The sequence below is a fragment of the Oncorhynchus nerka genome, linkage group LG9a (assembly GCF_034236695.1).
Source record: "Oncorhynchus nerka isolate Pitt River linkage group LG9a, Oner_Uvic_2.0, whole genome shotgun sequence".
Classification (NCBI taxonomy): Eukaryota; Metazoa; Chordata; class Actinopteri; order Salmoniformes; family Salmonidae; genus Oncorhynchus; species Oncorhynchus nerka.
The window spans coordinates 55,637,638-55,774,655 of NC_088404.1; the positions used below are offsets into that span (position 1 = coordinate 55,637,638).

General features: G+C 42.6%; 1 protein-coding gene across 5 annotated transcripts; it reads right to left on the bottom strand.

Moving 5' to 3' along the window:
- Nucleotides 1-23,550: 23,550 nt before the first annotated feature.
- On the bottom strand, nucleotides 23,551-120,614 carry dgkzb (diacylglycerol kinase, zeta b). 5 transcript variants are annotated; one of them, XM_065022710.1, is made up of 33 exons: nucleotides 120,365-120,614; nucleotides 55,896-56,004; nucleotides 55,438-55,533; nucleotides 53,960-54,037; nucleotides 53,806-53,862; nucleotides 53,570-53,638; nucleotides 48,934-49,005; nucleotides 48,471-48,587; nucleotides 48,306-48,377; nucleotides 48,077-48,172; nucleotides 45,601-45,683; nucleotides 45,416-45,476; nucleotides 45,120-45,233; nucleotides 44,577-44,717; nucleotides 42,525-42,603; nucleotides 42,365-42,420; nucleotides 42,068-42,130; nucleotides 41,758-41,831; nucleotides 39,447-39,558; nucleotides 38,961-39,160; nucleotides 38,502-38,602; nucleotides 35,020-35,111; nucleotides 32,244-32,313; nucleotides 32,006-32,046; nucleotides 29,794-29,993; nucleotides 29,084-29,188; nucleotides 27,845-27,913; nucleotides 27,677-27,711; nucleotides 27,191-27,234; nucleotides 26,764-26,884; nucleotides 26,430-26,466; nucleotides 26,082-26,181; nucleotides 23,551-25,463 (listed from the first exon to the last, which is right to left on the bottom strand). In XM_065022710.1, the coding sequence occupies exons 1-33, from the start codon at nucleotides 120,427-120,429 to the stop codon at nucleotides 25,347-25,349; spliced, it is 2,946 nt and encodes a 981-aa protein (XP_064878782.1). In that variant the 5' UTR covers nucleotides 120,430-120,614; the 3' UTR covers nucleotides 23,551-25,346. The 5 variants fall into 5 exon arrangements, with proteins under 5 accessions (XP_064878782.1, XP_029524519.1, XP_029524518.1 ...); XM_029668659.2 differs by lacking the exon at nucleotides 120,365-120,614 and adding an exon at nucleotides 102,337-102,450; XM_029668658.2 differs by lacking the exon at nucleotides 120,365-120,614 and adding an exon at nucleotides 98,469-99,442.
- Nucleotides 120,615-137,018: the final 16,404 nt, after the last annotated feature.

Sequence of the window (137,018 nt, forward strand, 5' to 3'; positions counted from 1 at the left end):
GTATGTGACAAATCAAATTTGATTTGATTTGAGTTATTGGGTATGACACTACAAGCTTGGCACACCTGTATTTGGGGAGTTTCTCCCATTCTTCTCTGCAGATCCTCTCAAGCTTGGTCAAGTTGGATGGGGAGCACCTCTGGACAGCTATTTTCAGGTCTCTCCAGAGATGTTCAATCAGAATCAAGACCGAGCTCTGGCTGGGCCACTCAAAGACATTCAGAGACTTGTCCCGAAGCCACTCCTGCGTTGTCTTGGCTGTGTGCTTAGGGTTGTTGTCCTGTTGGAAGGTGAACCTTCACCCCAGCATGAGGTCCTGAGTGCTCTGGAGCAGGTTTTCATCAACATCAATGATCTCTCTGTACTTTTCTCCGTTCATCTTTCCCTTGATCCTGACTAGTCTCCCAGTCCCCACTATATGATGCTGCCATCACCATACTTCATCCTAGGGATGGTGTCAGGTTTCCTCCAGATGTGACGCTTGGCATTCAGGCCAAAGAGTTCAATCTTGGTTTCATCAGACCAGAGAATCTTATTTCTCATGGTCTGAGAGTCTTTAGGTGCCTTTTGGCAAACTCCAAGCAGGCTGTCATGTGCATTTTACTGAGGAGTGGCTTCCATCTGGCCACTCTACCATAAAGGCATAATGGCTGGAGTGCTGCAGAGATTGTTGTTCTTCTGGAATATTCTCCCATCTCCACAGAGGAACTCTGCAGCTCGGGCACTATCTGATGTGTGGAGACATTTCACTGCAGCTAATGTAGAAGGAAAAGCGGTGTACATTTGCAAATATTGTGCCAAATCATGTGAAGATTGCAACAAAGATGCAGAATTATCTGGCCAAGTCCATAAAGTTTCCTCAGCGCTCACAACAAGCAACCTCTGACAAAAGTCCCTCTACTTCTATTCGAAGTGAAAATTATGAATCAGACAACTTATCGATAACAATAGCTCATGGTCCTCTTGGAATATATATATTTTTTGACTCAATGGAGGAACGTAGTCAGAGATGCTGATGAATATCTTGCTTGTGTAACAATCTGGGTGTAGTGGGTGCGAAGTCAGGCGCAGGACACAGAGAGTTCAAGGTAGTGCTCTTTAATGCTCACACGGTGAACACAAGCCACCCCACGAGACACTGGGCACTTACAAAAACAAATGCCCCAAACACGGGGACTAAAACAGTCCAGCAAAACCCACGAACAGGAAAAAAACATGTTAGTCTCAAACATGCACAAATGTCACACAAACAATCCCGCACAAAGAGCAGGCGGGCCGGGCCGGCTGGCTAATAAAGCCCAACTAATCACCACAATACATAACAGGTGTAACCAATAAACAGACAAGGAGGGGGAGGAAAGAATCAGTGGCAGCTAGTAGGCCTGCGACAACGACCGCAGAGCGCCACCCGAACGGGAAGGGGAGCCACCTTCGGTAGGCCTCGAGGTCGACCCGGAGGGTGAGGCGCAGGGCGATCCGGATGGAGGCGATGGAAATCCCTCAACATTGACGGATCCATAATGGCCCCCACCGGTCGGTACCCAGCACCTCTCCTCCGGACCGTACCCCTCCCATTCCACAAGGTACTGCAGGCCCCTCACCCGGCGTCTCGAGTCCAAAATGGCCCGTATCGTGTACGCCTGGGACGCCTCGATGTCCAGAGGGGGAGGAGGGACCTCCGGCACCTCACCGTCCTGCAGGGGACCAGCTACCACCGGCCTGAATGAAACGAGGGGTTAATACGATAATAGGAAGGGAGTTGTAATCGATAACACACCTTGTTTATTCTCTTCAGGACTTTGAAGGGCCCTACACACTGCGGCCCCAGCTTCCGGCAGGGCAAGCGGAGGGGTAGGTTTTGGGTCGAGAGCCAGACCCTGTCCCTCGGTACAAACACGGGGGCCTCACTGCGGTGGCGGTCAGCACTCCTTTCCTGACGTCCACTGGCTTGTTGGAGGGATTCCTGGACGGCCCTCCAGGTCTCCTTGGAGCGCTGCACCCATTCCTCCACCGCTGGTGCCTCGGTCTGGCTCGGATGCCATGGTGCCAGGACCGGCTGGTACCCCAACACACACTGAAATGGGGACACGTTAGTAGAGGAGTAGCGTAGTGAGTTCTGGACCATCTCAGCCCAGGGGATGTATCTCACCCACTCCCCTGGCCGGTCCTGGCAATATGACCTCAGAAACCTACCCACCTCCTGGTTCACTCTCTCCACCTGCCCATTACTCTCGGGATGATAACCGGAGGTCAGGCTGACCGAGACCCCCAGACGCTCCATGAAAGCCCTCCATACTCGGGATGTGAACTGGGGACCCCGATCAGAGACGATGTCCTCCGGCACCCCGTAGTGCCGGAAGAAGTGGGTGAATAATGCCTCCGCAGTCTGTAGGGCTGTAGGGAGACCGGGAAACGGGAGGAGACGGCAGGACTTAGAGAACCAATCCACAATCACCTCTCCCGGAGGCTCCCCACTGTCCTTGCCACCCTAGGGTGACCCAAGGAGGGTAGGACGTGAGCCCACCGAATCAGTTGGTCCCGGACACCAAGCGGTACGTACTTCCGTACAGCTGGACACTGAGGAGGCGCGGGCTCTGCCCGTAACGCCCGCTCGATGTCGGAGTCCACCTCCCATACCACTGGTGCCATCAGCCTCGAGGCGGGAAGGATGGGAGTAGGCTCGGTGGACCGATCCTTCGTGTCGTAAAGGCGGGACCGTGTGTCAGCCTTTACGTTCTGGGAGCCCGGTCTATATGACAGCGTAAAACGGAATCGGGTGAAGAACATGGCCCACCTTGCCTGACGTGGGTTCAGTCTCCTAGCTGCCCGAATATACTCCAGATTCTGGTGGTCGGTCCAGATGAGAAAGGGGTGCTTAGCCCCCTCAAGCCAGTGTCTCCACACCTTCAGAGCCCTGACCACCGCTACAACTCCCGGTCCCCCACATCATAGTTACGCTCCGCTGGACTGAGCTTCCTCGAAAAGAAAGCGCAGGGGCGGAGTTTTGGTGGCGTATCCGAGCTGGCACCCACCCCAGCCTCGGACGCATCAGCCTCCACTATAAATGCTAGAGAGGGGTGCGGGTGCGCCAACACGGGTGCATCCGTGAACAGCGCCCTCAACCTGTTGAAAGCTCTGTCCGCCTCTGCTGACCACCGCAAACGCACCGGGTCCCCCTTCAGCAGTGAGGTACCTGCTACCTGGCGAAAACCCCGGATAAACCTCCGGTAGTAGTTGGCAAAACCCAAAAACCGCTGCACCTCCTTTACCGTGGTCAGAGTTGGCCAATTACGCATGGCCTTAATGCGGTCACATTCCATCACCACCCCCGAGGTGGAAAGAACACACATTTCTCAGCCTTGACATATAGGTCATGCTCCAGCAGTCTACCAAGCACCTTGCGTACGAGAGACACATGCGCAGCGTGGGTGGCTGAGTAGATCAGAATGTCATCGATATAAACAACCACTCCCTGCCCTTGCAGGTCCCTGAGAATCTCGTCTACAAAGGATTGAAAGACAGCTGGAGCATTCTTTAACCCATACGGCATGACGAGGCACTCATAGTGGCCCGATGTGGTACTAAACACGGTTTTCCACTCGTCTCCCTCCCGAATACGCACCAGACTATACACGCTCCTGAGATCCAGTTTTGTGAAGAACTGTACTCTGTGAAATGATTCCACCGCTGTAGCGATGAGAGGTAGTGGGTAGCTGAACCCCACTGTGATGGCATTTAGACCTCGATAATCAATACACAGACGCAAACCTCCCTCTTTTTTCTTCACAAAAAAGAAACTCGAGGAGACGGGTGAGATGGAGGGCCGAATGTACCCCTGTCCCAGAGACTCCGTGACATACTGTATTGTGCACTACTGGTCAATAGGGGGCTATTTGGGACGTAGACAGAAGCACTGTTTGAGTGTTTGGTGAAGGAAGGAGATGATTGTTCTACTGAAGTAAGCCAGATGTCACACCTGCTGTTTCTCTGTCAGCTTCCCTCTTTAGTTCTCATTCTCCTCTTGCCTTCTTCCCTGAAGAAATGGAAGAAGAAAAAGACGTGTTTGGATTCAATGAGTGGTATTCTCAGGCAAAGGGTAAATTACATTTTGATATGGCAGCAATGAAATTCCTTTGTCGCAGCATATGAACTGCTTTCTATTCTCCTGTGATTGGTTTGTGTTTCATGTTGTTTTGGAGAACCTGCTTTTCCAGTTTAGTGACAAATTCATACCTACTAAAAAGTATGCTATACATCTGCATTCTTCATCCCCTTAACAAACCAGTGTTGCCTGCTAGGTTTGTCCTTGTTTTACTCCATGTGTAACTCTGTGTCGTTGTATGTGTCGAACTGCTTTGCTTTATCTTGGCCAGGTCGCAATTGTAAATGAGAACTTGTTCTCAACTTGCTTACCTGGTTAAATAAAGGTGAAATATGGTGGTCTTTGTTTTTTACCTTTATTTAACTAGGCAAGTCAGTTAAGAACAAATTCTTATTTTCAATGACAGCCTAGGAACAGTGGGTTAACTGCCTGTTCAGGGGCAGAACAACAGATTTGTACCTTGCCAGCTCAGGGATTTGAACTTGCAACCTTCCGGTTACAAGTCATTTACATTTACATTACATTTAAGTCATTTAGCAGACGCTCTTATCCAGAGCGACTTACAAATTGGTGCGTTCACCTTAAGACATCCAGTGGAACAGCCACTTTACAATAGTGCATCTAAATCTTTTAAGGGGGGTGAGAAGGATTACTTTATCCTATCCTAGGTATTCCTGAAAGAGGTGGGGTTTCAGGTGTCTCCGGAAGGTGGTGATTGACTCCGCTGTCCTGGCGTCGTGAGGGAGTTTGTTCCACCATTGGGGGGCCAGAGCAGCGAACAGTTTTGACTGGGCTGCGCGGGAACTGTACTTCCTCAGTGGTAGGGAGGCGAGCAGGCCAGAGGTGGATGAACGCAGTGCCCTTGTTTGGGTGTAGGGCCTGATCAGAGCCTGGAGGTACTGAGGTGCCGTTCCCCTCACAGCTCCGTAGGCAAGCACCATGGTCTTGTAGCGGATGCGAGCTTCAACTGGAAGCCAGTGGAGAGAGCGGAGGAGCGGGGTGACGTGAGAGAACTTGGGAAGGTTGAACACCAGACGGGCTGCAGCGTTCTGGATGAGTTGTAGGGGTTTAATGGCACAGGCAGGGAGCCCAGCCAACAGCGAGTTGCAGTAATCCAGACGGGAGATGACAAGTGCCTGGATTAGGACCTGCGCTGCTTCCTGTGTGAGGCAGGGTCGTACTCTGCGGATGTTGTAGAGCATGAACCTACAAGAACGGGCCACCGCCTTGATGTTAGTTGAGAACGACAGGGTGTTGTCCAGGATCACGCCAAGGTTCTTAGCGCTCTGGGAGGAGGACACAATGGAGTTGTCAACCGTGATGGCGAGATCATGGAATGGGCAGTCCTTCCCCGGGAGGAAGAGCAGCTCCGTCTTGCCGAGGTTCAGCTTGAGGTGGTGATCCGTCATCCACACTGATATGTCTGCCAGACATGCAGAGATGCGATTCGCCACCTGGTCATCAGAAGGGGGAAAGGAGAAGATTAATTGTGTGTCGTCTGCATAGCAATGATAGGAGAGACCATGTGAGGTTATGACAGAGCCAAGTGACTTGGTGTATAGCGAGAATAGGAGAGGGCCTAGAACAGAGCCCTGGGGGACGCCAGTGGTGAGAGCGCGTGGTGAGGAGACAGATTCTCGCCACGCCACCTGGTAGGAGCGACCTGTCAGGTAGGACGCAATCAAGCGTGGGCCGCGCCGGAGATGCCCAACTCGGAGAGGGTGGAGAGGAGGATCTGATGGTTCACAGTATCGAAGGCAGCCGATAGGTCTAGAAGGATGAGAGCAGAGGAGAGAGAGTTAGCTTTAGCAGTGCGGAGGGCCTCCGTGATACAGAGAAGAGCAGTCTCAGTTGAATGACTAGTCTTGAAACCTGACTGATTTGGATCAAGAAGGTCATTCTGAGAGAGATAGCGGGAGAGCTGGCCAAGGACGGCACGTTCAAGAGTTTTGGAGAGAAAAGAAAGAAGGGATACTGGTCTGTAGTTGTTGACATCGGAGGGATCGAGTGTAGGTTTTTTCAGAAGGGGTGCAACTCTCGCTCTCTTGAAAAAGTCTCTTGAAAGTCCAATGCTCTAACCACTTGGCTACCGATCTCTACTGAGATCCAACCTACCTTTTCCTCCCTTCCCCTTCGGCCTGGAGGAGCAGGGCTTGGTCACCTAGATGGTGGCCTAACTTGAACTAACTCTAACTTGAATAGGTCTTTCTTCAGGGTTCCTGACCGGCTCTTGGTGCCGGTGTTTGTGTCACACTCTCCCCAGTTGGTGAACCTGTACTTGCAGTCAGCTAGACTACTTGGTCGTATTCTCGCTGGGCAGAAATCTCAGAGATCAATTAGTAAACTCTGATTTACCACCCCAAGATATCCCTGCACAACGTCTATTTGCGCCCCTACTGGATGTAAACTACAGGTGTAATGGCTGTGCTCAATGCAATGGCACTTATAAATGTAGATCCTTCAAACACCCCCAAACAGGGAAACAGATCCCAATCAAAAGTGTTATCACTTGCTCCACTAGTGCAGGTGTTTATCTTATAACTTGTCCTTGTGGTAAAAATTATGTGGGTAAAACAAAGCGCAAATTAAAAGTACGAATTTCTTAGCATCGTAGCACCATTAGGTGGAAAAACTCAACTTACCCAGTTGAGGCCCACTTTTTGGAAGCAAATCACTCGATTTTGTCTCTACGTTATATTGGCATCGAACATGTCACCCTCCCTAGGAGAGGGGGTGACCTCTATAATTTACTGTTAAAACGAGAGGCTGCCTGGGTCTTTAATTTTTCTCTTCGGTCTCAACGCAGACTTTGATCCGAAACCATTCTTTTGATTATTGTGATTTTGCTATTGTAAATGTTTGTAGGCTTATGTAGCCAAGTTGTATCTATGATCGTACACTATCCATTTATGTTTTTTGTATGCTATTTTATGAGAATTAACCAATGATATCAGGCCTAACCCGGCCATGATTACAGACACATGTGTGTGTCTTTTGACACTATATAAACGAGTCAGTGTTTGTCATAATACCCTGATGAAGACAGCTTGTCTGTCGAAACGTTGGACATTACATTTTTGCATCTGAGCTCCTAGAGTGTGCAGTTCTCCTTTATTCTCAAGTGTTCCACTCCGCTAACCAGCACCTGGCCTAAATAGGTGTGCGTTTATTTCACCTCTAGCTAGAAAGAAATACCATGTATTTAATCAAATATACCCCCAAAAAAAAAAAAAAGTTATTCGAATTCCATTATGATTAGGGCCCAGAGTTTTTCCTGACCCGATGAGACCTGACCAGTGATCACGAAAAAACTATGGGAAACTCCCCAAATACAGGTGTGCCAAGCTTGCAGCGTCATACCCAAGAAGACTCCAGGCTGTAATCGCTGCCAAAGGTGCTTCAACAAAGTACTGAGTGAAGTGTCTGAAAACATATAAATGTGATATTTCCATTATTTTTATTTTGTACATTTGCAAAAATATCTGCAAAGCAATTTTTTTCAATCCATTTTAGAATAAGGCTGTAATGTCACAAAATGTGGGAAAAGTCAAGGGGTCTAAATACTTTCCGAATGCACATGCCAGGACCACAGTTTATTTCCAACATTTGCACTCTTACCGCCAAAGGCCTTCTTCCAGTTGCAAGGAATATTGCATTGTTTGGTGGTGTGCTTGCTGCAGGTTGCCTCACAGAACCCATCCCCAAAGTCACCAGCGTTGGGAACACATTTGACAAAGCACTTCTCAGGGCACTCTGCTTGCCCCCCCCTCTTTGGCTTTCTGACCTGTGGCCACCCAAAGATGGCAGACATTTGTCGTGACAAAACATAACATTGGTAAAGAACATGGGCTTTTTCAAATGGATGTACAGTTGAAGTCGGAAGTTTACATACACTTAGGTTGGAGTCATTAAAACTTGTTTTTCAACCACTCCACAAATTTCTTGCTAACAAACTATAGTTTTGGCAAACTCCTTTGTGCATGACACAAGTCATTTTCCAACAATTGTTTACAGACAGATTATTTCACTTATAATTGACTGTATCACAATTCCAGTTGGACAGAAGTTTACATACACTAAGTTGACTGTGCCTTTAAACAGCTTGGAAAATTTCAAAAAATTATGTCATGGCTTTAGAAGCTTCTGATAGGCTAATTGAAATTATTTGAGTCAGTTGGAGGTGTACCTGTGGATGTATTTCAAGGCCTACCTTCAAACTCAGTGCCTCTTTGCGTGACATCATGGGAAAATCAAAAGAAATCAGCCAAGACCTCAGAAGAAAAATTGTAGACCTCCACAAGTCTGATTCATCCTTGGGAGCAATTTCCAAATGCCTGAAGGTACCACGTTCATCTGTACAAACAATAGTATGCAAGTATAAACACCATGGGACCATGCGGCCGTCATACCGCTCAGGAAGAAGGCACGTTCTGTCTCCTAGAGATGAACGTACTTTGATGCGGAAAGTGCAAATCAATCCCAGAACAACAGCAAAGAACCTTGTGAAGATTCTGGAGGGAACAGGTACAAAAGTATGTATTTCCATAGTAAAACGAGTCCTATCTCGACATAACCTGAAAGGCCGCTCAGCAAGGAAGAAGCCACTGCTCCAAAACTGCCATAAAAAGCCAGACTACAGTTTGCAACTGCACATGGGGACAAAGATCGTACTTTTTGGAGAAATATCCTCTGGTCTGATGAAACAAAATAGAACTGTTTGGCCATAATGACCATCGTTATGTTTGGAGGAAAAAGGGGGAGGCTTGCAAGCCGAAGAACACCATCCCAACCGTGAAGCACGGGGGAGGCAGCATCATGTTGTGGGGGTGCTTTGCTGCAGGAGGAACTGGTACACTTCACAAAATAGATATCATCATGAGGTACGAAAATGATGTGGATATATTGAAGCAACATCTTAAAACAACAGTCAGGAAGTTAAAGCTTGGTCGCAAATGGGTCTTCCAAATGGACAATGACCACAAGCATACTTCCAAAGTTGTGGCAAAATGGCTTAAGGACAACAACGTCAAGATATTGGAGTGGCCATCACGAAGCTCTGACCTCAATCCTATAGAAGATTTGTGGGCAAAATTGAAAAAGTGTGAGTGAGCAAGGAGGCCTACAAACCTGACTCAGTTACACCAGCTCTGTCAGGAGGAATGGGCCAAAATTCACCCAACTTATTGTGGAAGCTTGTGGAAGGCTACCCGAAAAGTTTGACCCAAGTTAAACAATTTAAAGGCAATGCTACCAAATACTAATTTAGTGTATGTAAACTTCTGACCCACAGGGAATGTGATGAAAGAAATAAAAGTTGAAATAAATCAATTTCTCTACAATTATTCTGACATTTCACATTCTTAAAATAAAGTAGTGATTCTAAATTACCTAAGACAGGGAATTTTTAATTGTCAGGAATGGTGAACAACTGAGTTTAAATGTATTTTGCTAAGTTGAATGTAAACTTCCTACTCCAACTGTATTTAGTTAAATCTGAAATACTGTACACAATGTAGTTTTATCACGTCTCACCTTTTTTGTCACCATGTTTGTGTCCTGCCTCTACTGTGACCATCAAGACCACAAGCAGCACAAGTGTTTTTTTTATTCACATTTTCAAACAGTCCATTTATAATTTCCAATGGGACTTCCGGGTTGGATGTGCGTTGTGTCAAGAAGCAGTGCGGCTAGGTTGGGTTGTGTTTCGGAGGACGTATGGCTCTCGACCTTCGCAGCGATGAGACTACTACCAATTGGATACCACGAAATTGGGGAGAAAAAAGGGCAAAAATGTATTTTTTTACAAATAAATAAAATAAAACATTTTCCAAACCAGCAGAGGAGTCACAAAAGTCAGAAATAGCGATAAAATAAATCAGCTACACAACAAATGACCGTTGTGTTCGATAAAGTCCTTCTTTATATCCCAAAAAAGTCAGTTTATCTGGCGCGTTTGATTCGGTAATCCACCCGTTCCACTAGTTCAACATGCATACAAAGGAATCCCAAAAGTTACCAATAAACTTCGTCCAAACAAGTCACACAACATTTCTAATCAATCCTCAGGTACCCTAGTGTGTAAATAAACAAAATGTTTAAGATGGAGAATAGTGTGTTCAATACCAGAGATAAATAACGAGGTGCTCGCCCTCATCCACGCAAGACTACAGTCAAAATGAGAGCCACCTTGAAAAACTACAAATTCTATCTAATAAAAAAAAAAACAAGCCTAAAACCCTTTCTAAAGACTGTTGACCTCTAGTGGAAGCCATAGGAACTGCAATCTGGGAGGATTTCGTTTGAATTTCCCATAGACAAGCATTTTCAATGGGTGGTGACCTCCCCAAAATATATTCTGGATGGATTCTCCTCGGGCTTTTGCCTGCCATATCAGTTCTGTTATACTCACAGACATTTAACAGTTTTAGAAACGTCATAGTGTTTCCTATCCAATACTACCAATACAACCAATACTACTATACAATACTACTATTATATGCATATCCTAGCTTCTGGCCCTGAGTAACAGGCAGTTTACTTTGGGCACGTCAGTCATCCGAACTTCCGAATACTGCCCCCTAGCCTTAAGAAGTTTTTAAGCTGTCGGGAAAAGTACTCGAATCTGCCGACACTCCGTTCATTTTACTTGGCCGCCCTGTTTTAACAGCGTCTCTCTGAGCCATCATAATATACTGGCTTATGTTGTAAAATATTGAATGTGCTTAAGTTACATCTTAAATATGTCAAACATCTGCAATGTAGCCATTGATCCTACTATGTTTCCATCATTTTAAAGCAATATTAATCCTATGTACTCTTTTCAAGAGGTTGAACTTTTCACAATAATATACAGAGATCCCTAGGCTATAGCTTGTGATTGGATGGTTTTGGTGGTTGCTTGTGAAAGATCATATCTTAGCAGGTCTAACCAGCGTTGGACTAGTATCCGAAAGGTTGCAAGATCGAATCCCCGAGCTGACAAAGTAAAAAAATTGTCGTTCTGCCCCTGAACAAGGCAGTTAACCCACTGTTCCTAGGCCGTCATTGAAAATAAGAATTTGTTCTTAACTGACTTGCCTAGTTAAATAAAAATATAAAACAGGTATTCATCAGTGGAGGCTTCTGAGGGGAGGACGACTCATAATAATGTCTGGAAGGGAATGTATTTGACACTATTCTGCTCCAGCCATTACCACGAGCCCGTGCTCCCCAATTAAGGTGCCACCAACATCCTGTGGTATGCCTGTCCTACTACTGTCTTCCCTTCCAAGAACAATACATCTGTTTCTGGGTTCCTTCGCAGCATTGCTTAATCAGACCATGAAATCAAGAACAATGCCCAGTGACACATTCCAAGCCTTTCCTGAAAGTTGGCTGCAGTCCTTTTCTACTGCTCCAAAACAGCAGCAAGTCATGAAAGCAGGGTCGCATTCCTTATATCGCTATCAGTTACTGCACCTCAATACAGAGCACTGTATTTACTATCACAAACTGTGTTCTCAGTCAGTACACAGCCAACTCTACTTCGCAGTTACTCTGCAATTAACGACCTGTTCTTAGTCTTAGTCGGTGGTTTAGTTTTAGCCTATGAACATGTTAACTTACTGATATCTCTTTTCTTTTTTTAATGTTTACATGGGAAAACACGCAACTACACATACACACCACATACTGACATTTTCATGTTGACAGTTTAGGGATGATGAAAGTTGGCTAATGGAGTCTTACGTTGCTCTCATCCAATCATAGTATTTTGTCTGGTTAACCTTTGTTCCACTGAGTCAACTGAACACCTTCAAGCCTTCTGCCATTACTGGATGAGAGCTCAATCAACAAGCACAGCAGTATATCCCCTTATTATGTGGGCCACGGGCATCCCCGCTTGAATACATTAAATGTGTCAATAACCTATATATCTCTCCCTTTCTCTCTCTCATCCCTCTATCATTGGGCTGAAAAATTACAGACTCCTCTTTGAGAGTTCAGTTTCAAGAGAAAGGCCTCCATTAAATGAGTCCTTCTTTCACACGTCATCCAGCCGTGCAAATCCTGCTCGTCTCCCGGCCCTAAATGTGGAGGGCTTCTCCAGACCGGGCATTTTGTATAAACAGAACAGTCTCTCAGCAGGATCTCTTTCCCTCTCTGTGCTCCAGCTATGTGGCGGAGTAGGCCAACTTCTTGCCTGTTTCCATTTCTCTCAAAAGCCCTAACACAGATCCCATACCATGTCTTAGGAGCAAGGCCTCTCTGTGGTCGAGCTGAATGTAAACCTATTTGCATAAGAAGTCAATCAAGTCTTAAGATGAAGAAAAGAAGCATGATGCTCCCTTAGGTAGATGCGAAGGCAGTATATTTTGAGAACTTCCTCATGAACCGGAGAGTTCACTTTCCCAAGAGGCAAACTTCATGAAAACCATTTAAAGATTATCTTGAACGCAGATCTGTAGTGGATCTCTAGCACAAAATGATCATGTCAACCAAACACTGTGTAAACAATGTGAATGAAGTTTTTACAAAGACATGACTTTATAACCATGGAACCAACATGTGTAGGCATACTGAACAAATAGACAACATGATTTACGGACACTCACACTTTCACAACATTGTGCAAACAATGAGCCAGGCATGGTGACTTCCTACAGGGTAAGGGAAATCCCAACATTCTGATGGTTTTGATGGGAGAGCAAAAACATTTAGAAACCACACTGTCTGATGATTGTCCAGTATTAAATTCATTTAACTTATTCTGTACATAATGTTGCTGCTACCTTCTCTTATAACCGAAAATAACTTCTGGACATCAGAACAACGATTACGCACCACGAACTGGCAGCAGCTTTTTTTTCCTTTAACGAGTCCGACGAGCCCGACGTGAAGGACATACTGCTTTCCCGGGGACAGAACCAAATCCCTGTTATTTGTGTGAAGAGAAGACAAGAAAAATAGGACGTAGGTCGGGCTGCCTTCTGAGAATTCATAGGCGATCGAATAAACCCCCACCGCCTTCCGTTCCACTAGCTAACATGCAATCATTGGAAAATAAAATTGATGACCTATGAGGAAGATTAAACTACTAACGGGACATTAAAAACTGTAATATCTTCTGCTTCACAGAGTCGTGGCTGAACGACGACATTATCAACATACAGCTGGCAGGTTATACACTGTATCGGCAGGATAGAACAGCGACAAGTCTAAATCTCTTCGGGGTACTCATTGACTCTGGGGCCGATGAGAGTTTTTTGGACGCTACCCTGGCTTCCGAGCTGAACATCCCCACTCAGCCCCTCTCCACTCTCATGGACGTTACAGCGCTGGACGGGCATTCTATAGGCCGGGTTACTCATATTACCACTCCCATCAACCTACAGGTGTTAGGGAATCACAGCGAGACTACTCAATTCCTGCTCATCAAGTCCCCTCAAATTCCCATGGTATTGGGATTCTCCTGGCTCCAGAGACACAATCCCCTCATCAACTGATCTATTGGTGCCATCATGGGCTGTCCGTTCTGCCACGCCCAGGATCTGAAGTCAGCATAACCTTTCCCAGGACGTCTTCCTGGGGGCTCAGAAGGTGCCCCGGACCTCTCCGCCATTCCCACGGAGTACCAGGACTTTCAGGAGGTGTTCAACAAGGCCCGGGCCACTTTACTTCCGCCGCACCAACCATATGACTGCAGGATTGACCTTATCCTTAGCACCACTCTGCCCCGGGGACGACTGTATTCTCTGTCGGGCCCGGAGACCAAGACAATGGACACCAACATTGGGGAATCCCTAGCTGCAGGATTTATATGTCCTTCGTCCTCTCCCGCCGGCGCAGAGTTCCTCTTTGTGGAGAAGGAGAACAAGACCCTGCACCCATGCATCGACTACTGGGGACTCAATGACATAACGGTGAAGAACCGCTACCCGCTACCACTCATCTCCTCGGCCTTAGAGCCGCTCCAGGGGGCCACCGTGTTTTCCAAGCTGGATCTACGGAACGCCTACCACCTGGTGTGGACAAGGGAGGGGGATGAGTGGAAGACCACCTACAACACGGCCTGCGGCCACTACGAGTATATGGTCATGCCATTTGGCCTCACCAACGCCCCTGCTGTGTTCCAGGCTCTGGTAAATTATGTTCTCCGTGACATGTTGAACTGGTTCGTCTTCGTCTACATTGATGACATCCTCGCCTTCTCCCACTCCCCCCAAGAACATGTGCTCCACATCTGACAGGTTCTTCAACGCCTCCTGGAGAACCAGCTGTTTGTTAAGGTGGAGAAGTGTGAGTTCCATCGCTCCACCATCCCCCTTCTGGGGTACATCATCTCTGCTGGGAGTGTCCAGATGGATCCCGGGAAAGTGAGTGCATTGGTGGATTGGCCCCAGCCATCGTCCAGGGTGCAGCTGCAACGTTTCCTGGGGTTCGCCAACTTCTATCGCCACTTCATCCGGGGTTACAGTACACTGGCTTCCCCTCTGTCAGCATTCACTTCTCCCAAGGTTCCGTTCACGTGGTCTCCTGGTGCTGACCAGGCGTTCAGGGACCTCAAACACCGCTTCACCACTGCTCACATCCTGGTTCATCCTGACCCTTCCCGTCAGTTCATGGTGGATGCCGACACGTCAGATGTAGGAGTGCGCATTCTTCTCCCATCGCCTCAATGCTACGGAGAAAAACTACAGTGTGGGAAATCGTGAGCTTCTCGAAGTGAAGATGGCGTTGGAGGAATGGAGGCACTGGCTGGAAGGGTCAGAACATCCGTTTATCGTATGGACTGACCACAAAAATAAGTAGTATCTCCGGCACCGCCAAACACCTCAACTCCTGGCAAGCTAGTTGGGCCCTGCTGTTCACACGGTTCAACTTCTCCCACTCACATTGGCCGGGATCCAAGAATGTCAAGCCGGATGCACTGTCTCCCCATTTTAGCCCTATGGCTATTACCCCGGAACCCGAGACCATCCTTCCCACCTCGTGCCTGCCAATGGCACTCAGCTGAGGTATAGGGAAACAGGTCTGGGATGCACAGCATTCCCAACCGAACCCCAGGCGGGAGTCCAGATAACCGGATGTTCGTGCCTGATGCGGTCTGCTCCGTGGTCCTGTCGTGGGCCCACTCCTCCAGACTGGACATCCTGACTGTGGTGGATCGGTTTTCCAAAGCCGCCCACTTCATTCCTCTCCCCAAACTACCCTCTGCCAAGGAGACGGCCCAGATCATGGTGCAGCACGTCTTCCGGATCCATAGACTGCCGGTCAACCGGGGCCCTCAGTTCTCATCTCGGTTCTGGAAGGCGTTCAGCACCCTCATTGGGTCATCAGCCAGCCTGTCCTGTGGATTCCACCCCTAGTCCAACGGCCAGTCGAAGCGAGCCAACCAGGATCGGGAGACTACTCTGCGCTGCCTGGTCTCCGCAAACCCCACCTCCTAGAGCCAGCAGCTGGTGTGGGTCGAATACGCCCGCAACACCCTTCTCTGCACTGCCAAGGGCCTATCTCCTTTTGAGTGTTCACAGGGGTAACAGCCCCTGCTCTTCCCCAAGCAGGAGGAAGAGGTCGGCATTCCTTCTGTCCAGATTTTTGTCCGCCTCTGTCATCGTACCTGGAGGAGAGCCCAGTCGGCCCTCCTCAAGACCACCTCCAGGTATCGACGACATGCGGATCCCCACCTGACCCCGGCATCGTCTCGGGCAGAAGGTATGGCTATCCACCCGGGATCTGCCCATCTGGGTGGAATCCCGCAAGCTGTCCCCGCGGATTATTGACCCATTCCCCATTGACAAAATGATTAGCCTCTCTGCTGTTCGTCTTCTGTTGCCCCGTACCCTTCGTAAACATCCCAACTTTCATGTGTCCAGAGTTAAACCCATGTCTCACAGCCCCTTCCCGTCCTGTACCTTTGGCCACCTCTGGATTGCCAACCTTTGCCTGACCCAACCGTGAGCCTGATACTGGCCTCTACAATCCCCAGACCTGAACCCAATTGAGATGGTTTGGGATTGGACCGCAGTGAAGGAAAAGCAACCAACAAGTGCTCAACATATGTGGGAACTCCTTCAAGACTGTTGGAAAACATTCCTCATAAAGCTGGATGAGAGAATGCAAAGTGTGCAAAGCTGTCATCAAGAAAAAGGGTGGCTACTTTGAAGAATCGAACATTAGATTTTGATTTGTTTAACACCTTTTTGGTTACTACATGATTCCATATGTGTTATTTCATAGTTTATGTCTTCTCTATTATTCTACAATGTAGAAAAAAGTAAAAATAAAGAAAAACCCTTGAATGAGTGGGTGTGCCCAAACTTTTGACTGTACTGTACATACATGCCCATACATACATACATACATACATACATACATACATACATACATACATACATACATACATACATACAGTGGGGCAAAAAAGTATTTAGTCATTGATCGATTGACTATGACACCTAGGTATTTGGGCCAGAGATATAAAGAATGGTGTTGTCTGCGTAGAGGTGGATCAAAGAAGCATCAGCAGCGAGAGCAACATCATTGATGTATACAGAGAAGAGAGTCAGCCCGAGAGTTGAACCCTGTGGCACCCCCATAGAGACTGCCAGAGGTCCGGACAACAGGCCCTCCAATTTGACATACTGAACTCTATCGGAGAAGTAGTTGGTGAACCAAGCGAGGCAATCATTTGAGAAATCAAGGCTGTTGAGTCCGCCAATAAGAATGTTGTGATTGACAGAGTCGAAAGCTTTGGCCAGGTCGATGAATACAGCTGCACAGTAATGTCTTATTGATGACGGTTATGATATCGTTTAGGACCTTGAGTGTGGCTGAGGTGCACCCATGACCAACTCTGAAACCAGATTGCATAGCAGAGAAGGTACGGTGAGGTTTGAAATGGTCGGTAATCTGTTTGTTAACTTGGCTTTCAAAGACTTTAGAAAGGCAGGGTAGAATAGATATAGATCTGTAGCAGTTTGGGTCCAGAGTGTCTCCCCCTTTGAAGAGGGGCAGCATTCCAATCTATGGGAATCTCAGACGATACGAAAGAGAGGTTGAACAGGCTAGCAATAGGGGTTGCAATAATTTCGGTAGATCATTTTAGAAAGAGAGGGTCCAGATTGTCTACCCCGGCTGATTTGTAGGGGTTCAGATTTTGCAGCTCTTTCAGAACATCAGCTATCTGGATTTGGGTGAAGGAAAAGTGGGGGAGGTTTGGGCGAGTTGCTGTGGGGAGTGCAGGGCTGTTGACCGGGTAGAGGTCGCCAGGTGGAAAGCACGGCCAGCCGTAGAAAAATGCTTATTGAAATTCTCAATTATTGTGGATTTATCGGGAGTGACAGTGTTTCCTAGCCTCAGTGCAGTGGGCAGCTGGAAGGAGGTGCTCCTATTCTCCATGGACGTTACAGTGTCCCAGAAATTTTTGAGTTTGTACTACAGGATGCAAATTTATGTTTGAAAAAGCTAGCAGCTTTCCTAACTGCCTGTGTATATTGGTTCCTAACTTCCCTAAAAAGATGCATATCACGAGGTCTATTCGATGCTAATGCCAACACCACAGGATGTTTTTGTGCTGGTCAAGGGCTGACAGGTCTGGAGTGAACCAAGGGCTATATCTATTCCTAGTTCAATTTTTTTTGAATGGAGCATGTTTATTTAAGATGGTGAGGAAGGCACTTTTAAAGAATAACCAGGCATCCTCTACTGACGGGATGAGACCAATGTCATTCCTGGATACCCCGGACAGGTCAATTAGAAAGGCCTGTTCGCAGAAGTGTTTAGGGAGCGTTTGACAGTGATGAGGGGTGGTCGTTTGACCGCAGACCCATTAAGGATGTAGGCAATGAGGCAGTGATCACTGAGATCCTGGTTGAAAATAGCAGAGTGTATTTGGAGGGTGAGTTAGTTATGATGATATCTATTGTAAAGTGGCAGTTCCACTGGATGTCATAAGGTGAACGCACCAATTTGTAAGTCACTCTGGATAAGAGCGTCTGCTAAATGACTTAAATGTAAATGTATGAGGGTGCCCGTGTTTACGGATTTGGGGTTGTACCTGGTAGGTTCATTGATAATTTGTGTGAGATTGAGGGCATCAAGCTTAGATTGTAGTATGGCCGGGGTGTTAAGCATATCCCAGTTTAGGTCACCTAGCAGCACGAGCTCAGAAGATAGATGGGGAGCAATCAATTCACATATCAAATCAAATGGATTTATATAGCCCTTGTACATCAGCTGATATATCTCACAGTGCTGTACAGAAACCCAGCCTAAAACCCCAAACAGCAAGCAATGCAGGTGTAGAAGCACGGTGGTTAGGAAAAACTCCCTAGAAAGGCCAAAACCTAGGAAGAAACCTAGAGAGGATCCAGGCTATGAGGGGTGGCCAGTCGTCTTCTGGCTGTGCCGGGTGGAGATTATAACACAACATGGCCAAGATGTTCAAATGTTCATAAATGACCAGCATGGTCAAATAATAATAATCACAGTAGTTGTCGAGGGTGCAACAAGGCACCTCTACCACTTCTGCTTTCTCTAGAGAGTTGAAAACAGCAGATCTGGGACAGGTAGCACGTCCGGTGACCAGGTCAGGATTCCAAAGCCGCAGGAAGAACAGTTGAAACTGGAGCAGCAGCACGGCCAGGTGGCCTGGGGACAGCAAGGAGTCATCATGTCAGATAGTCCTGAGGCATGGTCCTAGGGATCAGGTCCTCCGAGAGAGAGAAAGAAAGAGAGAAAGAGAGAATTAGAGAGAGCATACTTAAATTCACACAGGACACCGGATAAGACAGGAGAAGTACTCCAGATATAACAAACTGACCCTAGCCCCCCGACACATAAACTACAGCAGCATAAATACTGGAGGCTGAGACAGGAGGGGTCTGGAGACACTGTGGCCCCATCCGATGATACCCCCGGACAGGGCCAAACAGGAAGGATATAACCCCACCCACTTTGCCAAAGCACAACCCCCACACCACTAGAGGGATATCTTCAACCACCAACTTACCATCCTGAGACAAGGCCGAGTATAGCCCACAAAGATCTCCGCCACGGCACAACCCAAGGGGGGGGGGGGGGGGGGTTAGAGGCAGAGAATCCCAGTGGAAAGAGGAGAACCGGCCAGGCAGCAAGAGCGGTTCGAGCGGTTCGAGACAGCAAGAGCGGTTCGTTGCTCCAGAGCCTTTCCGTTCACCTTCACACTCCTGGGCTAGATTACACTCAATCATATGATTCACTGAAGAGATGAGTCTTCAGTAAAGACTTAAAGATTGAGACCGAGTCTGCGTCTCTGACATGGGTATGCAGACCATTCCATAAAAATGGAGCTCTAGAGGAGAAAGCCCTGCCTCCAGCTGTTTGCTTAGAAATTCTAGGGACAATTAGGAGGCCTGCGTCTTGTGACCGTAGTGTAAGTGTAGGTATGTACAGCAGGACCAAATCAGAGAGATAGGTAGGAGCAAGCCCATGTAATGCTTTGTAGGTTAGCAGTAAAACCTTGAAATCAGCCCTTGCCTTAACAGGAAGCCAGTGTAGGGAGGCTAGCACTGGAGTAATATGATCAAATTTGTTGGTTCTAGTCAGGATTCTAGCAGCCGTATTTAGCACTAACTGAAGTTTATTTATTGCTTTATCCGGGTAGCCGGAAAGTAGAGCATTGCAGTAGTCTAACCTAGAAGTAACAAACGCATGGATTAATTTTCCTGCATCATTTTTGGACAGAAAGTTTCTGATTTTTGCAATGTTACATAGATGGAAAAAAGCTGTCCTTGAAACAGTCTTGATATGTTCGTCAAAAGAGAGATCAGGGTTCAGAGTAACGCTGAGGTCCTTCACAGTTTTATTTGAGACGACTGTACAACCATTAAGATTAATTGTCAGATTCAACAGAAGATCTCTTTGTTCCTTGGGACCTAGAACAAGCATCTCTGTTTTGGTGTCCAGGGCACCGCTGGGGGCAGAGGGTGGTCTATAGCAAGCTGCAACGGTGAGAGACTTGTTTCTGGAAAGGTGCATTTTTAGAAGTAGAAGCTCGAATAGTTTTGGTACAGACCTGGATAGTAAGATAGCCTGCAGAGTTCTATCTCTGCAGTAGATTGAACACCGCCCCCTTTGGCAGTTCTATCTTGGCTGAAAATGTTATAGTTAGGGATGAACATTTCTGGGGTTTTGGTGGTTTTCCTAAGCCAGGATTCAGACATGGCCAATATATCAGGGTTGGCAGAATGTGCTAAAGTAGTGAATAAAGCAAACTAATGGAGTAGGCTTCTAATGTTAACATGCATGAAACCAAGGCTTTTACGGTGACAGAAGTCAACAAATGTGAGCACCTGGGGAGTAGGAGTGGAGCTAAGTCATGGATTAACCTCTACATCACCAGAGGAACAGAGGAGAAGTAGGATAAGGGTACGGCTAAAGACTATAAGAACTGGCCGTCTAGCACGTTCGAAACAGAGAGTAAAGGGAGCAGGTTTCTGGGCACGATAGCATAGATTCAAGGCATAATGTACAGACAAAGGTATGGTAGGAAGAGAATACATTGGAGGTAAACCTAGGCATTGAGTAATGAAGAGAGAGATATAGTCTCTAGAGACGTTTAAACCAGGTGATGTCATCGCATATCTGGGATGTGGAACAACATGGTTGGTTAAAGCATATTGAGCAGGGCTAGAGGCTCTACAGTGAAATAAGACAGTAATCACTAACCAGGACAGTAATGGACAAGGCGTATTGATATTAGGGAGAGGCATGCGTAGCCAAGTGATTGTATGGGTCCAGTGAGTAGTTGGGCTGACTGGGGACACGGTGATTCAGACAGTTAGCAGGCCGGTGCTAGCAATTTGATCAATTGAATATTGGATCAATTGAATATTTGATCAAGAAACGAGTCAGTTGCCTAAATAGTACCAGATATTGTAGGTTTCATGTAAGGTGTAGGGTTTGGTCACTGGGAAAAAGGTGCCTTCAGAAAGTATTCACACCCCTTGACTTTTTCAACATTTTGTTGTGTTACAGCCTGAATTTAAAATGGGATTAAATTGAGATTTTATGTGACTGGCCTACACACAATACCACAAAATGTCAAAGTGGAATTATGCTTTAAGATTTTTTTTACAAATGAATTAAAAATGAAAAGTTGAAATGTCTTGAGTTAATAAGTAAGTAAGCTATGGTAAGCCTAAATAAATTCAGGATTAAAAATAAATGTGCTTAACAAGACAGATAATAATTTGCAAGGACTCCATGAATCAAATCTAAATTTATTCATTACATACACATATTTAGCTGATGTTATTGCGGGTGTAGCGAATTGCTTGTGTTCCTATCTCCAACAGTGCAGTAGTATCTAACAATTGACAATAATAAACACAAATCTAAAAGTAAAAGGATAGAATTAATAAATATATACAGTACCAGTCAAAAGTTTGGACACACCTACTCATTCAATGGTTTTTCTTTATTTCTCACTATGTTTTACATTGTAGAATAATAGTGAAGAAATCAAAAATATGAAATAACACATATGGAATCATGTAGTAACCAAAAGTGTTAAAAATCTACTTTTAGATTCTTCAAAGTAGCCACCCTTTGCCTTGATGACAGCTTTGCACACTCTTGGCATTCTCTCAACAAGCCTCTTGAAGAATGCTTTTCCAACAGTCTTGAAGGAGTTCCCACATATGCTGAGCACTTGTTGGCTGCTTTTCCTTCACTCTGTGGTCCAACTCATCCAAAACCATCTCAATCGGGTTGTGAGGTTGGGCGATTGTGGAGGCCAGGTCAACTGATGCAGCACTCCATCACTCTCCTTCTTGGTCAAATAGCCCTTATACAGCCTGGAGGTGTGTTTTGGGTCATTGTCCTGTTGAAAAACAAATTATAGTCCCACTAAGAGCAAACCAGATGGGATGGTGTATCGCTGCAGAATGCTGAGGTAGCCGTGCTGGTTAAGTGTGCCTTGAATTCTAAATAAATCACAGACAGTGTCACCAGAAAAGCACCCCCACACCTCCTCCAACATGCTTCACGGTGGGAACCACACATGTGGAGATCATCCGTTCACTTACTCTGTGTCTCACAAAGACACAGCAGTTGGAACCAGAAATCTCCAATTTGGACTCATCAGACCAAAGGACAGATTTCCACCGGTCTAATGTCAATTGCTCGTGTTTCTTGGCTGAAAGCAAATCTCTTCTTATTATTGGTGTCCTTTAGTAGTGATTTCTTTGCAGCAATTCGACCACCAAGGCCTGATTCACACAATCTCCTCTGAACAGTTGATATCGAGATGTGTCAGTTACTTGAACTCTGTGAAGCATTTATTTGGACTGAAATCTGAGGTGCAGTTAACTCTAATGAACTTATCCTCTGCAGCAGAGCTTCCTTTCCTGTGGCAGAGCTTTACTTTCCAGCTTCCTTTCCTGTGGCGGGTCCTCATGAGAGCCAGTTTCATCATTGATGGTTTTTGCGACTGCACTTAAAGAAACTTTCAAAGTTCTGTATACCACCCCTACCTTGTCACAACACAACTGACTGGCTCAAACGCAATAAGAAGGAAATGAATTCCACAAATTAACTTTTAACAAGGCACACCTGTTAATTGAAATGCATTCCAGGTGACTACCTCATGAAGCTGGTTGAGAGAATGCCAAGAGTGTGCAAAGCTGTCATCAAGGCAAAGGGTGGCTACTTTGAAGAATCTCAAATATAAAATATATTTTGATTTGTTTAACTCTTTTTTTGTTACTACATTATATGTGTTATTTAATAGTTTGTCTTCACTATTATTCTACAATGTAGAAAATCGTAAAAAATAAACAAAAATCCTTCAATGAGTAGGTGTCCAAGTGACTGGTACTATGTATTAAAGCTGTGAAAAGCAGAATTATATATTTTTCTCTCGTAGCTTTGTAGGCTGTTGCTTCTCAGGGAAGACATAATGCCACCACCACCCTAGGTTGTTGGTTCCCTCCTCATGCTGAAATGGATCAGTCATACTTGGGGGAGCATTTTGGACAGTTGCCATTGGAAAAGTCACATGAAGGCCAACTTGTGGAAGGAAGTCTTCCCCTGAGGAGTCCTACTAAGTTATCCTCCATTTTCCAAACTAAGAAAAGACAAGCCACCAAGCAACAAAACATCCAATAAAACAATCAGCGAACTTTTGCCGATCCCATGGATGTCCACAATCAATCACAGGGCTTTTATCCACAAATAGTATTAGATAAAGGGATGCTAATCTAAGATGATGTCCCATCCCTGTCCATGTAATACTATTCTTTATGATCAAAAAGGGAAAACTCCTATTCTGAAACACCAGGATGCTCTTCATTCTTTTAACCACAGAAAAGAAAAGACAATTGAAAACAGACCCTCATGCTTTACATAACTCAAACATATCAAGTAACCCTAAATGTACTGTATGTTTTAAAGTGAAGTAGTGACAGGGTCATAAACTGCAATAATCAATGTTTAAAGTTTTATTTTTCTCCAAACAAACAGTAACAAACAGGCTTGATGAGCAAATATACAGTACAACTAATATGTTTTTTTTTATACATTTCATACAGGTCTGTCCATTACTCTGATCGCTGTTCATAAGTACAAAAATTATCTTTTGAAATCTCTGTAGTTACAATGGACAGTTCAGCAGTAGTCATTCTTAATTGTTTGATGCTAATTCTCTAACCCTGAATTGCACAGCAACTCAAAACAAAGCATTGATAACACACACATACTTTTCATAACCCCTTAAAAGCAAACCAATAATAGGCAGTTCTTGCAAAGATTTCTAAAGTATTGATACAAGCAATCTATATTTCACAATAATCAATAATCATGTTTCTGATAATACTTGTAAAAGTTGTAAAGAGAAAAAGAAACTGATGTAAGATACTTGACTCAGCAGTCAGGTTGCACATACAATAAATAGTGTTTAATTAAGTTTCATTGAGACAACGGAACGCGAGACAAATTACTGATTAAGGCTAATCAAGTGAACTGAACTTTCTCCTCACATTCCATAAGTGTTCATAAACTGGCTAATATATGAAATATACAAAGAGTTGACTAAAGTAGTAATGATGTGGCATTAAAGAATGGGATACAGAAGTTTATTTGTGATTTGTGATCATTTTGGGGAATCTGTTAACTGTTTTGTGTTGAATTCTTACTGCACTTGTGTAGCATGTAGTAAATAAGAACGTTTCACCTATACACAGAAAAACTATACATTGCAAAGTACACATTTGGAAAAATACATCAAATGTACATTGTATGTAACAAACATGGACACAGTGCATAAAAATATCTAAAAGCTGTGGTATATAAATATCTAAGAACTGTTATATGTAATGCACCAAGAGGAATTTCAAGCCACATAGAGAAATACAAAGCATTGTTTTTGTAATAACAGTGGCAGTGCAAAACCAGCTTTTAATAATGAGTTATTTAGGATGCCTGCTTTTATAATATTTGATCATAAGCAAAAACGCAAACAGCTCTCTCTATAAATAGTACAGCATTTCTTAAATATAGCGGTTTATCAGTGATCGACATAAGTTATAAGTTACATATCCAATAGCAGAGCAAACATACTGCCATTCGAGTAAACAAGCACATCCAGAGGTCACGAGAATTCAAAAAGGAAAGTAATGAGCCTTCATACAATATGGCAAAGCATCTATCATATCTCAAGCCCACACTTACATAAACAGTATCCCTGGTTAAAAACAACCTCCATCCATTTCAATGACTCACTCAAACGCTACACATTCCTATAGATACCTAGCCATTGCATATGGAGAAAGATACGAGGTTCATAAAGCCACATTCAGATACAGTTACTCCAGCCCTGAAAATACCCCAAAAAGCTGTTGTTTTTTCATTTGCCCTTTCATTTACAATCGCTTGCTGTGTCGTAGCGGACTTGGACCCATTCGCAATAGAAGAAAAGCGGTGTTCATTCATGCACTCTTGTCACATAGCACTCTAGTCAAACTGAAGCATCACTAGCAAGCGGATGAAAGGAAGACCTGCCTCCACTGGCTCTCTAGACTTCGACCCATACTGGGAGTGTAGCCCATAGAAATAGTAATCCTATTTCAATGGTGTAATTAGCCTGGTCTGTTAGAGAGGGAAGACACCTACCACCCACCCCACCCCCCCTTGAACCCAGTACAGAACTTCCTACTGTTAGGTATGGCAAACGGAGAGGGAGAAAGAGAGAGCGTGGTGCAGGTTGCGGTAAATAGTGGGACCATCAAACGGCAGTCTCCTGGTCCTCTCGCTGGATCATCTGGTAGTGCTGGCGGTTTTCCAAGTACTCCGCCAGCTCCTGGTCATTGGCCTTCTCCGCACGCCGTTTCGGCGTCTCACCCTGTAAAAGGGAGATGGGTATAAGAGGGGTGGAAAGAGAGAGGGGGGTGAAGGGGTGGAGAGAGAGAAAGAGAGAGGGGGGTGAAAGGGTGGAGAGAGAGGAAGAGAGAGAGAGAGAGAGAGAGAGAGAGAGAGAAAGGTGGGGTATAGAGATGTGTGTGTGAAACTGTGCATGTTGATTCTGATGACAATGAAAAAACACACTGAAACATACAATCTTCTTTTTGTATTGGCAAGTAAAACAGAAAAATATTCTCATAATGATGACAGGCTTTTTCTTGCCACGAGTCAGTTCACCATGGTGACCGTGTAGTGTACTAAGACCATTGTGGATGTATAAGACCTGCCAGGAATCCTGCAGGGGTACAATTCTCACTGACAGAGAATAACATTAAATCCCCATTACAAAGAATACACAGCAATTTCCCCCTAAAATAGGCCTTTACTGGACTAGAACGTGTCATTTTGATAACCATCAGCCTTGTTATGATAACCATCAGCCTGATTCATTGAGCCCTTTACCCAAAGGTCAAGTAAAAAAGGCCTCTATCATCATCCTTTCCTGAACTAGAGCTAGCAAATATGATAACCATCATCCTGATTCATTAAGGTAATTTACCTGAAGGTCAGTCTTCATGAGGGAAGCCCCGGCCTCCACCAGGTAGTGGCAGATGGTCCTCTGACGCGTGAACGCAGCTTTATGGAGAGCCGTCTCCCCTCTGTGTCACACATAGACACACACACACACACACACACACAACATTTGTCAATCAGGTTGTGTTGTAGCTGGGAGCTCTAGGTTTGACCCAGTTGACAGACTTTTTCCAGGAACTGACTAATTCATATAGATGAGGTGATTTGAATTTGAATTATTTGAGGGCAGAGCTTAGCTTTAATAGTAATCAGTAGAGAGTTGACCTCTATGCCAAGATATTTAATGCAAAAGGAAGTTGACAACATGACTCACGTCTCTTTTTCTGTGACATCCAGGAGAGTGGTAGGTGCTGTGTGTTAAAACATAAGACAGGATTCAGATATTGCATCCAGTATCTATACGAACACAAGCTCCCTATCTATTTCACATACAGTACATCTATCATCCATGTTGGATATGTTCAAATGTTTATTTATGTTCGGTCCACAACAGTGATGGAAAATGTTAATATGTTCATTGGGTTTATATGCGATACTGCAGAGTGCTTCCATTTATCGAGAACGTAAGAATGAAACAGTGTCATATCAGTACTTAATACCTAAAGTGATAGGAGTCAACTGCAGTGTTTGACAGGTCAGTCTCTTACCGTTGTCTATGATGTACTTAACAATCTCCTTGCAGCCCACCTCCACCGCGTAATGGAGTAAGGTGCAGCCCAAAGTATCCTGTGTGAAAATATCTGCCCCCTGTTTGTGGAGCTCTGTGAGCTGTGAACAAAAAAATATTAATTTACAGTGCTTCATCTTGACAGTGCTTCGACTTTATAGTCATTACACTTGGCTGTGTTTCAATTTGAAAGTACTTCAACTACAGTGCCTCAACTATACCTTGCTTCAACTTGCTTTACCGTGCTTTACCAATACAGCGCTTCAAATTGTACACCCACATTTGTCTACTATCTTACATTTTGTGAGGGGTCAAAGAGAGGGGTCAAAAGTAAATGTAAAAACACTGTTAGAGGAGGATGCATGGTAGGAGTGAATCCTGTGTAACTAGACATGTTGTGGACTTACCCTTTCGAGATCTTCTGTCTTCACACACTCAATTAACTCAGTTACTGTAAAAACAGAGTAAGGCATCTATACTCTTCACAATTGACTTACGAGGCTTTTCATTATATTTTTGAACAGTGAACCTTAGGCGAGTAAATATAATATGGTTGAAATGAGGGCTGGGTGGCATGGCCAAAATATCATAAAAATATCATATTTTGTACAATTCTGAATAATGAAAGTTCTAAATATGTTTTGAGTAGTACATGACCCTAGGATGGCCACAAATGAATTCCAAGTGGTTTAAATGGCTTTCTCCATTCTGATTGTTTTACAAACAAACTAGGGCAAAACTGATAGTGAAGCAGTCCAATTTGCTTTTAATTTATTTAGCACTGTATCAAATGACCTTTATGGACTGCATTGTAAAAATCCATACTGGTATGCAAGTACGGTTGTACCTATCCGTGCAGAATATCGAGAACAAATCAACAGGGGATGTTTTACCTTTTTCAGCATCACACGACAGAGCACTTCCAGAACTGTGAGAAGGGCAAGAGGCAGATTTTACAACAAAGCTAAATGACATTGCACTGAGATGATGATCATAACAAGTAAAAACATGGCAAGTAAGCATGACAGTAAGCGCGACACATACAGAAACAGACAGCATACCTAAGCATGGGTCTGAAATCAGCAATAGTTGTATGGGGCCGATGAACATTCACAATTTTAGTGCCTCTCCTTCAAAGACAAAGACAGGATGAAACGTGGATGACATATCATACATGTTAAGCGGTGTGTGACAAAGTGTGTTTGGAATTTTTATTAAATCACAACGATAATTGGGAAAGTGAGCCAGACCTGAGCTCAAATACTATTTAGAGTAGGCCTATGTATGTCAATTACTTTTAAAGACATTTGTAGTAGGTATTTAGATTTTTTTAATTTGAAAACACAAGTAGTTGAGCATTGGAAATACTGTAAATTTGGAAGGTATTGGCATGTATTTAAAAATACTGAAATGCAGAGTATTTATACAAATATTTTAATTCTCCCATGCATTTGAACCTGGTCTGTTTGCTATTTGAAATAAAGTATTTGGAAAGTAAGCTATTTATAGAAAAGTATATGAAGATACTTTCAAATACTTCCAAAAGAAGTAGCTGATTTGGGCCACACCATTTGAAAATACTCAGATACACAGAATTAAGTATTTAAAATGACAAATAATCAAATCAAATACACGTGTACTGTATATGATCACAGGTTTGGAGTGAGCTAAAAGTTGTCTCAGGGAACAATGCAGAATCAAGTTCCTTGGAAGCTTTTGAATACTTGAATGGAACATGTGTCCAAGTAATTTCTCTTATGACCCAACCCATGCTGAACCTGAGAGAGATGACATGGCTTTGTGACACTAGGCTTTGTGACATCATTTTCTTATGCCAACCGACATTGCAGGCGGAATTGTCGTGCTATCTGACGTTAGATAATGTTGTTACATAGCAAGCCATACTGCTATGCTGATGGCTGACCATGAAGATGAAAACACAAATCCACTATAATTAAAACAAACCCTCATGTATGCTGTTAATTAGTTATAGTTATATTAACTACCCAATTGTCAACATTTTGAGATCTGATGTTCTACCAACATTGTTTCAAGGTAGTTTGGTTATCGCTCCTGGCCATTGCTCATGACCAGAATGCCACACCATTAGAATGTAGACACGGATCGAATAGTCATCCAAAAGACACCACAGTTCAACAAAGGTCTGATAATTGGTCTGATAAATAACATTGGTGCAACTATAGGCCAACAATAAATGGACTGATGAATTGGTAAAACCATACTACAATTGAAAATGTCCACAAAGATGTATAGGATTCAGGCTAAAGTCAGGGTCTGACCTGCACTGGCCGGTCTTGGAGGAGGCCTGGGAGTCGCTGCTGTGAGCCAGGGCCTCTGTCACCGAGCTGTCACTGGACACCCTCTTCCTCTGGGACTCCCTGATACTGCAGGAGGGGAGGGAGAAGAGGTACAGGTTAGTGACTGGGAGAAGGACCACTCAGTACAGTAATAACATCACTTTTATCTTTTACATTCTTGCCAATATCTACGAATAGAATTGTCACTGTTGTGCTCAAAAGTTTGTGAGTGTGTGTGTGTGTGTATGTAAAATTGGTCGTCAGTCTGTCTGAGACCCAGCCACGTAGTTGTGTCATCTTCCCTGAGGGAGCCAACATTATATACAGGACCAGATATGGATAATGAGCTATTGTTCATCACCAGACACCACACCACCCTCACAGTATTGACTTAACAGGGAACGGGAGCTTTGATGGTGTGCAATAGTGAGTGACAGTCAGGCAGCAATAAAAGAGGGAGGTTTGTGTGTGTGTGCGCGCACGTGTGTGTGTGTGTGTGTGTGTGTGCCTATCTTTCAAATAAATATGGTGCAAAGAAACCAAGCTAGAGTGCATCCAATTAAAAATATTACCTTGTTCAGTCTCTAAACCATAAAGGGAAAGTTTCTCAGACACAGATTAAACTTAGTTCTAGACTAAAATGCACTTTTAATGGAGATTAGGCTTAATCTTAAAAGTGTTTATATTCTCACCTGGGTCCTGGGGAGGAGGTGGGAGAGGAGGAGGAGGATGGGAAGGTAAACTGGCGAGATTCTGGCGTTTTGCACTCCCCGTACGAGTCTACCAGGTCGGGCATGCCCGGCGAGGTGCCCACCGTCTCCTTGATGACCAGCTCCGGGTCCAGGATGTAGAGGTCATCCTGGGAGATCTCCGTCACGTAGTTGAGGTGCTCCTTGAGGTTATAACAGGTTATTATAACAGTTTATAGCTTGTTTATAAAAAGAAAAGAGTCATGACAGTGTGTCATAACAACATGCCTACAACCCTGGACAATGGGTGATATAGATGGTGACATTGCATACTTATAAGCTTTACCATAATGTCCAGGAGTTTATCCTAGTCAAGTCATGTGGTCAGAAAAAAACTATATGGCATATTCACAAGTCAGTGTTTCCCCTTGGCTTGTTAATGTATTTATTATTAGTATAAACAGGACAATTAAACAAAAAAGAAGTAGGCCTCCACCCCTCCATCTCTGATTGATTGAGAAATTCAAGAAGCTATCATCGTTAAGTGACATAATATATGCAAAGCATTGAATATTTACATTCATGCAATTCGAAATGAATTTAGTAACTTTGCCCCAGAAGCATTTAACTGCAGGGCGCTCTCACGTCCAATGGAGGATTGTGCCTAATTGCTTTCGGGGGCACAGTGAAGAGTTGGGAATTTCACTGTAAAACGTTTCCTTGTTAAGTAGAGTCTGTGAACAAACTTAAAATGTGTAAATTGATTGTTCGGATTAAGGGATGCCAAAGTCATATTTTTTTGTATTTCTCTTCCAGTTAAAGGGTAGTTCAGATTCAATTAGATCTGTAGACAAATACTTTTTTTGAATGGTTAGCTCAGAATATGAGCGTTCCAAAAGTTGTTAATTAATATATTACAGAGATCAGTCCCATTGGGAGCCCAGATCATTTATTCAGAAATCCCATCATTGGATGGTTCGGTAGATGGGTTTCTCAAGGGACTCCATCGGCCAGCAACCTAAGTTGTAGATATATATTTTTTTAATGATATTTTGTGTGTGTGTCTTTCAAATCTTGGATTGTTCTCAAACAACTGTCCATGATATCGACATGGGTATGGATTACACATTTGGATTATTGGGGTGATGGAAAAAGGCCCGCAAGGCGCTATTGTGAAATATTGGAGTATGGGCATGTTATTTTGATTACCAGTTACATTATTTTTCAATTTTCCACCAAATAGAAATTGTATGAGCAATAATAGGACCAAAGCGTAGTTTACATTGTTTAAGGGACATAGGAGACACCAGGGAAATAGGAGACACCAGGGAAATAGGAGACACCAGGGAAATAGGAGACACCGGGGAAATAGGAGACACCATATTTATCTCTATACTCAGCCAGGGGGGGCGAAGTAAGTTTGTTCATTTTATCCAGGATCGTTTACCTTGCCATATAAATTTTGAAACCGCACTATGAATTTTATCCCAATAGAGCCATGGGAACCACTGAACTACAGAAATTCAGCCGCGGCGATAATTTAATTTTAACAATAGATATTCTGCCAGTTAACGCAACTGGGATATTAGTACCGAGGTCGGATTGAATTGAGCGTTCTGTCAAAGTTTCTGTCAAAGGAAGGAAACATTTCTACAATTGGGTTTCCATAAGTAGAGATGGAGTTCTTTTCAGGGTGTTGAAAAAAAGGCAGTAGGGCAGATTTGGTTCGATTCATTTCAGAACTTGAGATGGAGCCGTATTTATCTATGATCTTCAAAGCATTTGGGAGGGATTGAATTACACTTTCTAGATAAAGTCAGATATTGTCGGTGTATAATGAGATTACGTGATCCATAGAATTGAGACATATTGGTGTAATTTCTTTCGATTGTCGAATTGCCTGGGCCAGGGGCCCCTTGGATTGGTTTTCAGCAGTGGTGGCAAAGCTACCGAAGTATATGGGAACAGCATGCTAGACTCCATAGACCTCTAGTCATTGATTGCACTAATGCTAGTTAGCAACTTCTTTCTGACTGCGTGCGAGACAAAAAAGGGGTATGCACGAGTTAATCTGACTATGGGTAAGTAGAAAAGGGGCCTAATTGCCTAAATCATGCACACAAAAAATGGCATCATATTTCTTGGAGCTTTAGCATTCAGCATTGGTGAGCCCCAGATGCTAAATTAATATAGGGGAAACACCGCAAGTACATACCTGAGCACGGTCTATCCTATAGAATCGATCAGCAGTTGTGCCTGAAAAGAAAACATACACCTTTCATAATCTATATGTTCCTGCCCATATACTGGCATTGCATTCCTGGACAGAAATCTAATGCTGCATTTCAATTGTATTCAAAATGAGAAAGAGAGTTCCCTGATAAAAGAAAACGGGTAAAGGATGGTTAAAGTGGCCAATAAAATACTCTCTTTGTTCGGGTAGCAATACTTACAGTCAAGGAAGCACCATTTGGGGGAAAGCTTTTGTGACGACAGCCTCGCTGATTTCACAGCATCACTTTCCTTTTAGAGAATAATATAACAACATAATTATGTCATCTCATTTCCTACAGCAAGTAACATCTTTATAAACCAAGTTCTTCCAGAGGAGCATTTGAGGCTTGTCATTTTGTTCCCTGAAGTACATCTGAGCTCCACTAGGGGGCACAGCAGACAACATAAAGTCTATCATATGCTCAAATATTTAATGACACACTCTCACACTCTCTTTCTCTCACTTTCACCCCAGTTCCTTTTCTCTCACTTTTACTTATTTTGACACTCACTCATTCCTTCACCCACATACATTTCCACCCTCCACTAATATTGTCACCCTTGGTGAAAATGAGCAAAATGGCATGTAAGAAAAATGTCTTTGCTGTTTATCCTCTTGGTCTTTCAATCAAAATGTTTTTAAAAAATCTAACCTTTAAATTAAGTAAAATTATTTAAAAAATTCAATGTGAAGTAAATTCAATAAATATTTTTCTACATAATATGTATGCCACAATTATTGGCACCAGCTGCATGGCTGGTGGCATTGTCATGCTGGATGGTCATGTCAGGATGAGCCTGCAGGAAGGGTACCACATGAGGGAGGAGGATGTCTTCCCTGTAAAGCACAGCGTTGAGATTGCCTGCAATGACAACAAGCTCAATCCGATGATGCTGTGACACACCTCCCCAGACCATGACGGACCCTCCACCTCCAAACCGATACCGCTCCAGAGTACAGGCCTCAGTGTAACACTCATTCCTTCGATGATAAACACGAATCCGACCATCACCCCTGGTGAGACAAAACTGTGACTCATCAGTGAAGAGCACTTTTTGCCAGTCCTGTCTGGTCCAGCGACGGTGGGTTTGTGCCCATAGGCGACATTGTTGCCAGTGATGTCTGGTGAGGACCTGCCTTACAACAGGCCTACAAGCCCTCAGTACAGTCTCTCTCAGCCTTTTGCGGACAGTCTGAGCACTGATGGAAGGATTATGCGTTCCTGGTGTAACTCGGGCAGTTGTTGTTGCCATCCTGTACCTGTCCAGCAGGTGTGATGTTCGGATGTACCGATCCTGTGCAGGTGTTGTTATATGTGGTCTGCCACTGCGAGGACAATCAGCTGTCTGCCCTGTCTCCCTGTAGCGATGTCTTAGGCGTCTCACAGTACGGACATTGCAATTTATTGCCCTGGCCACATCTGCAGTCCTCATGCCTCCTTACATGCCTAAGGTACGTTCACACAGATGAGCAGGGACCCTGGGCATCTTTCTTTTGGTGTATTTCAGAGTCAGTAGAACTGCCTCTTTAGTGTCCTAAGTTTCCATAACTGTGACCTTAATTGCCTACCGTCTGTAAGCTGTTAGTGTCTTAACGACCGTTCCACAGGTGCATGTTCATTAATTGTTTATGGTTCATTGGACAAGCATGGGAAACCGTGTTAAACCCTATACAATGAAGATCTGGTTAGTTATTTTGATTTTTACAAATTATCTTTGAAAGACAGGGTCATGGAAAATGGACATTTCTTTTTTTGCTGAGTTTAGTATCATGGGCTTAAACTGGGCCTTGGTTGGATCTTCCAGCAGGACAATGAACCAAAGCACACCTCAAAATCAACACAACATTTTTGACATGGCCATCCCAATCCCTTGGCCTAAACCCCATAGAAAACCTGTGTGAAGGGCCTCCCGGGTGGCGCAGTGGTCTAGGGCACTGCATGGCAGCGCTAGCTGTGCCACCAGAGACTCTGGGTTCGGGGCCGAGGCTCTGTCGCAGCCGGCCGTGACCGGGAGGTCCGTGGGGCGACGCACAATTGGCCTAGCATCGTCCGGGTTAGGGAGGGTTTGGCCGGTAGGGATATCCTTGCCTCATCGCGCACTAGCGACTCCTGTGGCAGGCCGGGCGCAGTGCACGCTAACCAGGTCAGGCCAGGTGCACGGTGTTTTCTTCGACACATTGGTGCGGCTGGCTTCCGGGTTGGATGCGCGCTGTGTTAAGAAACAGTGCAGCTTGGTTGAGTTGTGTTTCGGAGGACGCATGGCTTTCGACCTTCGTCTCTCCCGAGCCCGTACGGGAGTTGTAGCGATGAGACAAGATACTAACAATTGGATACTACGAAATTGGGGAGAAAAGGGGGTAAAAAAATATATATATATATTATAAAAAAAGAAAACCTGTGGGATGAGCTGAAGAGGAGAGTCCACAAGTGTGGACCTTGGAATCTGAAGGATCTGGAGAGATTCTGTATGGTGGAATGGTCTCAGATCCCCTGCCATGTGTTCTCCAACCTCATTACACATTATAGGAGAATACTAAGAGCTGTTATCTTGGCAAAGGGAAGTTGCACACAGTGCAAGGGGTGCCAATAATTGTGGCACACATATATACTTGAGAAAAACATTAGTTTTATGATAAGAATTCATTTTTTCTTCCAATTATTTTACTTTAATTAAAAGTTCGATTTTCGTGACTATTTTGAATGAAAGACCAAGAGGATAAAACAATAAATATATTTTTTACAGCCTGTTTTGCACATATTTACCAAGGGTGCCAATATGAGTGGAGGGCACTGTAAATGGACTTGGCCAATCCGTACTCTCACTCCTCCCTACAGTTGCGGGCACCAAAAAGTTAGGTTGCGTCACCGTACTGGCAGAACAATTGTGGCAATGTGTGTACAACAAGGTTTTAAAAACGCTTTTAGTTCCCACAACTGTACGTCTTCTACATACCTCTTCCAGACTATCCTGTAGACTCTCAATGTGTGAACGGCAGTTCTCCAGATCGCTGTCTCCTGGGACCGTGATGATGCCCAGTGGAATAGCTGAGACAGGGAAAAGACATTCTGTTACAGTAGTTTCCAAATCAAATGTTATTGATCACATACACATGTTTAGCAGATGTTATTGCTGTTGTAGCGAATTGCTTGTGTTTCTAGCTCCAACAGTGCAGTAATATCGAACAATTTCACAACAATACACACAAATCTAAAGTAAAGGAATGGAATTAAGAATATATAAATCTTTGGACGAGCAATGTTGAGAGCGGCATAAACTAAAACACAGTAGAATACAAAATAATACATTATATAGAGTTGAAGTCGGAAGTTTACAAACAAATTCCTGACATTTAATCCTAGTAAAGATTCCCTGTTTTAGGTCAGTTAGGATCACCACTTTATTTTAAGAATGTGAAATGCCAGAATAATAGTAGAGAGAATGATTTATTTCAGCTTTAATTTATTTCATCACATTCCCAGTGGGTCAGAAGTTTACATACACTCAATTAGTACTTGGTAGCATTTCTTTAAATTGTTTAACTTGGGTCAAACGTTTCGGGTAGCCTTCCACAAGCTTCTCACAATAAGTTGGGTGAATTTTGGCCCATTCCTCCTGACAGAGCTGATGTAACTGAGTCAGGTTTGTAGGCCTCCTTGCTCGCTCACGCTTTTTCAGTTCTGCACACACATTTTCTATAGGATTGAGGTCAGGGCTTTGTGACGGCCACTCCAATACCTTGACTTTGTTGTCCTTAAGCCATTTTACCACAACTTTGGAAGCATGCTTGGGGTCATTGTCCACTTGGAAGACCCATTTGCGACCAAGCTTTAACTTCCTGACTGATGTCTTGAGATGTTGCTTCAATATAGTCACAAAAATGTCATTCTCATGATGTTATCTATTTTGTGAAGCACACCAGTCCATCCTGCAGCAAAGTACCCCCACAACATGATGCTGCCTCCCCCGTGCTTCACATGTTGGGATGGTGTTCTTTGGCTTGCAAGCCTCCCCCTTTTTCCTCCAAACATAACGATGGTCATTATGGCCAAACAGTTCTATTGTTGTTTCATCAGACCAGAGGACATTCCTCTAAAAAGTACGATCTTTGTCCCCATATGCAGTTGCAAACCCCAATCTGGCTTTTTTATGGCGGTTTTGGAGCAGTAGCTTCTTCCTTGCTGAGCGGCCTTTCAGGTTATGTCAATATAGGACTCGTTTTACTGTGGATATAGATACTTTTGTACCTGTTTCCTCCAGCATCTTCACAAGGTTCTTTGCTGTTGTTCTGGGATTGATTTGCACCTTTCGCAACAAAGTACGTTCATCTCCAGGAGACAGAACGCATCTCCTTCCTGAGCGGTGTGACGGCTGCGTGGTCCCATGGTGTTTATACTTGCGTACTATTGTTTGTACAGATGAACGTGGTAACTTCAGACGTTTTGAAATTGCTCCCAAGGATGAATCAGACTTCTGGAGGTCTACAATTTGTTTATGAGGTCTTGGCTCATTTCTTTTGATTTTCCCATGATGTCAAGCAAATAAGAACTGAGTTTGAAGGTAGGCCTTGAAATACATCCACAGGTACACCTCCAATTGACTCAAATAATGTCAATTAGCCTCAGAAGCTTCTAAAGCCACGTAATAATTGTCATACTTTTCTGGAATTTTCTAAGCTGTTTAACTTCTTGGTGACTGGGGGGCAGTATTGAGTAGCTTGGATGAATAAGGTGCCCAGAGTAAACTGCCTGCTACTCAGCCATAAAAGCTCAAATATGCATATAATTAATGAATATTTATAATACTATTTCTGACTAATGTTGACTCTAATGTTGACTCCAACAGCCAGTGAAAGTGCAGGGCGCCAAATTCAAAACAACAAAAATCTCATAATTAAAATTCCTCAAGCATACAAGTATTTTACTCCATTTTAAAGATAAAATTCTCCTTAATCCATCCACAGGTCTGATTTCAAAAAGGCTTTACAGTGAAAGCACCACAAACGATTATGTTAGGTCACCACCAAGTCACAGAAAAACACAGCTATTTTTCCAGCCAAAGAGAGGAGTCACAAAAAGCAGAAATATAGATCAAATTAATCACTATCCTTTGATCTTCATCAGATGACACTCATAGGACTTCATGTTACACAATACAGGTATGTTTTGTTTGATAAAGTGCATATTTATATCCAAAAATGGCGTGTTATGTTCAGTAGTTCCAAAACATGCAGTAATTTTGCAGAGAGCCACATCAATTTACAGAAATACTCATAAACATTGATAAAAGATACAACAATTGTACATGAAACTTTAGATAAACTTCTCCTTAATGCAACCGCAGTGTCAGATTTTTTAAAAACTTTACGGAAAAAGCATACCATGCAATAATCTGAGTACGGTGCTCAGAGGCCAAAACAGCCAAAGAGATATCCGCCATGTTGTGGAGTCAACATTAGTCAGAAATAGCATTATAAATATTCACTTACCTTTGATGATCTTCATCAGAATGCACTCCCAGGAATCCCAGTTCCACAATAAATGTTTGATTTGTTCGATGAAGTTCATAATTTATGTCCAAATACCTCCTATTGTTAGGGCATTTGGTAAACAAATCCAAACGCGCGTGCAAGTCCAGCCGAAAGGTCGGACGAAAAGTCCAAAAAGTTATATTACAGGTCGTAGAAACATGTCAAACTAAGTATATAATTAATCTTTAGGATGTTTTTAACATACATCTTCAATAATGTTCCAACCGGAGAATTACTTTGTCTGTAGAAAAGCAATGGAACGCGAGGTAACTTTCACAAGACCTCGCATCACGAGCTCGTGGCAATCTTTCAGACACCTGGCTCAATCCCCTCTCATTCGGCCCCCCTTCACAGTAGAAGCATCAAACAAGGTTCTAAAGACTGTTGACATCTAGTGGAAGCCGTAGGAAGTGCAAAATGACCCCACAGACACTGTATATTGGAATGGCAATTAGTTGAAAAACTACAAACCTCAGATTTCCCACTTCCTGGTTGGATTTTTCTCAGGTTTTCGCCTGCCATATGAGTTCTGTTATACTCACAGACATCATTCAAACAGTTTTAGAAACGTCAGAGTGTTTTCTATCCAAATATACTAATTATATGCATATTCTATCTTTTATGTTGAGTAGCAGGCAGTTTACTCTGGGCACCTTATTAATCCAAGCTACTCAATACTGCCCCCCAGTCATCAAGAAGCGTAGGTGCTAGTGATGGCTATTTAACAGTCTGATGGCCTTGAGATAGAAGCTGTTTTTCAGTCTCTCGGCCCCAGCGTTGATGCCCTTTGCTAATGGGCTGGAGCAAAAGCCTGCATGTATAGATCTGATATATCCCTGCCATAGTGGTCTCCTTAGTAAGGGAATGACAGAGGTGCAGTGTATAGAATATGTATGTTTACACTCACAGGCCTCTTTGAGCTTGTCCTTGTCGTAGTGCAGGGCCTCATAGGCGTGCATGCTGATCCTGCTCACTCTGATCTGCAGCTTCTCAGGAACCGGCTGCTGACTGAGAAGACACAGACAGAAACATTATGCTTGTACATATTGTATAGGTGTTTCTTAATGCTGGTCCTGGGGACCCAAAGGAGTGCACATTTTAGTATTTGCCCTAGCAATAAACACACGATTCCACTAGTCAACTCATCAAACCTTTGATTAGTGGCATCAGGTGTTAATGCTAGGACAAAAACTAAAAGGTGCACCCTTATGGGTCACTAAGACCAGGATTAAGAAACACTGGTATAGATTATTAATGGCTGGGAGAGAGCCTTAACTCTAGCCTCGACTACAGTCATTCCAGGTTTCTGATCTAGAACGGGAACACAGTGTTGAGGTCCGGTATCACAAGGTTTATGGTTACTAACTCATTGAGCTGGGGCATGGAGATCCTCCTCTTGGTCTTCTGCACCATGTTGGCCTGATTCCTCAAGTTGATGTAGATGACGGAAGGGGCCAGCTTACAGGGCTCGCCATCTACCTGCATGGGGATGGACTTGTAGGTGGTCAGGGTCACTTCCTTACACTGGTTCAACCTCTCGCCGTGACCGCCCACCTGCAGAGTGGCCTGGAGGGACGGAGAGGAAGAGAGAGTGAGAAAATTGAACTGAATTGAATCCATTTTATTGATCCCCCCATATGGAAATTGAGAGATGCTGATGACAGATAAACAATGATGTTGTAATGAAAACAACATTCCCACCTTAGTGCCGTGGGGGTCTAAGGCACTGCATCTCAGTGTTTGAGGCGTCACTACAGACACAAAGCCTACAATGTGCATGTTAGGCTGTACAAATGGTAATTCATATAATCCATGAGAAGTCAGAGGACAACAGGTATGGTTGAGAGCTCACCAGAGAGGTCATGGTGAATCCGATGACCTCGATACAGCCGTCGTCGTGTCTTTGCGGCTCAAAATCAAGGTGCTCACTGGGGTGACCCCACGGTTTGGTGCCAGCACAGTAACTATAGCAGACAATCAAAATACAACACTTGATAACAGGTATAATTAATAATTATTTATAACTTGTTGCAAACATGTCGGAGCTATTATTATGTATTTTAATAAGACTTCTAATATGGTATGTCTCTATATTAAAGAAACGTTCTACCGACTCAAAATGGCTGGTATTTTGTCAGGCCATAGAAATGCACTAGAGAGGTCAACTCCTAGCTTTGCAATGACCTCTTCTGTGACAGCATGGGCAGAGCTATTGATAGACATCTTCAATTTAAAGTAGTCAATTTATTACTTATTATTCTACCTCTATGAGTGTATAGGCATAGATGTGTAAATCAACTGAAAAGGTGAATACCACCACCTACTGTACTGGAGTGTGTATAGTCTGAACAGGTAAAAGCTAAGGTTGGTTACTGCCACCTGCAGCGGTTATAGAATGTTAGCTCAGGAGCGTAATTCATTGGTTGACCCCTCCCGCTGACCTGGATGGAATTATGGGGATCCTTCTTTAACCCATAGCAAGTCCCATGCAAAACAGACTACGAGTGACTCTCATAATGAGATGAATATATCACATTTTAAGGGTGTCATACAGCACATGCTCATGTTATGTCTTACACCGCTGCATCATAATGCCATCTGGTCCATTTGTATCGTTCTGTGTGTCCATTGAATAGACTCAATGTCTATTAATGGGAGTGTATACAGTGCATTCGGAAAGTATTCAGACCCCTTGACTTTTTCCACATTTTGTTACGTTACAGCCTTACTCTAAAATGGATTCAATTGTTTTTTCCCCCTCATCAATCTACATACAATACCCCATATACACAAAGCAAAGACAGGTTTTTAGACATTTTTGCAAATGTATAAAAAAACAACAATTGAAATTTCACATTTACATAAGTGTTCGGACCCTTTACTCAGTACTTTGAAGCACCTTTGGCAGCGATTACAGCCTCGGGTCTTCTTGGGTATGACGCTACAAGCTTGACTTGACACACCTGTATTTGGGGAGTTTCTTCCCTTCTCTGCAGATCCTCTCAAGCTCTGTCAGGTTGAATGTGGAAAGTCACTGCTATTTTCAGGGTCTCTCCAGAGATGTTCAATCAGGTTCAAGTCCGGGCTCTGGCTGGGCCACTCAAGGACATTATGGAGCAGGTTTTCATCACGAATCTCTCTGTACTTTGCTCCGTTCATCTTTCCCTCGATCCTGACCAGTCTCCCGGTCCCTAATGCTGAAAAACATCCCCACTGTATGATGCTGCCACCACCATGCTTCACCGTAGGGATGGTACCAGGTTTCCTCCAGACGTGACGCTTGGCATTCATGCCAAAGAGTTCCATCTCGGTTTCATCAGACCAGAGGATCTTGTTTCTCATGGCCTGAGATACCTTGAGGTGCCTTTTGTCAAACTCCAAGTGGTCTGTCATTTTACTGAGGAGTGGCTTCCGTCTGGCCACTCTAACATAAAGGCCTGATTGTTGGAGTGCTTCAGAGATGGTTGTCCTTCTCAAAAGGTTCTCCCATCTCCACAGAGGAACTCGGGAGCTCTGTCAGAGTGACCACCAGGTTCTTGGTCACCTCCCTGACCAAGGCCCTTCTCCCCCAATTGCTCAGTTTGACCGGGCGGACAGCTCTAGGAAGGGTCTTGGTGGTTCCAAACTTCTCCCATTTAAGAATGATGGAGGCCATTGTGTTCTTGGGGGACCTTCAACGCCGCAGAACTGTTTTGTTACCCTGTGCCTCGACACAATCCTGTCTCGGAGTTCTAAGGACAATTCCTTCGACCTCATGGCTTGGTTTTTGCTTTGACATGCACTGTCAACTGTGGGACCTTATATAGAGAGGTGTGTGCCTTTCCTAATCATATCCAATCAACTGACTTTACCACAGGTGGATCTAATCAAGTTGTAGAAACATCTCAAAGATGAGCAATGGAAACAGGATGCACCTGAGCTCAATTTCAAGTCTCAATAGCAAAGGGTCTGATTACTGATACATTTTTATACATTTGCAAAAATGTCTAAAAACCTTTCTTCGCGTCGTCATTATGGGGTATTGTGTGTAGACTGATGATGACATTTTTTTATTTAATCCATTTTAAAATAAGGATGTAATGTCACAAAATTTGGAAAAAGTCAAGGGGTCTGAAGACGTTGAATGCAGGTGCATCCAGTTTCAAAATATTCTAAACGCTTACCTGGGAATGTTGAGGAATACAAGACATTGCAACTTCAGGTCCTGGACTTTGGAGGTGAGGTCTGTGCCGTCACACTGACAAAGAGGGTTTTCAGAAAAACAGAGTACAGACCATAGAGTTACACATATATCTCTAGAATGGACATTGGTATCTTAGAAACATGCCTACAAATCTACCATCTTCACCATGAAAATATTCATTCTAGAAACTCATCAAATATGGTATATAGACACTCAGTCTTGGGACACATCCACATTCTTTCTCGTTGTGCTCTGGGTCTTAGTCCATTCAGGTCTAGAAGTGCACTCACCACAACTTTAATGTGTTTGGCAAGGTCTTTGGAGCTGCCACTCAGAAAGTCAGAGAAGGCCGTCTGCAATAAAGAATCAGGTTTGAGTTCAGTGGAAAAACAGTTTAAAACAAAGTGAAATGGGGATGTACTATCTGAACTTGTCCAATAAGAACACTGGCTTTCCGTTTAAAACCGCTTTGAAACATTTTGCCCTAATGAACATGCCCTAGATATATAGTAAAGCAGATCAGACACAGAACAAACAACTCCATAGTGGGAGAGGAGCAAAGTTATATATTTTGTCAAAGCACTCACCCCTGCATAGAACATCTTATTCCGCAAACGGCTGTTGAATTTCTCTGGGTTGGCCTCTAAGGAGAGAGAGACTGCTTTAGACTGTTGCTGCAGTAACATTTATTATAGTGACTAATTTCAGCTAGCAAAAGTAATTTCAGCTAGCGAAAGATGCACAAACCTCTGGACTCGTGGAACCCCAGTGTGACGTGAGCGTCGAAGCCGAGGCTGAAGTAGTTGTTGAAGACATCAATTGGGAGCTAACAAACAAAGCAGAGACACCTGATGTCAACAGAAATACAGTGCCCTCCGTAATTATTGGGACAGTGACAAATGTTTAGTTTCTTTGGCTCTTTACTCCAATACTTTTGGTCCCCTGAAATGGGGGGACTATGTACAAAAAGTGCTCGAATTTCTAAACGGTTCACCCGATATGGATGAAAATATAATAAAATTAAAGCGGACAGTCTGCACTTTAACCTCAGTCATTGTATCATTACCAAATCCAAAGTGCTGGAGTACAGAGCCAAAACAACAACAAAATTGTCAATGTGAAAATAATTACAGGGCTGATGTACATACAGTAGATCAGCATACTGGTAGCACTGTTTATCCAAGAAAATGTTTCATTCATGTTACACAAATCCCATAATCAAATCAAACTTCATTTAAAGTGGATTTTAAATTACAACACACTTCAAATGAAAACAATAATAGAAGGAGGATGTGTAAAAACGTACAGGTATGGCTAAAGCATGGCTAAAAGGTGGGTTTTTAAAAGTGATTTAAAAACCTCTACGGTGTCTGCCCCTCTTACCCGACAGGGCAAGCTGTTCCACAACTGAGGTGTTTTACTAGAGAACACTCCGTCCCCCGCCTTGGTTCTGCATCTAGGAACCATAAGCAGACCGGCTCCTTGGGAGCGGAGCGTCCTCTCTGGGTTGTATTGAACGAGCATGTCCGTCAGATAAAAGGGGGCAAGGCCATGCAGTGCCTTAAAAGTTAAGAGTAGGATCTTAAAATCAGACCGATAGTTTACAGGCAGCCAGTGTAGTGCAGATAAAACTGGAGTAATGTTCTCCTGACTTCTGGTGTTAGTTAAAATCTGAGCTGCAGTGTTCTGTACAAGTTGTAGACCTCTAATATTATAGTCTGAGCAGCTGGAGAGGAGGGCATTACAGTAGTCTAGGCTAGATGAAACAAATGCATGGATGAAGTGTCTAATTATGGAAACGTTCCTGAGATTGAAGTATGCTGTTTTGGACGCGCTTTTTATGTTGTTGTAAAAAGGAAGGCCGGGGTCAAAGGTAACACCAAGGTTTTTAAGAACCATGTTTGGTGTAATGAGGCAACCTTCAATGTTGACAGTGAGGTCTGACACATTGTTTGTAAATGTATTGTGGCCAAGTAGCATAATTTCTGTCTTATCAGAGTTTAAAAGCAACAAGTTGTCATCCAGTGTTTAACATCTGTGATGCAAGTCTCATTCATCGTCTGGGTTAAAATATTATAATAATTGGGTATCATCAGCGTTGCAACGAAAGTGGATGTTGTATTTGCAGATGACATTACCAAGGTGTAGCATGTACAAGTAAAATAAAAGGGGTCCAAGCACAGAACCTTGGGGAACGCCACATTCAACCTTGGAACATTCAGATGAATTATCACCCAGCTTAATGAATTGATACCACTCAGAGAGGTATGATTTGAACCAGTTGAGAACCTGTCCTCGTAGACCAACCAAGTATTCTAGCCTCTTAGTGAGAATAGCATGATCAATCGTATCGAAGGCAGCACTTAAATCTAAAAGAACAAGAATAGAGCCGTGACCATGGTAAGAGGAAAACATTAGGTAATTTACTACCTTGACAAGTGCAGTCTCAGTGCTGTGAAATGGTCTAAAACCGTATTGGTAGGTTTCAAAGATACTGTGTGAATTTTAAAATGGCGTCAGCCGCTGGGCTACGGCGTTATCAAGTATCTTCGAAAGAAGGGGAGGTTTGAGATTGGCCTAATTACAACCAATTTAAGAGACTGATCATAGCATAGCATATACCGTCAAAAATATATTAAGCAATTACAAACGACATCCTTCAATCACATTTTATTTTAAAATGTTATGCTTGTGATGTCCTTATCTCTATGCAGAGAAATAAAACAATGCAAATACTAATAGTAAAATTAGCCTATAAGCTTTTGACGACTGGTGTGAGACACTCTAAACTGAGTTAACCTTGTCTGTCTGGTGCTCGTCCTTCTCCTCCTGAACGGCCTCTGGGTTGGGCTCCACCAGGAGGTTCCAGCGATCCAACTGCACCACGTTCCCATCCTCCACATGAGACAGGATCTTAGACACTGGCTCATCAGTGTAACCCTGCGGGAAAAGACGAGAGAGGAATTTCACAAAAACATACATCCTCAATATCTAACTGAAATAATTTAAACAATACAACTTGTATTGTGTTAATCTAATTGCTGATGGTGTCTTTTCTTGCTACTGTGTCTCATTCCTAATTTTGCCACTCTGATGACACAAGATAGTCTACTTAGCCTACCCAAGACAGCCTATAGCCTAACAGCAATTCAATAGCCCATGATATTTTTAAGCAATAAAACCCAAGGGGGTGTGGTATACGACCAATATACCACGACGCAACGCAGAGTGCCTGAATACAGCCCTTAGCTGTGGTATATTGGCCATATACCAAACTACACAGTTTATAATCTAGGATAAATCCCTAGTTCATGGAGTGGTTCCACACAGCCAGCCACTCACCCCTCCCCAGTTGAGAGTCCTGGCCAGGTCGTTCCCCGTCCCCAAGGGCAGGACAGCCACGGCAGGCGCAGGGTTCAACTGGAGCTGGTCCAGGACAGACAGGATCCAACCCACCTGGCAAACCAGGTAATTAGAACAAGAATTCACTTTCTGAATGGCACACGCCAGTCAGAGGCAGACAGTGAACTATTCCTCTACTTACAGTCCTTATATGCATTACGTTTCAGGATTTTCAAAAATGATTATTATATTAATTATAATATTACTAATATGAAGCGCTGATGTCTAGTACTCACTGTTCCATCCCCTCCACACGCCAAAATCCGCAGGTTGGGCACTTTGGAATACATTTCTAACCTTGAGGGATAAAAACACAACCGGCACACTAATTAAAAACACAACAACTGCTTACATTGTTATATCATTCTAAACATGACCAAACCGTTAACGTTTGTGAATGCAGTTGTTGCGTGTTTCTTACCCCTCCTTGGGCCCTCCCTGGGTGAGGTCAAACACCTGTCGGGGGTTGAGGTACCACATGAACGACTGGATGATCTTGGCTCCCTGCAAAACAATAGACATGAGTGTAGCAGGGGTGATTTGGAACTATGGCTGTGGCGGTCATTGAATTTTGTCAGCCGGACATTGTCATTAAAAATGACTGCCGGTCTCATGGTAGTTGACCATGAATTAACATAAACATGTTTAGCATCTCTGGGCTTCCACGCATACAAGCTGCCATTGGAACATCTACATTTTAAAAAGTCAAATAAATCAATGTAATACAGCCTATACCATCACAATAAAATAGATTAGGCCTATAAATCTAGGAATGTCATAGAAAACAAAACACAAGGGCTGCATGTTGATGTTAAAAAACAACAACATTGTCCTCATCCTTCAGATTATTCAAAATCAATCATGAAGTGTTCAGAAAGTGATTGGAGGGACAATAGAGCGCTGCGTACCAGGCCATTAGCGAAGGCCGTTAACACATTTGGTAGACTATCCATCAGCGCCATTCATATGCAACGTTTTGGATGGGATTACCGTGACCAATGTTCACAGGGATTTAACTACGTTATGAATTGTGACTGCCGGTGTGGCGGTAATACGGTCACCGCGACAGCCATATTTGGAATTCACGTGATGAGGTAGCCCTGTCAGAGTAGTAACACATATGTCGCTCTCTAACATAAAATACTTTACTGTAAAGGTTAAGCTGTTGGGTCGGGGTCCCACAACGCATCAACATCATCAGTAATTCATTTCTACACTAAGGGATGTAGAAAGTGTAACTAACTTCAGCGTAAATCTCTCATTGACATCAAAGTACAGTGCATTCGGAAAGTAACCCTTGACTTTTTACACATTTTGTTACGTTACAGCCTTGTTCAAAATTTGATTAAATAGGTATTTTTTATCATCAATCAACACACAATACCCCAAAACAACAAAGCAAAAACAGTTAACATTTTTGCTAATTTATCAAAAATAAAAAACTGAAATAGCACATTTACATAAGTATTCAGACCCTTTACTCAGTACTTTGTTGAAGCACCTTTGGCAGTAATTACAGCCTCAAGTCTTCTTGGGTATGGCTCTACAAGCTTGCCACACCTGTATTTGGGGAGTTTCTCCCATTCATCTCTGCAGATCCTCTGAAGCTCTGTCAGGTTGGACAGAGTCGCTGCACAGCTATTTTCAGATCTCTCCAGAAATGTTAGATCGGGTTTGAATCTGGGCTCTGGCTAGGCGACTCAAGGACAGTCAGAGACTTGTCCCGAAGCCACTCCTGAGTTGTCTTGGCTGTGTGCTTAAGGTCGTTGTCCTGATGGAAGGTGAACCTTCACCACAGTCTGAGGTCCAGAGAGCTCTGGAGCAGGTTTTCATCAATGATCTCTCTGTACCTTGCACCGTTCATCTTTCCCTCAATCCTGAATGGTCTCCCAGTCCCTGCTGCTGAAAAACTTCCCCACTGTATGATGCTGCCACCACCATGCTTCACCGTAGGGATGGTGTCAGGTTTCCTCCAGATGTGACGCTTGGCATTCAGGCCAAAGAGTTCAATTTTGGTTTCATCAGACCAGAGCATCTTGTTTCTCATGGTCTGAGTCCTTCAGGTGCCTTTTGGCAAACTCCAAGCGGGCTGTCATGTGCCTTTTACTGAGGAGTGTGGCTTCCGTCCGGCCACTCTACCATAAAGGCCTGATTGGTGGAATGCTGCAGAGACGGTTGTCCTTCTGGAAGGTTCTCCCATCTCCTCAGAGGAACTCTGGAGCTCTGCTAGATTGACCATCGGGTTCTTGGTCACCTCCCTGACCAAGGCCCTTCTCCCCCAATTGCTCAGTTTGCCCAGGCGGCCAGCTCTAGGAAGAGTGTTGGTGGTTCCAAACTTCTTCCATTTAAGAATGATGGAGGCCACTGTGTTCTTTTGGTACCCTTCCTCAGATCTGTGCCGACACAATCCAGTCTCGGAGCTCTACGGACAATTCCTTCGACCTCATGGCTTGGTCTGACATGCACTGTCAACTGTGGGACCTTATATAGACAGGTGTGTGCCTTTCCAAATCATGTCCAATCAATTGCATTTATCACAGGTGGACTCCAATCAAGTTGTAGAAACATCTCAAGGATGATCAATGTAGACAGGATGCACCTGAGCTCAATTTCGAGTCTCATAGCAAAAGCGTCTGAAAACTTGTGTGAATTATATATATATTTTTTATATATTTGCAAAAATGTATAAAAACCTTCACATTTTCATTATGGTGATTGTGTGTAGATTGATGAGGAATGTTTTATTTAATCAATCAATAATCAGGCTGTAACTTAACAAAATGTGGAAAAAGTCAAGGGGTCTGAATACTTTATGAATGCACTGTATGTTTGAGTTGTGTGGACAAATCCCCATACACAGTGATTTCAAGGGAGCTGTGGACATTGAGCAAACTCACCTGGTTGCCTCCACTTTTGGGGTTGACGAACACCAACAGAGGTTTCATGAGTTGCGAGGGAACAGGCTTCACTATGAAGGGCTTCCATCGACCATCCTGGAGCAGAGAAAACAGTCGAGACACAAAGATCGCCGCCTCTGTTATCTCAATGTTCTCATCATCAAATTAGATAACTTAAGAGGACATTATCATAATCACAATATTTATATGTTAATACAATTTTCCTTACCTCTACTACCTTCTTACTCGGCTTTCCTTTCAGAGATGTGCGTTTCTTCTTTTTACTTGATTTTAATGATGTCTGAGGAGACAAAAAACAAATACATCCATTGAATCAACATAACTGTGTGTGTGTGTGTGTGTGTGTGTGTGTGTGTGTGGATCATTGCAGTACCTGTGGTTTGCGGACCCGGATGATCCAGGTGGGCGGCACTATGACGGAGGCGTGAGCTCCCAGCGAGCAAGGCTCCTCGATCTGCTGCAGCATGAAGCACGTCACCTTGTTGTGATACTGGACAGAGGAGAGTACAACAATCAATAACCATACCAAAGTTACCAAAGTCAGGATACACAACTCCACTCTCTGCTCCAAACTGAAATATCCATCTCAAACTGACCCAAAGTTAGTATGTCCCAATGTGCTCCCCATCCTTTCCCCTTGGCCTTAACCTTTCTATGTTTGCAGAACTGTAAGGTGGAAGAAACCAAGTGGAAGCTCGACCACTAAACTGTGTATACCTATGCAGACCCTTCAGATGTGCAAACATCGAAGAGTTAGTGCCAAGGGAAAAGGGTTGGGTGTGAATAGGGACCATACTTTTAACAGTTGATACAGCCTTTGGACTACGGGTACTTACTGCCTGTTTGCACCAAGAACAGCTGATTGCAACAATCTCTTTACTATGGAATGAGAACTTCTGTTGAAAACCCTGTCGAGGAAGAAGTAACATTTTACAAATTTGCGTTGACAGCTCTTAATGGTTTGCAGTACTTGAGTAGAGCAGGGGTGTCAAACTCCTTCCACGGAGGGCCAAGTGTCTGCAGGTTTTTGTTTTTTCCATTCAATTAAACCCGAGACAACCGGGTGTGCGGAGTTCCTTACTAATTAGTGACCTTAATTCCTTTAATCAAGTACAAGGGTGGAGCAAAAACCCGCAGCCACTCGGTTGAATTTGACACCTGTGCTGAATAGTGAGCTCCAAAAGTATTGGGACAGTGACAAATGTTTTGTTGTTTTGGCTCCAGAAATGTGGATTTGAAATTATTATGACTATGAGGTTAAAGTGCAGACTGTTAGCTTTAATTTTAGGGTATTTTCATCCATATCAGGTGAACCATTTAGAAGTTACAGTACTTTTTGTACATAGTCCCCAAATTTATAGGGGACCAAAGGTATTGGAACAAATGCACTTATATGTGTATTAAAGTACTCAAAGGTTTAGTATTTGGTACCACATTCCTAGCACGCAATGATTACATCAAGCTTGTGACTCTACATGATTATGGATAGTCCTGAATCAGGGGTACTCGCAATGCCGTTGCGGGTACGTCAAATAGAAATGTGATTCACATTAAAAAAAATATATTAAAAAAATATATTTCTTAAAAATAAACAAAATCTTTCACATTTTTAAACAGTACATTTCTATTTTCCAACTGGGCTATACATTTGGGTGAGTTTTTTTTCTCACCTGAGTAGCCTCGTTTCACTGCCAAAAATGTAATTTATCCCTCTAGTATTCAGCGAAATAACAACACAATGTCAAATATAGGTAGTCTAGTCAAATAATTAACATCCAATCACATAAACCGTTACTCTCTCACAGGAAACCTTTATTCTTGCGCAGACATTTAGAAATGACACGTTATAATTAGAAAAATAAGCCACGGGAATTTTTGGAGCGAGAATAAAGACGACTTTCGAGTAGTAAGACATGTATAAAAGCAACAGATCCCAGTAATAAGAAGGGGCTAGAAGCGTCTGATATGGTGAGCTACCGAGTGGCTAGGACAGGCAAGCCCCATACTATTGTGGAGGTCTTAAGTCTCCCTGCTGCTGCGGATATGGCTGGGACAATGCTGAGGGGAAAATGCCCAAAAGAGTCAACAGAATGCCTTCATCAAACAACACTGTTTCACGACGCATCAGTGACATGGAAGGAGATGTTTTGAAACAATTACTGCTTTGCATACAAGCCAGTGAATTATATGCGTTACAGCTGGACGAGTCAACAGATGTGGCGGGCCTGGCACAGCTCCTGGTATATGCCTGTTACATTTATGGGAGGTCAATTAAGGAAGACATCCTCTTCTGTATACCACTGGAAACCAGGACAACATGAGAGGATCTTTTTTAAGTACTGGACAGCTTTGTGACATCAAATGGACTTTGGTGGTCAAGATGTGTTGGTATGTGTACTGATGGGGCAAAAGCCATGACAGTGAGACAGAGTGGAGTGGTATCGTGTGAGCAAGCAGTTGCTCCCGACACCACTTGTGTAGACTGCAGCATCCACCGAGAGGCTCTTGCTGCCAAGGGAATGCCTGACAGCTTGAAAGACATTTTGGACACTACAGTGAAAATGGTTTACTTTGTTAAAGTAAGGCCCCTGAACTCTCGTGTGCTTTCTGCATTATGCAATGATATGGGCAGTGACCATGTAACACTTTTACAACATACAGAAGTGCACTGGTTATCAAGGGGCAAAGTCTTGACACGTTTTTTGGAATTGAGAGACGAGCTTAAAATTTTCTTTGCTGACCATAATTTTCACTTGTCTGACTGCTTGCATGATGACGAGTTACTCACACAACTGGCCTATCTGGGTGATGTTTTTTCTCGCCTGAATGATCTGAATCTAAGATTACAGGGACTCTCCGCAACTATATTCAATGTTGAGTTATGTGCATCCTTTCAAGCACACCCTTATCATTAACCTGTGGTGAGTTATTAACAATTTTGATGAACAAATAACTAAATAAAGAGCAAAATGATTGATTATCATTACTTGTGCCCTGGTTCTATAAGAGCTCTTTGTCACTTCCCACGAGCCAGGTTGTGACAAAAACTCACACTCATTATTTTGTTTAATAAATATATCGTATAGTGTGTGGCAGGCTTACAATGATGGCAAAAAAACTACATTTGAGAGTGCATTGACCCTGGTGCTAGAGGGGATACACAGCTGGAGGTTGACTGTTTGAAGGGGTACGGGACTATAAAAAGTTTGGGAACCACTGTCCTGAATGAATCGTGAATAATGGTGATTGTTAACCTCTTGGAGATAAGGCTGAATATACTGCCCCCTTTGGAGGAAGTGCGTGCCCATAGTAAACTGAAAATATTTTTCCCCAAAATTGCTAATATATGCATATAATAATTATTATTGAATAGAAAACACTCTACCCCCCCAAAAAACGCTAACCTCCACTGTTATTGTAATCGTGGGAGGTTAGCATGTCTTGGGGGTATGATATTTGTGCATCTGTAAATTTCTCACATCATTATTCACAATTAATTTATGACTACACGTAAGTTTAGAAACATATTCTATTCTTATTTACAATAAAAGTGACTCCAAAATGACACAATACATTATTTAGCATTAATTTCTATTGATAACAAAGACATCTGAAACACAACCAAAGCAAACAGCAAATGCATCCAACAAGAACACATAAGTACATTTTTCCAAATACTTTTGGTCCAGAGCCAAAACAACAAAAAATGTGTCACTGTCCCAATACTTTTTTGACTTCTCCACATTTTGTGTTACAGCCTGAATTCAAAACAGATTAAATATTTTTTTTCTCTCACCCATCTCCTCACAATAACAAAGTAAAAACATGTTTTTCGAAATTTGTGCATATTTATTATACATTAAATATATGAATATCTAATTTAGATAAGTATTCACACCTCTGAGTCAATATATGTTAGAATCACCTTTGGCAGCGATAATAGATGTGAGTCTTTCTGGGTAAGTATCTAAGAGCTTTGCACATCTGGATTTTATAATATGTGCACGTTTCTTTATTCAAGCTCTGTCAAGTTGGTTGTTGATCATTGCAAGACAGCCATTTTCCAGTATTGCCATAGATTTTCAAGCAGATTTAAGTCAAAACTGTAACTAGGCCACTCTGGAACTTTCTATGTTGCCATGGTAAGCAACTTCAGTGTATATTTGTCCTTGCGTTTTATGTCATAGTCCTGCTTATTGATACATTTTTCTCCCAGTGTCTGTTGGAATGCAGACATATCCAGGTTTTCCTCTGTTTCACAATATTCCATTTATTTTATTTTATTCCATTTATCCTAAAAAAACTCCCTAGTCCTTGCCATTGACAAGCATACCCATAACATGATGCAGCCACCACCATGCTTGAAAATATGAAGAGTGGTACTCATTGACGTGTTGTGTTGGATTTGCCCTAAACATAACACTTTGTATTCTGGATTAAAGTTTTTTTTAAATTGCAGTTTTACTTTAGTGCCTTATTGCAAACAGGAAGCATGTTTTGGAATATTTTTATTCTGTACAGGCTTCCTTCTTTTCACCCTGTCATTTAGGTTAGTATTGTAGAGTAATACACTGTTGTAGATACATCCTTAGTTTTTGCCTATAACATCCATTACACTCTGTAACTGTTTTAATGTCACCATTGGTGAAATCCCTGAGCGGATTCCTTCCTCTTTGGCAACTGAGTTAGGAAGGACGCCTGTATCTCTGTAGTGACTGGATGTATTGATACACCATCCAAAGTGTAATTAATAACTTCACCATGCTCAAAAGGATATTCAATGTCTGCTTTTTTTTACCCATCTACCAATAAGTGCCCTTCATTGAGAGGCATTGGAGCAGCAGGGTAGCCTAGTGGTTAGAGCGTTGGACTAATAACCGGAAGGTTGCAAGTTCAAACCCCCGAGCTGACAAGGTACAAATATGTCGTTCTACCCCTGAACAGGCAGTTAACCCACTGTTCCTAGGCTGTCATTGAAAATAAGAATTTGTTCTTAACTGACTTGCCTTGCCTTAAATAAAGGTCAAATTAAAAAAAATAATAATAATTGGAAACCCTCCCTGGTCTTTGTAGTTGAATCTGTGCTTGAAATTAACTGCACGACTGAGGGACCTTACAGATAATTCTATGTGTAGGGTACAGAGATGGGGTAGTCATAAAAAAATCATGGTAAACAGTATATTGCACCCAGAGAGAGCCCATGTGACTTGTTAAGCACATTTTTTTCTGAACTTATTTAGGTTTGCCATAACAAAGGAGATGAATACTTATTAAGACTTTTCAGCTTTTCATTTTTAATTGATTTGTAAAAACAAATGGGGTACTGTGTGTAAGCCAGTGACACAAAATCTCATTTTAGTACATTTTAAATTCAAACTGTAACATAACAAAATGTGGGAAAAGTCAAGGGGTGTGCATAATTTCTGAAGGCACTGTTTGTGAATATATGGTTGGTGAATGGTTCCCACTGACCTTCCCACACTGCCGACACTTCCCAGTCTGGCGCCTCCTGTGGACCCAATGGTGACGGACAACGTTGGGCTGGAATTTAGGAAACATTGTTGAATCACATAACAAATCGTGATGCACTGAAATTGAAATGGACTAAAGTAGACTGAATCAGTTAGTGAGACAGAAATACAGTCAAAGAACAAATAACTTGGAGAGAAACAAAGAATAAGTGGTGCAGGGACCAGAAAGATACTGACCTCTCGAACATTTCGAGATCCGGGTTCCCTAAACGATGGCTTACATCTAAAATTGATCTGTGGAGAGAAAATACAACATCGTTGGTCAAAAACATAAATATTCCTGGTTATGTTGTATAAGTATAATCTAATAATTGATCAAGTTTATAGTCACCTTTTCTAGCTGCTCGATACACATGGTGTGGACTGCTATTTTGCAGCCAGCACATTTCTTCCTCGCCACTGACTTTTGCTGTGGTAGAATCACAGAGATAATATTTAGCTTTATTTGGCCAATGCTAATAATAAACCAGATTTTCATGAAGAAAAATTGTGTGACTTGCTTCAGCTCTTTAAAATTATGTTTTTCAGCTCATTAAACATTTACATGTTGTGTTTATATTTTTGTCCAGTGTAGTTTAATTGGACAAGGAGCAGGACCATTTTGAATAGCTACCTCTGTATTGCTATGGTTCTCATTCAAACCCATGTTAATTTATGCACATTTTTGTATGGCTATAGTTCAAAAAGTAGATGTAATATCAGACATATTTTACCAGTCTATGGCCCTTATTTGCCATTGAAATGCATTGGTATCCATAGCAATGGCTCCATTTGTGCTGCTCAATAACAAGACAATAGAGCTGTTAGCTGACATTAGCTAGCTATTGTCACGCTAAACCACTGGTTCTCAACCCTGGTCCTGGGGACCCAAATGGGTGCACAATGTTGTTTTTGCCCTAGCACTACACAGCTGATTCAAATGATCAACTCATCAAAAGGCTTTGATTTGAATCAGGTGTGTACTGCTGGGGCAAAAACAACACTGTGCACCCCTTTGGGTCCCCAGGACCAGGTTTGAGAACCACTGCTCTAAACTATTGATTGGTAGAAGAGACTTTTGTTATGATTTCAGATTTGAATAACAGAAGTAGACCAAGATGTCATACCTCTCTAACTTTTTGCCTAACTTGTTGGGAAAATGGTAAAAATATCAGTTGTTTATAAAAAGTTTGAGAAAATGTTGATGTGGTTACATTTTTTTTACTGATTTAAGATTTGAATAGCAGAGAAGTAGAGAAGGATTTCATATTCTCTAACCTTTTGTCTAACTTGTTTCGGGAAAGTGGTCAAAGGAGTTGTTTTTGTGTCAAAAGTTGCATTGTTGCATTCACAGTGAATGGAATGTTGGAAGTTGTGATCTCACAATGGAAGCTTTAGAACGTTGAAGAAATCCCATGAAAGCAGATGAAGTTTAATAAAAATGTAAAAACTATAAATAGTATCAAATAGCTGTATACAAGCACACTATTCCAGACCAGTCTGCACATTTTAAATTTTGAACGGTGTTTCTAGTTTAAACTGTATGAGGAGTAGTGTTGCAAAAAAGAATAACTATAAGTCAGCAATATGTGCTACAATATTTAAAAGTGTGGCTGATTTTGCACACTACACTAATAAATCATTAGACAACATATTCTATTGAAAATGTACCCAAAAGAATGCTGCAATAACGTACTACTGTAACAGTCTCAATAATCTAAAATACACTTTTATAAACGATACCATGCAGATTAGTCTTTCTGTGAATAACAGAGGGTGCTCAAACACATTATTTCGTCCTAGTGCAGTTCAGTTGCAGTGAAGGCTCACCATTGTCTTTGTGACGCAGTACTGCTCTCCAACGTAACAGACGTCTCCTGAGACACTGGTCTCAAACCAGATATGGTCCCCAAACTGGGCATTATCCTGGGAGGACAGAGAATATAGTATGGAAGTAATGTAAGTTGGACAAATGTCACCAGTTTTCAGTTTTTATCTCAGATTAAAATGCTATTATATATTTGGTTGGGCAGCGACCCCCATTTCACCTCTTTTGTCTCATTTCAGCTCTTTTTGTCTCCGCATATAGATATGTCTAAAACCTGTGTGAACACACGCAACTAAGCAAATCTTCACCATAGCATTTCTGTTGTTCAAAATCTGTTTTTTGAGGTTCCATGAGGACAACGTAACAAGAAAAGGCCCAATTGTGCTATTTCTGGAATCTCTGCTGTAGCGGCCTTGAATGGGACCTTTCTAAACCGTTATACACCGGAGGCTATACTCACACTCCAGTCGACAGTGTTGCAGTTCTCTCGAAGTGGGTCAGTCTTGCCTGGGGCTGAGGCGCTGGGCTGGGCTGCCAAGTGTTGGAGGCCTGACTTAGCGATAGCTTTCCTGAAACAAAACAATAAATAATCTGGCCTTTTAAAAGGTTCTGCAGTACAGTACAACACCCAAGGCTGTGCTTTTAAACCATTTTTTTTTTTAATTGCAGGCAGCCGAGAAATGCATTCAGTTAGCTTGAGGTGAAACTATTTCACCATCCTGTACATTGAATGGACTTCATCAATTGACCCTTCAGATATCCAATGAAGTATTGATCAACATCACCATATACATTTGATCAAACCACGGAAACACATTTATAGGCATTATACTCTGTGTGTGTGTGTGTGTGTGTGTGTGTGTGTGTGTGTGTGTGTGTGTGTGTGTATGTGGGTTTTCAAGAGCAGAAAACACACTAGATCCTCCTCCTCAGCCATTATACAAACATTTTCGACCGACACTAGTGATAGTCAGTCCGTTCGTCACTATCGAGACCTTTGTCTCAGGCCCTTCCGCCTATAAGACTGGTAGAGAGACTAGCAATGCTAACTAGGAGATCAATGCTGTATCAGTGTTACTCAGCTCCAACCAGCTAGCGCTACTTTGTTAGCGGTGTCACTATTGAGGTAGCTCTATGGAGGTTGTCATTATGGACTGGGGAATGAGAATGACAGGACAGCACATACAGTGGGGAGAACAAGTATTTGATACACTGCCGATTTTGCAAGTTTTCCTACTTACAAAGCATGAGGAGGTCTGTCATTTTTATCATAGGTACACTTCAACTGTGAGAGACGGAATCTAAAACAAAATCCAGAAAATCACATTGTATGATTTTTAAGTAATTAATTTGCATTTTGTTGCATGACATACGTATTTGATACATCAGAAAAGCAGAACTTAATATTTGGTATGGAAACCTTTGTTTGCAGTTACAGAGATCATACGTTTCCTGTAGTTCTTGACCAGGTTTGCACACACTGCAGCAGGGATTTTGGCCCACTCCTCCATACAGACCTTCTCCAGATCCTTCAGGTTTCGGGGCTGTCGCTGGGCAATATGGACTTTCAGTTCCCTCCAAAGATTTTCTATTGGGTTCAGGTCTGGAGACTGGCTAGGCCACTCCAGGACTTTGAGATGCTTTATACGGAGCCACTCCTTAGTTGCCCTGGCTGTGTGTTTCGGGTCGTTGTCATGCTGGAAGACCCAACCACGACCCATCTTCAATGCTCTTACTGAGGGAAGGAGGTTGTTGGCCAAGATCTCGCGATACATGGCCACCTCCATGCTTCACGGTTAGGATGGTGTTCTTGGGGTTGTACTCATCCTTCTTCTTCCTCCAAACACGGCGAGTTGAGTTTAGACCAAAAAGCTCTATTTTTGTCTCATCAGACTACATGACCTTCTCCCATTCATCCTCTGGATCATCCAGATGGTCATTGGCAAACTTCAGACGGGCCTGGACATGCACTGGCTTGAGCAGGGGGACCTTGCGTGCGCTGCAGGATTTTAATCCATGACGGCGTAGTGTGTTACTAATGGTTTTCTTTGAGACTGTGGTCCCAGCTCTCTTCAGGTCATTGACCAGGTCCTGCCATGTAGTTCTGGGCTGATCCCTCACCTTCCTCATGATCATTGATGCCCCACGAGGTGAGATCTTGCATGGAGCCCCAGACCGAGGCTGATTGACCGTCATCTTGAACTTCTTCCATTTTCTAATAATTGCGCCAACAGTTGTTGCCTTCTCACCAAGCTGCTTGCCTATTGTCCTGTAGCCCATCCCAGCCTTGTGCAGGTCTACAATTTTATCCCTGATGTCCTTACACCCTCTCTGGTCTTGGCCATTGTGTAGAGGTTGGAGTCTGTTTGATTGAGTGTGTGGATAGGTGTATTTTATACAGGTAACAAGTTCAAATGGGTGCAGTTAATACAGGTAATGAGTGGAGAACAGGAGGGATTCTTAATGGAAAAACTAACAGGTATGTGAGAGCCAGAATTCTTACTGGTTTGTAGGTGATCAAATACTTATGTCATGTAACAAAATGCTCATTAATTACTTACAAATCATACAATGTGATTTTCTGGATTTTTGTTTTAGATTCCATCTCTCACAGTTTAAGTGTACATATGATAAATATTACAGACCTCTACATGCTTTGTAAGTAGGAAAACCTGCTAAAATCGGCAGTGTATCAAATACTTGTTCTCCCCACTGTATGAGGAGTACATCTGATATGTGGTAGGTTCATTATAGCATAAGAACTTGAGACTATTTGTTAGTATTTAAACAAAATAGGTGGTCTCTGGGAGCTTTTGGATAGGCCTAACCTATGTCACAAATGTTTGCCTTAGAAAATATCACCACAGGAGTTATGAGCATTATCACTCACAACGACCAACACACATTTCTTAACAACCGATCACAAAAAAACACAATGTTCCTCCTCAAATTAAAAGGACAGTGAGATAGTACCATCACAAAACAAGACAAAGCAGCTTGCTACCACAGATTCACTCAGGAGTTACGATGGAAGAACTCTAACAAAGATGGGACCCTGTCTGATGGAGGTAATGGACTACATACAGAAGGAACCCACTCCATGTCTCCAGCCGGGGGTCGTAGTAGGCCCCCAGGGCAGAGCTGAGTGAACCTGCTGAGTGGCTCCTGCAGAAGACGGGGTGGCTGAGGTAGACGGTTGAGCTCCGGCGGTTGGGCAGTGGATGCCCCCTCCCTGGCCAGGGGCTGCCTGCTTTGGAGATGGTAGCGATTCGCCGCTGCCTTATCTGTCTGGAGCGCCCGCAGTAGCGGCCGTATGGCGTGGCCTCACCCGGCGAGAGACGGGACGAGTTTCTCCGCAGGCAGCGGGGGGCGCGTATGAGGGGCCGAGATGAGGAGACTCTCTCGGCCACCACCCCCAGCGGCGACGGGGAATGTTGGGTAAGCCACCAGGAAGTGTCCTCTATTTCCCTGTCGGAAACGTCAACCTCCTCCACTACTTCAGCCTGGTGCTGGAGCTCCTCGTCGGGGTCGAAGAGCTGGCTGTCCTCGGAAAGGCTGTGGTCGTCGTCGTTGCTGTCGCCGTCTGAGTGTAGGGTGCTGGAGCGGGACAGGGCCCTGCTGCCACCTCCACTGCCCCTCATCTCCACCTGCTGCTCCCCAGCTGGCAGGAACAGGTTTCCCCTTCCCCCGCCCTCCTCCTCCTCAGTCATCTGGATAAGGCTGGCTAGCAGCATCGAGGGCCCCAGCAGGTGCGTGTCGATGGTGCGCAGCTTGCGGTGGCGCACAGCGAAGCGCGGGTTCATGCTGAGAGTGGTGGTACTTGAGCGTCTCCGGACATGGCTGCTGGAGGATGACTTGGAGTAGGATGATTTGGCATAGCCGGCCACCTTGGCCAGCCGGCCGCCCCCCGTGCAGCAACCCCCCGCCAGCGGGAGCTCCTGTAGCTGCGCGCTGGAGCGGCGCCGTTGGGCCAGAACGGCTGAGGGGAGGCCAACTCTAGAGCGCCGGCGAGCCTTACTGGTCGGCACGGCAACACTGGGGCGCCGGTTACTGCAGCAATAGTCCAGCTCCACCTCTTCCTCGTCCCGCGAGCCCGTCTCCTTCCTCTTAAAGTGGCGGCGGAAAAAGGTATCCATTGTAGCCTGAGGGAGATACTGCCCTTTTTTAAATACTCCTTTGTGGCTGTTGGTGCAGAAATGAGTCCATAAGCTTGGGTTACAGAATTAGACACCACCACCTACTGCTATCTTAAGAAAGCAATACTGTGTGCATGGGTATATAATACCAGTGAGAAAAAAGCAATAAGAAGGGCATAGTCATATGAACTGGAGGAAGTTAAGTCATACTTGCCTGTTTCTGAAATAGATCATAGATATATGAAGACCTTTCAGTGTCCATTACGCAGTCATACTATATTATTTGATACGTGTTGGGATTATAAGTAATCGTAGAAAGAAATACATATGGACAGGTCGTCTCAACTGAACCGGATATATCTGGGTCTAACTGGGTTCGTTCCATGACTGCACCCCTTTTGATTTGAATGAAACCTTTCATACATGTTAGTCCATGGTGGAAGTTGTCACAAGGTGACTTTTTGTAATGATAAAACATACAAGAGGTAGAGGTGCTTAAAGTTGACACATTTTGCATAGGGCAATTCCACGATAAGGGTGGAATTGGTTAGCAGATGTTATTGTGAGTGTAGCGAAATGCTTGTGCTTCTAGTTCCGACCACGTGGTAATATCTAACAAGTAATCTAACAATTTCACAACTAACTTATACACACAAGTGTAAAGGAATGAATAAGAATATGTACATAAAAACATATGAATGAGCGATGGCCGAAAGGCATAGGCAAGATGCAGTAGATGGTATAGAGTACAGTATATACATATGAGATGAGTAACGTAGGGTATGTAAACATTATATAAAGTGGCATTGTTTAAAGTAGAGATGAGTCAGTATGTTGGCAGCAGCCACTCAATGTTAGCGATGGCTGTTTAACAGTCTGATGGCCTTGAGATGTGGTGTATCCTAAATACGTACACAAAGGTATTAATATGCAACATTCTCCTTTGTATATTTGGGTATTATTCTACACACTGGATATTATTTTAATGAGCTCCACCACCAAAAAAAGACCAAATTTGGTTGTTCCGGACCGGACCAAATCTGAACTAATCAGAGACATCTATGTTTCACAAGTTTGAACATCAAAGTCCAGTACAGTAGAAATGAGTACAGTAAAGTACAGCATAGTAGAGCAGAGTTCAGTACAGTATAGTTCAGTACAGCACAACACAGTATAGTTCAGTACAGTACTTTATAGTGTACGCAACTTGTGTGCTCTACTGTGTACTGTACTGAAGACTACTCCACTCTAGTCTACTTTACAGTATAGTACAGGACCGTACTGTACAGAAATATCCTCTACTGTAATGTACTGTACTGTGCTGTCCAAACTTGTGAAACATAGACATCTATGACCAAATCTATACCAATCATGGATGTCTATGTTCGGGCCAAATGAAGGCCGGTCCAGAAGTCTGTGGAAGTTGAAATCAAGGCTGGTCCAAATTTCAGTTATGTGAAATTTTGGTGCCATTAATTGGAGAGAGAGTGAGAGCAAAAGCGAGAGAGACGGTTTGTCCACACACTTGCTTTAACCACCAAATGACAGAAAGAAAACAGTTATCAGCTGAACAAAACAGGATGCGAGTGGAAGGGAGGACAGTGGGTGGTGACCCAACTGTGGATTGTGACTACTATGGTTTCCCATCAGAAATTCTGTTACCAATTTGTTAACAGAATTTTGAGTTTTAATCTCTTAATAATTCATAAACAATATTGATATTAGTAAAAACACTATAAATAAATGATAGGTCTAACTTAACTTGTTACTTCTGTGAACTTTCACTATCCTCCCTCTAAATGAAGGAGAGAAATTAGAAAATATCTTAAAGATATGTGGGGTTTTGGGAACAGAATTTCAAAGCACAAAGCAAAAGTTTCCTAAACTTACAGAAACCGAAAAAATATCCCAAACTAGATATGTGTTGATATTAGTTGGTAGGGGTCTTAAACATTATTGTGTTTTGATGTATTTCTAATACCTTTTCATACTTTTTCTGGTAGATGTGACCCAACAGCCTCTCTCTCTCTCCATGTTCAGGCCAATTCTGGCCAAAGACTCTCCCACTGTAGCTACCCGCTGCTCGCTTGTTAGCTGTACACTAACATGCTGACTAGACCGGCCATGTTGGTACTCACGTTATTCAATAATTTCATCCAAACGGGTGCCTGCGTTGCCAGGCCCTAAAATATTAACTTGGTTCTAATGTAGACGCTTTACGGGCTGCAAGTCCCACCTCTCCCATCTACTCATTGGTTTTCATGAGTATACTAACGCATGTGGGTGACTGAAAGATAAACAAGGAGTGATTTATCAAAGAAAACTAACTAAGTTTGCTCTTTTTTCTGTGGATTAATTTTCAGAGTAGAGAACACAATACTTTGTATGACGGAAAATGGAACAAAATTCTACAAAGATCCATAAAAAAAAGGACCATATGCATTTCAGGTAAAATAACAACCCAATGTTTATCTCCCAGGACAAATTAGCTAGCAACAGCAAGCTAACGACATGCCCATGAATGTTTCATGTGTGTTTCGACCTGTCCCCAAATTAATATAGTTGGTTCACAGTTGTCTTTGGTATTTTAACATGCGTGTCATGAATGCGTCTGGTGAGGACAGACAAAATCAACATGCGCATGATGGCGCATGCGAATGCGCGCACAGAGACGTTTTGGTCAAGGTGTAAGGATCTTGCTAACGATCATCAGCGTATATCATCACATTGACTTTTGACTGCCTTTTCTGATATACTCAAATGCCAGCCACATGCCATTTAAATTAAGAGCTCTATAAATGTGGATTTTCGTATCGTAGTGTACGCGCACACGCACACTGAAATATGGATGTGTGAGGTACGTACATAGAAGGTGGGTTGTAAGGCCTATTGATTTGGTGATACTTTGCTCAGTGTTGAATATGGAGTGAGTGTTATGTTTGTCTCCTGTGGCTTTCTCTAGATGTATAATGGGAGGCAGGTGGACTGTTAGACGGGAGTGACATAACAGCTTGTTATGTAGCACTATATTGGATCACTCCAATATGGGATCCTTCCGTGCGGCAGGATACATTCCAAGTAAGAATTTCAGATTAGTCCCGTGTACCCGGGTAGGGCTGCAGCTGACCCCCTTAAATAGCTGCCGCCGCACTACTTCCACCTCTTCCTTTTCTCTGCTCATTCCAGAGAGGATTTTCTTGGTAAGAGGTCTATGTTAGAGTGTATAAGTGCAGAAGTATACCCACAACTATTCAATAGCTTGGAGCAGCTAGCTAGCCTCCCCATCAGTGTGTTCTGCTGTCCTCCCACTTGGTTAGACTTGTGCCATCTCGTTTGGGTTTCGTCCATGTTTTTATTACTTGTGACAGTGTACCAACCTGGGCGATACTTGGTTTGATCTACCAGGATTGCGGCACTGAGGGTTTGTTTTAGTTGTTTGTGTGACTTGTCTGTCCACCGGAACCCTCCCGGTTTTAGCCTTCAGATTCGGGGGCTGCGCCTTCCCCACAAGATCGGGAGATTGCAGTACTCTCCTGAGAGTGAACTAGGTATTGCGAGGTGCACCACGTTTCATATCTCACAGGGCGCAGCGATCTTGCCTAGACTCTTGTGTGTTCCACGGTGACCGAGCTATGCAAAGTAGCTAGCTTAACGAGAGGTGAAAATCAATCTTTACTATTATACAGTATCGAGCAGCATTTTACACTGTTGGCTTAATTATTTCCACAAGGAAAAGGTACAGCAATTCATTTTTAGAAAGAGTCAGGTCTCTGGGTGGGCCACTCAAGGACATTGAGACTTGTCCAGTTTCATCATAGTGTTTGATGGTTGTTGCGACTGCACTTGAAGAAACTTTCAAAGTTCTTGAAATGTACCGGATTGACTGACATTCATGTCTTAAAGTAATGATGAACTGTCATTTCTCTTTGCTTACTGTTCTTGCCATGGACTTGGTCTTTTATCAAAAATAGGGCTATCTTCTGTATACCACCCCTACCTTGTTACAACCCAACTGATTGGCTCAAACACATTAAGAGGGAAAGAAATTCCACAAATTAACTTTTAACAAGACGCACCTGTTAATTGAAATGCATTCCAGGTGACTACTTCATTAAGCTGGTTGAGGAAATGCCAAGAGGGTGTCTACATTGAAGAATCTCAAATATATTTTTATTTGTTTAACACTTTTTTGGCTACTACGTGATTCCATATGTGTTATTTCATATTTTCGATTTCTTCACTATTATTCTACAATGTAGAAAATAGTCAAGATAAAGAAAAACCCTTGAATTGTATTCAAACTTTTGACTGGTACTACATATTTTTGTCAAACAGATGGAAAAGGGCTACAGTCAACAAAATGTGGAATTAGTCAAGAGGTATGAATACCTTCTGAAGGCACTGTAGATAACCAATATGGGTCATCCTACATTCATCCTCATGTCCATATCAGTCCAAATCAAATGCTAAACCTTCACTTTGATCCACCTCATCGCCGCTCCATTTAAAAAGTACACACATTAAATGAAATATGTTTCCCCTGCACAAAGGACGAGGGCAGAATGGGGTAGAATGAGGATGAGGCATCAACAAGAGCTGTGAATAATGTGAAAAAAAGGGGGAGAGGACGGGTCAAAGCCATTTCCACTGTGCCCAGTGAGGGTGAATGGACTGGCAATGAGGATAGAGGAGAGGAGAGAAGAGGACATGGTATGGGGTGGGAGGATGGAGAGAGGGAGAAAAAACATATGAAAAGAATAAATCAGCTGCAAATGGAGAGGAAGTCGAATGCGGTGTTAAGTAACCACATCAGAATAGAGACCCTAATGCATCGTGTGTATTGGTCTACTGTATTACCGGAAAGGTCGGCTACTGGGTTTGCGTTGCCTAACTGACTACTGTGTAACGGACGTGTTACTCAAGTGCAGTAGAAGTGGAATTGCGATTTTTGCCCTACTTTCACTAAGCTATGCTTAGCTCTATTACCTCCCAGATAGAAGAATATGGCTTTAGCGTGTTGATACTGGAGCTAGTGTCAGTTTTTGGCATTAGTGCCCATGAGGACACTCCTCCAGGGAGAAAGAGAAGGAATGGTTTAAAAAACAATAAAAAAACTATTAAGCATATTCAAAAATCACTTGTCATAAAAAAAAGTCCACCGGCCGTCACTATAAGAACCCCGCCTAAGGAAATGTTATCTAGGGGAAACACAAGAAGCTCTCATATGAGTGATACAGTGCCTTCAGAAAAGTATTCACCCCCTTTGACTTTTTCCACATTTTGTTGAATTACAGCTTGAATTTAAAATTGAAAAAATTAAAAATTGTCACTGTCTACACAATACCCCATAATGTCAACGTTATGTTTTTTTATTATTATTAATACAAAATTCAAAAGGCACTCGCACATCTGAGCAATCTAATTTGCAGGTGCATGGCAACAATTGAACAAGATGAAGGAAAAAGGAAACCGCACACTGCTCTTGATAGTATCACTGATATTTAATAAGCTTACATATCGGCCTCGCGGCCTTCGTCAGAGCTTTTGTCTTGAGTCATTAAGTATTCAACCCCTTTGTTATGGCAAGTCTTAATAAGTTCAAGAGTAAAAACGTGCTTAACAAGTCACATAATAAGTTGCATGGACTCACTCTGTGCAATAATAGTGTTTAATAGGATTTTTCAATGACTACCTCATCTCTGTGTCCCACACATAGGTTGTCAAGATGAAAGAACAACTGAATGCACCGATTACACATGTGTTTCTCTGGTGCTCATTAAGAAAAACAAGATTTCGGGATCTCCCGAGTGGCGCAACGGTCTAAGGCACTGCATCACAATGCTATAGACGTCACTACAGACCCCGTTTCAATCCCATAAGGCGGTACACAATTGGCCCAGCATCGTCTGGGTTGGGGGAGTGCTTTACTTGGCTCATCGCGCTCTAGAGCCTCCTTGTGGCGGGCCGGGTGCTTGCAGGCTGACCTCGGTTGTCAGGTTAACAGTGTTTCCTCCAACACATTGGTGCGGCTGGCTTCCGGGTTAAGCAGGCGGGTGTTAAGAAGCGCCGTTTGGCGAGTCAGAGGGCGAATGACTCATCCTTCTCTTCCCGAGCCTGTTGGGGAGTTGCAGCAATGAGGCAAGATCGAAATTGGGGAGAAAAAGGGGGGTAAAATACCAAAATAAATTGTATTTGGGGTGTGGTTCGATGTGGTAGTTACTGATGTTTGTCCCCGATGAGACATTTCCTCAAAATAGATAACGCAATAAATCTTTAATTCATTTTGATGTCTTTGTCGAGGAGGTTTTAGTCAAGCAATTTTACATCTAGCTAAGGTGTTTGGTGCAGTATTTCTCAAGTAAAAAAATTTGCGATTTGTTGCGTTATGTAAACAAAGTCCAATCCACTGCATTGCAGGGCAGGTCTGTCTCACTGTCTGTGTGTTCTACGATAGAATTGGATAGAGTGCAATCACTGAATCTGTGTATCCCGTGTTAGTGGGAAAGTGATCATTGTCGAAATCAAAACACGACCCTCAAGTACAACTCACTTACAAAACTCAGTTTTGGACGAGACTGACTATGACCAAAATGATTCTATTTATACTTTGTAGTCAATTTTGACACAAGAATTATAATGGAGCCGGAGTGGATGGCTGCCGTTTTTACGGTCTCCTAACCAATTGTGCTATTGTGTGTGTTTTTTTGTGTTATTTGTAACTTATTTTGTAGATAATGTTTCTGCCATTGTCTATTATGATCGAAAAAAGTTTCTAGATATCAGGACAGTGATTACTCACCTCGTACTGGATGAAGATTTATTCTTTAACGAGTCGGATGCGAAGGATTTACTTAAAACATCCGACAAGGCCAAAATCCACGTGACTCGCATGAGAAAGAGACGGAGATACCGGGGACGTAGGTCGGGGTGCCTTGGGTAATCTGCCTCAGTCTTATTAGCCAACGTACAATCATTGGATAACAAAATAGACAAGCTACGATCACGAATACCCTACCAACAGGACATTAAAAACTGTAATATCTTATGTTTCACCGAGTCGTGGCTGAATGACGACATGAATAACATACAGCTGGCAGAGTTTAAGCTGCATAGGCAAGATAGAACAGCCGCCTCCGATAAGACAAGGGGTGGCGGTCTGTGTATATTTGTAAACAGCCAGCGCACGAAATCTAAGGAAGTCTCAAGGTTTTGCTCGCCAGAGGAAGAGTATCTCATGACAAGCTGTAGACCACACTATTTACCAAGAGAGTTTTCATCAATATTTTTCGTAACTCTTAATTTACAACCACAAACTGATGCTGGCACTAAAACCGCACTCAATTACCTGTATAAGGCCATAAGCAAACAGGAAAACGCTCATCCAGAGGTGGCGCTCCTAGTGGCTGGGGACTTTAACGCATGGAAAATTACATCCGTTTTGCCTAATTTCTACCATTTCTACCATGTTAAATGTGCAAATCAGAGGAAATCAAACTCTACATCACCTTTACTCCACACACAGAGACACGTACAAAGCTCTCGCTCGCCCTCCATTTGGCAAATCTGACCATAATTCTATCCTCCTGTAAAAACTAAAGCAGGAAGCACCAGTGACTCGGTCAATAAAGAAGTGTTCAGATGAAGCAGATGCTAAGCTACAGGACTGTTTTGCTAGCACAGACTGGAATATGTTCCGGGATTCTTCCGATGGCATTGAGGAGTACACCACATCAGTCACTGGCTTCATCAATAACTGTTTTGATGACGTCGTACCCACAGTGACTGTATGTACATACCCCAGCCAGAAGCCATGGATTATAGGTAACATCGGCACTGAGCTAAAGTGCAGAGCTGTCACTTTCAAGGAGCGGGACTCTAACCTGGATGCTTATTAGAAATCCTGCTATGTCCTCCAACGAACCATCAAACAGGCAGAGCGTCAACACAGGACGAAGATTGAATCGACGAAGATTGAACCGGCTCAGAAGCTCGTCGGATGTGGCAGAGCTTGCAAACCATTACAGACTACAAAGGGTAGCACAGCCACGAGCTGCCCAGTGACACGAGCGAACAGATGAGCTAAATTACTTCTATGCTCGCTTCGAGGCAAGCAACACTGAAGCATGCATGAGAGCACCAGCTGTTCCAGACGACTGTGTGATCATGCTATCCATAGCTGATGTAAGACCTTTAAACAAGTCAACATTCACAAGGCCGCAGGGCCAGATGGATTACCAAGACGTGTACTCCGAGCATGCACTGACCACACTGACATTTTCAACCTGTCCCTGACTGAGTCTGTAATACCAAAATGTTTCAAGCAGACCACCGTAGTCCCTGAACCCAAGGACACAAAGGTAACCTGCCTAAATGACTACCGACCCGTAGCACTCACGTCTGTAGCCATGAAGTGCTTTGAAAGACTGGTCATGGCTAGACCCACTCCAATTTGCATTCCGCCCCAACAGATACACAGATGATGCAATCTCTATTGCACTCCACACTGCCCTTTCCCACCTGGACACAAGGAACACCTATGTGATAATGCTATTATTTGACTACAGCTCAACACCACAGTGCCCTCAAAGCTCATCACTAAGCTAAGGACCCTGGGACTAAACACCTCCCTCTGCAACTGGATCCTGGACTTCAGTACGGTCCGCCCCCAGGTGGTAAGGGTAGGTAACAATACATCTGCCACGCTGATCCTCAACAAGGGGGCCCCTCAGGGGTGCGTGCTCAGTTCCCTCCTGTACTCCCTGTTCACTCATGACTGCATGGCCAGGTACAACTCCAACACCATCATTAAGTTTGCCGACGACACAAGAGTGGTAGGCCTGATCACCGACAACGATGAGACAGCCTATAGGGAGGAGGTCAGAGACCTGGCCATGTGGTGCCAGGACAACAACCTATCCCTCATCAGGAGACTGAAAAGATTTGGCATGGGTCCTCAGATCCTGCAAAAGTTCTACAGTTGCACCATCGAGAGCATGGTTGCATCACTGCCTGGTACAGTACCTGCTTGGCCTCTGACCGCAATGCACTACAGAGGGTAGTGCGTACGGCCCAGTATATCACTGGGGCTAAGCTTCTTGCCATCCAGGACCTCTATACCAGGTGGTGTCAGAGGAAGGCCTTAAAAATTGTCAAAGACTCCAGCCACCCTAGTCATAGACTGTTCTCGCTGCTACCGCACGGCAAGCGGTGCCAGAGCACCAAGTCTAGGTCCAAAAGACTTCTTAAACAGCTTAACACCATAAGACTCATAAACAGCTAATCAAATGGCTAATAAGACTGTTAATTTAAATGCATTCCAGGTGACTACTTCATGAAGCTGGTTGAGAAAATACCAAGAGTGTGCAAAGCTGTCATCAAGGCAAAGGGTGCCTACTTTGAAGAATCTGAAATATAAAATATTTTGATTTATTTAACACTTTTTTGGTTACTACATGATTCCATGTGTGTTATTTAATAGTTTTGATGTCTTCACTTTTATTCTACAATGTAGAAAATAATACAAATAAAGAAAAACTCTGGAATGAGTAGGTGTGTCCAAACTTTTGACTGGTACTGTAAGTATTCACACCCCTGAGTAACTACATGCTTGATTCACCTTTGGCAGCGTCTTTCTGGGTAAGTCTCTAAGAGCTTTGCACACCTTGATTGTAAAATATTTGTCCATTATTCTTAATAAAAGTTTTCAAGCTCTGTCAAATTGGTTGTTCATCACTGCTTGAAAACCACTTTAAAGTCTTGCCATATATTTTCAAGTAGATTTAAGTCAAAACTGTAACTCGGCCACTCTGAAACATTCACCGTCTTCTTCACATACAGGTTTGCATAGTTTCCATACCAGGAAACTACACCCCAAATTTGAAGGAAAAAGTCTAACTCAAAGATCAAGTAGCTAATGGATAATACCAGTTCAGTAAGTTGTAAGATGCAATCATTGGATGGAGCAAGGTTAGAGTCTCTCTGCTGAAGGAAGTGTTGCAGCGCCTGCAAGCCTCCAGTGTAGGATGTTAGTGTACAAGCTCTCCACATCAAAAGTGGCCAGCAGGGTGCCCTCTGGTATCCTTCCTTAGCCCTCTATCAATGAGGTCATGTGGCTAGTGTCTTTGACATAAGATGGAAGATTCTCAACCATCGGTTTAATGTGGTGATCCACAAACGTAGAAATGTTGGATGCCACAGAGTCGATTGCTGCTACAATGGGTCTAGCTGAGGGAGGAGACATTTGTTTGTGTAATTGAGTGACTGTGTAGAAAGTTGGTGACTTAGGACATTTCACACATAGAAATTCGCATTCTTTTTTGAAGATTTGTCCTGATTCCAAACAGCTTTCCACTGTGGATGAGATATTATGCTGGAATTCTAGGCTAGGGTCATAATTCAATTTGCGATAGAAGTCACATTTACATAGTTGTCGGTGACATTCATTCACATAGTCAAATTTCTTTTTTATACAAATTCCTCCTCCTTTGTCACATTTTTTTAATGATAATCAAAGGATCTGACTTTAAGTCCTTTAGAGACATTCTCTCGTCTCTACTCAGGTTATCATAAGATTTGTGCTTCTGTTTGTCTTTCAGTAGGTTACCTACATCATTTTCAACAATCCTGCAGAAGGTTTCTATGAACGCATTGCGTTTTTGGGGGGAGGTACGCATGAACCTTTTGCTCTAAACGTGGTTCTCTCAGAGTTACCAGGTACCTCAGCTGGGTTAATGGCTCCATCTCCACCTTGACTCACGGTAGGACAGGTAAGTCAATTGATTAACGCGGTATACCTATGTATACATCTCACTGAGGATAACATTTGGAGTGGAGTCATGTTAGTTTCACTCTTATCAAAGAACTCACGCAATCTCAGATTACGGAAAAACTTGAATAGATCTATCTCGACGTCAAAGTCAGTAATGTATGCAGTGGGTAAAAATGACAACCCCTTATTGAGAACACTACGTTGAGCTGATGTCAGGGTCTTACTTGATAAGTTGAAGATATTTAGCTCCTTTTGGACTGGGGCCCCGTTCTGGATCTCAATTGCTAGGTATTGCGGGGTGGTAGTGGATTTCTTCCTGACGTATGCGCCGAACCCTCTTACAGTATCCTCCATCATTTTAAAATTATTCAATGGAAGAAGTTTGGAACGACCAATAGTCTTCCTAGAGATGGCCGCCCGGCCAAACTGAGCAACGGGCGAGAAGGGCCTTGGTCACGCTAACAGAGCTATAGAGTTCCTCTGTGGAGATGGGAGAACCTTCCAGAAGGACAACCATCTCTGCAGCACTCCACCAATCAGTCCTTTATGGTAGAGTGGCCGGACGGAAGCCACTCCTCAGTAAAAGGCACATGACAGCCCGCTTGGAGTTTGCCAAAAGGCAGACTCCAAGAACATGAGAAACAAGATTCTCTGGTCTGATGAAACCAAGATTGAACTCTTTGGCCTGAATGACAAGCATCACGTCTGGAGAAAAACCTGGCACCATCCCTACTGTGAAGCATGGTGGTGGCAGCATCATGCTGTGGGAATGTTTTTCAGCGGCAGGGACTGGGAGACTAGTCAGTATCGAGGGAAAAATGAACGGAGCAAATAACAGAGAGATCCTTGATGAAAACCTGCTCCAGAGCACTCAGGACCTCAGACTGGGACGAAGGTTCACCTTCCAACAGAACAACAACCCTAAGCACACAGCCAACACAATGCAGGAGTGGCTTCGGGACATGTCTCCAAATGTCCTTGAGTGGCCCAACCAGAGCCCGGACTTGAACCTGATCGAACATCTCTGGAGAGACCTGAAAATTGCTGTGCAGCAATGCTCCCCATCCAACTTGACAGCTTGAGAGGATCTGCAGAGAAGACTGAAAGAAACTCTCCAAATACAGGTGTGCCAAGTTTTATACCCAAGAAGACTCGCGGCTGTAATCACTGCCAAAGGTGCTTCAACAAAGTACTGAGTAAAGGGTCTAAATGCTTATGTAAATGTGATTTTTTAAATGATATATAATTTTACAAACCTGTTTTTGCTTTGTCATTATGGGGTAGTGTACGTAGATTGATGAGGGGAAAAAATGGTTTAATCCATTTTAGAATAAGACTAACATATCGAAATGTGGAAAAATTCATGGGGTGTGAATACTTTCCAAATGCACTGTAGGCCAATTCCCACATGTGTGAAGGGTTAAACAACACCAATTTTTTTCTCAGCAATTGTATTAGTATAAAATAATATAATTACCTATTTTTTTGAAGACTATACTGTAGCTCAGTATTTGTATTACACTGTATTTTTTTCTCATTTTTTATCAAGGGACACAATCATTTTGGACCTGACTAGGTCCATAGGGATATCAAAGTCAATTTACCACCGGCATTACAATGGGGTCACATGATGCTCTGAATTGATAATTATTTGGATGCTGCCAGCTGTGGACAGGATTGAAATAATCCAAACCCAAGGAAAACTGTGGCATACCCTCAATTCCATGACATACCGTTTTTTCCTAATTATCTCGCATATCTCTGTTTCGAACAAAACTGACTTTATGACCACAGTTATCTTACTTGGACTTCGTAGTCAATTTTGACACTAGAATAAATGTCTCTGATTCATATCAATGCCACATAAGGAGTTGGTTTTTCAATTGAGTTGCTCTTTAAAAGCCATTTTTCTGAGGCATACTAATAAAATGTTTGAAGATAAAGAAGTATAATATTACTTATTAATGCCTCGTGAGCTTAATTTAACTGTCTAACCCCATCACAACAGAAATGCACTGCAAAAAGTGAAATCTAAGCATGCCGTTATGGTTCTCTTTCTCCTCTTCCTCTGAAGATGAGGTGTAGCAGGGATCAGACCAAAATGCAGCGTGGTTATTTGTATACATCTTTAATAAAGATAAACAATACAAAACAATAACCGTGAAAACCTAACCAGCCTATCTGGTGCAAACAAACACAGAGACAGGAACAAACACCCACAAAAGACATAAAGAATATGGCTGCCTAAATATGGTTCCCAATCAGAGACAACGATAAACCCCTGCCTCTGATTGAGAACCACTCTAGGCAACCATAGACTTACCTAGAGTACTACTCTAACCACAATCCCATAACTACAAACAACCCCAGACAAAACAAACCACATAAATCCCCATGTCACACCCTGGCCTAACCAAAATAATACCGAAAACACAGAATACTAAGGCCAGGGCATGACACATGCCTAAATATCTTGCATCAAGATTTTTTTAAATCTATATTGAGTGATAATTCTCTTAACATTTTTGTGTTCGTTTTACCATGCTAAATTATGTAATGTCATTTGTAGATAATTTAGCTTATTCTAACCTAAAAATGGTTAATACAAGTAACTGATCTTATTTCATAATATTTTTCAAGATAATTCAGCATAAGACAATTTAAGGCAAATTAGCTTGAAAAATATCTTGAAATAATATACATTATTTGTATTATGCCTTTTTTTAGGTTAAAATAAGCTAAATTATCTGCTAATGACGTTAGATCATTTAACTTGGTAAAAAAGAATATATATTAAAAAAAGAGAATTATCACTCAATATAAAATATTTTGTCTTTCTTTTAGATTGAACTTTTTGCAGTGTGGTGTTGAACTTGTTGAAAATTATTATTATTAAGGAGTGGGCCTTCAATGTCTGGTGAATCTGTACAACAATGAACTGACTAACCATTTCCAGGGGGAACATTTTTTATTTACATATTTACCTTTATTTAACTAGGCATGTCAGTTAAAGAACAACTTCTTATTTACAATGACGGCCTAGGAACAGTGGGTTAACTGCCTTGTTCAGGGGCAGAACGACAGACTTTTACCTTGTCAGCTCAGGGATTCGATCTTTCAACTAGTCCAACGCTCTAACCACTAGGCTACCTGCCGCCCCACATTACAACAGTGGCCGCAGCTGTAATTTTGGGCACCGTGCCAGTGAACTAGAACAATACACTATCATGCTGGTGCACCATTTCCACTCATTTGATTCCAATTTGTCTGAGTAAGTGGGCCAGTTCAGAGGTCATCTATCTGTCCCCAAAAAATGCTATGAGAACACACATACAAACACATAGATTTTTGAGTAAACTATCACTTCTTTGAGATTACTGTTCTTCACAGCAAATGGTATTTAAGACAACATCTCTCATTACTTTACCATGTGATATAATATCAAAAAGTGTATCCAGTGTTCAACTTCATGCATTCATGGCTATTGACATGGATAGACCACTTCTACACTGTCTGGCACATTTACATTCAATCAATGATAACACCTTGACAACAGCTAGCCTTTGCGGTGAGCCGTGAGGTGAGCAGCACTCTAGGAAATTAAGCCGGGTAAACCTGCTGCTAGTCCTGATTATCACCACAGAGGCGTCGTGACGATGTTCACAACAGATTATCATGAGGCTTCTCTGACCTGTACTGCTTCTGCCTGATAGGCACTTCACTATTTTAGCACTTTCTCTTCACTCTCATTTGGTGCCTAGTGGCAACACCTGCAGCTGCTTTCACTCGACAGCGTGTAAACTCCGATTTTTTTTCTTATTCGCATATGTTGTAATTAGACCCTATTTTAAATCATCTGATATTTTTGCGTTGTGCACGCCATCGTTTGAGACACATCATGCTCTTGAATACAGGGTTGGCTGTCATTTCAAATCACCCCTTTTAATTTCAGTCAGACAATTTAGCGAGATGTTTCCCACACAACCCAAAAAAACGTATTGTCACACTCAAGGCTTCAATTGAGTGCAGTTGAGAGTTCCACTGCTTCTATCTTCGGGGGGAAAACTACATTGAAATGGATACCTGTTTAAAATGAGTCAGGCAGCCAGTCAGTTTCAGGTACAGTTAAACCACCACCATGTTACATTAATAACTAGCTGGTCTATAATCGGGGTGTGCATTACGTCTGTAGGGCAGCACCACCAGTAGTCCCATTTTAAGCAGCTATGGCTGATGCTGTGGTCAACTACAAGTGAGGTCAACTGAGGGGGAGAGAACCAGATTCTCAGCCATTTAATCATTTATGATTAACACCCTGTTAATAAATGATTATCATAAAATATTATTTCCATTAGCTTCCTATTTATTATTCCCACTAGATGTTTGAAAATGTCCACTGAAAAGTCTTCACTTACAAAGAAAGCCACTTTGGCCTTCCCTAAATAACAACTAGATTTGCTGCCACTATATCTATTACGATAACGTGTTTTTTTGGTATTAGGTCGTAATCTTGAGAGCTTTGAAGAAGCAAAGAAAATAATGATGTGATAACGAGAGAACACGGTCTGTGCATCAAAATACTGACTGTGATTGATCTTTTTTCAAATAAAATATTGTACAGTATTTACAGACAACTAAAACTCAAGTCAAATGCAAATGCAACATACTGTATGAGCTAAGCTTGAATCAAACCTTTAATCAAACCAATTGATAAGAAACCAAAAATCACAGTCCTACATTTGAAATACAACTACAAAATCACTGACAACTCTACACCGACTTCACTTCCAAGGGTTAGGAATAAGTAGTAGTATACAACCTGAGATGGAGGTGCTCAATCAATCAAGCTTCTCTGTTGTCAGCAATAAAAACACATTAAATCAGGAAGAAATAAGGAAAATGAGGGATGGGAGGGAAAAAGAGGGGAAGGGGAGGGATAGAGAGAGGAGGAAAACCTAAGCAGGAGGGCTGATCTAAGAGTGAAGGGTGTGATCTATTGGCCCCTGCTAGAGCCTTGTTAGTGTGGGAGAAGCAAGGGAGAGAGGGAATCAGAGAGAGAGAGACACAGTAAGCTGCCGTTTTAAAATAACTCCGAGATAACAGGATGAACTAACTCTGTAAGCTTATGAGCTACACAAACTCTCACTCACACACGCACACCAGGCTACGAGAATGAAGATACATGCACAAATACACACACACACAAACACGGACATGCACATGCAAACGTGTGCACACACACACACCTTGCATACTTTGATTTTAGAGTGAACTATCACTTTACTTCTCTGGTAATGGGTAAAGTACTGTTAATGCAAATGGTTTTCTAGCCATCTAGTCACTTTACCTCTTTCCAGTTCCACATTATACAATAATATTGACTTTAGATCAAGTATGCTTACACTGTTTATACCCATTCATGGCTATCAACATGGATTTACCACCAATACCCTTCTGACTGTAACTGAACTGAAAGCAGCTGTGGGTATAATGCTATAATAACGCTATATAAACTGTGTCTGTTTGTGACAGCACTGAGAACAGCAGCTGGATGTTTATTCTACACTCTTGTTTGTGTTGGCTCACTTCACTCCACCCCTTTCTAGATAACAAGCTCTGGTAGTAGCCACTCCAACCCGCTCCCATAATGCATATCATTACCACTTCAAGGCCCTCATGCTGTTGCATTATGGATCATTTAGCTTAAAACTAGGAAGGAGTTTGAATTTTAATTCGGCAAATATATAACGACAGTGTGTATTCTGACAGAAATCAAACAATTTTCAGACAATTCCAAATACAGTACTTAATTAAGTTCATCCTCTGCCACCATTGTTACACTGTATCCAATTAGCAAGTACAAAGGTATAATTTACAAATGTATCTAATTACTAGGTTTGGAGAATAATGGAGTGCTATGGGTTGTCTTGGTTGTTACCATGGAGTCATAGGTTATGCGTCCAAAATGGTACCCTATTCCCTATAGTGCACTACTTTTGACCAGAGTGCAATATGGAACGTAGACATGGTAACCAGCAGAGCCACCACCTCAAAGCAAGGTGCTTTAAATAAAGAGTGACTTTTACATTTATGACACTCTTCCTTAAGTCCATTGTATTGTTAAACCTGCAGTGTTTCCTGCATGGTTCATACACACACATATGATACAACTCAAATTCATTTCTTATACCGCACAATCCATAGTTGTAGGCTAACAATAGGCTATATGCTTTTGATAGTGGGTGTGAGGTGGAATTCACCTTTTTGTCCAATGAGGTCATTTCTGGGCAATATCTCTGTCCATTTAGGGGACCCCTTTTGGCTAAAGAGCACTCTCCGTGACAACACTGATCTGGCAATCTCTTGGATTTCGTTTCACTCTTGAAAACAGACACTGCCATGGCACAAGACAGACACGCCTGTATGGAATTTGACCCTTTGTGAAGGAATTGTGCAGGGGGTCCTGCAGGAATCCTATAGAACTGACAGAGAATGAATTATCCTCCAGAAATAAATAAAAATCCTGCACAAACAGGACAATTCCAGCACGGTTTCTTGTGCTACTGAAGGAGGGGGGAAAAAAGAAAAGAAAAAGCCTCAGAAGATAAAGTGTGTTTGGAAGTGAGTGTAAATAATTTTGTATCTAGCTAGCAATTTGTTTTTGTTTGTTTGTTTTTCATTAGTAAATTAGCTAGCATGTTCTCTACCACTGGCTGCAAGCAAGCTAGTTTTGACAAAAAAATAAATACTATTTAGTACTGCCAACTCTCACGCATTGGGCATGGGACATGCATTTGTCCCTGTTCACATGCTAAAACTCTTATTTCTCACGCATTGAAAAAAGTACTGCTTTTATTTATAATTAATCCCGTGCTTATTTATAAATGTATTATATTAAAAATAATTAATCCAGATAACTAGCTAGCTAGCTAGCTCATTACAACTTAGTTAGGTTGTAGCTAATACAAATGTATTGTGTATTTTCATTTTGAAGTGCATTATCAAAAAGCTTTGTCCTTTCTTTATAACTAAATGCAATTTACCACTTGGCTGTCTATTGTATCACCCTGTCACAGGCCCTCCAAGTCAACACCACCTAATAAGATGAGGAAGTACATTGGTTTAAGAGGATTGCCTGCTACAGTTGTTCGAGAGATGTCCAGTTTGCAGCTGAACATGCAACATAGAGAAGACAAGCAAGGGAAACCTCAGTTCCCTCGCTGTGAGCATTCCTATAAATATATTCAGTGTATATTCAGTGCATTAACTTTTCAACAGTGCCTCCAAATCATTTTATAGTCAAAGCATATGCACCTGCAATTCTAAATCACAAGCAATGTAACCGCGGCAGCTTCACCCGGGAGATCCATAATATTTCTGCCATCGCACTGTGAACCACGGCAGATTGAAGCTTGTGATTGGTTTAGTAAGAGAACGGGACCCAGGTGATTTGATGTACGTTTGTAAAATAAATGCTCCTCACGATTACATGTTGACCACAGCGCCTGTGTTGCGTGTGCAAGTGTTGCAAAATAAATGTACACATACATGTTATTCAATCATTGCAACCACACTGCTCACGCACGTCAATGAGCGTCTGTGTAGCCAGGCATTAAAATAGAACTTGGTTCTATTTGTGACACTTGACACGCTGTAAGTCCCGCCTCTCCCATCTCCTCATTAGTTTTTAGGAGCATATACCCACGTGGGTGATTGAAAGATGAACTGAGGTCCACACTCCAGTCCAGTTGGTAGTGGTAGTGCACCTTAAAGTTGGTTGCCAACCACCATATAAAGTCCAGAGAAGGAGAAGCCTGAAGGAGGAGAGATACCTAGAAACAAACTCTGTTTACCCTTTTATCTGTGGATTCATTGTCTGAGTAGAGGACTTTGTGCATTTCAGGTAAAATAAACAACCCAATGTTTATATCCCAGGACAAATTAGCTAGCAACAGCAAGCTAGCTAGCTAAATTGCCATAAATGTTTAATTATTTTCGACCAGTACCAAAATGATTATAGTAGGTTCAGAGTTCGTTTTGATATTTCAATCTGAGTGTCTTGATCGCGTCTGGTGTGGGTGGACAAAATCAACATGCGCGTAATGTAATGGTGGACGCGCAAGAGGTCTGGTCAACATGTTAGAGTGGAGTGTAGCCACGGCAGACTGGGCAGACACTTTAGTTCTATGCGCTGATCAAAATTTATGAACTCAGTTGTCAAAAGGGCAGCACAGCAACTTGTAGCGCAATTTTACCAATTTTTCTGGTGTAATTAGAGAATTTTAGATCTGACACGCCAACTTGTATCTGATAACAAATGTACAAAGTTCAATGAGAGCTATGCAATTTGTGTTGAATACAGGCTAAATACAGGCTAAAACATAAAATGAGATTAGGCTATATTGAAATGACCCTTGCCCGGGCCTTCTGAGTGGCGCAGCGGTCTAAGGCAGTGCTGGAGGCTTCACTACAGACACGGATTCGATCCTGGCTGTATCACAACCGCCCGTGATCGGGAGTCCCATTGGGCGGCGCACAGTGGCCCAGCGTCGTCCAGGTTAGAGGAGGGTTTGGCCGGGGGGGCTTTACTTGGCTCATCGCGCTCTACCAGGCACTTGCAGGCTGACCTCGGTTGTCAGTTGAACAGTGTTTCCTCCGACACATTGGTGCGGCTGGCTTCTGGGTTAAGCTGGCGGGTGTTAAGAAGAGCGGTTTGGCGGGTCATGTTTTGGAGGACGCATGACTCGACTTATGCCTCCCAAGACCGTTGGGTAGTTGCGGTAATGAGACAAAATCAAAATTGGGGAGAGAAAGGATAGAAATTACCCGTGCCTATATCCTGTTTTGTCATTTTAGTATTGTGCACAAGCGGCTAGGCAGAAACAGTAGGCATACATGCAAAATACCTTGCCTATGTAGAGTAAGACGATGACAAGGTTTTGCAAATCAGCCTCAACCACCTGAAGATTGTTATTCATTAGATTTATCTTGAATGTGGGGTAATTCGTCAGATGAACATATTCAAACCCCCAGTATTTGGGAAACATAGATCAGTGGTGGGCGGCCAAACATCTTGGAGGACTGTCTCTAGGCTGGATTTTATACGGTCTGATTTTAAAGGGATAGTTCACCCAAATTAATGACATATTTGAATGTTGGTTGCTTATGATTAAGGAGAGACTGGAACCCATCCTATGGTTAGACACTAAACATAATAGAACGTGTTGGCTTAGACTGTTAACAACATGTAAACTATAACAACATGTAAACTATATTTCATTTCCAATTTTATTGAAAACAAATACATTTGCACAATGAACACTTGTCTCTCAAATACATCGTTACAGTTGTTGGTTAGCTAGCTAGCAAATGTTTGCCATATTAGCATACACGTGACATTAGACAAAACAAGACAAGGGATCATGAACAAGATAAAACTAGGTGAACCAAACCACCTACGATTCCCCTCATGGCAGCTTCTTGTCATTGTTGCTACTGTAACTGTCTGGCCATCCAAAACTATCTGGCCATCCTTTACTACTACAGTACATAATTTGCACTACTTGATCGCTGTTTTTCATGTAACACACACACACACACACGCACACACACACACAGATGTTATACAGTTATATTCTGAACTCTGCCCCTCGTCTCTCTCTTCTCCAGTTAAGACGAGCCTATAAACAACAGTGAGACCGACTACCACAGAAGGCAGCACTGGACAGCCATGCAGGTGCAGGTAACACCACACAGTTTCAGGCTCTCTTTTCTCCCTTTAAAACAGAGTCTAACACACATGCAAATCACAGATGTTGTTGGTGTTTCATCCATTTTAAAAACCAACTATCCCCAAGTTTACCATTGCAGAAATCTGTTTCCCTCCTTCACACCAATACACATACTGTAAGTTGTTCATGTGATGTCACCGTTACTCTCACTCTTGTTACAAAATATGCTTTTACCATTTTAATTCAAAATCTCATATTTTCTTCCTCCTAGGAATCATCTTTTACGCAGTGCTGGTGAAATGGACAATCAAACACGTCCGCTGTTGCTGCATTGAATTAATAAAATTGCCAGTACAATGTTGTGCTTTCTGATCATTCATTTGAAAGAATGTGGATTGTTCTACAGTTAATTCTCTCTGAAGGATAAGAAAGGGATCCTGCAGGTTATTTTAGGGCCATTATGCTGAAGGACAATTCCTACAGGTAGTCCTGGGAGGTAGTTATCTTTTGATAAAGCGAGGCAGGGTAGCTAACGTTAGCTAGTGAGGCAGGCTAGCTTACGTTTTTTGCTAACATTAGCGTAGTTCGCTAGCTAGATAACTAGCTAGCTACCTCATTAGAACTTAGTTAGGTCGTAACTCATACAAGTTTACTGTGTATTGTCATTTTGGTTGTGAAGTGCATTATCAAAAAGCTTTGTCCTTTCTTTATAACAAAATGCAATTTACCACTTGGCTGTCTATTGTATCACCCTGTCACAGGCCCTCCGAGTCAACACCACCTAATAAGATCAGGAAGTACATTGGTTTATGAGGATTGCTTGCTGCAGTTGTTCGAGACATGTCCAGTTTGCAGCTGAACATGCAACATAGAGAAGACAAGCAAGGGGACCCTCAGCATCACGCAGAGATGGGCTCGCTGTGAGCATTCAAATAAATGGAACAGGGAAGACAATTGAATCAGGTTGGTGACATCTGACCTGGCCAAAGGTCAAAACAGTTTCAAGTTCTGTCCCAATTTCCCTTCATAACCTAGCCTGGTGGTAACAGTCTGATCACTGTGTTGACCATTCTATTTCACTTCACACATACCTGAAGTGAAATAGAAAGGTGAACACAGTGATCCGGTTGGTTCCACCATGCTAATCATAACCACCTTTGATAATGTAATCAGTGCTCGGTATGTGCGTTTCTTTGTGACCAATTAGTATCTTAGATGAAGGGCCAGGAGTTGATCTACGCTGCCATGCCCATCCTACGCAGGGATTTGCTACGCACTTTTCAGTAGTTGGTATTCAGACTTACCTTATGCAGGTGTGTAAAGGGCTTTGCAGGCGTGGTTCCCTTGTGCGCACAGAATTCTTATAATTCAACTCCTAAAAACCCTCCCACTTGCTGGCCAACATCAAACAGTTTTCATTCAATTGCACAACGTTAGCCTAATATGATCCACTAACATTAGTCAGAAACAACTTCACGGACGTGACAGAGGCAAGAAAGGTAAACAGAATAGAATGATGCAAATGGAAGAATACTAAAACTAAAGTGACAGTTATAAATGTATGTGGGTATTACTGACGGTGGCTCCCAATAGTGGCTAATATTTAACATGATCCAAATTGTAAAATAACATGGAGAAAAACCTGGGCATATAATTCAAACATTCTAAAACTCATACATCAACTCGGTTGGTTCAGCCCTATAGAAGCCTATAGCTTGGGTCTCCAAATTTCCTTCATGCAAATTATGAAATTCGGAAAAACGGCACAGCTATTTATAGCCTACTTCACTGTGGAAAAGGGGCCGCAATACATGTCATGTTGATATGATTTTCAGTTTGCTTCCATATGACTGGTTTCACATTTGTCTCCAGGGATCATAAAGAAAAAATTATCTAAAACAATTGCTGTACAATTACAATACCCTTCTCTAAACGGGTTACTCATTAACCTAGCTCCTATCAATTAATAAATTACAGTGCATGGAAAACGCTTTAATTTCAATTGGAAATAATGCTTTTTGGACTTGGTACCGACGGGTTCGCTGGACCTTTTTCATGGTTTCCTTGCGTGAATTGATGAGGGAATTCATTTCTTAGATCTCAAATAGCGGGTGAATAGCATGCTATTCTCATGCTTAAGTTCAAGGTCAGAATACACATAGAGAAGTGCATGAAAAGGGAATTACGTTCCATTTACGCACGCTTAACTCAGGTCGGAATCGGCCCCTTGGAGACATACAAGATGATGTGATGGAGTCCTGACCAACAGACAGGAGTGATACTGATGTCTCTGAAGAGAGAGTGACCTAGCACATGGCATAACATTTTTAATAGACAACTTTTACTTGTATTGTCTCATTTAATTATTGAATTGACTGGTAATACCCGATATGGGGGAGGGAGAAACCCTGTGTATTCTACAACAGAATCAGGGAATTCCTGTTGTATACGGGAAACCACACAGGAAGGTATGACCACAGACGTTTCCCAAGATAGCCCCATTACCACCAGACAAAATTCTGATAAGCACAGTATCTGTATCAGCTAGGAATGACAATGAAAGATAAAAGGTGCACATTGTTATATTAGCAGAACACTGCTTCTATGGAACTATGTAAAGGGTTGTCTACATGGACCGGTTACTACATTTTTAAAAATGTAAATTTTTTACTATTTTCTACATTGTAGAATAATAGTGAAGACATAACAACTATGAAATAACACATACGGAATCATGCAGTAACCAAAAAAAGTGTTAAACAAATCAAAGTATATTTTATATTTAAGATTCTTCAAAAGTTGCCACCCTTTACCTTGATGACAGCTTTGCACACTTTTGGCATTCTCTCAACCAGCTTCATAAGGTAGTCCCCTGGAAAGCATTTCAATTAACAGGTATGCCTTGTTAAAAGTTAATTTGTGGAATTTCTCTCCGTCTTAATGTGTTTGAGTCAATCAGTTGTGTTGTGACAAGGCAGGGGTGGTATACAGAAGACAGCCCTATTTGGTAAAAGACCCAGTCCCAATTATGGCAAGAACAGCTCAAATAAGCAAAGAGAAACGACAGTCCATCATTACTTTAAGACAGGGGTGGGCAACTCCTTGAGGGCCTGATTGGTGTCAAACTTTTTCTCCATCCCTAGCAAACACAGCTGATTAATCAAATTGCGTTCTAAACTGGTGATCAGGATTAGGTGATTATTGGAGTCAGGTGTGTTAGCTGGGAAAAACTGTGTCACCAATCAGGCCCTCGAGGACTGGAATTGCCCACCCCTGCTTTAAGACATGAAGGTCTGTCAATCTGGAACATTTCAATAACTTTTTCAAAGTTTCTTTAAGTGCAGTCACAAAAACCATCAAGCGCTATGATGAAACTGGCTCTCATGAGGACCGCCACAGGAATGGAAGACCCAGAGTTACCTCTGCTGCAGAGGATAAGTTCATTAGATTTACCTGCACCTCAGATTGCAGCCCAAATAAACACTTCACAGAGTTCAAGTAACAGATACATATCAACATCAACTGTTCAGAGGAGACTGAGTGAATCAGGCCTTCATGGTCGAATTGCTGCAAAGAAACCATTACTAAAGGACACCAATAAGAAGAAGAGACTTGCTTTGGCCAAGAAACACCAGCAATGGACATTAGACTGGTGGAAATCTGTCCTTTGGTCTGATGAGTCCAAATTTGAGAGTTTTGGTTCCAACCGCCGTGTCTTTGAGACGCAGAGTAGGTGAAAAGACGATCGCTGCATGTGTGGTTCCGAAGCATTCCTCATAAAGCTGGTTGAGAGAATTTCAAGAGTGTGCAAAGCTGTCATCAAGGCAAAGGGTGGCTACTTTGAAGAATATAAAATATATTTTGATTTGTTTAACACTTTTTTGGTTACTACATGATTCCATATGTGTTATTTCATAGTTTTGATGTCTTCACTATTATTCTACAATGTAGATATTTTGTACATAAATTCAGCAATGTAATGCAGGAGATTTGTTTTGTGTGATTGAGTAGCAGGAAAGAGCTGTGGGAAAGCTTCTGACAGATAGGTGTGTCTTGGACACACCCAAGAAACACCCACATCAAACCACAACCCCAAGCCAACTCACGTTTTGCTTCTGTTATGCCCACCAGCATTTCTTGTCAGGCAAAGGCAAAAAGCTAGGCCAAATCATTACAACAAATGTGCCCAAATATCAAATATTGGCCAAATGCATAGATTATATCTATGATATCCGGTAGATACCTTTCTTTGTACTACAGTCAAGTTTTCATAGTAAAACTGAAAATCATACTCCGTCTATCCAAGACTGTAGCTAAATTGTTCGGATGCAGCAATGCTACCACCTAGTGGGTCATAGAAGTACCAGTAGATCCCGTACCTCCCTGTTCAAATACACTTACAAAATTAGACTTCAGTATGTTTCTTTATTCTAAAAACATTTCCCTTTAAGGGACCTTAAGAATGATACATTCATGTTTCAAACATCTGAACATGTTTCTGGGAAGATGTCTTAAAAGCTATGTGAGCTATACTCTACCTCTTTTCGATTTTTAGACCCAAATGGATTCATGACTCTCCTTTACACCTCCCTCCCTGTCCCTCCTCCTTTCAGTCTTCTTCTCATTCCACTCTTCGGCTATGCTCTCGACTGCTCCTTTTCTCTCTCTCTCTCTCTCTCTCTCTCTCTCTCTCTCTCTCTCCATATTTGCTCTTTTGCTGCCCCTTTCCCCTCCAACTGTGTGTGTCCTAACCCAGGTGCCCCTAATGTCCTCCTCATTCTCCTCCTCATTCAGGTCACAGCAAAGCTGCCCTCCTAAGTCTTCTTCTCCCGCTCTCTCTAGCTCCTCACTCACTCTAGCTCCTTGCTCTCTCTTTCCATCTCTTCTCCATGCTGACCCTTTCCCCTCTAACTTGTGTGTGTCCTAACCCTACTGTAGCTTCTCTCCTCTCCCATCTCCTCTCCAGGACACAGGAGAGCTGCCCTCCTGCGCTGGTGCTGGCCTGGTCCCCAAACACACGAGTACACTCCTGGGCCTTCCTCTGTGACAATGACCCCATAGTATAAATAGAAACAGGACAAAGTGGCGACAAAGATAGCCCAGGAAATGGGTCTGTGTAATCCCTGGGTCCTGACTGCGTCACTGTGATGCGCGCAGTGTATGCACGTGTCTGTGTGTCTCTCTGTGTGTGTGTGTGTGCACGCTAGCAGCGAGTCTCATCACACTCCAATCAGGTTTCATTTGACCTCATCCATAACAGTTTGTCTGGCCTTAGGAGTAATTGGGATCACTCTTCACATTTCCCCAAAAGATAAAATGACAACATTTTCCCCCAATGTCGGCACTAATGCCCTACGCAACATGTGCAGCATTAGATTCGCATTAAATGAAATTATCCAAACAGGCTGTCACATGGAAGCCCTTAGCCTAGCGTATTTACCTCACAGAAGTTCATAAATTCAAAGCGTGCGCATAATTCACACTGCCGGACTGCGCACGCTTTGAATTTACGAACTTCTGTGAAGTAAATACGCTACGTGACTTGAATGCAATTAATAAACCCTACAAGAAACCCCTACATTAGTTCTCTAGCCTATAAAATAATGTCTCCCTCTTTAAGCTGTAATTGTGAATCTTCAGACAGTCACAATTGTGATAGGCATCTCTGTCACAGACTTGAAGTATCTTAACAATTCCGAGAGGCATGAGGGAAAATGAAATATTCTACTGTCCTAGAGCATATTCTACTTTCCTATCCAGTCCCAATCCCACTGAAATTAAAAAATCCTGACTCCTGCCTCACATGAAAATTCCAAACTTTTGATTTTGTAATCCATAGGTTGCATTACCAAAGAACGCCTCTTTCGCCTGCATGTCAAAATACCGTTCTAACATGTCCCCCTCGTACTTACTGCCAATATGAGAGCTTCGGTAGAGAATGTGTGTTCAACAAATGGTATGAGAGTAGATATGGATATTTTCTAAAGTTGAGTTGGTCCCCGTTAAAATACCTTGATATTTGAACTATTTCTACTCTTCATCTCCCCGTTGTCAATGAGCTGATCTGCTATCTGTATAATCATCAACTCGATTTGCCAAATATAGGAGATATTATGTCATTCGTTGAAGGAGGTTATCTAACATGTTTAGCAACTTTGGTCATTTCACTTTTGTTTGACTGCCGTTACAAAGTAAGAACGTTTCAACAACTATACTCGGAGTGCGCTCTGTGAGTCCTCACCTCTTTGCCGAGATGCGCTGGTCATCAAAGATAGTTACTCTATCATTAGTACATATCAGTTTAATTTGCTCTGAAACCTTTACAAGGCGGTGCAGCCAAGCCGACAAGGTGGAGCAGCACTGCTGTTATTTGGGGAGAACCCTGGCATCTTGACCATATCTTGGTTTTAAAAGCTTTAAATGGGCACTTCCGATTTTTTGCGGTATTTCCCGCGACTCTCAAGATAAATATGAAGTGTTCCCCCGTCTTGAAACTTGGTCGATTTTCAAGAAAATATTCATCCCTAGTCTGGCCCAAGGGATCCCAGTTAAGATGGGATAGGGACGGTCTTTTTAGTCAAGCCCCATTAGACAGATGCATCAAAATGGATTGGGAGTCAAAATGTAAATGTATTTTAATTGCAACAACCAATTTAAAAAGAGAACATTTTGCTTCAGCCTCAGCTCATTATCGAAAACCAGTAAGAGTTCACATCTCTCCGTGTCACCACAGTTACTCTATCCTGTGCCTCATCATCAGAGGTGCTGGCAGTGCATGTGCTGAAGCAGCATGGGAGAGAAAATGACCAGCTGGCCATACACACACATCACACACATACACACACCTAGTGGCCGTGCTCTGTCACTTTCTCTCACACACACACACAAACACACACCTAGTGGCCATGCTGTTACACAGGAGCCCAGGTGGCAGAAATGGAGAGAAAAAGAGAGCGCTGGTCTGGATGGCATTATCAGATTACGCCCAACTCAGTGGCTAACTGCGCGCAGACATTAAACCCACCCTACAAGTGCCACCTCACCTTCAACAGGGAACCAGCGACCCACAGGTAGAGAAGGTTATTTGTGTATTTTGGTTTCAATGGGGCGGAGCTGTGGTACAATGGATGTCAGGTGTTCTGGGTGGTGTTCATTAGGCACCAAACAGAAGAAAATGGACTGAAACAGGGAGGGACAACCTGGACTTAACAGGGGGGGGCCCTGTTTTCAAGAACTAAGAGCCGCTGGGGCGGCAGCGTAGCCTAGTAGTTAGAGCGTTGGACTAGTAATCGAAAGGTTGCAAGTTCAAATCCCTGAGCTGAAGGTACAAATCTGTTGTTCTGCCCCTGAACAAGGCAGTTAACCCACTGTTTCTAGGCCGCCATTGAAAATAAGAATTTGTTCTTAACTGACTTGCCTAGTTAATAAAGGTAAAATAGTTGTGATGGAAGTTGGCCAAGAGTGTCCAACTATACATGGCCTGACAGGTGTTGTCTGTGGGTCACCAGCACCCGAGGACAATTCAGTTTAATTCCAAATTCAAAGAGAGGGAAAATATAACTTTCTCATAACAACATTGAACAAACAGACACAACTGACTGGCTCATAACACACACACACACACGCAATGGTGATTCATCAGTCAGGGGGGACTGGTAAAATGTGTGTGGTTGTTTGGTGTGACTGACTGAACATGACAGTTGTTGATGAGCAGAGAACTGCTACAGAGGCAGCCATCCATCTGTGTTTCTATCACTGCATTTGTATCACACTAAAATAAAAGCAAATGATCTGTACACAGATTGTAAATCCTGAACAAGACATCAACATACCAGTAAAACGCATACACACACAAGTAAAATGCACCCACGCATTTTACTTGACATTTGACATTTTAGTAATTTAGCAGACAATCTTATCCAGAGCGACTTACAGTTAGTGCATTAGTCTTAAGATGGGTAGGTAGGACAATCACATACAGTATCTTAGTCATGGTAAGTACATTTTTCCACAATAAAGAGGCTATCAGCAAAGTCAGTGCTAGTAGGGGAGAAAAAAAGTGAAGTGTGAGTTCACAAAAGGCTACTTAAAAATGTTTTTTAATAATAACTACACACATGCATATACATGATCCCACACGCGCATGCATGCCTGCGCGCAAACACACGAGTAAACGCACACACACACTGTGTCAAACACACACACCATTTACGGGTCTGTATTCAGCTTTATGATGTCAGTCCACTGAGAAACCAGATATTCAAGAGTAGCTTGCACAAGTACAGTTCCTTCGGAAACTATTGAAACCCCATTACTTTTTCCACATTTTGTTACGTTACAGCTTTCTTCTAAAATAGATCAAATAAAAAAATCCTCAGAAATCTACACACAAAACCCTATAATGAAAAAGCGAAAACAGGTTTTTCGAAAAGTTTGCAAATTTAAAGAAAAAAAATTAATACGTATTTACATAAGTATTCAGACCCTTTGCTATGAGACTCGAAATTGAGCTCAAGTGCATCCAGTTTACATTGATCATCCTTGAGATGTTTCTACAACTTTGATTGGAGTCCACCTGGGGTAAATTCAATTGATTGGACATAATTTGGAAAGGCACACACGTGTCTATATAAGGTCCCACAGTTGACAGTGCATGTCAGAGCAAAAACCAAGCCATGAGGTCGAAGGAATTGTCCTTAGAGCACCGAGGCAGGATTGTGTCGAGACATAGATCTGGGGAAGGGTACCAAAAAATGTCTGCAGCATTGAAGGTCCCCAAGAACACAGTGGCCTCCATCATTCTTATATGGAAAAAGTTTAGAACCACCAAGACTCATCCTAGAGCTGGCCGCCCGGCAGAACTGAGCAATCGGCGGAGAAGGTCCTTGGTCAGGGAGGTGACCAAGAACACGATGGTCAATCTGACAGAGCTCCCGAGTTACTGTGTGGAGATGGGAGAACATTCCAGAAGGACAACCATCTCTGCAGCACTCCACCAATCAGGCCTTTATGGTAGAGTGGCCAGACAGGAGCCACTCCTAAGTAAAAGGCACATGACAGCCCGCTTGGAGTTTGCCAAAAGGCACCTAAACACTCTCAGACCATGAGAAACAAGATTCTCTGGTCTGATGAAACCAAGATTGAACTCTTTGGCCTGAATACCAAGCATCATGTCTAGAGGAAACCTGGCACCATCCCTACGGGGAAGCATGTTGGTGGAACAATCATCCTGTGGGATGTTTCGCAGCGGCAGGGATTGGGAGACTAGTCAGGATTGAGGCAGAAGATGAACGGAACAAAGTACAGAGAGATCATTGATGAAAACCTGCTCCAGAGCACTCAGGACCTGAGACTGGGGTGAAGGTTCACCTTCCAACAGGACAACGACCCTAAGCACACAGCCAAGACAATGCAGGAGTGGCTTCGGGACAAGTCTCTGAATGTCCTTGAGTGCCCCAGCCAGAGCATGGACTTAAACCTGATCGAACATCTCTGGAGAGACCTGAAAATAGCTCTGCAGCAACGCTCCTGATCCAACCTGACAGAGGTTGAGAGGATCTGCAGAGAAGAATGGGAGAAATTCACCAAATACAGGTGTGCCAAGCTTGAAGCATCATACCCAAGAAGACTTGAGGTTGTAATTGCTGCCAACAGTGCTTCAACAAAGTACTGAGTAAAGGGTTTGAATACTTACAGTACCAGTCAAAAGTTTGGACACACCTACTTTTTCTTTATTTTTACTATTTTCTAGACCAAGTCCATATTAAGGCAAGAACAGCTCAAATAAGCAAAGATAAATGACAGTCAATCATTACTTTAACTTTTAACATTTCTTCAAGTGCAGTTGCAAAAACCCATCAAGCGCTATGATGAAACTGGCTCTCATGAGGACCGCCACAAGGAAAGGAACACCCGGAGTTACCTCATCAAGGACAACGACCCTAAGCACACAGCCAAGACAATGCAAGAGTGGCTTTGGGACAAGTCTCTGAATGTCCTTGAGTAACGGGTGGCGGAAAATCAGCCAACAAGTGCTCAGCATATGTGGGAACTCCTTCAACACTGTTGGGAAAGCATTCAAGGTGAAGTTGGTTGAGAGATTGCCAAGAGTGTACAAAGCTGTCATCAAGGCAAAGGGTGGCTACTTTGAAGAATTTCAAATATAAAATACATATCGAATACTTTTTTGGTTACTACATGATTCCATATGTGTTATTTCATACTTTTGACTGGTACTGTATGTAGTAACTAAATGTACTATTTCAGTTTTTTGTTTTTATAAATTAGCAAACATTTCTAAAAACGTGTTTTTGCTTTGTCGTTATGGGGTATTGTGTGTAGATTGATAAGGGAAAACTATTTAATCAATTTTAGAATAAGGCTGTAACCTCACAAAATGTGGAAAAAGTCAAGGGGTCTGAATACTTTCCGATGGCACTGTATATAAAGAAACCCTTTCCAGGTGAACCCTTTTGCATTTTGAAGGTGAAGGACCTGACCAAGGCATAACACTATGGATGAACTATATTTACCAGGAAGTTTTCAGCTATCATTTTATTTCCTCAAATCATATGAGATGATAATTAATGTCCTATGTTCATGGCTTGATCTCATTGACGAAGTGTGATAAACAAACTATGCCATTCACATAAAGCATAGGTAAAGGAAGGGCAACATTGACAACTAAATCACAAGGGTTCCTGTACAGTTTCCTAAATTTATAATATTGCTTTTAACACCTCGAGGTTGTGGCCAAATATATTGGCACCCTTCCACTTCTCTTAAATAATTTTGTATTTCTTCTAAATTAAGTCACCAAACATTGCTATTGAATTTTCAACATTGCAGAACAAAAGTTTAGTTTTTATTTAGAAAATATAGACAAATGGCATGGAAGGATTAGAGACGTTTGCTGCTGAAGAGTGGGCCAAATTTCCAGTCGAACGGTTCAGCAAGCTCATTGATGGCAGTTACACTACATTATAAAAAGTATGTGAATACCTGCTCGTCGAACATCTCGTTCCAAAATCATGGATATTAATATGGAGTTGGTCCCCCTTTGCTGCTATAACAACCTCCACTCTTCTGGGAAGACTTTCCACTAGATGTTGGAACATTGCTGTGGGGACTTGCTTCCATTCAGCCACAAGAGCATTAGTGAGGTCCGGCACCGATTTTGAGCAATTAGGCCTGGCTCGCAGTCGGCGTTCCAATTCATCCCAAAGGCGTTTGATGGGGTTGAGATCAGGGCTCTGCGTAGGCCAGTCCACACCGATTACGACAAACCATTTCTTTAATATATATATTTTTTTGTGATAGCCAATTGGAAGTTACAGTCTTGTTCCATCGTTGCAACTCCCCTACGGACTTGGGAGAGGCGAAGTTCGAGAGCCACGCGTCCTCCAAAACACGACCCTGCTAAGCCGCACTGCTTCTTGACACACTGCTCGCTTAACCCGGAAGCCAGCCGCATCAATGTGTCGGAGGAAACACCATCCAGCTGGCGACTGAGATCAGCTTGCAGGCGCCCAGCCCGCCACAAGGAGTCGCTAGAGCGTGATGGGACAAGGAAATCTCGGCCAAACCCTCCCGTAACCCAGAGGACCCTGGGCCAATTGTTTGCCGCCACATGGGTTTCCCGGTCACGGCCGGCTTTGACACAGCCTGGGATCGAATAATGCCTATGACAGTGCTACGTTGAAAGTCACTGAGCACTTCAGTAAGGTCATTCTACTGCCAACGTTTCTCTATGGAGATTGCATGGCTGTGTGCTCAATTTTATACACCTGTCAGCAACTGGTGTGGCTGAAATAGCTGAATCCACAAATTTAAAGGGGTATCCACGTACTTTTGTTTATATAGTGTATCTTGGTCAAAGGCTGTGCAACCAAGGGCTAGCTCCGGGGTGGCAATCATTTTGTCCATGCTACTTGTCTTTATTTTCTAAATGAAAATTGTAAACTTCTGCAATGTCGAAAATCCAATAACAAGGTCCGAAACTTCAACTTATTTGAGATGATATTGGCAATTATTTAAGAAAATTACAAGGGTGCCAAGATATTTGCCCGCAACTGTACATACCGATATTTATCCTTTATTTTCAAAAAGTGTCAGATATGCATTCATCATATACCTTACACAAGTCTGACATTCATTGTCACAAGCTACACCCCAAACAGTGAGGCAAACTATGTTCAAGTCTGAATGAATACAAGTGCCCTTTCCTCCACATCATAAGTGTATTTTTAAGTGGGATTTGGTTATGGACAATTGTAATACAAATCTCTGGTCACCAACACGTCCACTCGGAAAAACCCTTCCACGGAGCGCAGAAATATGAGTGGTAACATTGACCACAACAACACAGTAGAATGATGTTTGGCTCTTATGGTCAATTACTGACTTCTCAAAAGAACATCAAATCCTCTATGCAGTAGCAAAGCTTTCACTAAAATAGAAATGACTGTTTATACACTTGACTTGTCTGTCTTGTTTGCATTGCCCTGAACATGACTGAGCATGTTGTGATCCCTCTTTGCTTGTAGCCTAGGTGCATTTCAGTTGAGGAGTTAGTGGTGAGGAAGCTACTGTAGTAGAAATGGTTCCTGACCCATTGGTTTTCCTCAGTGTACGATAGCACGATTCCTCTTCAAATGCGGCACTCAGGTGTTTGAGTGACATAACCCATGAATACTAAAAAAGAAGGAAGGCCGCAACACGGATGCGGACAAACAAATAATAATACTTTTGGGGGATTTGTTTTGTATTGTTAGGTTTTACTACACTGTTGGAGCTAGGAACATAAGCATTTCGCTACAAAATTTGTGTACGCGACCAATAACATTTCATTTTATTTTTAACAACAAGTCCCATATTCACAATCCATCTCAGAGTAGGAGTGATGATCTATGATTTTTTTTTTTTTTTAACCTTTATTTAATTTAACTAGGCAAGTCAGTTAAGAACAAGTTCCTTTTTTTCAATGACGGCCTAGGAACAGTGGGTTAACTGCCTTGTTCAGGGGCAGAACGACAGATGTCAGATGTACTTTGTCAGCTCGGGATTGCGATCTTTCAACCTTTCGGTTACTAGTCCAACGCTCTAACCACTAGGCTACCTGCCGCCCCACATTACAACAGTGCCCGCAGCAGTAATTTTGGGCACCTTGCCAGTGAACTAGAATAATACACTATCATACTGGTGCACCATTTCCACTTATTTTATTCAAATTTGTCTGAGTAAGTGGGCCAGTTCAGAGGTCATCTATCTGTCCCCGAAAATACCATGAGAACACACGTGCACACACATACAAATACATCGATTTTTGAGTAAACTATCACTTCTTTGAGATTACTGTTCTTCACAGCTCAGGGATTCAATCTTGCAACCTTTCGGTTACTAGTCCAACACTCTAAGCACTAGGCTACCTGCCTCCCCCAAGGATCAGGCCCAGCCTTTATTCATTATGCTCTAAAAGGCTAAACTGATTCTAAATCAGCACTCCTGCTCTAAAAAAGCATCCCAGCCATCTAATCTAATCTAGCTGGACAGACAAAAAGGGAAACACAAGCATTGAAACATAAACATACAGTAAGTTAAAACATCAAGTTGAAAATGATCCTCCTCCTTCACACACTCATTCTATCCCCTTTAGTCACTGGATTATGTACATTTTAAAATAATTGTTGGTCTTCCCCTTTTAATACTACACTTACAGATCAAAGAAGGGGACGTAGTGCCAGTTTGAGTGCTCAGTTTACAAAAGCAAAGGCCCTGGGGCTTTTGATGTTTTTTTGTCCCCTTTAGGGTTTATTTCTGAACTAGTTTAAAGTGGGTAAGAGAGCTGCTGTGTGGCCCTACTCCTGATTGGGACTAACCAAATCCTCAGCACACGAGAAATTGGCACGTTGAATTCCCCTTAAGGCCTTCCCACACTGTATGTCGGATTCAGTCTTTTACATGTCACACTGTGAGATGTTACCATTGTTACATGTCACACTGTGAGATGTTACCATTGTTACATGTCACACTGTGAGATGTTACCATTGTTACATGTCACACTGTGAGATGATACCATTGTTACATGTCACACTGTGAGATGATACCATTGTTACATGTCACACTGTGAGATGTTACCATTGTTACATGTCACACTGTGAGATGATACCATTGTTACATGTCACACTGTGAGATGTTACCATTGTTACATGTCACACTGTGAGATGTTACCATTGTTACATGTCACACTGTGAGATGTTACCATTGTTACATGTCACACTGTGAGATGATACCATTGTTACATGTCACACTGTGAGATGTTACCATTGTTACATGTCACACTGTGAGATGATACCATTGTTACATGTCACACTGTGAGATGTTACCATTGTTACATGTCACACTGTGAGATGTTACCATTGTTACATGTCACACTGTGAGATGATACCATTGTTACATGTCACACTGTGAGATGTTACCATTGTTACATGTCACACTGTGAGATGATACCATTGTTACATGTCACACTGTGAGATGATACCATTGTTACATGTCACACTGTGAGATGATACCATTGTTACATGTCACACTGTGAGATGATACCATTGTTACATGTCACACTGTGAGATGTTACCATTGTTACATGTCACACTGTGAGATGATACCATTGTTACATGTCACACTGTGAGATGATACCATTCCACTGTGAGATGATACCATTGTTACATGTCACACTGTGAGATGATACCATTGTTACATGTCACACTGTGAGATGATACCATTCCACTGTGAGATGATACCATTGTTACATGTCACACTGTGAGATGATACCATTCCACTGTGAGATGATACCATTGTTACATGTCACACTGTGAGATGATACCATTGTTACATGTCACACTGTGAGATGTTACCATTGTTACATGTCACACTGTGAGATGATACCATTCCACTGTGAGATGATACCATTGTTACATGTCACACTGTGAGATGATACCATTGTTACATGTCACACTGTGAGATGTTACCATTGTTACATGTCACACTGTGAGATGATACCATTGTTACATGTCACACTGTGAGATGATACCATTGTTACATGTCACACTGTGAGATGTTACCATTGTTACATGTCACACTGTGAGATGATACCATTGTTACATGTCACACTGTGAGATGTTACCATTGTTACATGTCACACTGTGAGATGATACCATTGTTACATGTCACACTGTGAGATGATACCATTGTTACATGTAACACTGTGAGATGTTACCATTGTTACATGTCACACTGTGAGATGATACCATTGTTACATGTCACACTGAGATGTTACCATTGTTACATGTCACACTGTGAGATGTTACCATTGTTACATGTCACACTGTGAGATGTTACCATTGTTACATGTCACACTGTGAGATGATACCATTGTTACATGTCACACTGTGAGATGATACCATTCCACTGTGAGATGATACCATTGTTACATGTCACACTGTGAGATGATACCATTGTTACATGTCACACTGTGAGATGTTACCATTGTTACATGTCACACTGTGAGATGTTACCATTGTTACATGTCACACTGTGAGATGATACCATTGTTACATGTCACACTGTGAGATGTTACCATTGTTACATGTCACACTGTGAGATGATACCATTGTTACATGTCACACTGTGAGATGTTACCATTGTTACATGTCACACTGTGAGATGATACCAAATACAAATATTGATGTCAACCTGGTGAAATTGTACGATTTGTTTCAGTTCTGTCGTCACATTCTGCGAGTGGCTTGCGAAGCTACGTCAGCTGACGTAGGCTACGTCAACTGCAGCGGTGTATTTCATCTGCACAAGGGCCAGCACCAGCAGCGCAAGCCTCCCGACTGAGTTTTTAGAAATTGGTTTACATACAAACTTTATATGTCCAAACTCTGAATCAAATAGGCTTCCCAAAAAGAACATGGTCCCTGTGGTAGAACGTTTATATTGATTGACGATTTTGTGCATTTATCAAAAACCCATCAGGTAGCCTGATTTCAGATGTGTCATGTAAACAAGATGATTAGAGAAAGCGTTCTGCTTGCTAAGCATGTACATCTTGAAATAAAACTATAATATTAAAATCAGTGTAGGCCGTTGTGTCTATTGGTCAGTCACCGGGAACAGCAAAAATTGCCTGACATTGACAGAACTTTGTCGGAGCCTACGACCGCACGCAGTGGTACTTAAATCGGTAGACCTAGACCCTGTCACGTTGAACGAGCCAAGACGTCCGACAATCGTTTACGACCTAAGAATTTGCCCACGATGTGGACATTTTGTCTGGGACAGCAAAATCAGGGTATAAGACGGCAAAAATCCTACAGTCTGTCCGGGGCTTTATAGTTCCCCTTGGTAGTGATGAAGCTCCCAGCTGGGCCTAAAAATGACAGTTTTTCATTAATTGCTCTGCCAATCCATTAAAACCCGCTATATTTAGAGGGCCATGGGAGATCGCGTCGTGAGATTAATGTAACGGCGTGATTCAATTTGAAAGTGCACTTGTTACCTTTTAATTCACGACAGTTTAAGCATATCTCGGCTCTGTCGTTGAAAGCATAATGAATGCTTAATGTACACAAGGTCAAGTCATGTTGCAATTACTGCTGCATGTATCATGAAGAGGAAATACATTAATAGTTGTTGAACCAAGCAGATGGCACTCAGGGTCACTAGCCTTTCCCACGACAGAGGAAAATGAACTGTTGTACTGAACACTAAACCACAAGTTTGGTATCCCTCTTGTTAACAATAAAGACAAAGCATACCTCCTGTTAACTTGATTTTGACCATTAATATACTTAACTTTAGACAATTTGCCCCGACTACAGCAAGGCTCATGAGATGGTTTCGTCGCATACCTTTAATGACCAATGATAGACAGAACTCACAAAATGTTCCTATAATGCCAAGACATAAGACATACAACGTCGATTCGGGCATATAAAGTTTGTACGTGAAACTATTTCTAAAATGCATACTTTCAGTTTTTCCAAACTCAGTTGGGAGGTTTGCACTGCTGGTGCTGGCACATGCACAGATCAATTACACCGCTGCAGTTGAAGTAGCCTACGTCAAAACAGTACTATAATGCCAATAAAACATTTTTAACTAGGCAAATCAGTTAAGAACAAATCCTTTTTTACAATGACGGGCCTACCCCCGCGGCCAAACCCTCCCCTAACCCGGACGACTCTGGGACAATTGTGCACTGCCATACGGGACTCCCAATCACGGCCGGTTGTGAATAGCCTGGGAACGAACCAGGGTCTGTAGTGATGCCTCTAGCACTGCAATACAGTGCCTTAGACCGCTGCATCACTCGAAAGGCCAAGTGATATAAAACACGACGTTGCACCTGTTAAGACTCCAGTGACGCACCTGACTGGATAGTTCAAGGGGATGAAACAGTCACCAGTAAAACAAAAACAGGAAGCTCTCCAAACAGTAATCTGAAGCTGAAAAAGAAACAAGTGGGAAAACACTTGGAAAGCACCTGTGACTGCAGAAAAGCACTGATCGTCTGACGCTAAAACAGTTTGTTTTTGTTCAACTGAAGACCTGAAGTGATTATCTGGCCCAGTGATGGGCTTCGGCAGTGCTGATCAAGATCAGAGAGAACTGTAGCTCCCAAATTTCCATCATGACTCTCATTCTGTGGTTCAACTCTCACAGTCATACCAATACCGTAGCATCGTTGTGTTAGTCTGCTCCCAGATCTGTTTGTGGAGTCTTGGAAATGGCCATAGGAGTTAGAAAGACAGCACAAACAGATCTGGGACCAGGCTGTCATTGTGTCATATGCCTGAGAATAAATAAGGTACACTGTCGTACCACACATCCCCATAGCCCATGCAAGGCTGGGTGGCCCATGGGCTCTGGGGCCCCCTGGATGTCCCATGCTCAGACCTTGCGTGGGGGGGGGTCACTGACTGTAGCCTTCAGCGCAGAATGTTTTTGCGACATTTCCATAACGTCTCCATCTGCCACAGTTTGGCAACGTTATGTTTTCACTTATCTGTCTCCGCTAAGTGGTTGTGGGAACACTCCTACAACATTTCCACAACCACTCTGCTGCAGCTAGCGTAACGTTTTATAGCTAATATCATGCTATTCTACACATATTGTCATGGGGCAGAGAGAAAATGTTGCAGTTTTTTTTTGCTAATCTTGTGCTATTCTACACATTTTGCAATAAGGTTGAGAGAATTTTTGCATTTTTAAAGCAAAGTTCCTGCTATTCTACACATTTATTATTGTATTTTGGGGGGGCCCTAGAGCCCGCGGGACCTCCCCCAACTTGCGGGGGTGTGTGGTATGCCAGTGGCTACAGTATGCATACTCACTTCCTGCCAAACATGCGCAGTGTGAAGTTCTTGGTGGTGTGGGGGCAGCGGATGGCGGCGGCGGCGGAGGGCAGGACCGGGCTGGAGGAAGAGGAGGAGGACGAAGAGGCCGGCGAGGCAGAGGTGTAGGGTTCGTCTCCATCCTGCAGAGTCTCGTCAGGGTCGGGGGAAGCCCCCGCTCCTTCCTGCTCCTCTTCGGGCTGCTCCATGGCCGATGTTCTTAAACGGTTGTTTCTCAGTTCTCTCTCACACACAGAGCTTCTCCTCTCCTTTCAGAGGAGTCACAGAGTCCACACAGCCCCAGGCCAGGCAGCAAGAGGCCATAAGAACAACAAAAAAGTCCCCAGCAGCAATAAACAGCAACTACACTCTGGCCGTTCCTTCCTCCATTCAAAAAAAAAAGGGAGGAAATTAGAGAAAAAACAAAACAGGAAATCGACAATTAGTCTTCCGTATCCCTGTTTCCTTTCTCACGTGTCAAGTTTGACACAAGAGCGCAGAGGAGGGAAACTCTATAGAGACAAACTTGGTGTGTGCACTCCTTGTGTGGTAGTCGCTCACCACACACAGCTCTGTTGAGCTGCAGGCAGCAGTATCATTCGAACTGAAATGTCTCTCCTGTTCCTCCACAGGCTGGTCTGGTCTTCTCTCCCAACTGGCTTCCTCACTCTCTTCGTCCAATGCCACCGTCAGAGGAAGCCTCTCTCCCCGCTCTGCTGTTCGTGTTTCCTGGTCAGGCTGCGCTCTCTCCCTCTCTCTCTCCTGGCACTACTACTACTACTCTCACCACCACACAACACACACTGGCTGGCTCACCTTCTATGGGACTATTTCAAACAATCCAGGAAGTGTCATACCCAGATGAAGCAACAAGCAAGAACAAGGAACTACCTGTGGCTTCTTGTTCACATACGTTCCCTCTCTTGCTTCAGTGTCATCTCGCTTCCTTTCACTCTCTTGCACATACTTTTATCTCCCACTCATCTCTGTAGCTCTCCCTTGCTTTCTCTCTCTGTCCCTCCCCTCCCTCTTACTTTCTCTCCCATTGGCCGAGAGTATTATGTGAGTGCGTTGCCACCTATTGGTCGTTAATGAAAAATGCCTAAATTGAGTGTGTGGAAGGGAACGAAAATGTGCTAAATGTGTCCAAATATCCAAATATAGCCTAAAACATGTCGAAAGCTGAAAGCATACATGAGCTCAACCTAATTTATAACACATCCTGTTTAACCACAGAACCACAAGTCTGCTTATTATGATAATAAGGACGTTGCAGGTCCCATTGCTTCACTATACAAGGGCATGAAATTAAACAAAAGCACCTCATTTTTTATTTGAACACATCCCTCTATTTAAAACCAGGCGGTATGTATAACTGCCTGACCAAAGTCCTGCCTCTCACTTCGATCACATTTCCAGTTCCCCACTCTCTCTCTCTTTGCAGTGTACTCCGCTCCGGCTTCCCTCCCACATACGCTTTACATAAAGATGGGTGAAAAAATGCCCACGCCATCCATCCATCTATCCAGCGCCTTTTTTTCCACACACACCACCCCACTTTTAGCGATAGAGAGTGCCGCAGCAGAAGCTGAGAGTTCACACGGCCGCAGCAGTGAGTCCCACGCGGAGATCTTCACCACATGCGCGTGGCTGCCACCTCCCCTGGGCTCCCGTTATGAACTGGAGTTCAGCTCGGTGCACCGCTCTGAAGGATAGCCAAAGTTATTTTTTGACAGCCAATTAAAAAAAAAAGAGGTGCAGTGGGCGCCTGGCGGATCAGCGCGATACTGTAATAATCCGTGGCTGTTTCCAGGATGGGTCGACCATCTCACTCCACAAAATTTACAACTCCGGTCATGATTGCGTAACAGAATTGGGTTATGATGATACCTCCAGGAATGATGGTGATGTGGTGCCCCAGTTTCAGTTTGTGTTGCGTATCAAGGATTATAGGTTGTGCCATGACAGTTACACAGGCCCAGACTGGAGGGATGCCCCAAGCAGATGTTTTCAAATGGAGATAAGAGTTGCAGAGCTCCGGGGGCACAGGAGGACACAGTATTAAAAAAAGAGAGAAAAAAACGACACTGTGGGTCTGAAATGGCACCCGATTCCCTACATATTGGACTACTTTGACCAGAGCCTTATGTAGAGAATAGGGTGCCATTTCGGACACACCTGGGTTGTACCTGAAGTAACCAAGGCAAGATATTTTTTATCAATGACGTCGGGAAAGGTCCAAATTAATCCAAACAAATTTAGTGTGTGTAACTCGGTTTTATTGCTAATTATACCTCACTGCTCACTCAAATGTATGTTACATGAGCACACCACGCCACAGTAGTGGATCTGTTAGATAACACATTCCGGTGATTTGCACTGCTCAGGTTATGGAGGGACTCAATCCTTCTCCTAGCTATTAAAGCTCTATGAAAATACAAGATCATTGATGCCAGTCCTCTCTCAGTGACCTGTAACCTTAGATAACACATTCCAGAGTATCAAATCAAAATCATCTACGCATTCGGTGCATTGCGTTTTCAGAATGCAGAGAACATGGTAGATGCTTTTGATTTGGTACTCTGTGACGTGTTATCTAAGTTCCTATTATCCAGAAGTCAAATATCAAAACCTCAACGAAACAATAACAAATGGGCCTACTACTAAAGTAACAGCAGTCAAACATGCCTATGGCATTTTCTGTTGGAAATCACAATGGAACAGACACCAGTTTTGGGAATAGCTACATCCCCCTACTGTACAAAATGCAGTCTATACAAATGAGCACCCCCATGGACAAATCATTAAATCTACATTTAGAAGGACACATTTCCCAAAATCAGTAATCCCCTCATCCCTCCTCATTTGGATAAGTGAAACACCCAAACATAAGCCATGGGGAAATGAAGAACACTTTGCATGGGTGTACAGTCTAGTCAGTTTTTAGGCCATGCTGGTTTTCATTAGGGCACACCGTAACAAAATGTTTAAAAACATTTTGCAACAGAAAAATAAAACTAAAGCGTGTTTCATTGAAAACGTATGGAGGTTTCATTTCTGTTTTATTCCGTTTAATGCCTTAATAAACATGACCCAGGTTATTGTTCATATCAAGCCTAATCAATAGATAATACAACAACAAAAAACTTTTAAACTTACTGTTTTTCACAAGGTGAAAATTAATGCAGAGGTATGTGTAAAGAGGTTGTATGCATGTTACAACATACGTTCAGAGGGATGCAGAGGCCAAAAAATGTACAAGTGGGTGATGATGATAGCAGATATTTGGGGCAAACCATATTTGGAGTGGTTTGGGCTCCATCTAGTGAAGATACAGTGTAATTCAATCATTGAGGAAGATGCTGAGTGTGCGATGACAATTACTCACGCATCATGCCTCAATATTTAGACTTGAAAGCAGACTAAGGACTGAATTGACACGTCAACACAGCTAAAAGCGATAAAGCCAGTCAGACATAGAAATGAAATGTTCAGAGGATAAATGTCTAGCATAGGACCTTACAAACACATACATTTGTAATACAGGAAAACAAAGGCCATAAGTGAGCAACCATACAGTAGAGAAGTGATTTACTTTACCGGCAACAAAAATCCATATCATCTGTTTTTTTTAAAGATTTTTTTTTTTACTAACACCCACACATGAGCCCACGCAGACAGAGGACATATGCTTTCTCTGCTGCACCAGTGCCAACAGAAAACAACAAGGCAGCAGCCAATGTTCTAACGATAGGATACAGCACAGAACTACATTATTCCATTATTCAACAGGTACAATTTTACTTTGGTGTGTTTGGTCAAATAAATTGTGCAATTAATCAGAGTAGGTCGGTGCCTCCCACATTACCTGTGACAAGGCAAGATCCTTTTGCACTGATGTTTCTCCATTTGTGTTTATATCCTTTCAGTCCCCTGAAAGAGTCCACAGTCTGTTACGAGAGACTACACAAAGTCACCAAGAGCGAGCCACCCTTAAAGCCTTTTATTTGTTCTCCGTATCCTGATTCAACTTCCCCATTGTTACGGACAATATTACTAATCATCTTCTACTTGTTAAGAAACTGGAAACCGGTACTAAGTCATTACAAAACAGGTCAAGTGTCGTGTGAAAGTGATTGCAGTGCCACTTACTGCAATCACTAAACAAGAAACAGCTTAAAAAAGGAAGAGAAAGGTTTGATTGTTAGTGACCATGACCAAAGGCCTCTTTATTTCACATCACATGGTCAAACCATGTCATATAGTAAGCAGAGAAAAATGATAAGTTATACTATAGTATAGTCTCAGTGGTTTTCTATATATAGTATATGTGTGACTGGGTTAATAGCTATTCGCTTTGGTCATGGGGTGCACTTGTTACAAGGGACCTGCGATTAATGAACATGCCATGTTACAGCAGGCCCTCATTAGCCATGCAGGCATGGGTTCATAACAAGCAATCACATGGGCATGTACTGTATGTGCTGCTGTGGTTGCCTGACAGGTCATTTTGCCAGCCTGTGCAGTCAGTCTGCTATTTTCACAAGAACAGCAGCACTATTTCAGTCCTACCCGCTCCAGCCCTGGGGCTATAGAGATAGAGCGATACTCGTGGCTCCCACAATCGAGAACACCACAGTATTGCATGGCAGCGGATAGATGTGTGTTCTCACATTGATGACGGTTTCTTTTGATGATGAGGGAGTCGAAAGAAAAACAGGTCTTACCCAACAGGGTTGCGGTTTCCCCCGTTCTGTGCGTGGGCGAGGTGGGGATTGTTTTTATAGTTTGACATTTAAGGTCACTTATCAATTTGAACCCTTCCAGCAAACCTCCTCTGCCTGGCTGACTGTCATGACACATCACTGACAGAGGTCAGCTCATGGGGCCGAGCAGAGTTAGTTATCACACAACAAAACACACAGACAGAATCGGATATTACGAGTAGGACACCATCTCAACACTGCATGGAATTGACAAGGAGCGGTATTATACAATGCTGGTCAGATGCTGTTCACATCTGAATGCTGTTAACGACGCTGTTCTATTGCAACTGGTGTATTCAGTTACAATAAAACTACAAGGGGAAGTACACTGTGAACACTTTAAATGACAAAATAAGAATTGGACATATTCTGGCAAACTAGAGAAGCTACACTAGTCTATGGCTTGGTGTGTTATGAAGTGCCATGTGTTTCCAGTGCAGGCATGAAGAATATACAAAAGACACCAAGCAAAGCTTCGATTTTCATCATTTTCAATCCGATACAGATTTTCATAAAACACACACACACATAAGCAAGCAGAACCACCACTCCACATATGCACACTTCATCAGCTATCCCAAATGAAGTAGAGAAAAAGGCCCTCCTCTTCCCTCACTCAGCACTGTACCAAACAGGAACAGGCAGATGGGACGTTCTGCAGTACAGCTGTGTCCACCAACCGGTGTATGTGTGGGTTGTAGCATGCAGGCAGTGTGCATTAGAGGTTGACACGGGAACAGGACTCCTGCGGGACACGCAGGGAATGTCAAGTTCTTGAGTCAAGTTCAGGACAGTTGAAAAATTCAAGACTTTGTCCAAAACTTGAGACACAGCTAGTCAGCTAGTGTAACTGAAAGACTTTGTGCATTTCTTTAGAGACCAGGGACCTCATTTATAACCGTTGGATAAATTGAACACTAAATATCTGTGTGCCCCATTTATGAAAAGACAGTGCACACACAAAAATAGAGATTTATAAACTCTGCACACACCATACTTACCATGTTTCCCGTTATAAATCCAACCTGTCATAAAACTGTGTGCAATTGAAGGAGCATTATAACTCTGCTTGATTAACACCCGTAATTCACCTTTTCTGGTGACAATAACACCCTTATTTGCTGTATACTTTGGAAGTATTGGAATTAGGCCAAGATTGTATATCTAAAGGACATATCAAAGGCGAACTTGATCAAATGTCTTTGGATGCGTTAGCAGAATGTTGTTGTTGTTTTTTCAGTGACATTTGCTGTATCTGCCCGTTACTGAAACACAAAGACAATTGCAAATTGTTGTGGACCTGTAAACAGATTATTTGAATTCAATAATGTTTTTGCAGTTACTTTCTCCCAAACCTAAATATGCTGCACTGCCCGTAAATTCTGAAACATTGTCTACTCTAAAAAAGTGGTAGCGACACACTTCAATGTAAAATATCAACTGTCTGTTCACCTGTTAAATTCTACTGTATGTTATAAAACAGAGCTCCCTTTCAGATGTATAGAGCAAAAACTTGAAATTACAATAGCCTATCTATCTAATAGGCCCAACTAAATGAGATGTCCGTGGTATTTTGTTGTATTGCTACTTCGGGAATATGAACTCATCATGGCCAGAAAGGTGCAATAGTTATGATATGTATTGCGCTTATAAATTAAATATTGTCTATGCTGCTCGAGAAATGTGACATTTACAGTATCTAGATGTAGCCTACAAACGTCAATGAAAATGGTGAACCATCTATTCTACCATTAAGATGCGCTTCGAATCGGATCACATAGAGTAGGGGTCTCCAACAGGTAGATTGCGAGCTACAATTAGCTCGCTGCCCACCTACGATTAACTCGCCAAGCAATTCTGAAAGTACATTTTCTCATTTGTTCCATCGCAAACTGTCATAAACAAAAAGCTCCTGGCTACTATTCAATCAAAGCCACGTTTACATTATCCTACCCATGGTTAGCCATTATTGGCTTAAAAAGCCAAACGCAACACAATATCTACCAACTAATTTTCCATGAATATTGCCCCCGTCTGTCTGTTTATCACGCCGTATGTAGCCAGTTAGCGATGCTAATGATAACAGTCGTGTGGGTAAACAGAAATACTTTCCCCAAAAACTTTCTCAATTGAATGTTAACTGCAACGTAGGCTTACCTGAACTAACTATATCATGATTATTTCGGTGGCCATTGTTTTACAAACTCTGCCAGACAGACACATTACTCTCATGCTAGATGCGCAATTACATTTGTTAGTATTTTTTCCAGATCTCAAATGGTCTGCTGATGTGATTTAAGCATAGACATGGACTCAGAACATGCATTTTTGTTGTTTCTCTAAGAATAATTGTAATATTGAGAGTCAAAACACTGAAAGAAATCCAAAACCAGGAAAATGAAAAAAAAATAGAAAACAGAACTCGGCATAGGGAAAAATACTTTAAATACCGGCAGTTTGTTTGTTTACTACCGTGAAGAGGGTCAAATTAAACGAGAGATGGGGCAAATGGTAGCCTAACTTGTAGGCCTATAGGCTATTTCGCGACAATGAAACCGTCAGTCAGAAAAGTTGAGGAATGTAATTCTGCAATGATCATGGAAATGAAATAAATGATCGGAAATAGATTTCTAATTATTTTAGAATGCAAAGATTAAAATAAATAGATTTTCACTCTTCTTACTACTAGCAAATGATTGCATCTTGTCATTATATTTAGCTACCTGTTTTTTTGTTCTGAATAAGTCATCATATATTCTCCATTTGCACAAGGCTACTAGGCGACTTTTGCAATGCAATACTTCAACCACTAGAACATGTGCATATATGCATGTTCTAAAGTTCGCGGGAGGATAAGCAACATTCTCAATATGTTGTGCCTCTATGTTTAGTGGATATCTTCTGTCTATAAAGTGATGTGGGAGGGCAAAAAACGCATCTAACGAAGCACACCACAGCTGAGGCATGCGTTAGATTACGAGCGTTTTCAAGTGGAACGTTAATAACGATGGTTTTGAGAAACAGCTTGGAGATTTAACGATGCAACCATGAAGGTTATAACGATGTACTTCGTCTTAAAATGATTTTGGGAAACCGATCCCAGGTCTGTTTGGTTCTAGGGTAGTGATGTGCAGTTAGTGAACGACTCGTTCTTTTTTAATTACTATTTTTACTGACTCGAGAGTCATGATTCATTTTTCAGAGTGACTCGTTCATTTTAGTCATTCGTTTCGCCTGCTGGCTGCAATGAATAAAACAGGATTAATAAGCAGTCTTCCGCAGGAAAATAGATCGTGCTGCAGAAAGTATCAGGGAAAAAATCTATACGTGTTTTAAACTGTTAATTGGTCGCATGGTGCAAGAATGAGTGCAATTAATTGACTATTGAATGTTATTGACTACCAAAACATACAGCCTGCTTTGCTCAACAAGCTCGAACTCGAGACCGAATCGTTTGGGGGGCTGTTGGAGTTCATGAACGATATTGTGCTTATCTCCTTCGCGGCAGTCAACTCATGCAAATTGAGTCGTTAACAATCTAGTCCAGTTGCGGTAGCAACTAAACCTAATTTCAAAGGCAGTATCAAGACATAATCGTAGTTGTATTTCTAGCAATTATCTGAAGCACACTTTTAAAAGTCTCAATCACAAATGACAGCTGCAATAAGACACCTATGGTGAACGAGGCTCGTAGAATCATAATTCTTTCGATTTTTTTAGTTCCTCGTTCGCCGATAGGGGGTCCTCCTTACTCGCAGTATTAGTCTACTGAATCAAATGAGCGAAATGACGATTTGTTATTTTGACTGAACGACTTGAAAAGATCTGAGTCACTAAAAAGAGCCGAACTTCCCATCACGATTCTAGGGATACTTCAAATGTATTTGGAAACAAGTCGTTTTAAATATTTATAGAAATTATTAGAAAATACTTTCAAGTACTTCATATAGAAGAAGTTGATTCTGACACAATATTTGAAAACTCACATACACAGAAAATAAGTATTTAAAATTCAAATATGCATGTATTTGAACGCAGGTATTTTAGTGACACAGCTAGTCAGCTAGTATCTACCAGAATATGATATACGGTAGGCTAATCTAAACTCAATGCAACCATCAGGTAAAATCATGACAGCCAATACGTCATTGTAAGTAAGTAATCAAAATGTGATACTTGAATGCAACAACTCTGCATGGCATCTGCCACCCAGGGAGCATCATGGATGAGCTCATTTCCTTTTATGCATCATTCCCTTTTATGTCTGAATCAGAACCCCCCCTTTGAGGATTATCTCTGCTGGACACCGGGCTACTCTCTGTCTGTCCCTCTGATCAATTAAAGTAATTTAAAGGCAATGGTTTGATGTGCCAGCCCAGGTGTCCTGCCCAGTGCCCACCCTCTCTCCACAAACGAACACACCACCTCTGACTGATTCACTCGAACCACTGCTCAGGTGACGTGCAACAGGGCTGCCTGATTCAATTAAGATGCCCCTGGTCAAAGTAGTGCACTCAATAGGGAATAGGGTGCTATTGGGGATGCAGGTAAGTTGTTACTGAGCTAGCTGCCTGCAGTAGGAATTACTTTTGGGGCTTGGTGTTCAAAGTTCAGTCAAGCAACCACTGTACTGCCATTCTCCATTCTGTCAGTCTGTGAGTATGTTTACATGCACATGAATAATTATATATTAAACTGATCATGGCAGTAAGTTGAGTATGACATTAGTCATGTAAACACTTTACTCTGCTTATCTTAAATTGGCCTAAGGTCATAATCGAAGTAAGTATACACCAATTGTAATATATATAAAACTGTATATATTAGTCCTGAGCGACATGGCCAAAATATCTTATCACAGTGTTTGACGGTACGATGGTATTTTATGTATTTGAATAATACAAATTCTAAATTTGCTTTATGAGTAGTGCGTGACCATAGTATGGATGTGTTGCCACTGTAAGTGATTTCAATGGGTCTTTCTCCATTCTGATTTTTTTATACTGTTCAATTCAACTTCAACCTAAAATCATTTCCTGCATTTCCATCAATTTATGCACTCATTTGAGATCAATCAACCCTGCCATGTAAAGCTGCATGATATGGGCAAAAAAAGCCTTATTTTTAACCACATTTTGCAATTGCGATTTGAATCATGGAAATATAATGTTTATTCTAATTCTATAGTTAGAATATAATCGTGGGCACTTTGAATACAGTGTTGTTTGACATGATAACAACAACAAAAAATTAAACAGGGAGGAGCTATTGTAAAAGGCTAGGATGATGTTCAGTGTTTCCTAGGGAACTCTATAATCTTTGCTACATTAAATGTTTCTTCATGTAGCCAACATATTCATGCTTCGCCTATTCCTCTTTGATTTAGAAAATACTGTTGCACAAACATGCTGATTTAGTCCAATACCAGAACTGGTATCAGGCTGTATTAGCTAGCTACGTTTGCTCCGACTCATAACATTTATTAGCTAGCTAGAAAGCCAGCTAACACGATTTAGTTTAAGTTGGATAATAAAGACAAATTAGCTGGTTTACAGTTTACAGTTGTAAGAAACACAAACTAATAGTGTAATTATAGAAAGCTTGTGGATTTATATTAAGAAGTGAAGTGGAAACAACATCGTTGTCATCAACATTATTGCATGTGCTGTATTGACCATTCAGACTGAACACAAGTCTCTCGTGGTCAAGCAACAAAAGCGCTTGATTAGTGACAAGGGGACAGGGCTAGGTCTGTATGGAAAGTGGCATGGAGAGAGAGAGAGGGAGAGCGAAGAGGGATGACTCAAGTAGCGGTGTAAACTATAAAAATGGACATCACACACTGCATATCACATTTAACAAACCAAACATTCAAAAACGTATCAAATGTAAAGTAAAAACCCAAACCGGTTAAAGCATCAATACCGGTATATAGTCAAATATGGTATACCACCTAGCCCTAATATACAGCACCAGTATGTCACGTTCTGACTTTAGTTCCTTTGTTTTGTCTTTGTTTTAGTATGGTCAGGGCGTGAGTTGGAGTGGGCAGTCTGTTTGTTTTTCTATGTTGTATTTTGCGTTTGGCCTGGTATGGTTCTCAATCAGAGGCAGGTGTCGTTAGTTGTCTCTGATTGAGAATCATACTTAGGTAGCCTTTTCCCACCAGTGTTTCGTGGGTGATTGTTTTCTGCTTCTGTGTGTTCCACACTGAACTTTTTCGGTTTTCGTTCCTGTCTTTCTATTTGTTATTTTGTATTTTCGCGTTCAGTGATTTTGTTCATTAAAACATGACGAGCACGTACGACGCTGCATATTGGTCCGATCTCTCATACTCCTCGTCAGAGGAGGACGAATCCCGTTACACAGTCAAAAGTTTGGACACACCTACTCATTCAAGGGTTTTTCTTTATTTTTACTATTTTCTACAATGTAGAAGAATAGTGAAGACATCAAAACTATGAAAGAACACATATGGAATCATGAAGCAACCAAAAAAGTGTTAAACAAATCAAAATATATTTTATATTCTTCAAAGTAGCCACCCTTTGCACACTCTTGAAATTCTCTCAACCAGCTTTATGAGGAATGCTTTTCAAACAGTCTTGAAGGAGTTCCCACATATGCTGAGCACTAGTTGGCTGCATTTTCTTCCCTCCGCAGTCCAACTCATCCACAACCATCTCAATTGGGTTGAGGTCGTTTGATTGTGGAAGCCAGGTCATCTGATGTGGCACTCCATCACTCTCCTTTGTCAAATAGCCCTTACAAAGCCTGGAGGTGTGTTTTAGGTCATTGTCCTGTTGAAAAACAAATGATAGTCCCACTAAGAGCAAACCCAATTGGATGGTGTATCACTGCAGGATGCTGTGTGCCTTGAATTATAAATAAATCACAGACAGTGTCATCAGCAAAGCACCCCCACACCTCCTCCAGTTTCATCATAGCGCTTGATGGTTTTTGCGACTGCACTTGAAGAAAGCTTTCAAAGTTCTTGACATTTTCCGGATTGACTAACCTTCATGTCTTCAAGTAATGATGGACGGTCGTTCCTCTTTGCTTATTTGAGCTGTTCTAATCATAATATGGACTTGGTCTTTTACAAAATATGTCTATCTTCTGTACACCCACCCCTACCTTGTCACACAATTGATTGGCTCAAACGCATTAAGAAGAAAATAAATTCCACAATTAACTTTTAAATTAACAAGGCACACCTATTAATTGAAATGCAATCCAGGTGACTACCTCATGAAGCTGGTTGAGAGAATGCCAAGAGTGTGCAAAGCTGTCATCAAGGAGGCAACTTTGAAGAATCTCAAATATAAAATATATTTTGATTTGTTTAACACTTTTTTGGTTACCACGATTCCATGTGTGTTATTTCATAGTGTTGATGTTATTTCATAGTGTTGATGTCTTCACTATTATTATACAATGTAGAAAACGGTAAAATGAAGAAAAACACTGGAATGAGTAGGTGAGTCCAAACTTTTGACTGCTGAGTTTATATACAGTAACAAAAAAATAAATGTCCTCTCACTGTCAACTGCGTTTATTTTCAGCAAACTTAACATGTGTAAATATTTGTATGAACATAACAAGATTCAACAACAGACATAAACTGAACAAGTTCCACAGACATGTGACAAACATAAATGGAATAATGTGTCCCTGAACAAAGGGGGGGGGGCAAAAGTAACAGTCAGAATCTGGTGTGGCCACCAGCTGTAAAGTACTGCAGTGCATCTCCTCCTCATGGACTGCACCAGATTTCCCAGTTCTTGCTGTGAGATGCTATCCCACTCTTCCACCAAGGCACCTGCAAGTTCCCAGACATTTCTGGGGGGAATGGCCCAAGCCCTCACCCTCCCATCCAACAGGTCCCAGATGTGCTCAATGGGATTAAGATCTAGGCTCTTCGCTGGCCATGGCAGAACACTGACTTTCCTGTCTTGCAGGAAATCATGCACAGAACGAGCAGTATGGCTGGTGGCATTGTCATTCTGGATGGTCATGTCAGGATGAGCCTGCAGGAAGGGTACCACATGAGGGAGGAGGATGTCTTCCCTGTAACACACAGCATTGAGATTGCCTGAAATTAAAACAAGCTCAGTCCGTTAATGCTGTGCCACACCGCCCCAGACCATGACGGCCGCTGCACCTCCAAATCGATCCCGCTCCAGAGTACAGGCCTCGGTGTAACGCTCATTCCTTCAACGATAAACGCAAATCTGACCATCACCCCTGGTGAGACAAAACCGCGACTCGTCAGTGAAGAGCACTTTTTGCCAGTCCTGTCTGGTACAGCGACGGTGGGTTTGTGCCCATAGGTGACATTGTTGCCGGTGATGTCTGGTGAGGACCTGCCTTACAACAGGCCTACAAGCCCTCAGTCCAGCCTCTCTCAGCCTATTGCGGACAGTCTGAGCACTGATGGAGGGATTGTGCATTACTGTTGTAACCTGGGCAGTTGTTGTTGCCATCCTGTACCTGTCCCGCAGGTGTGATGTTCGGATGTACCGATCCTGTGCATGTGTTGTTACACGTGGTCTGCCACTGCGAGGACGATCAGCTGTCCGTCCAGTCTCCCTGTAGCGCCGTCTTAGGTGTCTCACAGTACGGACATTGCCATTTATTGCCCTGGCTACATCTGCAATCCTCATACCTCCTTGCAGCATGCCTAAGGCACGTTCACGCAGGTGAGCAGGGACCCTGGGCATCTTTATTTTGGTGTTTTTCAGAGTCAGTAGAAAGACCTCTTTAGTGTCTTAAGTTTTCATAACTGTGATCTTAATTGCCTACCGTCTGTAAGCTGTTAGTGTCTTAATTAACGACCGTTCCACTGGTCCATGTTCATTAATTGTTTATGGTTCATTGAACAAGCATGGGAAACAGTGTTTAAACCCTTTACAAGGAAGATCTGTAAAGTTTTTGGGATTTTTACGAATTATCTTTGAAAGACAGGGTCCTGAAAAAGGGACGTTTCTTTTTTTGCTGAGTTTACAAATACATGCCATTTAGCAGACACTTTTATCCAAAGCGACTTAGTCATGTGCGCATACATTTTACAAATGGGTGTATTCCCAGGAATCAAACCCACTACCTTAGTGTTACAAGCGCCATGCTCTACCAACTGAGCTACAAAAGACACACACCATTACAACACCTGGTTTTCTGCAGTGGCGTGTATTCATGGATGCCAAGGGAAGCCAGGCTTCCCCCAATTTTTTTCACTGTGTTTTCGTAATTTTCCTTCAGTTCGCAAGAGGCTGAATGTAGCCTCCGAGCAGGCGAATCAGCGCCCCTCTGTCTCTGTATGTGCAGGCCATCTATCTGATGCGGTCTTGTCATAAAGAGTATGACATTGTTGCCGCTCGTTGCATTGAATGCACGGGAAGCCAGCGAGCATTTGGCCTCCCTTGATTAAAAAAAGTATAAAAGAATAGCCAATCGGCATTGAGCTAAACTGAGTGAGCTCAACTGTGAATGGTCCCAACACACCCAACAAAAAAAAGGTGTTAACGGAAGCCAGTTTGGATTTGGCTTCACTCCTATCACAGATAAATACTTAATCTATAGAAACAACTTGAATTGTTGCATCTTGTTTTGTTGTTGTCCTAGCTAGCTAGATAGCAAAAAATTGTCCCTTTCCTAAATTAGCCATGGATGGAGATAGGGATTTTACTTAATTCTCCGTACTGGCCAATGATTATAATGGCGATTCTGATCCAACCATAAAATACATTATGCTCCTGGACTGAGAGGAAGAAGTTCAATATGTAGCCAGATGTAGAAGGCTAATGTACACTAGCTAACGTTGCCCATGAAAGGAAGTTAGGCAAGCAAGCAAGCATTTTAGCCAGGTAGCCTAGTACAACAAAAAAATAAAAGCGTGTACTGTATGACAGAGTCAGAATCGCATTGGCGTTTCTCTACAAGTAGGGTGAGGCAACATGTTTTTCTACTTGCGCACACACACAAATCAGAACCATGGACAGCCCCATCTTATTTAGATTACGTTGATTGGACTAAATTGTTTTTGGTATCTTTTAGTTGTCACTGTATTACACTAAGCATTGGTGATTTGATGGCATGAACTGTTGTAGTTGAAATAGTGCTGGTGTCACGCCCTGGTCTAAGTATTTTGTGTTTTCTTCATGTATTGGGTCAGGCCAGGGTGTGGCATAGAGTTTTTGTATTGTGGTGTGTTTTGTCTTGGGATTTTGGTATGTGTGTATAGTGGGATTGTAGCTTAGTGGGGTGTTCTAGGAGAGTCTATGGCTGTCTGAAGTGGTTCTCAATCAGAGGCAGGTGTTTACCGTTGTCTCTGATTGGGAACCATATTTAGGCAGCCATATTCTTTGGTTGTATTGTGGGTGATTGTCCTGTGTGTCTTGATGTCCTTGTTAGAGGTTAGTAGACACTTGTATAGGCTGTTTTCGGTTTTTGTTTCGTTTATTGTTTTGTAGTGTTAGTGTTTTGTCGTGTTACGTTTGTTTATTAAAGATGAATAGAAATAGACACGCTGCAGTTTGGTCCGACTCTCCTTCACCATTAGAAAGCCGTTACAGAATCACCCACCACAGGACCAAGCAGCGTGTCAACAGGCAGGAGCCACAGGAGAAGCAGCAAAGGCAGCAACAGCGGCGCAATGAGGATTGGACATGGGACGATATATTGGATGGCAAGGGTTGCTACACATGGGAGGAGATCCTGGCGGGAAGGGATCGCCTTCCATGGGAACAGGTGGAGGCAGCCGGAGAGAGGAGCCGGCGATATGAGGGAACACGGTTGGCAAGGAAGCCTGAGAATCAGCCCCAAAAATTTCTTGGGGGGAGGCTCACAGGGAGTAGGGCTACGCTAGGTAGGAGACCTACGCTAACTTCCTGTGGTTACCGGGGGGCTAGAGAGACCGGGCAGGCACCTTGTTATGCAGTGGTGCGCACGGTGTCCCCAGTGCGGGTGCATAGCCCGGTGCGGTATATTCCAGCTCCTTGTATCGGCCGGGCTAGAGTGGGCATCGAGCCAGGTAAGGTTGGGCAGGCTCGGTGCTCAAGAGCTCCAGTGCGCCTGCACGGTCCGGTCTATCCAGTACCACCTCCACACCCCAGCCCTCCGGTAGCAGCTCCCCGCACCAGGCTTCCTGTGCGTGTCCTCTGTTCATTACCACCAGTGCCAGCACCACGCATCAGGCCTACAGTGTGTCCCGCCTGTCCAGCGCTGCCGGAGCGTCCCGCCTGTCCGGCGCCGCTGCCGGAGCTTCCCGCCTGTCCGGCGCCGCTGCCGGAGCCTCCCGCCTGTCCGGCGCAGCTGCCGGAGCCTCCCGCCTGTCCGGCGCCGCTGCCGTCCGGCGCCGCTGCCGGAGCCTCCCGCCTGTCCGGCGCCGATGCCGGAGCGTCCCGCCTGTCCGGCGCCGCTGCCGGAGCGTCCCGCCTGTCCGGCGCTGTCAGAGCTACCGCCCCTCATGCCAGAGGCGCCAGAGCCCCTCATTCCAGAGGCACCAGTACTCCTCTGTTCAGCGCAGCCAGAGCTGTCAGCCTGCATGAAGCATCCAGAGCTGTCAGTCTGCCCAGCGCCGTCTGAGCCACCCGTCTGCCCAGCGCCGTCTGAGCCACCCGTCTGCCCAGCGCCGCCAGTCTGCCCAGCGCCGCCTGAGCTGCCAGATCCGCTAGTCAGCCAGGATCCGCCAGTCAGCCAGGATCTGCCAGATCCGCCAGTCAGCCAGGATCTGCCAGATCCGCTAGTCAGCCAGGATCCGCCAGTCAGCCAGGATCTGCCAGACCGGCTAGTCAGCCAGGATCTGCCAGTCAGCCAGGATCTGCCAGATCCGCTAGTCAGCCAGGATCAGCCAGGATCTGCCAGATCCGCTTGTCAGCCAGGATCCGCCAGTCAGCCAGGATCTGCCAGGATCTGCCGGAACCACCAGCCAGCCAGGATCTGGTAGATCCATCTACCTGCCTGAGCTTTCTCTCACTCTCGAGCTTTCTCTCACTCTCGAGCTTTCTCTCACTCTCGAGCTTTCTCTCAATCCCGAGCTTCCCCTCAGTCCCGAGCTGCCTCAGTCCCGAGCTGTCCTTCAGTCCCGATCTGCTCCTCAGTCCAGTGGGGTTCTGGGTGAGGACTACTAGGCCATGGTCGGCGGCGAGGGTGGACTATCCAGGGACGCGAGGAAGAGGGACTAAGACAGTAATTGAGTGGGGTCCACGTCCCGCGCCGGAACCGCCACCATGGACAGACGCCCACCCGGACCCTCCCTATTTGTTTTGAGGTGCGTTCGGGAGTCCGCACCTTAGGGGGGGGTTCTGTCACGCCCTGGTCTAAGTATTTTGTGTTTTCTTCATGTATTGGGTCAGGCCAGGGTGTGGCATAGAGTTTTTGTATTGTGGTGTGTTTTGTCTTGGGATTTTGGTATGTGTGTATAGTGGGATTGTAGCTTAGTGGGGTGTTCTAGGAGAGTCTATGGCTGTCTGAAGTGGTTCTCAATCAGAGGCAGGTGTTTACCGTTGTCTCTGATTGGGAACCATATTTAGGCAGCCATATTCTTTGGTTGTATTGTGGGTGATTGTCCTGTGTGTCTTGATGTCCTTAGAGGTTAGTAGACACTTGTGTAGGCTGTTTTCGGTTTTCGTTTCGTTTATTGTTTTGTAGTGTTAGTGTTTTGTCGTGTGTTACATTTGTTTATTAAAGATGAATAGAAATAGACACGCTGCAGTTTGGTCCGACTCTCCTTCACCATTAGAAAGCCGTTACAGCTGGAATATTGGAGGCAGCTCCTGTTTTCTTTGCGACTTGCAGTAACTCTCCGTGGTAACTAAATCAATAGTTGTTTGGTAGTCCGAAAAATGCTGTAGGTCATTAACTGTTTGTTACATGCAATATGCTTTGTAGACTTCACCATAAAGAGGTTGCTCTCCAGTTTTGTGATGAAACAAAGGTGTGGTTGAATTTATTCTTGCCTAGTTAAATAAAGGTTCATTTAAAAAAATATCACGTTCACATGGCATATGAACTAACAGGTTATAGAGCAAACAAAGCAATTATCACAACACATAAGTTGCAATATGGCTTTTTTTTATGACTTGGCTTAACCAGTGACTTTACCCACTCACCGATACTGGTTTTATGCAAAGTCTTTTCGAATCATTAGGACATGTAAACTAGAGGTCAACTGATTATGATTTTTCAACGCCGATACCGATTATTGGAGGACCCAAACCGCCGATACCGATTAATCGGCCGATTTAAAATAATAAAAAAATGTATTTGTAAAAATGACAATTACAACAATACTGAATGAACACTTATTTTAACCTAATATAATACATCAATAAAATCAATTTAGACTCGTAAATAATGAAACATGTTCAATTTGGTTTAAATAATGCAAAAACAAAGTGTTGGAGAAGAAAGTAAAAGTGCATTATGTGCTATGTAAGAAAGCTAACGTTTCAGTTCCTTGCTCAGAACATGAGAACATTTGAAAGATGGTGGTTCCTTTTAACATGAGTCTTCAATATTCCCAGATAAGAAGTTTTAGGTTGTAGTTATTATAGGAATTATAGGACTATTTCCCTCTATACCATTTGTATTTCATTAACCTTTGACTATTGGATGTTCTTACAGGCACTTTAGTATTGCCAGTGTAACAGTATAGCTTCCGTCCCTCTCCTCGCTCCTCCCTGGGCTTGAACCAGCAACACAACGACAATTAGCGCTAACTAGCTAGCCATTTCACTTCGGTTACACGAGCCTCATCTCGGGAGTTGATAAGCTTGGAGTCATAAACAGCGCAATGCTTGACGCACAACGAAGAGCTACTGTCAAAACGCACGAAAGTGCTGTTTGAATGAATGTTTACTCGCCTGCTTCTGCCTACCACCGCTCAGTCAGATACTTAGATACTTGTATGCTCAGTCAGATTATATGCAACGCAGGACACGCTAGATAATATCTAGTAATATCATCAACCATGTGTAGTTAACTAGTGATTATGATTGTTTTTTATAAGATAAGTTTAATGCTAGCAAGCAACTTACCTTGGCTTACTGCATTCGCATAACAGGCAGTCTCCTTGTGGAGTGTAACGAGAGAGAGGCAGGTCGTTATTGCGTTGGACTCGTTAACTGTAAGGTTGCAAGATTGGATCCACCGAGCTGACAAGGTGAAAATCAGTCGTTCTGCCCCTGAACAAGGCAGTTAACCCACCGTTCCTAGGCCATCATTGAAAATAAGAATGTGTTCGTAACTGACTTGCCTAGTTAAATAAACGTATAAAAAATATATATAGAAACATTTAAAAAATCGGCAAAAATCGGTGCCCAAAAATACCGATTTCCGATTGTTATGAAAACTTTAAATCGGCCCTAATTAATCATCCATTCCGATTAATCGGTCGACCTCTAATGTAAACCCCTTAATTCAGAGTCACAGCTGTGTATTTGCTAGCATGAGCAGCACAAGGTTCCTTATTTTGCGGGAGTGAAGTGAAATAGTTTTCACATACAAACTTTATGTCTGAACTTCCCAATAATATAATGGTCGCTCGCTGTGGTAGAACTTGAATTTTGATTGGTGATTTTCTGCCCCATCAGGTAGCCTGATTTCAGATGTATCCATGTAAACAAGATTATTAGGGAAATCGTTCTTCCTACAAAGCATGCAAACTTTCAAATCGAACTATTATCTTATTAGCACTATTCAAAATAATAGAATTATAGTGTGCATGTAACTGTACTCAGTGTGCCCGTCTTTTGAGTTTTGAATAGCTATATGGGTTAGGCCTCCATAGAAGAACAGTGATTACCTAATATGGTTAGTGTGCGTCTACAGAAAGTTTTCTCTGACTCACAGTGTACTAGTTACATCACAATTCATGGGATATGCATGTAGATCAACATAATTCCACCTTTTATCCAAACGACCTGAAATGACTCTCAAATGAATTGTGTGTCATTTCAAATGCCTTGAAGGCACAGGAGCAAAACAACGTTTCATTATTTGTTATAGGTTCATCAGGTGCTTCTCGGGGCAAACATCAGGTTGACATCAGGTTTCTTACCAATGAAATAACCCTGACACTCAGTTAGATCCTCAGATAACGAGATTACATTTGAAGGGTCCTCAGGAGACAAATATCTGTGAACCCGGTTCTCTCCTGGTCACTGTTCGCTCACTCACACAGTGAGAGAGCCTCTCGGAGATCTGGCATGACAACCTGAGCCTCCCCATACACTTCTCAACATGCAGGTTCGTGTCTTTCATAAACATCCCCTTTGAGCTGCATTTCAGCGGTCATGTAAAATGGAAACCTGTTTCTGGCCAGTTAGCCTATCTATAATTTACATTTTAAAAAAGCATGACCACAGACCATTCAACCCACGTAGTATCATGTGTAGTTGGCACCAGATTGGTATACTATGAAGCAAGCTAGATCTGCTCAGGGTTTTCTAAAGCTAGCCAGCTCAGGCTTTGTCGGTGGATATTGCTTGTCAGCCTGCCGCTGACTCTAGCAGGCTTGTAACTGCTTGTGCATGATGCACGTGGCTAGTTCGAACTCTTCATCGAGACAATGCTGAAACGGCCATCAATGGGCGAGTCAGTGCCACATTTTCATTTGTGCCAAAATCAAATTGAAAGAAAAGGATTCTTCAAATTCAGCAGGCTATGGTGTGAAATAGTATCGATAAAATAATTGTATTGTCATAAAAAAGTTTTACTGTGCGTGAAGTTTCAAATGCATTCTGTCATTTCTAAATGTTCAATGTGGTAGGTATTTTAACATTACAATATTTTTTTACACACAAAAACAATATTTGATGAATCAAATATTTATCAGTCATCTTACTCAAATTAAGTGGATGATGACGCAATCTTTGCGAGACGGAGGGAATTTGATTTCATCGGTCCTCAACTCGCGGCTCAGACACTTCATTCAAAATAAATGGAGTTAGCCTGCCCCAGAGTTGAACTCGGGATAACCAAAGTTACCTCAAACCTGATTCGTAGTATAGGGCTTAGGTGTGATCGGAACCATGTATGCCAGACATCCTGCTTCCACAAACACACAAGCCCACCAACACAGGAAGTTGCACACAGATGGCATCATGAATGCAGCGCGGAGCGCTTGAAATGACACACACACACACGTCTTTTAAGGTCTGATAATCAGATTTAAGAAACCACAGCAGCACTGAAAATGCAGTCACTCTTTTTCAAAAGACACAAGACACTGTTGGAAACACACACAAAAAAACAAGTAGATGAGTCACAGTCCTATTAAAAGGGGCATTGGGCTTTAATATCATTAGGATCTTTTAATGAGCCCTGTGTAGGTCTTTCAAAGGGTATTGTTGTCTAAGTGGGATATGATGGATATAGGCTTGTATCTCAGATGACAGCTTTGAAGAAAAAAAACAGACAGATGCCTCCTAATTGGGTTAATGTGTGAACAAGAACAGGATATCACTGGGGAGATGATACGGGTCGCTTTGTGTCTGTTTATGGGATGATCAAAGTGATGATGATACCAGAACTCTCTCTCTCTCTAATTACATTTAGCCTTAGTCAGTACAAAATCCAGCTGTTGAGAAAAATGAATAGAAACTGAAAATATTCATAACCCCTCCTCTTCAGGAAGTGAATTGGAAAGAGTGAAGGACCATGACTCTTTCATGCTTTGTCCTCAAAAAAATGTATTTGACATAGATTTAAAAAAAATAACCTATTTCATTATGTTATAATCAACTGGTCTACTAGCTACCCAAGTTGGGCTACTTCTGTTTATGGGTCATGTTGGTTGGACAAAGGAGCAGCCATTATTGACAAGCATGGTTCATGGAATTGTCAACAAGCACTGTTATATTGTAGCCTAGCCTAAAACTAGTCTATAAAACGAGTCTATAATCTCATTCAAAACGTATTTAATAGTTATAAAGGATATAACATTCACATTGCGAAATACAGTATTTCCCACTGTATGGTAATTAATTCAGACTTGAATTCATGATTCCGGCAGTCTGACTCCGAGGAAAAGCAATAGCCTAGGACAGCACTCTCATCCAAAGTTGACTGAAAGACACGGGTAACAGTAGTAGGCTATTTAAATTGTTATTATCGATATGCATTTACCTGTAGGATAGCCGTTTTCTTAGCGCGAGGTGCATGAACTCGTCCAGCTGGTTTTCCGTTGTCATTTTTGACAGCTCGCTTCCGTACTTTCCCGGACGCCTTTTCCACAAAACTCTATGTAGTTCCTATATAAAATACTAATTTGGCTTTTGTTGTTCAGGGAAAATATCCTCCTCTTCGATCATCTCTTCTAACCTCGTGGTCGCCATCTGGTCAATGTGTGGAGGCTGACTGGAGTGACACATCTTTGAAAAAAAAAGCAAATACGATTCCCAAAGCGGCACACGCACTCTCGTAGACACGTCCACTGCAGAGGGAGTTCGTCCAAATGTGAGGACCCGTTCATCGTGATAAGATGATTAGTTGAAAAAGAGTGTAAATGTACCCCAATAGTAACATTAGTTGTTACATTCATTTGGGAATCTGTACAAATACAAAAACGAGCATAGTAGGGAAGTCGATTGAATGGGCTGTTGCACAGTCACTATGGGGGAGCTTTTTCTTGATATGGACAGTAATTAGGCCTACTACATTACACAAACTGACGTTTGACCAACTCGAATTGGGGGGAAATTACACATCCATTGGCCTCAGTTTGGTGATGTTGGTATGAAAGCAATAATCAACACGATGGCACAACATAAATAGCTTAAAACAGATCATTAGCTTTGGTTTTGTGATGTTGATTTTGTTATAGGTGCTGGGGTTCGCAGGATTTAGCTATAATTGTATCTCTCAAATGGCAAAGATAATTCGGTATGGTCTCTATAAAGGTTGCAGCCCACACACCAATAGACTGATTTTACAGTCAAACTATCACATAAAGGTGCTACACAGGATTATTTATTTTTCTTCATTGTAATTTCAGAAAATGTCCATAATATTACCCACAAATGTTGTGATTGGCTGTGATATTCGCCTATTGATTTCTCCCATCAGAGCTGCATTTGTTGTCAAAATGGGAAAGCTGTTTTGACTTCGTGACCGTGTTATCTAGTGGAAATCGGGTCGAGTCACCAATGTAGAAATCACTCTGTAATTTCCAGGTTGCTAGTCATTGTACCATCTAAATCGCTGTGGAGTATATTTTCTTTAACAAAAGATCAATATTAAAAGTCTCAAGCGCGACTCTCAGCCTTGTTATGGGAAAATGTGATGCAGGGGAGGATATGTTTTGAATGTGCCTAGTGCTGTTGCAATTCACCTAGCTTCCACAAAGCGGAGAAATTTGGAGAAATTCTAGGTGTAGCACCTTTAAATAGCAGCCAACCTTTGTCACCGTTGATACCCTATGGCAAGTCATGGTTCGCTGAAGTTAACAGAAAAAGTTTATTCCGTCTTCCATGATGGCAGCCTCCCGAAATCAATATCCGCCATTCCAAAATATAGGTATAAGCCTTCTACAAGTGCTCATCTAACCAATCATGTATAGGTTATTCAAGTTTCCATGTGCCCTTTGAAAAGTGTTTGCTAAAAAAGCGCTTACACCCCAAAAGTTTGCCTCCTGTTCTATTGATTTCAGCGTGATATCGATGATAACAAAAAGTGTTGCATTAGGGACAGATAAAAATTTACTGTTAAAAATATTTTCACTTGACTCTCCCCTTGTACTGTAAAAAAAATGTAACACCCTCCTCCTTATAGAATTAACTCAAAATAATGTTTAGGCCCACAAATAACAATAACTGTAGCTACTCTGTGTTTATAAATGTGGATATTGACTTTGCCACTTCAACATGCTTTTGTGTCACAGGGATATGGGCCAGAAGGTTCACTGACCACCACAGACAAGCTCACTCTCCCTGCCTGTTTCATTGCTTCACTATCAGAGATGGTTGCAGACAATGATCAGCTGGGGGAATCAGATTTTCAAAATGTTGATGTCATATTTATAATTATATAAAATATATGCAACAAATGTTCAAATTTCTAGCTTTATCCATGGACTTGGCGGTGACGTAGTGTCCCCATGAGTGACAGATCACTGAGCCAATCACGGCCCAACGCTCCGTATTTTCTGCTGGCTTGCCCCACCACATCAGAAAGCACAGAGCTAGACTGAAACACCTGGATTTTGGAGCTGCCTTACTCAAGAAAACAAAAAGGAGACCATGATTGTACGCGGCTTTATTAACTCAATGATATATATTTTTTATTACATTGTTTGCAAACTGATATGTGACACGTATTAATTCCAAAATAACATGCAAAACAGGCAAGTGTAACGGATGTGAAACGGCTAGCTAGTCAGCGGTGGTGCGCGCTAAATAGCGTTTCAATCGGTGATGTCACTTGCTCTGAGACCTTGAAGTAGTGGTTCCCCTTGCTCTGCAACAGCTGTGGCTTTTGTGGAGCGATGGGTAACGATGCTTCGTGGGTGACTGTTGTTGATGTGTGCAGAGGGTGCCTGGTTCGTGCCTGGGTATGGGCGAGGGCACGGTCTAAAGTTATACTGTTACACAAGCACAAAGGCCTACTCTACTGACATTGACAACAGATCAATAAAAAATGACCTTGTTTTGAATGCAACCATGTAATCTAGGCTAAAAGGATCCAGCTTTTGTCAAATTAACGTCAAGTTTTTAATTTTTGATTTTAGCTAACCCTAACCCCTTTCCTAACCATAACCTAATTTTCCTAACCAGCTGCGTAAATAGTCCTAATCTGCTACGAAATGTCAAATATCACATTACTTTTACAAAAGCTGGATCCCTTCTAGCCATGACCATGAAAAGGAAGACGCAAATAGTACAATATTACATCCATATACCCTGGAGACATTATTGTCCCACAATAATCCAGTGGTTATCATATGTTCATATAATAACCCATCATAATGTGTTGCTCTGGACTACTGATCTCTGCCTGCCCTTCACCTGTCCTTTGCCTGCCCCCCTGTTTCTGTAATAAACTGTATGCATCTGGGTCTTCTCCTGAGCCTTGATAGTTTATGATATTTTAAACATAATCTACTTAAATAATAGGCTATTGTTGTATAGGTGAAATTAAAAGCATTGTCATCTCTGATTTGCCTAGCCCCATTGAATAAAAAGTATTTCTTATAGCCCAAATATTTTATTTCATTTACAATTTAAACAAATTTAGCATAGACAATGTAATTGTTGTGGTCGTCTTAGGCAAACCATCTTCATTATCACAGTGGCACCCAAGTGCTACTCAGACCTTCTGGGAGAAAAGTATCTGGCATTGAACTTGGATCCCATCTCCTGCTTCCACACATTTCACCACCTAGATTTCAAGGGTTGGTTTGCTTTATTAATTTAATGTCAGCACAATATATGTACAAAATCCAGTATAATGATTAGCCTCATGTACATTGTCCACTGCTATTGTTTTTAAATTGAGAAAAAGCTGAACAATGTATGAGTTAAGCTATTATCAGCTTCAGGTGAACAAGAGCACCTCCTCCCAGCTGCCCACTGCACTGAGGCTAGGTAACACGGTCACCACTGATAAATCCATGATAATCGAAAATTTCAATAAACATTTCTCAACGGCTGGCCATGCCTTCCTCCTGGCTACTCCAACCCCAGCCAACCCCCCCCCCCCCCCCCGCAGCTACTCGCCCAAGCCTCCCCAGCTTCTCCTTCACCCAAATCCAGACAGCAGATGTTCTGAAAGAGCTGCAAAACCTGGACCCGTACCAATCAGCTGGGCTAGACAATCTGGACCCTCTCTTTCTAAAACTATCCACTGCCATTGTTGCAACCCCTATTACCAGCCTGTTCAACCTCTCTTTCGTATTGTCCGAGATCCCTAAAGATTGGAAAGCTGCCCCGGTCATCCCCCTCTTCAAAGGGGGTGACACCCTAGACCCAAACTGTTACAGACCTATATCCATCCTGCCCTGCCTATCTAAAGTCTTCGAAAGCCAAGTTAATAAACAGATCACGGACCATTTCGAATCCCACCGTACCTTCTCCGCTGTGCAATCCGGCTTCCGAGCCATTCACGGGTGCACCTCAGCCACACTCAGGGTACTAAACGACATCATAACCACCATCGATAAAAGACATTACTGTGCTGCCGTCTTCATCGACCTGGCCAAGGCTTTCGACTCTGTCAATCACCGTATTCTTATCGGCAGACTCAATAGCCTTGGTTTTTCTAATGACTGCCTCGCCTGGTTCACCAACTACTTTGCAGACAGAGTTCAGTGTGTCAAATCGGAGGGCATGTTGTCCGGACCTCTGGCAGTTTCTATGGGGGTACCTCAGGGTTCAATTCTCGGGCCGACTCTTTTCTCTGTATATATCAATGATGTCGCTCTTGCTGCGGACGATTCCCTGATCCAACTCTACGCAGACAACACCATTCTGTATACTTCTGGCCCTTACTTTGACACTGTGATAACTAACCTCCAAAAGAGCTACAATAACCGTACAACACTCCTTCCATGGTCTCCAACTGCTCTTAAACACTAGTAAAACCAAATGCAGGCTTTTTAACCTTTCGCTGCCCGCACCCGCCCGCCCGACTAGCATCACCACCCTGGACGGTTCCGACCAAGAATATGTGGACAACTATAAATACCTAGGTGTCTGGCTAGACTGTAAACTCTCCTTCCAGACTCATATTAAACATCTCCAATCAAAAATCAAATCTAGAATCGTTTTTCTATTTCGCAACAAAGCCTCCTTCACTCACGCCGCCAAACTTATCCTAGTAAAACCGACTAACCTACCGATCCTCGACTTCGGCAATGTCATCTACAAAATAGCTTGCAAACTGGATGCAGTCTATCACAGTGCCATCCGTTTTGTTACCAAATCACCTTATACCACCCACCACTCCAACCTGTATGCTCTAGTCGGCTGGCCTTCGCTACATATTCGTCGCCAGACCCACTGGCTCCAGGTCATCTATAAGTCTATGCTAGGTAAAGCTCCGCCTTATCTCAGTTTACTGGTCACGATAACAACACCCACCCGTAGCACACGTTCCAGCAGTTATATCTCACTGATCATCCCCAAAGCCAACACCTAATTTGGCCACCTTTCCTTCCAGTTCTCTGCTGCCAGTGACTGGAACGAATTGCAAAAATCGCTGAAGTTGGAGACTTTTATTTTCCTCACCAACTTTAAACATTAACTATCTGAGCAGCTAACCGATCGCTGCAGCTGTACACAGTCCATCTGTAAATAGCCCACCCAATCTATCTACCTCATCCCCATACTGTTTTTATTTGATTTACTTTTCTGCTCTTTTGCACACCAGTATCTCTACTTGAACATCATCATCTGCTCATGTATCACTCCAGTGTTAATCTGCTAAATTGTAACTATTTGCTCCTATGGCCTATTTATTATTCCCTACCTCCTCATGCCTTTTTGCACACACTGTATATAGACTTTCTTTTCTACTGTGTTATTGATTTGTTTATTATGTTATTGGCTTGTTTATTGTTTACTCTATGTGTAACTCTGTATTGTTGTCTGTGTCACACTGCTTTGCTTTATCTTGGCCAGGTCGCAGTTGCAAATGAGAACTTGTTCTCAACTAGCCTACCTGGTTAAATAAAGGTGAAATAAAATAAAAGGTGCACAATGTCAAGGGCTGCATTTCAAATGCCCATAAGGCTAATGCCATCATACTGGAGTTGGGAACCACTGCTGTAGACCTTTGGAGAGCTTATTGGAGAGCTTATGACTGAACAAAAAAGTCATGTTAATTTGAGAATACAACAAGGAAACAGACAAATTAGAGAGATTCCCTTCTTTATTGCAGGACTATGATCTGCTATTAATCAACATCGACACTGGTTCATCTTAAATAATAGATAAGTTAAGAATTAAAACAAGTTTAAACACTTAACTTCAAATAGTCAACACTATTTCATATCATTTCAAAGTGTACAAGTAAGCTAACTCATAAGTATTAGTAACAAGCAGGTTATTATACCCCAAGGCTCGATCCCAGGCCTCATGCTCTTCTCAATTTACAACATAGCTCAGGCAGTAGGAAGCTCTCATCCATTTACAGTGGGGAAAAAAGGATTTAGTCAGCCACCAATTGTGTAAGTTCTCCCACTTAAAAAGATGAGAGAGGCCTGTAATTTTCATCATAGGTACACTTCAACTATGACAGACAAAATGAGAAAAAAAATCCAGAAAATCACATTGTAGGATTTTTAATGAATTTATTTGCAAATTATGGTGGAAAATAAGTATTTGGTCAATAACAAAAGTTTATCTCAATACTTTGTTATATACCCTTTGTTGGCAATGACAGAGGTCAAACGTTTTCTGTAAGTCTTCACAAGGTTTTCACACACTGTTGCTGGTATTTTGGTCCATTCCTCCATGCAGATCTCCTCTAGAGCAGTGATGTTTTGGGGCTGTTGCTGGGCAACACGGACTTTCAACTCCCTCCAAAGATTTTCTATGGGGTTGAGATCTGGAGACTGGCTAAGCAACTCCAGGACCTTGGAATGCTTCTTACGAAGCCACTCCTTCATTGCCCGGGCGGTGTGTTTGGGATCATTGTCATGCAGAAAGACCCAGCTACGTTTCATCTTCAATGCCCTTGCTGATGGAAGGAGGTTTTCACTCAAAATCTCACGATACATGGCCCCATTCATTCTTTCCTTTACACGGATCAGTCGTCCTGGTCTCTTTGCAGAAAAACAGCCCCAAAGCATGATGTTTCCACCCCCATGCTTCACAGTAGTTATGGTGTACTTTGGATGCAACTCAGCATTCTTTGTCCTCCAAACATGACGAGTTGAGTTTTTACCAAAATGTTTTATTTTGGTTTCATCTGACCATATGACATTCTCCCAATCTTCTTCTGGATCCTCCAAATGCTCTCTAGCGAACTTCAGACGGGCCTGGACATGTACTGGCTTAAGCAGGGGGACACGTCTGGCACTGCAGGATTTGAGTCCCTGGCGGCGTAGTGTGTTACTGATGGTAGGCTTCGTTACTTTGGTCCCAGCTCTCTGCAGGTCATTCACTAGGTCCCCCTGTGTGGTTCTGGGATTTTTGCTCACCGTTCTTGTGATAATTTTGACCCCACGGGGTGAGATCTTGCGTGGAGCCCCAGATCGAGGGAGATTATCAGTGGTCTTGTATGTCTTCCATTTCCTAATAATTGCTCCCACAGTTGATTTCTTCAAACCAAGCTGCTTACCTATTGCAGATTCAGTCTTCCCAGCCTGGTGCAGGTCTACAATTTTGTTTCTGGTGTTATTTGACAGCTCTTTGGTCTTGGCCATAGTGGAGTTTGGAGTGTGACTGTTTGAGGTTGTGGACAGGTGTCTTTTATACTGATAACAAGTTCAAACAGGTGCCATTAATACAGGTAACGAGTGGAGGACAAGAGGAGCCTCTTATAGAAGAAGTTACAGGTCTGTGAGAGCCAGAAATCTTGCTTGTTTGTAGGTGACCAAAGACTTATTTTCCACCATAATTTGCAAATAAATTCATTAAAAATCCTACAATGTGATTTTCTGGATTTTTTTTCTCCATTTTGTCTGTCATAGTTGAAGTGTACCTATGATGAAAATTACAGACCTCTCTCGTCTTTTTAAGTGGGAGGACTTGCACAATAGGTGGCTGACTAAATACTTTTTTGCCCCACTGTACCTACTGCAGCCCTCATCCTCCACATACAACACCATTCTGCCATTCACATTCTGTTAAAGGTACCCAAAGCACACACATCCCTGGGTCGCTCCTCTTTTCAGTTCGCTGCAGCTAGCGACTGGAACAAGTTTTTTGCAGCTCGTTCCTGTCGCTAGCTGCAAAAAACAATTTCATGATATCCAAACGCGATCTTGTCTCATCGCTGCAACTCCCCAACGGGCTCAGGAGAGGTGAAGGTCGAATCATGCGTCCTCCAAAACATGACCGCCAAGCTACGCTTCTTAACACTCACTTAGGAAACACTGTTCAACTGACTACCGAAGTCAGCATAGAGGCGCCTGGCCCCCCACAAGGAGTCACTAGAGTGCGATGAGCCAAGTAAAGCCACCCCGGCCAAATTCTCCCCTAACCCGGGCGATGCTGGGCCAATTGAACCCCAGGCTGTAGTAATGCTGCAACACTGCGATGCAGTGCCTTAGACCATGCACCACTCCGGAGGCCTCAGGGTTTCCTTTAAGGAAAATTTTGCGGACAACATGCCCGGGAAGATGTTAATTTACTGGACATTTAAAGACATTTGAGAAATTTGGAGCAGCCAGCACCTCATTAAAGGAGGGATATTGGCTAAATGCGTGTGACAACCCTCCCACTCTGTCTGCCATATTCTCTCTTTGTTCTTGTTTCCTTATTAGAATGCCGGTGGGTGGAGTTGGGAGGATCGTCAGCTACATGGGAAACACCTGGGCCCGCTGTTTCATAGGATAAATACACCACTTCCCCATTCATGGAGGAGACTCCCTCAGGAGACCATCCGTCACCTCATCAGGTGCATGACCAGGCGTTGTAGGGAGGTCATACAGGCACGTGGAGGCCACACACACACACACACACACACACACACACTCACACACACACACACACTATTGAGCCATTTTTAGCTTGTTTTAAGGACATTACATCAAAGTTGGATCAGCCTGAAGTGTGGTTTTCCACTTTAGTTTTGAGTGTGACTCCAAATCCAGACCTCCATGGGTTGATAAATTTGATTTCCATTGATCATTTTTGTGTGATTTTGTCAGCACATTCAACTATGTAAAGAAAAATATATTTAATAAGAATATTTCATTCATTCAGACCTAGGATGTGTTATTTTAGTGTTCCCTTTATTTTTTTGAGCAGTGTATATTGCCTATATAAAGGAAGAGATGCTTAGGCCTATCCGCAGAGAGATTGGATAGTGATATGCCGGTGGCATGCTACAACACCGACATGCAATTGTTTATGCCAGATGGCTACTGCATCTGCTGTACAGATTTAGGGCTCTATTTTCGGCTGGCGTTAGTGAATGCGGCGCTAGTGTCAAACCCATGTTAGTTTGAAATTTCGTCATGTAAAAACTGGCGCAATGGCATTTTCCAGGCAAAACGCCAGGTTAGGTCATTTGCCTGTTTTATAGGCAATCAGCTTGCGCCCAGTGGGAGGGGTGGAAATATTTTAGATGTGTCTTTAAAAACACCATCCAAAGTGTTAATTTCAGGCAGCGTTTATAGCGATATTTAAGACCAACCAAAAGCAGGTTTTAGCGGTAACGCAGTTGGTTAGGGCATGAATTTTGACAGCGGAAACGCAGACTATCCAGCCTTGACGCACACTGTCCATATGCGCATGGAACAACAGTAGCCGAATGTGCTTTTGGTGCCTGTATACTTTGAATTTAGAAACGTAAAAAACGAATGTTTTTTCCCCATTTAATTTTATTTGGTTAAAAACCAAGGATAGTCTCCCTTCCTCTAGGTGAAGGTTGTTTTGTCCTGCCCAGTGCAATTAGTCAAGACTGTCGATAAAGGGTTTGGCTCGTGAGACCGCTTGGAAGTACATATTAATCCCCAAAACATTATTAAAATATGAAGTTAGAGTGGAGTAAAACAGTGAGTTGATATTCCCTTTGTTATGTATGCATTGTAGGCAGGCCCACATTATTTTAGCCACGCAGATCCCGTTTTGAAGATGCGTAAAAAATATATATATATTAAAAAATCTATGATGTAGGCTACGTGTCCACGCATCATGAGATGAGAGATTAGAACCTTGTTGAATACTGGTGATCCTCATTTAGAATGTATCTGTAACAGTTGCTTGTTTTGTGCTTCATATGTTCAAAACCCATGCCCTCCCTGAGGCCTACTATAAGGAAGGCTGGTTCAAAACCCATGCCCTCCCTGAGGCCTACTATAAGGAAGGCTGGTTCAACAGCAATGCCTGTCTTTCTTATCCTGGTGGTTTTATGATATCATTACATTTTACATGTATTTATTATTGTAGTTTTCCCAAAAATTATATATTGTTTGTAATAAAATGTAACAAAAAACAAGCAATCTTATTAGAATGATTCACCTCCCTGGTTTTATGGTTACAACATCCATGTTCGCTCATGTAATTCAACTTCTGGAGATGTATGAATGCGATCTGATCTGTAACCTGGTTCTGATTATGTCCATAAAACATAGGCCTGTTCTGATTGACCAGTGAGGGGCCAAGCCTTGACCCACCCACAACGTGTTTATTCATCAAAACCCAGGCCCATAGATTTACAGGAGGTTAATTCATACATTTTCAATCACAATGTATTGTATAAATATAAGCAATATATTGTTAGATTATAGGAGTAACTCTGCTAGGTTTGAAACACTATTAACACTAAGTTCAACTGTAGGAGTCAGTTGGAGCATCAGTGAGCACTGCCTTCCTATCATAGGCTTGCAGTAGCTAAAGCTTAATAGCCACATTCACACCAAACCTTCACAAAAGTTTCTGAACTTGATTAGGTTAATATAAAAAGTATTGCTTATAGAGAATACATGAGCAGGCTATTATGTTGTGGCAAACACAGCGTTACAGTTGGAATGTAATTTGGCCAAAGACCAAAATGATCAGAACTTAGGATAAGACTCAGATGCAGACAGGTCGACTCACAGAAGTTTATTTACAAAACAGGGGGCGGGCAAACGACAGGTCAAGGGCAGGCAGAGGTCGGTAATCCAGGGCAGAGTCCGTAAAGTACAGAACGGCAGGCAGGCTCAAGACAGTCAGAATGGTCAAAACCAGAAGACCTAGAAATCAGGGACTAAAGCCAACAGGAGTATGGCAAACCGGGGACTGGCTTGACAAGACAAACTGGCAACAGACAAACCAAAAAAAAAACACAGGTATAAATGTACAGGGGATAATGTAGAAAATGGGCGACACCTGGAGGGGGGTGGAGACAAGCACAAGACAGGTGAAACAGATCAGGGTGTGACAGAAATAAAACAATTGCAAACTGGTTTAAACCTTCACAAAAGTGTTGAACAGGCAATATTGTAGCAATTACCAACAAAGGCTGGTGCCTACCCTACCCAGCAAATGACAGAAATAGGCTAACGTTATTTATTTTATAACAGACCTAGCAATCTTAAACTAAATATGTAGCACACAATTAAAAAGACAACAAGAAAAAAAAAAGACAAAAAGACAACAAAACAGGTTTTGCATATAAAAAAATGGTTTTGATTAATAAATAGGCTTATATTAATAGCAATGATATACAATAATAATAATGAGAAAAACAAATATTATGAATACATTTATGGTCCAAAATTGCATCCTATCTGAATAGGCAGTTGCATATGTTCAACTCTAGGCCTACTGATTTTTTCTGTCACCAAAAATGTTGCATGGGTATAGCGAATGTGCCCACTCTGGTATTGGCGCGTGTGCTCTAGCCAACAGTTTGCAGATACAGTGCATGGTATAGCCTATTACATTATGAGATTATTATGTGCGTGATTATAAATGTGCAAGATTCTTTTTTATTTGTCAAATGGTAGCCAAGCATCGATCATCATGTCACCAGAATATGCCCCTCCATATTTATTGGAAGGAGCATCAACCTCATCACTGTGGACTTTCACCACCCTGTGAAGTTCATCATAACTTATTTCATCTGTAGCCTAATAAAGTTCATGCTTTTCCAAGATGTCAATCCCTTTTTTATCTGACATAGAAAGGTTAATACATCTTAAAGCCTAAAGTTAAGGCTATTTTACAAACAAATGTAACATTCAACCTTAAAATTAGTAACACATCCATGGCCACATTTTGAGCGTACTCTTAATTAACTATAAATGTATTTTTCTGTAATCATAGAAAGCATGCATGTTCAAGATAGCATGCATAGGTCGTCGCAGGTCTGTGGAGATCTTCACAATTGCTGTAATAATCTGAGCAGAATCTCGAACGGCATTGATGCACTATGTACTTCTAATGTAATCTCATCTGCAATCCAGGTCATGTGGTTCTGCTACTAGATGAAGCACAATGGTAACGCATACTGTTTTTGTATACTGTAAATAAACCTAATTTTACATTGTATTCCTCAACTTTGCTGTGAATTTAAATGTTTGAAAGCACAGTGATAGACATTTGGGTGACTAAACCAAAAATCCTTTTTCCATTGGAATTTGGTTGTGCTTTTAGATTGTTGAAAGTATAGAGTTAACACATTGGAAATATAACTCACTTTTGGCTGTCTTTTTAAATAGGTCAATATACACTGAGTGCACAAAACATTAAGGATGCCTGCTCTTTCCATGACATAGAATGACCAGGTGAATCCAGGTGAATGCTATAATAACTTATTGATGTCACTTGTTAAATCCACTTCAATCAGTGTAAATGAAGGGGATGAGACAGGTTAAAAAAATATTTTTAAACCTCGAGACAATTGAGACATGGATTGTGTATGTGTTCCATTCAGAGGGTGAATGGGCAATACATACGATTTAAGTGCCTTTGAATGGGGTATGGTAGTAGGTGCCAAGCGCAACGGTTTGTGTCAAGAACTGCAACGCTGCCAGGTTATTCACGCTCAAAAGCATCTCATGTGTATCAAGAATGGTCCACCACCCAAAGGACATCCAGACACAACTGTGGGAAGCATTGGATTCAACTTCCCTGTGGAAAGCTTTCAACACATTGTAGAGTCCATGCCCTGACAAATTGAGGCTGTTATGAGGGCGAAAGGGGGATGCAACTCAATATTAGGAAGGTGTCCTTAACGTTTTGTACACTCAGTGTTGTCAGCATATTGTAGTGAACGGCGGGGCTAGGAAGCGAACCCGGTTCGCTGGCTTGAAAGGCAAACACCCTACGCATGGTGCCAATAGGGTTTGTTTCCATGCCCTGACATTCCTTCCAATATTTTACATAAAGCATAAACAACTCCTAGGAGGAGACCAATCACCTATTCAATAGAGAAACCATGGCCTGGCATACCAGCCACAGCACTGGCATACCAGACACCCCCTCAGCCCCTGCAAGGCTACAGGGCCCACAAGCTCTTGGGGCCCAATGCGCCTGTCAGTGATGTACATTTTTTATTTCATAAATCATTTTGACAGTAAACTTCCAAAAAGTCCTTCCTAAACCTGTACTAGGGCTTTTACTTGGGCTCTAACAATGTGACTGATCAAAGTGCCTCAGGCCTTGAAAAATAAAAAACTGAACTGATTGAAAGTGAGGGGATATCGGTGAACAAATGCCGTGGTCAAGGCTATGACGGAGCCAGGGCAATGAGTGGAGCTTACTCAGGTGTTCAAAATCACATATCAGACGAGAGCTTCTTAGGTAGTTATTTCTTAGTTTTAGTTTAGAAAATGATCTCTTCCCATGAAGCAACAGTTACAGGGATGGTTAAAAACAACTTGATTGGATTGCTGAAGCAACATCAGGGAAACTGGGCTAAAGGGAGTGGTGCTTCAAATACAGCAGTTCTGCAACATCTTCAATTGAGCCTCACGCATTCTCCTTAATTGTCGGCCTCAAAAAGTTACGGAAAGAGATTAACTGTATAGGAAGCTCGGTGACAATGCGTCAGGATACTGGTCAGCCAATAAATTGGCAGATGCAAACAGATGATCATGTTTAGCAGACAACAGTTTTTTGGTGACAGTTCCACCTGTCAGCAGAATGCGGCAGAGACCATCCTAGAGACAATTATGACACTCAGGTGTGTCCTATTACTCATTATGATTTCCCTTTTAAAAGAGGTGTGTTTTCTGGTATCCCCTGCAGAAGCTTGAAATGTTTGCGTGCGTGCTGTTTTTGAGACTTAGTGTTGAGTTGTCCTCTTAGACTTCAGTTAAAGACAACTCGGAACTCGGGAAAAAACTAACTTCGACTGGGAAAATATGTTTGAACGGTCATCCAGCTCAGCAGTTTAAAACAGGGACTATTTCTAGAGCTCCATATTAAAGATCACTGATGTCATGATTCAACCTTGTTTTTTTAGAGTTCCCAGTTGTCTTGAAAGCACTTTTGACACAATTTTCCCACAAGAAGTATCACTGTGCCACCTTCCTGTTCAAGTGAGCAGAGCACAACAACAGTGAGTCCAAAAATGTATTGTATTCTGTTGCATAAATTAGCTTATATACTTTTCAAGAGGGGATACTATATAATGTTATTGGGTAACCATGTTTGCCATTGACAGTCTTTTCCCGATCAAATATATATATTTTTTTAAATTCAGTAATAGACCCATGTACACTGAACAAATATATACATGCAACAATTTCAAAGATATTTTACTAAGTTATAGTTCATATAAGGAAATAAATTAATCCGGCCTTAATCTATGGATTTCACATGACTGGGTATGCATCCATTTGCTTCATGCAGCACGACACATCTCCTTCTCATAGAGTCGATCATGCTGTTGAATGTTGTCCCACTCCTCTTCAATGGCTGTGCAAAGTTGATGGATATTGGCGAGAACTGGAACACTGTGTTGTACACATTGATCCAGAGCATCCCAAACATGCTCAATGGGTGACATGTCTGGTGAGTATTCAGGCCATGGAAGAACTGTGACATTTTCAGCTTCCAGGAATTGTGTACAGATCCCTGCGATGTGGGGCCATTTTCATGCTGAAATATGAGATGATTGGCAGCGGATAAACGGCATGACAATGGGCCTCAAGATCTCGTCACGGCATCTCTGTGCATTCAAATTGCCATCAATTTAAAATAAATATTTGTTGTCCGTAGTTTATGCTTGCCCATAGCATAACCCCTATGCCACCATGACACTCTGTTCACAACGTTGACATCAGCAAACCACTCGCCAACACACTGTTGAACATTTGCCTATTGAAGTCGATTATGACGTCACACTGTAGTCAGGTCAAGACCCTGGTGAGGACGACGAGCATACAGATGAAGTTCCCTGAGACAGTTTCTGACAGTTTGTGCAGAAATGATTCAGTTGTGCCTAGGCCTGTTGCTGTGACAGTATTACCGCCACACCGGCAGTCACGAGTCATGACGGCAGTCAATTTCCATGTGAACGTTTAGTCACGGTAATTAGGCTTCTCCAAGCTCTGATGCTGCTGAGACATGGTAACTTGGTACCTGCCTGGTACTCTAATCACTCTGACATCAATGCAAGTGCACAGGTGACATGTATTTTTTTCTGCTGCCTGTTTCAAGACAGATGCATGATAATGGTCCATTCTAAATGAAAACACATGTTTACACGTATATATAAAGACCAGATTAAATCAAGAATAGTCTGATGGGTGACAATATTAGCCTATCACTTGTGAATTATATATGATCAAATGTTATTTGCCACATGCGCCGAATACAACAGCTATAGACCTTGCCGTGAAGTGCTTAGTTACAAGCTCTTAACCAACAATGCAGTTCAAGAAAGATTTAAGAAAATATTTACTAAATAAAGTAAATAATAACAAAACACAAAAAATAACAATAATGAGGCTATATACAGGGGTACCGGTACCGAGTCAATGTGCGGGGGTACAGGTTAGTCAAGGTAATTTGAACATGTAGGTAGGGGTAAAGTGACTATAAATAGATCATAGACAGCGCATAGCAGCAGTGTAAAAACAAATGGGTGGGGGGGGTCAATATAAATAGTTTGGATGGCCATTTGATTAAATGTTCAGCAGTCTTATGACTAACCTTGGGGTAGAAGCTGTTAAGGAGCCTTTTGGTCCTAGACTTGGCACTCCGGTACCGCTCGCAGTGTGGTAGCAGAGAGAACAGTCTATGACTTGGGTGACTGGAGTCTTTGACAATTTTTGGGGCCTTCCTCTGACACTGCCTAGTAAATAGGTCCTGGATGGCAGGAAGCTTGGCCCCAGTGATGTACTGGGCCGTACATACTACCCTCTGTAGTGCTTTACGGTCTGATGCCGAGCAGTTGTCATACCATGCGGTGATGCAACCGGTCAGGATGCTCTCAATGATGCAGCTGTAGAACTTCTTGAGGATCTGGGGACCCATGCCAAATCTTTCCATTCTCCTGATGGGGAAAAGGTGTTGTCGTGCCGTCTTCACGACTGTCTTGGTGTGTTTGGACCATGAGAGTTTGTTGGTGATGTGGACACCAAGGAACTTGAAACTCTCAAGCCGCTCCACTACAGCTCTGTCGATGTTGGCCTGTTCGGACAGCCTTTTCCTGTAGTCCACGATCAGCTCCTTTATCTTGCTCACATTGAGGGAGAGAGGTTGTTGTCCTGGCACCACACTCCCAGGTCTCTGACCTCTTCCTTATAGGCTGTCGGTGATCAGGCCTACCACTGTTGAGTCGTCTGCAAACTTAATGGTCGTGTTTGGCCATGCAGTTGTGGGTGAACAGGGAGTACAGGAGGGGCCCCCGTGTTGAGGATCAGTGTGGCATATGTGTTGTTACCTACCCTTACCGCCTGGGGGCGGCCCATCAGGAAGTCCAGGATCCAGTTGGAGAGAAGTGTTTAGTACCAGGGTCCTTAGCTTAGTGATGAGTTTTGTGGGCACTATGGTGTTGAATGTTGAGCTATATTCAATGAACAGTATTTTCACATAGGTGTTCCTTTTGCCCAGGTGAGAAACGGCAGTGTGTAGTGCTATTGAGATTGAGTCGTCTGTGGATCTGTTGGGGTGGTATGCGAATTGGAGTGGGTCCAGGGTTTCCGGGATGATGGTGTTGATGTGCGCCATGACTA

What these genes read in the sequence shown, in the direction of transcription:
- dgkzb (XM_029668656.2), bottom strand. Translation starts at nt 59,571, where the DNA reads ATGGATACCTTTTTCCGCCGCCACTTTAAGAGGAAGGAGACGGGCTCG. An exon ending in GTATTCCTCAACATTCCCAG is followed by an intron (nt 39,559 to 41,757) that starts GTAAGCGTTTAG and finishes TGTCTGCTATAG; the next exon opens with TTACTGTGCTGGCACCAAAC. An exon ending in GATGTCACAGAAAAAGAGAC is followed by an intron (nt 26,182 to 26,429) that starts GTGAGTCATGTT and finishes TGTGTGACACAG; the next exon opens with AGGGGAGACGGCTCTCCATA.